This window comes from Papio anubis, chromosome 20 (genome assembly GCF_008728515.1).
Source record: "Papio anubis isolate 15944 chromosome 20, Panubis1.0, whole genome shotgun sequence".
Classification (NCBI taxonomy): Eukaryota; Metazoa; Chordata; class Mammalia; order Primates; family Cercopithecidae; genus Papio; species Papio anubis.
The window spans coordinates 11,176,595-11,309,843 of NC_044995.1; the positions used below are offsets into that span (position 1 = coordinate 11,176,595).

A 133,249-nucleotide genomic window follows, 5' to 3' on the forward strand; every position below is an offset into this window, starting at 1 on the left:
TTCATTCTGTATTGTTCTGGTGAACTGTCAGTGACATATGTTCCAATTAAGCCAACCAGATTCATTCTCTGTATTTTGATTGAAAGACACAGGGACAGGAACAGGGCCAATATTCAGCTTTATGAACCAGTATGGCCAAAATGGATGTTCTGTTTTAGTCAATATCCATTTTGATTGGTGGGACATTTTTGTACCTGCTGTGAAGTTTGTGGGATATGACTCCTAGGCTGGAATTCGTTTGAATTAAGTCATCCTTCGGCAGCAACCTAAGGATTCCTCCACCTGTCACTGAGATCCATTGGGATGATTCCTGCTTTCTCACATCCTGGATTGGAGTTCAGTTCTTTGAATCTGTGAACTACCTGGTATTTTAATATTTCTAATTTTAAGTTAGAGTCAAGTTCTTTGGTTCTCAAACAGAGAGAGCTAGCCAATACAGAAATTTATACTACAGAATGATTACTAGGCTGTAGAGAAGCAGAGTGTTCAAGATGGATGTCGAGTGAGACAGATCAAAGCACAGGTAAATTCCTAATCCTATTTTGTGCTGTGAAAGGATATTCATGACATAGCAAAGTTCTAAGCCCATTGTGCACTAGGGGCTGGATAGCTCCTACCAAAAACAAAGGTATTGAGGAATACTACTCCCAAAAGTATATATGATACCTATTTATAATGAAATTGCGTAATTACAATTTCAAGGCTACTTGAAATTCTGGCCTTAAGGAATTGAATCATTACCTGTATGTCTGTGTTGGCAAGAATCTCATACTCCTTCTAAGCATGGGGCTGCATTTGCTAAAACTCAAAGGCAGCAGTAGATGCAGTTATTTGCTCAATGATGATGCTTACTGAATTCACAACCTTGTCACTTCTGTTAAGCAATGAGGGAAATATTGGAATTTGGATTATTGGGATGAGACTAACAAGGATTCAAGGATCTTAGAAAACATCAACCCTCTCTTGACTCTCCCTCTCAACCCTTAAGCAACCTCCCCACTGATTCTACTTTCCATGCTTCCCTTGTGACTGGAAACTTCTTTGTCTCCCCTCCCTCCCTCCCTTCCCTCTCTCTCCTTTTCTCTCTTTTCTTTTCTTTATTTTTCTTTCTCAGGGTCTTGCTATCCCCCAAGCTGGAGGGCAGTGATGTAATCATGGCTGGCTGCTGCCTTGATCTCCTGGGCTCCAGCGTTCCTCCTACCTCAGCCTCTTGGAGTAGCTGGGACTATAGGCGTGTGCCACCACACCCAGAATTTTTAAATTTTTTGTGGATAGATGGTTGTGCCATGTTCCCCAGGCTGGTCTTGAACTCCTGGGCGCAAGTGATCTGCCTGCCTCGGCCTTCTGAAGTGCTGGGATTACAGGTGTGAGACACCATACCCAGCCTGTGACTGAAAACTTGATTGTCCCTTTTCTCACATGGTCACCATTATTGCTTGGCTGGTAACCAAAATCAGAGCTTAATATGACCTGTAGTTTGAAATACAGGAAGTTAGGAAGGAGATTAATCTCACCCAGAAATATTTAATTTCCTTCATTATTGTTATAACATCAAAAATCTAGGGAACATTGTTGGAAGTGTATTTTGAGGATTAGAAATTACTTTGCATAATATATATGGACTGAAAAAATTCAAAAGTTCATAATGCTGGATTGGATCATTTATGTCCATGCCCTTCACTCATCTGCAAGTTCCCCTGTCAGGGCCCAATAGCCTTTCCATATTCCTTTGACATGAAAGCAGCACTGAAAAATATCCCTCTATCTCCTCCATTAGGTGTGGAGAGTTTTCATGAGTGATTACATTTGAAAAGGGTATCCGATTTCTGTAGAACTGTGGCATTTGTAGAGGCTGGATTACGGGGCAATCATTAACTATGAGAAGAAAGTAAAAAGGTTGTAACAAACCTCAACTCTAAGAGTGTTCTGATTTCTGATATTTCCACTGTAATTAATAATTGATCCCCAGCATTGAAACTGCACTAAGGTTTTATTTTAATTAAAAACACTCCATGGCATGGCATCCAAATCTCACACTGACTTAAATCAGTGGCAGGGGACTGGGTACTCCTGAATGACTGTAAAATTTCTATGAACAATTCCATGGGAATTCGAAAAAGACTTGTATTTATGCAGAGTGAGGGCTTATGGAAGAATTCTTATATAAGCGTAGCTTAGAACAAGGTCTATTGAGACCACAAATGCACACTGTGGCTATTTTCCCAGGTCCTGGGTGTGCATTTGTTAATGATATCTATGATGTGAGATGTGAGCAGATGACACCAAAAGTTTTTGTCTTTTCTATTGTCTGGAATTGATCCTGCGATGTGTCTGCCCAGGCACCTTTGCTTCCAGTTTTGTCTATCAGATGAATTTTCTTCAGTGTGGTGTGAATAGAAGCAATATGCCACTTGGGGCTTGGTTTTTAAGAAAAGGATGTTCTGTCCAGATGAAGAATCATCTTAATCATATGGAATGGCAAAGCTGAAAGACAGAACTCTGTGTCCCTAAATCACTATTTGGAGGAAAGCTCCCCAGTCATCGAGGAACACCAGCAATGGATTATTATATGAGTGAGAAATAAACTTATACTGTGTTAAGGTAATATTTGGATTTCAATTGTAATAGCAGCTACTATAATTCTAATCAATATAATACCTTTGACTAATGATAGAATTCCTATTTTCCCTCACTGAGTCATAGAGTAGGAACTGTGATGGTGTGTTAATTGCCTGTTGTTATAACAAATTATCCCCAAAGCTTAGTGGCTGAAAACAGATAGATGTTCATTACCTCAATTTCTTTGGGTAAGGAATCCAGGCACAGCTTAGTTGGGTGGCTGTGGCTTAAGGTCTCTCAGAAAGCTACAGTCTAGCTGTTGGCCAGTGCTGCAGTCATCTGAAGATTTCGTTAGAGGATAATCAGCTTTCAAGCTCAAGTAAGTGGGCGGCACTCAGTTCCCCACAGGCTTTGGCTGGACATGTTTGTTCCTTTCTATGTGGGCCTCTCTGTAGGGCAGCTTACAATATGGCAAGTGGCTTCCTTGAAAGTGAGTGAGCAGGAGAGGATGCCCAAGATAGAAGATGAAGTCCTTTTGTAACCTAATATTAGAAGTGATATCCCCTCATCTTTGTATTTGGTTAATTAGGAATCACTAGGTTTAGCCTACCTTCAAGGGGAGGGGATTACAAAATAGTTTGAATAAGAGGAGGTGGGGAACTTTGAGAGACATCATAATGGCTGTCCACCACAGTCTTCCCTCTGTCCCCACATCCCAGTGATTTACGTCCCTTCCACGTGCAAAATACACTCACCCCTTCCAAGGCCCCTCTCAGAGACTCACCTCATTACACAATCACCTCAAAGTCAATAATCTTGTCATCTAATATAGGTACAGGTGCTAATAAGGTCCACAAGATATACTTTCTTAAGTATGGGTATTGATCTGCAGACCTTTAAAGAAAATAAAGAACAAGTTATGTGTCTCCCCTCCTCCACCACCCCTAACCGACACAGTGGAGCCACTGCTCCACAGCAATTCTGAAATCTAGCCAGACAAATGTTTGGAAATTCCTTTATTAGGTCACAAGGCCTGGGATAATTATCCACCATCTGAACTCTAGGTTCTGCCCTCTGAATCATCCTTTTTTCCTGAAATGCATTTGCAGCTCAATAGTTTCTTAGCTTGCTTACTACAGTTTTAGGAATCTAGTGGCTCTTCATTTTGTGCTGTCTCTGTCCCTCTCACTCCAGTTGGCAGAGTTTCTGCTGATTCTTCTGAAAATGTTGTGGGCTTCATGAGAACCTCATTGGGGTTCACTGCACAAGCCAAAAGCCACAGCCACAAATCTGAGATAAGCTTCTTAGAGATCTAATTATTTGAATAAGAGTGTCTGTCAGGTCGCCTTAATCTCTTTACAGAGCCTCTGCGTGGTTAAATATACTCTGAGATACCAGCTTCGGTCTTTCTGAGGTTCTGGATTTTACAGACATGCCCTTAGTTGTTTATCTAGACCAGTTTTCCTAGCAGTAACTTGGATTTCATTTTTGCTTGGAAGCCCTTTCTTGCTTTTAGCATTGTTTGCCATCTACAGAGGTTAATAATTTTCAAAATCCTAATGTTCTCTTTGTTAAGTTATTCCCTCAATTTATATCTCTTCTTTTGCATGTTTCTGTAAGCAGCAAGAAAACAACAGCAACAGGACATTCAACACATTGCTTGAAAATCTTAGCTAGGTCACCCAGTTCTTCTTCCTGCATTAGCTGCAAATAACAGCCTGCTAAACTTTCCGCCATTACATAACAAGGACCTTCTTTCCTCCAGTTTTTAATGTAGTATTTCTCACTATTCTTTTAGCCTTCACCAGCCCTTAAGACCCAAAATTTCTGGACAGTCCCTCTTCTATACAAGTATTTGACAAACTCCAAGCATCCCAACAAAGGCTTTAGCATTACCTGCCTCAGTGAGACAAGAGTTGGAGATTGAGTTCAACACAGTGAACTGCCTACTAAAAACAAAATTCAGACAGACTTTTTGTCTGTAGAGATAACAGTCTCTACAGTATGTTACTCATACAATAAGAATTATTAGATATGTGAAAATGTAAGCCACATTCAAGAGAAAAAAGCAATACCAATCCTTAAACATTGGAATTTGCAAACAAGAATAATAAAGCCCCTATTATAATTATTCTGAACGATATAAAGGAAAATGTGCTATTAATGGATAAGCAGATGGGAATTTCAGCAAATAAGTAAATCAATTTGAAAATGGGAATTCTAAAACTGAGAAATACAATGTCTGAAAGTAAAAATCCACTGGATAGGTTTAACAGGAAATTTGAGGTGGCAGAATAGTTAATGAAGTTGAATATAGATAGAAATTATTTAATCTGAAACAAAAAGGATTGAAAGAAATTAAAAGGACTGAATAGTGCTGGTGATAATGTCAAAAGGCGACTTGTGATAATGCTTTGTGTTCTCTGATCCTCCTAGATCTGTGGTTTGGTGTTTGTTTTCTTGCTTTTAGAGACAAGGTCTTGCTTTGTCGCCCAGGATGGAGTGCAGTGGCAGGATAACGGCTCGCTCAAGTGATCCTCCCACCTCAGCTTCTCGAGTAGCTGGGACTACAAGTGCACAGCATCACACCCAGCTAATTGTTGTATTTTTTTTAAAGATGGGGTCTCACTGTGTTGCCCAGGCTGGTCTCAATCTCCCGGGCTCAAGCAATCTTCCCACCTTGGCCCCCCAAAGTGCTGGTATTACAGGCATGAGCCAACACACTGGCCTGGTGTATGTCATTAACTTTAGAAAATTCTCAGTCATTATTCAAATATTTTCTCTCCTTTCTCTCTTCCCCTCCTGGTATTCCAGTTATGCATATATTTCACCTTTTGTAATTGTCCCACGGTTCTTGGATATTCTGTTCTTTTTCTTTTTTCATTCTTTTTTTTTCCTCTTTGTATTTCGGTTTGGGAAATTTCTATTAACATATCTTCAAGCTCACTCATTCATTTCTCAGAGTGTCTAGTCTACTGACGAGCTCATTAAAGGTAATCTTCATGCCTGTTACAACGGTTTTCAATTGCTAGAATTTCCTTTTGATTCCTTCTTACAGTTTGCATCTCTCTGCTTACATTACCCATCTGTTCTTGTATGTTGTCTACTTTTTCCAAGATGCTTCTCCTTCTGTGGGCTTCCCTAAGAACTCCTTCTTAAATAAAGTCCGTGCCTCGCAGCTTTCTCTGTTGTAATCTACTGTTATTGACCAGAGCCCCATTAGTGTGGCAGTGAGGTACAGTGGGGAGGGAAGCATTCTATGATCTTATTATTAAATACTATTTTTCTAGTGGGTGCGAGTCCTTGGACTGTGATCTTCACAACCACTTCTTAGCCTTTTAAAAATCCTGCCTTACTGAGACAGACAGGCTATAGAGGGACTGGAGCTGGCCAACTGCCTCTCCCCAAGGTCCAACAAGACTCTAGTAAGTAGTTTTCCTTGGAGTGCAAGTGTTTATTATGGAGAATGCTGTAGTTACTTTTCTCTTGCCCAAAAATCTGGGATTTCTCCCATTCTTCAGAGGGAATTTGATAGGGTTTCTGGAGGTAAAATTTATGAAAGTGTGGGGGCCCATCTAAGATTAGGCCCCTGGGAGTTTTTAACTCACAAGTTAACTGACACTAACTTGTGGCTATTCATCAAAATTAGAAAATAAAAGTTTCTACCAGTTTATAGCTCCAGTGGCTTCTGCTTCAAGTAAGCTAACCTTGGCTGTAATTTTCTGTATGTTTCTTTCTCAGGATTTTGGGGTGTCAGTTTCCTTTCTAGCTTCAGTTCTCTGATGGATCTAAGAAAAGGTGACTTTCAGTTTGTTGAATGGTTTTGTTGTTGTGAGGATGCGAATGAAGGCTTCCGAGCTCTTTATATGCCAGAACTAAAATGAGAATATTATCATTTTTATCCAATTCAGATAACCACAATAGTTACAAGCTCTAAGATGACATTTGCTGTTTCATAGAGAAACTATCTTCACAGCTAGACTTGGCTTTATTATGGTGTTTATGATGTCTGATGTAAACTGGATCCAGGAGTCCAGTCTAGATGTCACTGTGTGGCCTTGAATGATTAAGTGTGACTGGGTGAGTTAACTTCTGGTGAGCCAGTATCTATAATGCTGTGTCTTGGTCAGCTGCGGCTGCTAAAACAAAGTATCATAGACTAAGTGACTCGACTAAGAGACTTTATTTTTCACAGTTCTGAAGACTGAGAAGTTAAAGTGCTGGGACATTCAGTTCTTGGTGAGGGCCCTGTTGGCTTGCAAATGGGTTACATCCTGCTGTGTCCTCACATGGCCTTTTCTTGGTGGGTGTGTAAACATGGAGACCTCTCCTTCCTCTTTTTTAATAAGTGCACTGACCCCATCATAAGGGCATCACCCTTATGACCTAATCTAAATCCAGTTACCTCCCCAAAGTCCCACCTCCTAACGTCATCACATTAAGGGTTAGGGTTTCATTATATTAATTTTGGAAGGACACATTCAGTCCATAACATGTATCATGGTGCGGCTGGCAATGCTAGATTTCATGATTTCCTAAAAAAATAAAAAACTAAGTACCTACTATGTGCTGTTTTAGTCACCGAGAATATAACCCTGAACAGGATGTAAGCTGTGTGCCTTCTCGGAACCCTCCTTCTAGCAGGGAGAGATAAAATGGGGTCGAGGGAATGAGGGGCGTACCGTATATCAGAGAGTGGTAACTAGCAGACATGAAATAAAACAAGTTCCACACGCGCACCATCAGAAAGTCACAAGCGTGCAAAGCAGACAAATCCAAATCTCTTCACTTTTGTATCCCGTAGGCCCCGCACGCGCCCCAAGCCCCGCTCTATCATGGTTTTCTCTCCTGAGGTGGCCGCTACGCCTTACCCACTGCGTTTCAGTGCTGTCCCACTGCTCCTGCACACCCCACGCCTGCGACCATACCCACCACGGACGGGCGCTCCTGCGAGCTGGAAGTCAGTTCCCTGTGCCCTGAGTCTGGCAGCTGCATCTGAACACTCGGAGCCTGGCGATGGCTTCCAGAAACCCCTGCGCCGTGATTCGCTTCAGTGAAGCGGCCTGTACTTCGGCAACCCAGAGTCCGGGCTGAGAGGGCTCCTAATCCAACCAGGAGGACCAGGAGAGGCCCAAAAGAGGACACAGGGCAGTAGCCGCCAGGCTTTGAGGGCAGCCGCTCCTCGCAAAGCCGGAGCCCGCTTCCGGAACGCTGCCTCGGTTCGGGACTACACTTCCCAGGGGCCATTGCGGCGGAGGACGCGCCTACTTCCGGAGAGGACCCGAAGCCGGGCAACCGCGCGCCCCGTCGGGTGCTGAGGGGAAGGCTGGCCTAGGCGGGGCGGCGGCCGACGCTGGACCGGGGCGCGGCGAGGGCGGTGTCCCGGCTCCTGCGTGGGCGGCGGGCGTGAGAGTGCGCGTGTGGCCTGGTGGCTGTGAGTGCCCATAAGTGGTGAGCGTGTGGTGCGGCGCTGAGCGGGGCGAGCGCGCGCGGGGATGGCGGCCCGGTGGTGTGTGACTGCCCGATGCGTGGCCACGAATCTGCGCCTGCGTGCACGTCCCGGCGGCGTGCGGAAGGTGGTGTGTGATGGAATGAGTGAAGCACGTTAACCGGCCGAGAGCAGGAAACCTGGCTGGAGGAGGCTTACCCCGCCCTCCCCTGTATCGACTGCCTAGAGCCCAGTGTGGGCAAAGCCCTAGACCCTGGGGAAGGTGCCCGGGCGGGGCGGCCTCGGCTGAAGCATTTCCCGTCGGCCCTATCTGGAGGGGGCAGAGCTCAGGACACGACTCCATGTCCACAGGACAGCGAGGAGCGAAGACTATGGGAACAGAGTACACAGGTGAGCGTGACAGATGACGGATGCAGCTGCAGGAGTGGACATTGAGGTTTTGGGTGCTGTCCTTTGGGGTTCAGGTGCTGGAGGAGGATGTCTCCGGTTTCTAAGGCTAGTGGACCCGGAAGTCCAAAGATTTGGAGGGTCACCTTGGGTCAGAGTGGAGCTGGGTTTAATTAGGGAGTGACTTTGACTTGGCCAGAGACACCTAACCAGATACCTGACTCAGGTCCTTGGGATATCACTAAGGGCCCAGGGGAGAGAACACTACCCGTTATATTACCCATTATAGCATTACCTCTGAGTACTCTGCTGCTCTTCAAGGAAGAGCTCAGCATTTAGATTTTTACCCTTCAGAGCGTTGTCCCATCTATCACTGTAGGATGGGACTTGGGAAGAAGGCGAGATTCACAGCTTCACCTAGGAATGCCGAGGCATTCCAGCCTTTCTACGGGTTAAACACGTTCTAGTCAGTAACGGAAGATATCCCCATTCCTTGGGCTTCTCTCCCTCCCCTCTGGCCTCCTACTCCAATAAAGAGAAAGGGGGAAGAAGGGCTAATTTTAGCCATATTGTTCTTTGCTTGTTTAGCTTCCTGCATGCAATAGTAATAGCTAATGTTTAATGAGTGTTTATAATGTGCCAGACACAGTTCTAAGACGTTTTGGGAGCATCAACACCAAACTTCACAACATTATGAAGTAGGAACTACCTTATCTCTTTTTTACAGATGAAGACATTGAATCATAGAGAGGATAAGTAATCACTAGTAAGTGGAAGAACCGGGATTCAGATCCAGAACAGGCTGACTCCAGAGTCACTGGCTGTCATGTAGTCTCCCCAACTACTGTCTCAGGTAGGTTTCTTACCCACTTATGACAATTGAAGAAACTGAATCTGAAAGGGTTAAATAACTAAAGAGTTCATATCCTGGAACCTCTACTGAGCAGGTTTGGGGTTTTTTTCTTAAAAACTTTATGACTGTAGGCCAGGCACGGTGGGAGGCCAAGGCCAGTGGATCACGAGGTCAGGAGATTGAGACCATCCTGGCTAACACGGTGAAACCCTGTCTCTACTAAAAATATAAAAAATTAGCCGGGCGTGGTGGCGGGCTCCTGTAGTCCCAGCTACTCTGGAGGCTGAGGCAGGAGAATGGTGAACCTGGGGAGCTGATATCACGCCACTGCACTCCAGCCTGGGTGACAGAGCGAGACTCTGTCTCAAAAAAAAAAAAAACTTTGTGACTCTAAGTTCTTAGGTAAAATGGAGATGATAATATTCTATACCTTACAGTACTGTCATAAGGATTAAATGACCTCATACATGTAAAGCACTTGGTATAGTCCCTGCCATGTAATGTGTTCATTTTTATCATCGTTATGATACTCCTTTGAGAAGGCAGTGGAATTTAGATGAAAGAAACCAGAATTCAGATACTTTATCCTCTTCCTAATTAAGGAAACGTGGCTCATTGGAGTCAAGGGACTGCTTCAACACTGTAGTTTGTCACAAAACAAAATGAGATCCTGGGCCTCACGAGGATTTTTTTGTTTAGTTGTCTGCAAGTCACATGGACTCTGTTGTAACAAAAGGAATGCCTCCCTATGGGAAACATGGACTTCTCCAAGGAATTTGTCTCATAGAGTCTTCACAAATCCTGGCCAGTTGCACAGAGGACATATTTTCTGTTATTTTCTAGTGTCTGAGCAAATAACTTTTGTGGTAGAGTTAGTCAGACCTAGGTTAGGGACTGTGTTTCTTTATTTACAAACTCGTGTGACTTGTGAAAAAGACTTGACTTCCCAGAGCTTTCATTTGTAAAATGGTGACAGTATACCCTATTCTGATTGAAGATTGTGGAGATTTAAAGACAGTATTAATATATACAGCACAGACATGGTGGCTCATGCTTGTAATCCTAGCACTGTGGGAAGCCAAGGCAGGAGGATTGCTTGAGGCCAGGAAGTTGACCAGATACCCAACTCCAGGAGGTTGACACCTCCTGGCCTCAAGCAATATAGTGAGCAATTGGGCAATATAGTGAGACTCCCATCGCTATAAAAAGTAAGAAAAAAAACTAGCTGGGCATGGTGGCACACGCCTGTAGTCCTAACTACTTAGGAGGCCTAGGCAAGAGGATAACTTGAGCCCAGAGTTTGAAGATACAGTGAGCTATGAACATGTCACTGTACTCCAACCTGCACAACAGAGTGAGACCCTGTCTTAGAAAAAAAAATGTACACACACACAGAGAACACCTAGTATTAATACATCTGTTGTTAATGAATTGGTGGCTGATGGGAAGAGGGGGTCAAGATATATTATGCTTATCCTGAAAACCCAGAGCAGAGGGGAACCCCAGCTATATATTTCAAATCTCCCAAAGAGCATCTGGACTGTGGGGTGGGGGAGTTGGAGGGAGGATTGTGAGTGAGGACAGGAGAAGCTGAAGGGAAGAAAGCATTTTTAGACTGATTATTAGTGCTACTTGGTTTCTCACTACTACTTTCTCATCCTCAGCTCTGCAATGCCAGAGTAAAGCTCTTCTCCAAATGAAGAGCCAGGAAGAGGTAGAGGTGGCAGGAATTAAACTTCGTAAAGCCATGTCCCTGGTGAGTTAGTATTCCCCCTGTCGCCACTAAAATAGTCTTGCTTTTCAGGATTTGGCAATGCTTGTTTTCTTCTGAAAATTTTGTGCTTAAGAGTTCCACCCTGAGGCCTGTTTCCTGTTTCTTCCCTTTCTGAGATGTGATGGGGTTGTGAGTGAGTGAGAGACTCACACAGCCCAGTGCCCTCTCAGAGGTTCCTTTTCTTCTTCCTACTCATTGTTTATTTTTCATTCAAGAAATGACCCAGTCTGAGCCCTTCCCTTGTGCTTAGTCTTTTCATAGGCATCTGACAAAGCAGAAGTGCAATCCTCAGAGGAAATTTCCATGCCTAGTTCCTACATCTCAGTCCTGATTCTCAGAGAGGTTATAATCTGTTGGAGAAATGAAAAGGCAGCAAACACTTATGCAGTGTGATAAGTGCTGCAGGCAGAGAGTAGACTCAGAGTGGAATACTTGGGAAGGGCCATTAATAGCCCATATGATATCTTTGGGTGAATTAGAAAAAAAGATGCCTCTTCCTCTCTACTGGTGAAGCTCTGTAACAGGCCACACAGTATGGCAAGAGGAAGTCTACCATATTTTAGCTCCTTCCTGCCTCCTTGGTGAGGGATCCTTGAGCAGGATATAACCTGCACCATCCTACTCACTGCTGAGAGCAGGAAGGGTTGGGGGAACTTCACAGAGGAAGTGATTCCTGAGTTACGCCTTGAATGAAACGGAGGAAGTGCAGGCACAGGTGGAATTGGTGGCATTCTGATCGGAGTATGCAAAGGTTTGTTCTCCCCATTTGACCATGGAGCCGTAAACATCTTTAAATGCCAGGGAATGTTTTACATCCTTTCTTCTTTCTAGGATGAATACCATAATCTGTTTAGTCAGCCCCTTGATGTTCCATAGGTAAATTGTTGACAGTTATCTGCTATGAATAGAGTGTTGCAGTAATCATTCTTGTAGTTGAATTTTTGCCCTCATCTCTGATTATTTTCTTTAACTAAATTCCTAGTTTTTCATTCCTTGTGGATTAAAGTTTCTCAAACTGACCCTACTCCAGAACATTTTAAATTTTATAATTTTTATGGCCAACAATGGAAGCTTCAGAGCTACAGTTCATGTTCTGATTAAGATAAACTGTTAATCTAGTTTCACCAGCAAATTGCTTATTGTAAGAAAGTATTGAATTTGGTTTACAAACTTAGAAAATTAATATTTTTTTTAATGGAGTAGTTTTTTGTTTTTTTTTTTTTTGAGACGGAGTCTCGCACTGTGTCACCCAGGCTGGAGTGCAGTGGCGCAATCTCGGCTCACTGCAAGCTCCGCCTCCCAGGTTCACGCCATTCTCCTGCCTCAGCCTCCGAGTAGCTGGGACTACAGGCGCCTGCCACCACGCCCGGCTAGTTTTTTGTATTTTTAGTAGAGACGGGGTTTCACCATGTTAGCCAGGATGGTCTCGATCTCCTGACCTCGTGATCCACCCGCCTCGGCCTCCCAAAGTGCTGGGATTACAGGCTTGAGCCACCGCGCCCGGCCTTTTTTTTTTTTTTTTGAGATAGAGTCTCACTTCGTTGCCCAGGCCAGAGTGCAGTGGTGCAATCTTGGCTCACTGCAACCTCTGCCTCCCAGGTTCAAGTGATTCTCCTGCCTCAGCCTCCCAAATAGCTGGGAATTCAGGCCTGTGCCACCACGCCTGACTAATTTTTTTTTTCTTTTTTAATAGAGATGGGGTTTCACCATGTTGGCCAGGCTAGTCTCTTTTTTTTTTGAGACGGAGTCTCGCTCTGTCGCCCAGGCTGGAGTGCAGTGGCGCGATCTCGGCTCACTGCAAGCTCCGCCTCCCGGGTTCACGCCATTCTCCCGCCTCAGCCTCCGAGTAGCTGGGACTACAGGCGCCCGCCACCACGCCCGGCTAGTTTTTTGTATTTTTAGTAGAGACGGGGTTTCACCATGTTAGCCAGGATGGTCTCAATCTCCTGACCTCGTGATCCACCCGCCTCGGCCTCCCAAAGTGCTGGGATTACAGGCTTGAGCCACCGCGCCCGGCCCAGGCTAGTCTCAAACTCCTGACCTCAAGTGATCTGCCAGCTTCGGCCTCCCAAAGTTCTGGTATTACAGGTGTGAGCCACTGTGCCTGGCCAAATTTTCTTTTTATAATAGGCATAACAACTTATGGCCAGAGCATGACATCTTTTCTTAGGTATAATGCCACAAAACATACACTACCAGGGTAACTTGTTTCTTAGAACATTTAGACATTTTAAACAAAAACATTCATGTCAGTTGCCAGAGGAAAATATTTTAAGAGTGGCGGAATTTGTCATAAAGGTTAAGATGAACTATGCACACACCACTCTTTTTCCCACTGAAAGTTGCTATAAAACCAGGACAGCATGCCTGTAACAGCAATCTGAGGTCTCTGTAAAGTTAGTAGCAAGCAGGCTGGGCACAGTGACTCACACCTGTAATCCCAGCACTTTGGGAGGCTGAGGCAGGTGAACTACCTGAGGCCAGGAGTTCAAGACCAGCCTGGCCAACATGGTAAAATCCTGTCTCTACAAAAAAAAAAAAAAAAAATAGCCAGGTGTGGTGGTGCATTTTGGTAATCCCAGCTATTCGAGGGGCTGAGGCATGAGAATACACTTGAACGTGGGAGGCAGAGGTTGCCATGAGCCAAGATTATACCACCGCACTCCAGCCTGGGCAATAGAACAAGGCTCTATCTAAAAAAAAAAAAAAAAAAAAAAAAGTAGTAGCAGTCAGATTGGGGAAAAAGCCCCAGATTTGAAGTACCACCAGACCATAGTGCATTTACCTTCAAGAGACCAAAACCTGCAAGTGAGTAATGGTGCGGACAGAAAGAGCTGCAGGAGAAGCCTTCTAGTCGATAATCAAACTGCTGAAAACTAAAGACAAAAAGTCTAAAAAACCAGCCACTGAAAAATGATGAAGAACTGTCAACCTAGAATACTATGTCCAGGGAAATAGCCCTTAGGAATGCAGATAAAATAGTTATTCATAGGAAAGAAAACTAAGAACATTCACTGCCAGAATTCTACAAGAATCACTAAAGGAAGTTCTTCAGACAGAAATTATGCCTGAAGGGGACTTAGAGCATCAGGGTGAAGGAAGTGCAACAGAAATGGGAAATATTGTTTGTAAATACAATAGACTGTTCTCTTGAGTTTATAAAAATATCTTCAATGGTTAAAAGCAAAGCTAATAGCTCAACTAAACAGAACAGTATTTTAATATAGGTAATCTAGATTCAAAGACCATGTCTAAACTATTGTAGCATACTACAGTTAGGTAAAATAAGATGTAAGAACTATTACTGAAATACTAAATGAAATGTTTCACCTGTTCTTCTTGGCCTCCTCTTCCTTCTCTTTGTTTTTTCCCTTCTGTCTTTCTTCATCCTTATCATAGGCAACAATTCTCAAGCAATTACATCATGCCAGGCACTTTAGACCTGTTTCTTCATTTAATTTTCACAATGCTGCCGTGAAGCAAGTACTATATTTCCATTTTTCAGATGGGAAAACTGAGGCACAGGGAAGTTAAACTTGGCCAACCTCACCCAGCTAGTCAGTACTAGAGACCAAATTCATTGGAGTAATCTGACCTTTTTTCTGATTTATTCAAAACTGGTATTTATTTAAAAGTCTGATGTTGATATAAGTAAAGTCATGAAATAAATTGAATATCTGCCAGTAACAGTCCAGTGGATCACCTGGTGGGTTGGTTAGGAAATGGAGCTCGTGTAACAAAATACAGGTTGCTTGATATGTGCTCACATTACATTATTTCTCCTGATAATTTGCCATTAGATTATCCAAAAACAACTTTTGGGCATGTTGGCTCAGGCCTATAATCCAAACTCTTTGGGAGGCTAAGGTGGGAGGATTGTGACAGGCCAGGAGTTTGAGATCAGCCTGGGCAATATAGTGAGACCCTGTCTCTACAAAATAAAGAAATAAATAAAAAAGGAAAACGAAAAACAACTTTGCAAATGTGTTCTTCTCTCCTAATACAAATATATTTTTATGTCAGAAGAAAAGACTATAGCTAGGTGTGTTTTTTTTCTTTCATTTTTTAGGCATACCTCTTAACATCTCAAGAACACTAAGATTTCTTAGAAAATATTGTGGAGATTGAAATCCTGTTCATCAGGTCAGCATCCTTCCTTGCAAGTTTTTCTCACAGTTCCAGAGCTCTTTAGTTTCTCCATGTAGAGAAGTGATTTAGCTCCTAACATGAATAGCATTGCATTAGCACTTGATTATATCCTGTTTTGAATGTAGTCAGCATTTTTTAATGGTAATGTATTCTCACCACCTAGAATTGCAAATGTTTGAAGAGCAAGGAGTATCTCATTTTTTTCTTTTTCCTAATATGTACAGCATTACAGCATAACTAGGCAGAAAAGTTGTCCAATAACTTACCTGACCTGGATCATTTAGACCCTTAGTGCAGTTACTTATACATAGTGTTTTTAATCCCAAAGTGAGAACAGCATAACCCTTTACCTTAGAGCCACATTGGAATATGAACACTGAGTGAGCAAGATTATATTTGTGTCATTTTAGGGTTCAGTGACTTTCACAGATGTGGCCATAGACTTTTCCCAAGATGAATGGGAGCGGCTGAATCTTGCTCAGAGAAGTTTGTACAAGAAGGTGATGTTAGAAAACTACAGGAACCTAGTTTCAGTGGGTAAGAGTATCTTCCTCCTTTTGCCTCCCCATGACTCAGTAGTCTTTTATGCCATTATCAGAATTTCCCACAGTCTTCCACAGCACAGGCAATTTTTGTATGTTTTTTTACATGCAGGTCTTTGCCTTTCTAAACCGGATGTGATCTCCTTATTGGAGCAAGAGGAAGACCCTTGGGTGATAAAAGGAGAGATGACCAGAAGCCTGTGCCCAGGTAAGTGCAGGATACCTGGAGACAGAGGAACTGTTCTCAACATGTTCTTCTCTCTGAGATTCGCTGGAAAACACCTCTCAAACTCCCTCCCAAACTGAAACTTGTCTTCTAACACTAGTTTTTGAATGGTTATTCTCTTCCCTACTGGTGTAACATACCTCCTTTACCTTTACTGATTTCTTAGGCATACCAGGGTCTATTTCTGAGCTCTTGTTTTACTGATATTTACCTAATTCTACTCAAGCACCATGTTGTTGTCATCATCCCTGACTTCAAACATTTCTGAATCCTTTAGACAAGCTGATGTTTAGTTTTTGGAACTGGTTTAAATATTTTCCTTTCTTTTTTTTTTTTTTTTTTTTTTTTTTTGAGACGGAGTCTCGCTCTGTCGCCCAGGCTGGAGTGCAGTGGCCGGATCTCAGCTCACTGCAAGCTCCGCCTCCCGGGTTCACGCCATTCTCCTGCCTCAGCCTCCCGAGTAGCTGGGACTACAGGCGCCCGCCACCTCGCCCGGCTAGTTTTTTATGTATTTTTAGTAGAGACGGGGTTTCACCGTGTTCGCCAGGATGGTCTCGATCTCCTGACCTTGTGATCCTCCCGTCTCGGCCTCCCAAAGTGCTGGGATTACAGGCTTGAGCCACCGCGCCCGGCCTTTCCTTTCTTTAAAAGGTGAGTTTATTGAGTTAACATGTATTATATCTATTTTCTTCCCTTTGCCTTTTTCTTTTTTGTATTTCTTTTGTTATTTATTCTTGTTTTGTTGTTTATTAGGTCTGTTTTTTCTCACTCTCTTCTTTATACCACCCAACCTTTGAATTAGAAAAGTTTTTAGTTCTGTAAGTTGTTACCTTTATGTCTTTATATATTTTAAGATCATTTAGAATTTTTCTGCTTGATATTCCAGACATTATCTTCTGCTACCCTTACAAAAGATGAAGAAATTAGCTCATGAATATTACTTTCTTTCCCTGTGTACGTCATTTCCCCACTTATATTGTGCTCACTGGGATTTTTGACCCAGGGTATTTTATTCAATTTTTTCAAATTGCCCTTGCTTTGTAGCTGTTTTACTGATTTAGAAAGCTAGATAAGAGACAACAGAAATATATTGCAAGAAAATGAACCTCAGATGAGATGGTTCTGGTTTAATCTGTGGCCTGAAGCATAGACTTTTCCTACTTTCAGTTCTTCATTTTGTTTTATTTTATTTTACTTTTTAAAATTAGAGACAGGACCTTGCTATGTTACCCAAGCTGGAGTTGAACTTTTGGGCTCAAGCAGTACTCCCACCTCAGCTTCTTGAGTAGCTAGGACTACAGGAATGCACTACCATACCTGGCCCTACTTTTCAGCTCTTACAGTTCCAAGAAGAGGATTGTGGGTTACTTGTGGTCCTAACTATGTACGTTAATAAATAAGAAATAATGAAAATCAGTGAACATCCAATTCACAATATTAGAAAAAGAACAAAATGAATTTAAGGAAAACCCAGATAAGTTATATGTAGTGATTTATACTTCTGCAAATAAAAGTAGGGATAAATGAATTAGAAACAGTAGCGCTACTGAAAATTATAAAGTTTTGTATATACTTCATTAGAAAACCAATACAGTATATAAACTGTAAGGACAAATGAGAGGAAACACAAAAACAAAATAATTATAAATAACCACACATGCGTAAGAACTTAAAAGAATCATGAATCTATTTTCCTCAGCTCTCCATAAATAATTTGAAAAAATAGATGATATTCTAGGAGAATATAATAATATAGGTTACCATAACTGATACCAAGAGGAAATACAACATTTAAACAAGTAGGTTACCATCAAAGAAATGTAGAATATTGTATAGGAACTGCCTCCCCCAAGAAAAGAAGCCACGTCCCCAAATAGTTCTTTAAGGAAAAATATCACCAATGTTGTTTCAATTGTTCTGGGATAGAGAATAAAAAGGAGAGCTTAAAACATTTTCATTTATGAATACAGCGTATCCTCTGATACCAAAATCTACCAAAATAGCACCAAAAAGGGAAATTAGAGACAAACCTCAATTATCAATATTGGTTCAAAATCTTAAAAGGTCATATTGAAATAGTATACCATGACCAATGAGAATTTATCATAGCAGTGCAAGGATGGTTGTATCACCTAATCTTATATAAGAACCATAAAAACATGTACCTCTGCTTGTGGATTTCAATAACTATGTGATTCACATTTTCATTTTCGAAGTTTCCATTCTAGCATTTAATAAAGGAGACATTTGCTTTCTTAATATCTTTCAGACTTGGAGTGTGTGTGGGTGACAAAGTCATTATCTTTAAACCAGGATATTTATGAAGAAAAATTACCCCCGGCAATAATAATGGAAAGACTTACAAGCTGTGACCTCGAATGTTCAACATTAGGGAAAAACTGTAAATGTGAAGACTTGTTTGAGAGGGAGCTTGTAAACCAGAAGACACATTTTAGGCAAGAGATCATCACTCATGTAGATACGCTTACTGAAAAAAGAGACCACTGTAACAAGTCTGGGACAGTTTTTCATCTGAATACATTATCTTATATAAAACAGATTTTTCCCATGGAAGAGAGAATGTTTAATTTTCATACAGATAAGAAAAGCTTAAAAACACATTCAGTTGTGAAAAAACACAAGCAAGACTGTGGAGAAAAGAAACTTTTAAAATGTAATGACTGTGAGAAAATATTCAGCAAAATCTCAACCCTTACTCTTCACCAAAGAATTCATACAGGAGAGAAACCCTATGAATGTATTGAATGTGGAAAGGCCTTTAGCCAGAGTGCCCACCTTGCTCAACATCAGAGAATACACACAGGAGAAAAACCTTTTGAATGTACTGAATGTGGAAAAGCCTTCAGCCAGAATGCTCATCTTGTTCAACATCAGAGAGTTCATACTGGTGAGAAACCTTATCAGTGTAAGCAGTGTAATAAAGCATTCAGCCAGCTTGCACACCTTGCTCAACATCAGAGGGTCCATACTGGAGAGAAACCCTATGAATGTATTGAATGTGGGAAGGCTTTTAGTGATTGTTCATCCCTAGCTCATCATCGAAGGATTCACACTGGGAAAAGACCCTATGAATGTATTGACTGTGGAAAAGCTTTCAGGCAAAATGCTTCTCTTATACGTCATCGGCGATATTATCATACTGGAGAGAAACCGTTTGACTGTATTGATTGTGGGAAGGCTTTCACTGATCACATAGGACTTATTCAGCATAAGAGAATTCATACTGGAGAGAGACCTTACAAATGTAATGTGTGTGGGAAGGCTTTTAGCCATGGCTCATCTCTGACAGTACATCAGAGAATTCATACAGGAGAGAAACCTTATGAATGCAATACCTGTGAGAAAGCCTTCAGCCATCGTGGGTCTCTTACTCTTCATCAGAGAGTTCATACTGGAGAGAAACCCTATGAATGTAAAGAATGTGGGAAAGCTTTCCGGCAGAGCACGCATCTTGCTCATCATCAGAGAATTCATACTGGAGAGAAACCTTATGAATGTAAGGAATGCAGCAAAACCTTCAGCCAGAATGCACACCTTGCACAACATCAGAAAATACACACTGGGGAGAAACCTTATGAATGTAAGGAATGTGGTAAGGCCTTCAGTCAGATTGCACATCTTGTTCAGCACCAGAGAGTTCATACTGGTGAGAAGCCTTATGAATGTATTGAATGTGGGAAGGCCTTTAGTGATGGCTCATATCTTGTTCAACATCAGAGACTCCACACTGGCAAAAGACCATATGAATGTCTTGAATGTGGGAAGGCATTCAGACAGAGGGCATCCCTGATTTGTCATCAGAGATGTCATACTGGTGAGAAGCCTTATGAATGTAACGTTTGTGGGAAAGCCTTTAGCCATCGTAAATCCCTTACTCTACATCAGAGAATTCATACAGGAGAGAAACCTTATGAGTGTAAGGAATGTAGCAAAGCCTTCAGCCAGGTTGCCCATCTTACTCTCCATAAGAGAATTCATACTGGAGAAAGGCCCTATGAGTGCAAAGAATGTGGAAAAGCATTCAGGCAGAGTGTACATCTTGCTCATCATCAGCGAATTCATACTGGAGAGTCATCAGTTATTCTCTCCTCTGCCCTCCCATACCACCAAGTCCTGTAGATTCAATCTTGTAAATGCTTCTAGAATCCATCTGCTTTTTTCCAGCACATGTTCCATCATCATAGTCCAAGACGCAACCATCTCATCTGGATTTCTGCAGTAGCATAACTGTTGCCCCTTTTGCTCCTATCAAGTACACGTTTAACACTGTAGGCAGCCTAACCTTTTAAAAATAAAAATATATATTTACTTTCCCATTTAAAACCCTTGATTTGGAAAATATATTAATCCATTTCAAGGGTTTAGCACACACTGGCATATAGTTATTGCTAAATAAATGCTAGCCATTAAGGTAAGGTTTCCTTACAAACTGTCATATTAAGCAGCAAGTAAACCAAACCAGTAAGTCAAGACTAAGATTTTAGAGCAGACAGAAGACTCTAGTCTGATAGAGAGGAAAGATGAACACACTCAGAATTGAAAGATGTATAGTACACAAGGTAACATGGTGGCTTATCACTCCCTCTGTGGCATTGTTGAGCAACTCTCACTTAACCTGACACTGAGAAGAGAGAATCAGTCAATTAGAACAAAAGCTTTTAGCTGGGCACAGTGGCTCATGCCTGTAGTCCCAGCACTTTGGGAGGGCGAGGCAAGCAGGTTGCTTGAGCTCAGGAGTTCAAGACCAACCTGAGCAACATGGTGAAACCCTATCTCTACAAAAAATACAGAAATTAGCCAGGCATGGTGGTGCACACCTGTAGTCATAGCTAGTCAGGAGGCCGAGGGAGGAGGATTGCTTGAGCCCAGGAGGTAGAGGTTGCTGTGAGTCATGATCACACCACTGCAATTCCAGCTGGGGAGCAGAGCCAGACACTGTCTCAAGGAAAAACAAAAGAAGAACAAAAGCATTTGGTAGAATGTAGGACTAACCAGGGTGGTTAGCATTAAACTAAAAGTAACAAGCCAAAAAAACTTGAATAGATTAATAGCCATGAAACAAACTGAAAAGGGTAATTCAATATACTTTCACCTTTATAAAAGTACCACAGACAATTCCTGTGGTAAAATTATTCTAGCATAAAATAAAATGCAATAAGACCTTCCATCTTGTTCCATGAGATTGACAAGACATGCCAAAACATAAAAATAGGTACACTGCAATTAATTACTGAATGTAGATATTACAACTTAAACTTATTTTTAAAATATTTAAAAATAGGAAGGCTAGACATGCCTCTGTATAGAAAGGCTGATAAAAATATTTCTCCCTAAATTAAATTTGTAAGTTCATTAAAATGTTCATATATTTTTTAGTTGAGAAGCTGATTCTGATCATCTGTAGAATTTTGATTTTAACAAGGAATGTAGTTTACACTGGGAATGTAGTACTAATACTAACAACATTTGCTAATGTATCACACACTGTTTTAGGTGCTGGGGGATACAATAAGGTACAAAATGGACAAAAATACGTGCTCTTACAGATCTAGTAGAACAGAAAAAATGCATGCCATGTGATAAATATATGATATGTCCCATAAAGAGAAATGATCTAAAAAAGAAGCTAGGGAGTGCTGGATCAGGCACCTTACTGTCCCCAGAACATGTGGGTATTAGAGGATGAGGGAAGAACTAGAGGTAACTGCGAGACACAAAAGGCATAATGAAAATAGTCATGATAGTCCGAAGGCAGATACTGTTTATGATGCTTTGAGTGTTGGAGGAAGGGAGGACTAATGGTTTCACAGAGATCATGGCAGTTATATTCACTTATATAAATGTTGATTTAGAAGCTGGTGGAAGGGTATTTTTTGAGTGACAGCTTTATTGAGACAAAGCAATTCTGGAGAAGAACACCCATACCCTCTCCTCTCTATCCATCAGCAGAAGTGAAGAGGGAGCCCAAAGCTCCACTTAAAGTGTGCAACTTACAGCTTTTATTTCATTCACAGGGTTGTGCAGCCATCACCGTCAGTTTTAGAACATTTTCGTATCCTCAAAGAGGAATCCCTTGTCCTTTTGTAGTTACGTTCATCCCTGGAAGAGTACTTTTTTTTTTTTTTTTTTTTTAAACTGAGGCACCCAGAGCTCTTGGGTTCCCTCTTAACTGCTTTCTGTGGCAGTATAGAGGGCTATGTGAGGGAAGCTCTTATCCAGAGTACATGACTGCTAGAAAATGGAGCGTGGGGCTCCCTCTTCACTTCTGCTGATAGAAATATAACAGCTAGGGAATGGGTAGCTTCACCAGAGAATGTGGAGTTTCAGACTCCCCTTATATATGATAAAAAGGATTTTTCATTGTAGTGGGGAAAAGGTGGTTGGATTAAACGGCATTGGGAAACTTAGCTCACTGGAAAAACAGATCTGTACCTTTCACACTAATGAAGGCCTGAGAGATTAAAGGTCTAAATGTAAAATTAAAGTACATGAAAAACAATAATATTTCTGTACCCTTGGTTTGAAATAGACTAAGCACTAATGCATAACCCCAAAGCTGATATTAGGCTTTCATATGGTGGAAAACATCATAGTCAATAAGTAAATGAGAGACTGACACAAAGTGTTTGCAACAAATATAACAAAGGACTGTAATTAATGATATTCAAAGTACTATTATAAACCAATAATAATCTGCAACTTAGAGAAATGGACAAAGCTAATGGCCAGTTCACAAAAGATGAAATAAAAGCAGTTAATGAAAATTATCCAATATCACTAGAAATCAAGGAAATGCAAATTAAAGTGATTATTTAACTACTTTTCCCCCAAAAGACTGATTGAGTGATAACATTCGGTATTGGTGAATGTGTGGAAACAAGGGCATTCCATTGTTGATTATATATCTATTGCTTTGTGTATATACCCTTTTAATTAATATTCCTTGGAAACCAAAATATACAAAGGTAGGTAAATGTATTAGTGGCAAAAATATTAATGGTAAACTATTAAAATTACCTAAGTGTCCATCAGGGTAATGAATAAATTAATTATGGTATATATCCATTCAATAGGAATTACGCAGCTGTTGAAAAAAATACCACTTTGTATAGTCATTGAAAGATAGCTGTGCTATACTAAATGAAAAATTGCAGACCTGTATTGTAGTATAGACCCACAATTGTAATATCGAAAATAAAAAATCAAAATACATATTATAGTAGGCATCTGTTTTTCTCTGCCCAGTTCCCCTTGCCTCCTCCTTTTGGCTGCACTATCTCATCTTTTCCTTTTGAGTAACTGGCCATACCCTACCATATGTTTCTGATGGATGTGGCCAATAAAATCGTCTCTGAATTTCAAAAGGCATTTCGATCTGTATCATCCAATGGCAACTCCCTAAAAGCTTGATGCAGTTATTCTTTTGACTGGTCCTGGAACCACGCTGGTTTTTGTACTTTCTAAGTCTGTCATTGCTCGAACTACCCATTATCTTTCTGGCACTCGATTTTTGCCTCCTGTTGGTCAGTTGCTTGCAAGTAAAGAAACAATCATAGAGAATTTGGTATGAAAATTGGGGTATAGGCATTAGAATCTTTGGAAAATCCAGTATTGGAAGTTGATTTTTGGATGAGATGGGGCAAATAAGACTTATTTTCTAGACTGGAAAGCATCTCATGGTGTGCAATGAGCAAACACCTGATTATTATTCATTATAGTCACCTGGGATGAATAGAGGTCTAGGGTTCTGGATAATGACAATTTAAAGAGGATGGAGAACGCTGAATCCAAAAGTTATATGTAATACTGGTATCTCACTGCTTTGAATAACTTAAAGTTTAGCTCTTGAATTTCTAGCATTAAGGCAAAAAAATTAAACTAAGGGATTTTGTATGATATTGTTGAAAGCTGTCTTGCATTGTTTAAAGTCATAGGGTTAAGATGGCTCATAACCAAATTTAGAGACTATTTTTATGCATTGTTAAAGTGAAATGCTGGTTAAATTTTATACTTTATTCGCAAGAGTCACTGTGAATTGAATTGTGAATTCACTTCTGAATTGTGTTCCCATCAGCACCACCAAATGCTGGCCTCTACCACCACCAAATTTACTTGTGAAGTCCTAAACCCCAAAGTGACTGTATTTGGACATAAGGCCTTTAAGAAACTAAGGTTAAGTTAGGCCATAAGAGTGAGGCCCTAATCCCATAGGACTAGTGTCCTTATAAGAGGAAGAGACACCAGAGCTCTGTCTCTCCACATGTGCACAGAGGAAATGCCATGTAAGGACACAACAAGAATGCTGCCATCTGCAAGCCAGGAGGAGAGACCTCACCAGGAACCAGCCCTTTCAGTCCCTTGATCTTGGACTTTTAGTCTCCAGAACTGTGAGAAAATAAATGTTGGTAGTTTAAGCCACCCAGTCTGTGGTATATTGTTATGGGCACCTGAACTGATTAATGCAATTACCATATAATTTATTGTCCAAACTGGGACATTTTTGAGAGTGAAAGGGATAACTAACTGCACAGGGCACTTAGCAACAGGTGTTCATATCCTCAGCAAAGCAGGATATATGGTCATACTTGTGTAGCAGAATATTGATAGAAAAAAATATAGCTCTACTATTGGAAAGGTGATATTGGAGATGATCTGAAGGGTTGGAACATACTGAACTTCTGGATTCGTGTGATATACCACCTATTAACATCTGTTTGCATAGGTACATATGGCTGCCATGAAGAGACCGCTAACAATTCATCTTATTCCCCCATTCCATTGTTGCTCACATGGAATAACAAAGTAAATTTAACATGACCATAAAATTAAATGCAAAATCAGGCTGAGCACAGTGGCTCATGCCTGTAATCCTAGCATTTTGGGAGGCCCAGGCAGGAGGATAATTTGAGACCAGGAGTTTGAGACCAGCCTGGGCAATGTAACATGACCCTATCCCATCTCTTAAAAAAAATTAAAATTTCCAGTCATGGTGGCACCTAGCTACTCGGGAGGCTAAGGTGGGAGGATTGCTTGAGCCCAGGAGTTTGAGCCTGCAGTGAGCCATGATCACAACACTGCAATCCAGCCTGGATGACAAAGCCAGACCCTGTTTGAAAAAATAAATAAAATCATACATACATACAACATTAAAATAGGGCAAAGAGTAACTGTATCTTAGAAGAATTTTCAGCAGTTAGTTTACTAGTGTAGATTAAGAAAAATCTGGGGCATTTGTGAAAGTGAAATTTGAGGAGGCTGAATATATTGACAAAGTGGCTTGAGTAGCCTGCCATGGTTCTAAGAATTTGTTGAACTCATCCATGTACCAAATGCTGGCCTCTAATAAATTATGTTATAAGGCCAGAAATTTCTTAACATAATGTAAAGGATGTTGTTCAGACTTCAAAAGGCAGGAATGCTGGATTTGTTTCTTGTGTTGCAACATCAGGTCTCCTGACAAGGGTCCGGAAGCCCATACATTCATTCTTCCCATGAGAAAAACACCATTTGTCTTATGGATTTTAAAACCATTATACTGCCTCTCTGGCAGGTCAAGAATTCTATGTAGAGAGATTGTAATTGAAGGAGCATCTCTGATCAACAGAATTGAAATGGGAATGACACCAAACTGCCCTGCCAGGTGAGCTTCCTCTGGGACTAATGTGACTTCAGAGAGAGCCTTTAACTCAGCATGGCCCGAGGGTCCTTGGGAAGGTTGTTTGGGGCCTCGGGGAGGCTTTTTGGGGTTCCTGGAGGCAGAAGCTATGAACAATTTAAAAATAAGATTTAAAAAATTCTACCTACAATAGCATCAAAAGGAGTTAAATACTTAGGAATCAACAAAAGTACAAAAGTTAGATTCTGAAAACTATAAAATATTATTGAAAGAAAATCCCATATTTATACATTGGAAGTCTTAATATTATTAAGATGGCAATGCTTCCCAACATTATTTACATGTTCAGTGCAATCTCATTTCCTTTTTGTGGAAATTGACGAGCTGATCCTAAAATTCATATGGAAGCACAAGGGACACAGAATAGCCAAAACACATTTAAAAAGCAAAACAAAGGGACTCACACTTTCCAATTTTAAATCAAAACTGTAGTAACCAAGACTATGCAGTACTGGCGTAAGGATAGTTATAGAGATAAATGGAATAGAAATTAAGGTCCAGAAATAAACCCATACATCTATGGTCAATTGATTTTCAAGAAGGATGTCAAAACAATTTAATGTGGGATAAGAAGAGTCGTTTTGGCCAGGTGCGATGACTCACATCTGGAATCCTAACACTTTGGGAGGCCGAGGCAGGTGGATTGCCTGAGCTCAGGAGTTCAAGACCAGCCTGGGGAACGTGGCAAAACCCAGTCTCTACTAAAAATACAAAAAATTAGCCGGGTGTGGTGGCGTGCACCTGTAATCCCAGCTACTCGGGAAGCTGAGATAGGAGAACTGCTTGAACTCAGGAGGCAAAGGTTGCGGTGAGCCGAGATTACACAATTGCACTCTAGTGTGTGTGACAGAGTGAGACTCTGTCTCAAAAAAAAAAAGTCATTTCAACAAATAATGGTGGGACCACTGGATACCTACCTGCAAAAGAATGAATTTGGGGCCGAGTGCAGTGGCTCATGCCTGTAATCCCAGTACTTTGGGAGACGGATCACGAGGTCAGGAGATCGAAACCATCCTGGCTAACACAGTGAAACCCCATCTCTACTAAAAATACAAAAACTTAGCTGGGTATGGTGGCACACGCCTGTAATACCAGCTACTCGGGAGGCTGAGGCAGGAGAATGGCGTGAACCCGGGAGGTGGAGCATGCAGTGATTCAAGATTGTGCCACTGCACTCCAGCCTGGGCGACAAAGTGAGACTCTGTCTCAAAAAAAAAAAAAAAAAAATTTGTACCTCTACCTCACACTATATATGAAAATGAATGCAAATAGATCAAATATCTAAATGCAATAACCCAAATTGTAAAACTCTTAGAAGAAACATAGTGGTATATATTCATGACCTTGGATTTGGAAGTAGTTTCATAGATAGTACAAGCAACAAAAGCAAAACAAGTTGGACTACATCAAAATTAAAAACATCTATGTTTCAAGGCTGGGCATGGTACCTCATGCCTGTAATCCCAGGACTTTGGGAGGCTAAGGTGAGAGGTCCACTTGAGGAGAGGTTTAAGACTAGCCTGGGCAACATAGTGAGACCTCGTCTCTACAAAAAAAAAAATAATAATAATAATAGATGAGTTGGTGCATGCCTGTAATCCCAGCTATTCGAGAGGCTAAGGTGAGAAGATTGCTTGAGCCTGGGAGACCAAGGCTTCAGTGAGCTGTGATTGCACCACCACACATCAGCCCAGGTGACAGAGCAAGACACTGTCTCAAAAACAAACAAAAAATCTATGCTTCAAAAGACACCACCAAGAAAGTGAAAGAGTAAATTCATGAAATTAGAGAAGAGATTTGCAAATCGTTTATCTGTAAAGGACATGAATCCAGAATTACAACTTAACCATAACAACACAACCCAATTAAAAATAGGCAAAAGGCTTGAATAGACATTTATCCAAAGAAGATATGTGAATGAAAAACAAGTATATGAAAAGATGCTCAATCATTAGCCATTAGGGAAATGTGTATCAAAACCACAATGATCTGCCCCCCGGAAGGGTCAGACGGGAAGGAATGCTGGGGTGGGATTTTGTCATCCTGGTGATGGATAACCTCATCTCTGTAGGTGACAGAGCTTTCTCAATGTTCTCACTCTCCAATGACAGCTGGAAATGTGGTGTTTTGTTTTGTGGAAATGAAGGCAGATGAGTCATGAGAAGAATGGGCTAATAACTGCAACACTATATCCTGAGTAGCCAAATGTGCAATCATCTTTTTAAGAGACTCCTGTAACCGAGCTATAAAATCAATGTATGGTTCTCTTGGTCCCTGTTTTATAGCAGTAAAGGAAAGGTATTGTTCCCCACCTGAAGTGATTTTTTCCCAAGCTCTAATGCATACTCCTCTAAGCTGTTCTATGGCATCATCGTGCATGACCAGTTGTGCATCTAAACCAACCCAGCTGCCAACCCCTAAAAGTTGGTCTGCAGTTATATTAATTTGAGGTTGGGCCTGAATGGAAGCTTCATCTGCCCACCAAGTTTTAAACTGTAAGAACTGAGCAGGAGTTAGACAAGCTCGAGTAAGAGCGTCCCAGTTAGTAGGAATCATCCGACTGGAAACAGCAACATTCTTTAACAGTCCCGTTACAAAAGTAGAACCTGCTCCATCTTGATTTATAGCTTGTTTAAATTCTTTGAGTAATTTAAAAGGAAAAGGTTCAAATGTAACTGCAATATTTCCCTGTTGATCTGGGGGGGTGTATTCTAACATGGAACTGCCAAGCCTCTAAATCACCCTCTCGTCTAGCTTGCTGAATTCCTGTCTGAATAGAACTAAGGGCGGTCGCTCAAGGTGCTGCTCGAACAGTCACTGGGACAACTACTTTTCACCCAATGTCCTCTGGAAAAGAAAGATCTGGAGGGTCTTTTTCTTCAAAATAATAAGGAGGGGGTGCAGAAGGGTAGGGATGAACCTTTCCTTCCTTTGCCGCTTTAGCTTTAGCTGGCAAATAAACATGCTCTGTAACCTCTTCTGTTACTTCGTTACAATCTTGTTCTTCCTCATCATCAGTGTGAAAAAGTTCCAAGGTGGAACAAACCAGACCCCACACCTGTCCCATTGTTACCCTGACACTTCTGAGCTCCCCTTCTTACTCACCATGGGGATTGCTTTAAGAGTACTCGGGTATCCTCCAGCTAGTTTTCCATTCCAACCATCACTCTGGCGACCCTTCGACCTGGATTTGAGCCCCCACAAATGGATGCCAGTTGCCGAAACCAGCTCGGTCGGGGAGACCCTGACCCAGAGCAGCTAGAGGAATTAAAGACACATACACAGAAATATAGAGGTGTGAAGTGGGAAATCAGGGGTCTCACAGCCTTCAGAGCTGAGAGCCCCAAACAGAGATTTACCCACATATTTATTAACAGCAAACCAGTCATTAGTATTGTTTCTATAGATATTATATTAACTAAAAGTATCCCTTATGGGAAACTAAGGGGTGGGCCGACTTAAAGGAATAGGTTGGGCTAGTTAACTGCAGCAGGAGCATGTTCTTAAGGCACAGATCGCTCATGCTATTGTTTGTGGCTTAAGAATGCCTTTAAGTAGTTTTCTGCCCTGGGAGGGGCCAGGTGTTCCTTGCCCTCATTCCCGTAAACTCACAACCTTCTAGCATGGGCGTTAGGGCCATTATGAACATGTTATAGTGCTGCAGAGATTTTGTTTATGGCCAGTTTATGGCCAGAATTTTCGGGGCTTGCTCCCAACAGAAACAGAAATTAGAATGGTGGTTTCTAAGGACTGGGGGAGGTGAGATGTTACTCAATGAGTATAAAGCTTCTATTATGTAAGATAATTAAGTTCTACATATATAGCAACTTGAATATATCTCCAGAGAATTGTGCTGAATGAAAAAAGCCAATCCCACCATTCAGATACTGTATGATTCCATTTGTATAACATTCTTGAAATGACACAATTGTATATATGGAGGACAGACTAATGATCCAGTCTGGAGGAAAGTGAGTGTGGCTATAAAAGGGCAAGATGATGGATCCTTATGGAAATATTGGAAGAGATCCTTGTGATGGAAATATTCTGTCTCTTGAATGGACTGACATCAGTATCCTACTTGTGATATTGCAAGATGTTGCCCTTGGGTGAAATTACCTAAGAGACATAGGTCTCTCTCTATGATTTCTGTATTATGTTTTACAACTTGACGTGAACAAATCCACATTTATCTCTGAATAAAAGATTTCACTTAAATACATCATTAGTCACCATCTAAGATTAGCTGCTGTTGACAGTTTTGTGGCCACTCAGACGTTCAGCAAATGTTTTTTTTTTTTTTTTCCTAGTATGGTGGGCTGGCTGATTCTTTTTTTTTTTTTTTTAATTTATTTATTATTATTATACTTTAAGTTGTAGGGTACATGTGCATAACGTGCAGGTTTGTTACATATGTATACTTGTGCCATGTTGGTGTGCTGCACCCATCAACTCGTCATTTACATCAGGTATAACTCCCAATGCAATCCCTCCCCCCTCCCCCCTCCCCATGATAGGCCCCGGTGTGTGATGTTCCCCTTCCTGAGTCCAAGTGATCTCATTGTTCAGTTCCCACCTATGAGTGAGAACATGCGGTGTTTGGTTTTCAGTTCTTGTGATAGTTTGCTAAGAGTGATGGTTTCCAGCTGCATCCATGTCCCTACAAAGGACACAAACTCATCCTTTTTTATGGCTGCATAGTATTCCATGGTGTATATGTGCCACATTTTCTTAATCCAATCTGTCACTGATGGACATTTGGGTTGATTCCAAGTCTTTGCTATTGTGAATAGTGCTGCAATAAACATACGTGTGCATGTGTCTTTATAGCAGCATAATTTATAATCCTTTGGGTATATACCCAGTAATGGGATGGCTGGGTCATATGGTACATCTAGTTCTAGATCCTTGAGGAATCGCCATACTGTTTTCCATAATGGTTGAACTAGTTTACAATCCCACCAACAGTGTAAAAGTGTTCCTATTTCTCCACATCCTCTCCAGCACCTGTTGTTTCCTGACTTTTTAATGATTGCCATTAGAGCTTCTGCACAGCAAAAGAAACTACCATCAGAGTGAACAGGCAACCTACAGAATGGGAGAAAATTTTTGCAATCTACTCATCTGACAAAGGGCTAATATCCAGAACCTACAAAGAACTCAAACAAATTTACAAGAAAAAAACAAACAACCCCATCAAAAAGTGGGCAAAGGATATGAACAGACATTTCTCAAAAGAAGACATTCATACAGCCAACAGACACATGAAAAAATGCTCATCATCACTGGCCATCAGAGAAATGCAAATCAAAACCACAATGAGATACCATCTCACACCAGTTAGAATGGCAATCAGCAAATTTTTTTAAACTTGGCTTTGTGGTTTACTATAGAAAAGGGCCTCAGCCAGGCACCTGGTTCCTACCTTTCCTCTTGTGTAAGCTCCCCTGTCTGTATTACCCAACTCATCTGGAAAGTAGCTTGGCTGTGAAGATTGTTTATAAATCATAAGGCATGGAGACCAGGGGCCAGAACAAAGGAAACTCGTAACAACAAGGATTGATGCTTTCTTCTTATATCTAAAGATAAAGGCAATTGACATTACGTTTAAAGAGCTAGTTGTCTTTTATTTGCAATTCTAGAATCCAGCCACACCTCCTTCTATAAAATAGAACTAATGTTCTGGTGATCCAAGCAGAGGAATATGACTTCATACACAGAAACGGGCTGAGGAAAGCAGAAACAGAACAAAAGTGGATGGTCATTTTAAAGTTACTTTACCTGTCAAGGTTAAAGCAAAGGGGATTTCTTTTATCATGAGTGCTAAAACTGGCCTGTTTGGGACTTGGCTATTCTCTCTCTCTCTCTCTCTCCTGAGAGGAGGTCAGATAACAACTTGGAGTTGGTGGCCTGAAACTTCAGCATGAGTAGCTCCATTTCGGTTTGATCTGTTGGGCCTAGTGCAGGAACTCAGTCCAACCCAATAGTCTCCTATACATTTTATTCTACACCTATGCTCATTTTCTTCTTTGCACATCTGTATGCTTTGCAAATGTTCTACAAATAAGCATGATTATCAGGTTTAAAGTTGCCTGGGATGGTCCCTCAGTCCAGTCCATTGGGTGGACTGCAGAAATGTCTGCAGCAGATGTGACATGCCTCTTTTATTCCCCTCATTTATCTGCCTCCACTCATCCCCTGTCCTTTTCTATTTTCCCTCCTCCCTCTCCTTACCCATTCTTTCCTCTCTTCCTCTTCAGCCTGTCCTGCCCTCCCTAACTCGACTTTCTCTTTCCTCCTTTTCCTACCCTTTTCTTCTTCCTTATAGTTCTTTCCACCTTCTCATCCCCCTTTCCACCCTTTCTTCTTTCCTCCTCCTTGCCTTCTCCATTCTCTTCCTTTCCTGCCTCCCTGCCCCTCCCTCCTCCCACCTCCCTCCCTCTTCTTTCTGTTGGTTCTTCTCTCTGACCTTTTCCCTTAGTCTCTCCCCAGCCCTTCCTCCTTCCCCTCCACCCTTCTTCCAACCCCTCCTCCTTCTCCATCTCTTCTTCCTCCTTCTCCATCTCTTCTTCCTCCTTCTCCCTCCTCCCCAGCTCTCCTCTGCAAGTCCCTCCCCTCCTCTCTCTTCTCCCCGCTCCTCCTCATCCCTCCTCCCCTTCCATCCTTCTTCCCACCCCTCCTACTTCTTTTCTCCCTCCTCCCCCCTCCTCGCCCCTCCTTTCCCTCCATCCTTCTTCCCACCCTTCCTCCCTCCGTCTGTTCTCTCTCCTCTCCTTTCCCTGCCTCCTCCCCCTCAATTCTCCCTCTTGCCCCCGCCTCCTTGGCCGCGGTGGCCTCTGGGAGCTAGAGGAGCTCAGTTGGCTCTGCTCGGCTTCGCTCGGCTGGGGGCAGGGCTCGGCTGAAAAAGCCCGAGGGGAGGTGGCGCGCCTGGAGCTTCTAGAGCGTAGTCGGCGCCAGTCAGCGCAAGCGCATTAGGCGAAGCGAACTTCGCGAGCATGATCGTATCCTGGCGGCAGCGGTGGAGTAATGGCTGCGGGACTTCCTGTGCGGGGCCATGCAAAAAGCGAAATGGGGCGCAACAGGAGGCGATGCGAACTGAGTACAGGGAGTCACGGGCTGGAGTCAGGTCAGAACATGCGGGCGCAGGGAGGGCGTGCGGGTGAGCGGGGACGGTAAGACGGCTGAGGAAGCCGAGGCTGAGGGCTGAGGGAGCGGCCGAGGGGAGGCTGAGGGGAGGCTGAGGAGAGGCTGAGCGGAGGCTGAGGAGAGGCTGAGCGGAGGCTGAGGGGCTGAGCGGAGGCTGAGGGGCTGAGGAGAGGCTGAGAAGAAACTGAGGAGAGTCTGAGGGGAGGCTGAGGGTCTGAGGGGAGGCTGAGGAGAGGCTGAGGGGCTGAGGAGAGGCTGAGGAGGGGCTGAGGGGAGTCTGAGGGGAGGCTGAGAGGCTGAGGTGAGGCTGAGGGGAGGCTGAGGGTCTGAGGGGAGGCTGAGGGGAGTCTGAGGGGAGGCTGAGGGGCTGAGGAGAGGCCTGGGCCAGGAAGGGAGAGGCGTGACTGGGTTAGAGGTAGGAAAGTTGCATGGACACCAGGGCCATCCTGGGGGGAAGGTGGCCTGTGTGAGAGACAGGCGGTGCATATCATCCTGAGGATGAGGCTGAGCCTTTGTGGATATTGTGAATGTGTCTGTGTGGGTCTGTATGTGTGTGTGAGACAGATTGTGTCGTCCTGAGGGTATGGCTGTGTCTCTGGAGATTGTGAGAGAGAGTGTGTGTGTGTGAGAGAGAGAGAGAGAGAGAAACTGCGTGTCGTCCAGAGGCTGGGTCTGTGAATGAATGTGAATGTGTCCATGTGTGTCCATGTGGGTTATGTGTGGTAATGTGTGTGTGTGTTTGTCCCACTTCTACAGAGTCTTGGTCTCTCTGTGGAGCTGTCTCTCTCCGGGCCTCTGCCTATACATGTGTGGTGATATCTCTGAGTGACTGCCTGTGTCCTTGTCTTTGGTGTTATGGGTGTGTCAGCCTTGATCTCTATCCTTGGGTGTCTCTGTGTGAGGGTGCCCTCTGAGTGTCCACTATGTCTGTCTTTCCATGCATGTCTCTTGGCATGAGTGTAGGGGTGTGTCTCTCCAGGGTCCAGTCCTGTCTGGATCTTTCCCTATCTCTGTGTGTCCACGTGTGTCTGAGTGTTTCTTGATGTTTGTGTGTGACTCTGCAGAGGTGGATGCATCTGGGTGTGCCTCTTCCAAAGACTGTATGCCTGGACAAGGGGGCCTAGCAGAGCCATTACCTTCTCACCTCACACTTCTCCTAGTCTGCCCAGCCACAGTTCCCTGGCTTTTTCCTGCCCATAGAAAGCTTTGGAGACATAGGGGCCTGGGAGTGACAGGGGCAGGGTGGAGGAGGGGAAAAGAAAGGCTGTTTCTTCTGCCTCCCACAGGATCTTCTTAAAAGGGGATCAGACTCCTAAAGGGTCTCTGTGCCCTACTCCGTTCTGACCAAGGAGAGGTTGATTTGTTCACAGAATGTGTTTGCAGCCAGTGCTGGCTATTTATAGGTGTCCCAGTAACTCTGAGGTAGGGACCATCATCATCCTTATCTTACAGACAGGGAAACTGAGTCTCAGACTAAGTGACTCACCCAAGGTTACCTCAGGCATCCAGGTTCCACAGCCCCCACAATTAACCACTAGACAAATGGGAGATCCCTTTTTTCCCTTTCCGCTCAGCTGACACAAGGTTGCAGGGTTTTCCCCAAGGGAATCTCCGCTTGGAAACAGTAGAAATGGAAGAAAGGAAGGAAATGCTAAAAAGCTCAGAGGAAGAAGAATCCAGATCTAAGGCCAAACCAGGTTCAACAGTCACTGGCAAGTACTCTTGGGCAAGTCACTTCCAGGGCTGCTGTATGATTTTTAAGGGTACTTTGCCTTTATGGACCTCTTGCTCCATTGGCTTTTTAAAGCACTAAAAGTTACATTTTGTTATTTCATTAATAGGAAGACAAATGTATTCTAGGCTGGATTAGATCTTTTCTTATGATTTTAAAAGAAATTAAGACCTTCCTATGGGCCCCTAAAGGTTTCATGGGCCCCAGGCTCTGTGCCTACTGGGTAAGTGGGCTCTGGTCACTGCTGTGGTCTGGCAAAATGGGCCAGTGTTCTTTTTTTTTTTTTTTGAGATGGAGTCTAAGCTCTGTCGCTGAGCTGGAGTGCAGTGGCGGATCTCGAGCTCACTGTAAGCTCCGCCTCGGGTTCGCCATTCTCCTGTCTCAGCCTCCAGAGTAGCTGGGACTACAGGCTCCGCCACCTCGCCCGGCTAGTTTTTTGTATTTTTTTAGTAGAGGCGAGGGTTTCACGGGTTAGCCAGGATAGTCTCGATCTCCTGACCTTGTGATCCGCCCGTCTCGGCCTCCCAAAGTGCTGGGATTACAGGCTTGAGCCACCGCGCCCGGCTAGTGTTCTTGACCTCATAGGACACGGGTGAAAGTCAGAGACCACTGATCTGCAAGGAATATATTTTTTTAAATTAAATTCTGTTTCAAAAATGTGTATGGTGATATGAGGTTTCTACACCCAGGGAGACAGTTCAAAGGAAGAGAAAGAAAAAATAATTAATAACCCCTACCCCTTTCTCATTCCCATTCCACGCCCTCCAGATACCAACCCAGCCTCATTCCACAACCTTTCCCAGGCTGGAAAACGCTGTACAGATGTGTCCACATCCACATGGGTTGGTTTGTTTTTTTCACAAAGGGGCTGAAGTTATGCATAAAACTGGGTAACTTGCTTTTCTCACTTAGTGAAACCACAGACATGTCAACAGATGCAGAACTAACTCTGCGAGATGCAGAGCTAACTCTGCTTCGCAGAGGCGACCTGATACTTCATACTATGGAGACGCTACCATTGATTTGATTCCTTTAGTAATTTTATTAATTTTGTTTTCAGGGTGTGGTTTTTTTTTTTTTTTTCCCTCTAGAAACAATGCTGCCATAAATATCTTTTTTTCCTATATGTAACTTTTACATGGAGCTTTATTAGTGTGGGCAGATTCCCAGGAACAGGGTTGCTGGGTTATGGGATTTGTGTATTGCCAGCTCACTTTCCAGAAAAATGTTGAGCGACTCACATTCCCTCACCAGTGTGTGAGAGGGCCTGTTCCTTTGAATCCTGGCCAGCACTAGAAGTTAGCTCATCTGTTCGTTCAGCTTGATGTCTAAGTGCCTCTTATGTGTTAGACATTGTCCTAGATGTCAGAAATACAATCTAAAAGTGATAATCCCTGCTCCCTGGGGGCTTCTGTTCTCATGGAGGGAAGACAGATGACAAACTTGAAAACAACTATTTAAGAAAAGACAGTTGTCAATAGTGGTTTGTACTGCAAGAAAATAGAAGGGGAGAGAGTTGCTGCTTAAGGTCAGGTGATTGGGGGTGGAGGACTTCTCCAAGGAGGTAACATTGGAGCTGACCAAGAAGTGGGGCTAGTCATGGGAAGAGCACTCCCTCCAGAGGGAACAGCAAATGCAAAGGCCAGGGGGCCTGGGGCCAAGCATGGGAGAGGGGAGTAGAGGAGATGGAAGGGGAGAGGCCATCGGGGCACATCGTAAAGGCTGTGTGGGCGGCAGTGAAGACTTTGAGTGATTTCTAATGGTGGGGGAAGCCAAGGAAGAGTTTTGAAGAGTTTTAACCCAGAGGACGTTTTCACTGAGTGGTTACAGTTGGCCAGGTGTGGTGCCTGTATACAGGCGTTAAGTGGTAGGAACCCCGAGCCCAGGCCTTTGTGATCCTTTTGTTCTACAACAGGGCTTCTCAGCCTCCACACTACCGACCTTGGGGCCTAATCATTCTTTGTTGTGGGGCCTGTCCCGTGCATTATACAATGTTTAGCAGCATCCCTGGTTTCTACCCACTAAATGCCCATAGTATTCCCCTGCCAAATTATAACAATTTGGCAAATGTCTCCAGACTTTGACAGATGTTTCCGGGGGGGGGGGCAAAATTGTTCCCGGTTGAGTACCAAAGGCTTCTGCCAACTTGGCCATATATATATACCCACCTACAATTAAAATTACTTTTCACCTGTGGAAGTTGGGACCATTTGGCCTAAGAAAGGCTCTTCTTTGTCTTAGTGGTTCTTACGCTGTCAGAGGTGTCAGAATCTCCTGGGAAACTTGTTTAGAAATACTGATTCAGGGGCCCTACCCAGGTAGTTTGATTCAGAGAATCTGGGAGGGGGGTTAGGAGTATATATTCTGAGTGATATTTTAATAAGCATCCCTAGTGATTCTGGTACTTTGAGCTAAAAGAGTATTGTGTTGGAGAGGACTGAGGTTTTTCTGGGTGATCCTGAAGGGCTGGAGATGTAGAGAGGCATGTTTCTGTTTATAGCAGAAGAAAAACTCATTTCCAGTCAGAGGTGTTGGTGGCATGGGTAGGGAGCCCCCTGTCACAGGAGAAGCCAGGACTGAGCCAACATGTCTCAAACTCCAAGAATTTGTCCTAACCTGTGCCATGCATCCTATTTTTTACTTTGCCATTTACTTGAATTGGCTCACTGATTTTTTTTTTTTTAATTTAAATCGACTTAGTTTAAAAGGGCATTCTGTGTGACTGCTGTAAAAAGAAGCTGAGTTTTGCTGTAAGAAGGGAAACAAACATTAAAACAAATGGAAGTAAAGCCAGCTAGTTCTAATGAAATATTATGGTCACCCTAAGTTTGGGTCCTGAACCCTGCTTTTCTTTTTAATTTTAATTTTTAATTTTTGCAGGTATGTAGTGGGTTTATGTATTTATGGAGTACATGAGATATTTTGATACAGGCATACAATGTGTAATAATCACATCAGGATAAATGGGGTATCTGTCACCTCAAGGATTTATCCTTTGTGTTACAAACAATCTGATTATACTTTTGTTATTTTTAAATGTATCATTAAATTATTATTGATCATAGTCACCCTGTTGTGCTATCAAATACTAGGTCTTATTTATTCTTTGTGTGTGTGTGTGTTTTGTTGTTGTTGTGTTTTTTGTTGTTGTTGTTTGTTTTGAGACGGAGTCTCGCTCTGTTGCCAGGCTGAAATGCAGTGGCGCGATCTTGGCTCACTGCAACCCTTTGTGTTTTTTTAATATCCATTAGCCATCCCCACATTCCCCCCACCACTCCACTGCCCTTCCCAGCCTTTGGTTTCTTCATCATTCTAGTCTCTATCTCCATGAGTTTAATTGTTTTAATTTTTAGCTTACACAAGTAAGTGAGAACATGCAAAGTTTGTCTTTCTATGCCTGGCTTATTTCACTTAACATAATGACCTGTATGTTGTTGCAGATGACAGGATCTTATTCTCCTGTTTTTCTTTTGTTTCAAGGGGTGAGTGAGGGGTTGCAGGAATGTTAAGATACCTCTCCACTTGAGACTTTGTCCTGAGCTTATCAGGGGAACTGAAAGAGAATTGAACCAAGCTGCATTTCTCCAGGCGAATCTGGCTCTGAGAGCCCCTAGGTGGAAGTTCCTTACACTCATATCTGCTAGTTGAACCTCATGGTAACTCCATGAAGTCTGGGGGAAGTGCCCGAAGAGGCCACAGGTGGTTCTGGGGCATCTCAGGGGGGCCTCGGTCCAGCACTCACATTCAAGGAGGGATCCGGGCAGGGCCATTGGGAGAAGGCAGGGTGTACGGTGGCCCTCAGCAGCCTGTGGGAATGTGTGTGAGTGTATGTGTGTTGACTGTATCTGTAGGAGTGTGCATGGGAGTGCATTTGTGAGGCATTGTAGCCTAGTGGCTAAGCATGCGGACCCAGACATACTCTGCCTGACTCCAGTCCCAGCTTTGTAATCTCTAGCAAGTGGTTTAATCTCCTTGGGCCCCAGTCTCCTCATCTGTGAAATGGGTGAGTAGACATAGTACCTACCTTCCAGGATGGTTAGAACATCAAGTGAGATACGTTCAAGTACCCTACATGCAGTAAGCCCTCTAAATACTCACTGTTGGTGTGTGTGTATGTCTGTCTGTCTGTCTCTGCTTGTCTCTCAGTGTGTATGATTTGTCCCGTCTACATATGTGAGGCCAGCCTAGACCTGGTCTCTCAGCATGCCTCCATCTGTCTTCTCCCTACAGCCCTGTTGGCCCCCTAGGCCTGTCTTCCTGTTCACCGTGGGCAGCAGAGGGATGGCTGCTCAGCTGCTGACTGATGAGGCATTGGTGAGTCATGTTGCCCTGTCACTCTCCTTTCCAAAGGCTGGATTCCTGCCTTGGGTGAGCCTCTGCTGCTCGAACCCTCTCCAAGGCCCCCAGTCCCATCGTCTGGGGCTGTGTCTGTCCTGATGAGGAGGGCTGTGCTTACAGATGAAGCTGACCCTGGCTGTGGGGTCAGTTGTGGGGGACAGGGAAGCTTTGGAATGGCCAAACTAGCTCTCTGGACTCTCAGGAGACACAGGTGGGAACCTGTGGGAAGTGGTGGTTTAGATATGTGACACTGAGTGAAAAAACTCATGCTGGATGTGTCACCTTTAAAATGGGCAGACACACTAAATGCTCCTTGTGGATGCCTACATGTGTGATGAAAGTACAAAAGCTTATGGGAATGAGGCCCACAAATTCAGCCATGATTTTACCCCAAAAGATAATCACTCTGGAATGTTTGAGTCTGGCTAAGCAATTTTAATATTAAAGATTGCTTTTTCATCAGAGATCTCCTCAGCATTTCTCCACATCATTAAAAACTCCTTTGTAACATCCATCTTAATGACCACATAAAAGTGTTGTTCAGTGGCCATACCCTGGTTTACTTAATGGTTCCTCTGTTGTTGGACCTTTATTGGTTTCCAAGTATTCTTTTTTTGGTTATAAACAGTGTCGTGAGGGACACTGGGCGTAAATCTTTCCTTGTGTCTTATATGATTTCTTTAGGAGCAGTTCCTTGAAGAGGAAGATTGGGTTGGGTATTTTTGAGGTATTTTGATACTACTTTCCAAATCAGTTATGGCGGTAGGTATTCCCACCAGCGTGTCTGAGCAGGTCTCCGCTGGTTTATATGGTTGTTGTCAGGCATTTATTCTGCATGTTGGATATATTTAGACTGGTGTAATATTGCACCATGATAATCAATGATAAATGGATATGAAAGCTATAAACCATGAGCCTGATAGGGCACAAGTGGTGCCAAGTGATTTCTTTCTGAGTAGCATTGTTTGTATTATTAGTGAAGTTCAAGTCTTAGAAAATGTTTACTGGCCATTTCTGTGGGCAGGGAAATGATCCATCTTGTGCTTTACCAGTCTACAGGAATCTGAGTATGCTTTAAAGACTTTACAGAAGTAAATGTGTGTGTGTAAATATTTGTTGCAAATATTCTTCCCAGATTTGCTTTTTGTTTCTTTATTTTGCCTTATTTTTTCATAAAAATATGAAAAAAGCATTTCATATTTTAAAAATCAAATCTGTTGGTTTCTCCCACTGTGGTGTCTTTCTTCATCTTTAAGCTGTGAAAGGGTTTCTCCATCCACAGGTCACAGAGCAGCTATATTTTCTTCCTTTTTGCCATTTATCATTTGAATGTTAACAATGAACTTTTGAATCTACCTGTAATTTATTTTGCTATATAAATGTGTCAGTTGACTTATTTGGGAGCTTTGGTTTATTCTGTCTTCATTTATTTGATACCTTTGTTGAGGTACACATCATGTACCACAAAGTGTACAATTCATTGATTTTGGGTACATTCATAGAGTTGTGTTAACCATCACCACAGTCAATTTCAGAATATTCAGAATATTTTCGTCGTCCTGAAAAGGAGCTGAGTACCCATTGGCACTCATTTCCATTTCCCCCCATCAGTCCGCAGCCCCTGGCAACCGGTAATCAGCTTTCTGTCTCTGTGAATTTGACTATTCTGGACATTTCAAATAAATGGAATCATACACTGTGTGGTCTTTTGTGACTAGCTTCTTTCACTTAGCATTATATTTACAAGGTTCATCTATGTGGTTCATTCCTTTTTTTGACTGAACAATATCCACTGCGTGGTTATACACATTTTATTTATCCTTTCATCAGTTGATGGACATTTGGGTTGTTTCCACTGTTTGGCTATTATGAATAATGCTGCTATGAACATTCATGTATTAGTCTTTGAACATATGTTCTCAGTTCTCTTGGGTGTGTACCTGGAAGTGGAATGTTGGTTCTCATATCGTTAACTCTGTTGAACCATTAAAGGAACCACCAGACTGTTTTCCTAAGCAATTGCACCATGATGCCTTCATTTTTTTCTCATCTGTGATTCTTGCCTTGAATTCTTCTTTTACTTACATTACTTAGAAAGATTTGTTGTTTGTTTTTATTTCAACAGGGTTGGGAGTTTTGGTTTAAGTTTGGGTTTTTAAAAATTACTGCTAGTGTAATTACATCCTGATTTTTAAAAAAATTGAGCCTGTCTGGTTTCAGCTCTTCTGAGTTTTCCCTGTGGTGAAACGGTTTGTGTCATTAGACAGGAAATAGAAAAAGATAGAGTACTAGAAAAAGTGGCCTTGGACACGTACATGCAGAGAACTCAGAGGCCCTTTGTAGCACTTCTGTCCCAACACAATGGGCTCCCAGACCTGGAAGGCTGTGTTCTGTGTCTCAGCACAACTCTGGTGCCAGTTTGGGCTTGGTGCCTGGAGACTGCTCAGTGAATAGTTACTGAGTGAATTAGGTGGGTATACTTAGGGAAGACTTCCAGAAGGAATTGTTATATTACAGTTTTGTTAAATAAATAAATATAGGGGTGAGAGGGAACTTTTGGAGGTAATGGATCCATTTATGGCCTTGATGGTAGTGATAGTTTCATGGGTGCGTATGCATCTGCTAACTCATCAAGTTATGTACATCATTAAATATGTACAGCTTTTTCTATATCAGTCACACCTCAATGAAGTAGTTTAAATTTTTAGAAAAGGAGGAATTACTAGCTGGAGTGGCTGAAAGATACATTGGGCCAAAAGGTCAAATAATATCATATAAGGATCTATAGTTGTACATAAGATATATATTAAATATCAAAATTAAATAATAATAGTAAGAGTCGACATTTACTGAGAGCTTCCTCCGTCACACTGTGCCTGGACCGTATTTCTACACATTTAACCTCATGACCCTGTGGAGGGGGACGTTGTTATCAAGAAGCCTGCTTCTTATATGAGGCTCAGAAACAGAAAGACAGTTGTCCAAGGAAACATAGCTTGTGAAGGGCAGAGCCAGGATTCTGTCGCAGAGTGTGGTTCCTGAGCCCACACTCTGAACCACCAGCCCAACCACTTTCTATCAAAGGTGACCCCTGAGGTAGAGGAGGCTATCCTGAGCCCAAGCCCCAGAAAGGTACCCTAGGACCATGGAAGGACTAGCCAGCGGGGGTGAGGCCTCCCCTTGGGATTTAGTTGGTGGTGGGGAGACTCCGTATGCTGGAGAGAGCCAGCAAGCTCTGGGTGTCAATAACAATAGCTGGCAGTTATTGAGTGCCTGCTGTATGCTATGCACTACCATTCTGAGTGTCTTACATAAATAAGTGGGCAGGTGGGGCCCATGGCAAATTGGAGCTCTCTTGCCCCATCAAAGGGCCAGCCACCACTCAGCTCCAGCCTACAGTGGCCAGATATTCTGGTTAAAGAGAAACTAAAAATTCATTTTCTTGGTAAATTGTGGATTTTTTTTCATGTAACAAAAACAATTTTGAAACCCCCATGGGGCAAAATAGCAATGTGTGCAGCTAGCTTCAGGCCCAGATACATCTCATATGCGGTGCATGCTCAGAGCTCCCGTTCTTTCCTTGTGCCATGGGGGTTGTACCACTGACTCAGTTCAGAACAGCAGGTCCCTCTGTAGGACACAGTAGGTCTCTCATTATTCACATACCATGCTATGAGGAAGCCCAAGCAGCCGTAAGGAAGCCCAAGCAGCCATAAGGAAAAGCGATGTAGAGAAAAAGATGCCCACCAAGGCCTCAGCTATGCCATCCCTACCAGCTCAAGAGACAGACATGTGTGCAAAGAGGCCAGCAGACTACTCTAGCCCAGCTGCCATCCAGCCGCCTCCACACAAGAGATGCCAGGCACGAACTGCCCAGCTGAACCCATCAACCCCAAAATAGTAATAAATTGTTGTTTTTGAGCCATGAAGTTCTGAGATGGCTGCTACCCAGCAAAATATAACTGGATAGGAAATTTAATCTGTGACCGTGGCTCAAGATCTTCATGTGGTAGAGTCATGCATGGATGATGTGATCAGCCAGCAATAATGTGAGACGTGCAGGCCTTCGTCACATGAGGGAGGAGGTTGACTGTCAAGCACCATCTCTGGAAGTAGCTTCAGGATCGCTTGTGATCTATCTGGAAGAGAAGCGCCAGCTGGGACACTCTGCTATATTTATCCAACTGTCTTCTTTATTGGAAAAAGACATGCCATCCATCTCAGGGTCTGATCCAAACTAAACTGCTCCTTGGCCCTGATGCCGGCTAGATTGGTGTTATATGTGGATGAGGCCATATAGTGTTGGGGCTGAGAGTTGAACTGACTGGGTTTAAAATGCTGCCACTCCTATCTGTGTGACCTCTTGTGCCTCAGTCTCCCCCTTTGTAAAAGAGATGAGCTCATAAAAGTGCCTACATAGTAGGGTTGTTTTAAAAATTAAGTGAGATGATGTGTGCAATGGGCTTAGAACAATACCTGGCATGTAATATGTACTTAATGAACATTAGTTATTTTTATCATTATTTACTAATGAATTAGTATGGAAGAAACCTGGTGCCAATACCATGTCTGTCTTATTCACAGTTGTATGCCCAGTGCCTGGTGCATAACAGGCACTTAATAAATATTGGTCGAATGAATACGTGAGTGGGTGAAGTGTCACTCTGTTTTCAGAAACCATCAATGAACATATTTAGAATATGTCAGAATATGTATTAGATATCATTGATCTAGAATTCCTGTTTAGGGGATTCAACCATACTTTTCTGGTAGCCCAGAAAATTATAAATTAAAACACCAGTTAAATTTCCGATCCAGTTATATTTTGCTGGGTAGTAACCATCTTGGAACTTAATGGCTCAAAAACAACAATTTATTACTATTTCGGGGTTGATGGGCTCAGCTGGGCAGTTCATGCCTGGCATCTCTTGTTGGTGGCAGTTGGATGGCAGCTAGGTGAGAGTAGTCTGCTGGCTTCTTTGCTTACATGTCTGTCTCTTGCTTTGGTATGGATGGCACAGCTGAGGCATTGGTGGGCATCTCTTTTTCTCCACATGACCTTGTGGCTGCTTGGGCTTCCTCACAGCATGGCATGTGAGTAATGAGACACCTATTGTGATGACTGGCTTCTCCCAGCGCAAGTGTTCCAGGAGGCTGAGGCAGAAGCTGGAAGTCTTCTGTGATCTAGTCTGAGAGTCCCAGAACATTACCTCTGCCAGATTCTGTTGGCCAAGCAGGTCCCTCAGGCCAGCCCAGATTCAAGGATAGGGGAACTAGACTCCACTAGTGACGGATTTGAGGCCATTTTCGACCAGTCTACCCACTTACCATTGTCTACCAAAACTGACCTATATTGAAAGAGAGTATGAAAATGGGTAATTTGATCCAGCAAAATATAACTGGATCAGAAATTTAACTGGTGTTTTAATTTTCAATTTTCTGGGCTACCAGAAAAGCACGGTTGAATTTTTACCCCCTAAAGCAGGAATTCTAGATCAATGGTATCTAATACTTATTCTGATGTATTCTAAATATGTTCATTGATGGTTCCTGGAAAGGTACCCACATTTTCCTTGCTTGGGCAGCAGGACTGGGCATTTCTGATTCACAGCCCTGAGAGTATGAAAATTGAGAGTATGAGAGTTATATGCTCATTTTGGGCAAATACTCAGAGCAGGTAGCTTTTTATGTGTCTTCCTATCACATATGATTGCTTTCTCAGGCCTGTTCAAGGTACCATGTAAGAAATTTAAGGATTCCGTCATTTGCTGTACAAACATTTACTGAGTACCTACTAAGTGCCAGGCACTGTTCTAGGGCCTGAGGATTCTTTGGTGGCCCAGGCAGACACAACTTCACAACCCCCCATGAGGCAGATGCTGTTATCCTCTTTTAACAGAGGAGGAAACTGAAGCCTGGCGAGGTTAGGTAGTTGAAGATGTTCACTTTCACACGTTCACATAGCTAGAAAATGGCCAAGCCAGGGTTTGAAAACAGGTCTTTGTACTTCCCAGACATGCCCTTTAGACACTGCACTGTCTTTCAAAACAGAAAACAAACAAACAAAAACACTCACCTCCCTGTATTAGTTGTCGCTGTGTAACAAGTTATCCCCAAACTCAGCTGCTTAAAGCAACAATGATTTACTATCTTACCCAGTTTCTGAGGGTCAGGAATGGGGCAGTGACATGGCTGAGGCTCAAGATCTTCAGTCTTCTCAGGGCTTCCCAGGGCTGGAGAATCCTTTCTGAGAGGCTTGCAGAGTGCTTGGTGGTGGGACACCTTAGCTCCTTACTGACATTGGTGGGAGGCTTCAGCTGCTGGTCAGATGGTCCTCTCCAAAGGACTCTACAGGGCAGCTGGCTTCCTCCAAAGACTAATCCAAGGGAAAAAGAGAGGGAGCGTGCCACAGGACCAAAACTGTGATCTTTATAACCTTTTTGTCTTTTTTTCCCCTAAATGTCTTATTGTGCTAAAATACACATAACATAAAATTTGCCATCTTAATCATTTTTAAGTGTACAGTTGAGTGGCATTAAATACTTTGCTAATGTGCAGCACCATCACCATCCATCTCCAGAACTCTTTGATCTTGTAAAACTGAAACTCTGCAGCCATTATACAAACACTTTCCATTCCCCCTCGCCTCCGCCCCCGGCAGCCACCATTCCACTTTCTTTCTCTATGAATTTGACTTGATACTTCATTTAAATCATGGAATCGTGCAGTACTTTTACTTCCGTGTCTGTCTTCTTTCGCTGAGCATAGTGTCCCCAAGGTTCACCCTTGTAGCGTGTGTCAGATGTTTTTTTAAAACAGGCTGAATAATATTCCATTGTATGCATAAGACCGCATTTTGCTTATCCACTCATCTGCTTACATACACTTGGGTTGCTTCCACCTTTTGGCGAGTGTGAATGGTGAGCGTGCGTATAACCTTCCCTTGGAAGTGACACCATACTAACGTCTGCTGTATGTTGTTGATCACACAGAACCACACTGGCACAGTGAAGGGGCTACATAAGGCTGTGGATACCAGGAGTTGGGGATCATTCGGGGCTGCCTTGGAGGCTGCTAACACACACACATACACAGACATAAAACATGATAATATTCACAGTGTCACTCTGATACAGTTGCTGTTCACATTTTGACACATTTCCTTCCATCTTTTTCCTGTGTGTCGTTTTTCGTGCGGTTGAGATAAAATGGTATTTATAGTTTTGGAAACCCAGAGGCAACTCTACATGGAAAAGCTCTGCATAATCTTGTAGTGAAAATAGCTATATAATTGGCCATAGGGGTGGGCTATTATTTAATGAATCCCATGCCATGGATGTTATGGTTGTCCAAAGGCTTGCCCATAGAAATAAAATGGAGTGGACATCTTCGTGCATGAAGCTTTGCCCAATTTTTGGATTGTCTTGTTGGGACAGATTTCCAGAAATAAAATGTCTGAACATTTTAAAGGCATAAAATGTATAATATTAACCTTTTAATTGAAAAAACAATAGGTAAAATGCACCTATTTGAAAATTAGTAAACTGGGAAAATGAATTCTCCCACTTCCCCTCCCCATCTTGAAACCAATAGCATCACCTGCTCTTACCAGATACTATTTTGGTTAAGAGCTTTATTGAGGTGTAATTCACATATCATAAAATCCACCCATATAAAGTAGACACGTTAACATCGAGTGCTTTTTAGTTTATTTACAGTTATGCAACCATCACCACAATATTTTTAAAAAATTTTACCACTCCAAAAAGAAACGCCATACCCACTGGCACTTACTCCGCATTTCTCTCCAACCCACCCTCACCCCTAGGCAACCATATATCTACCTTCATTCTATTTTGCCTATTCTGGACATTGTATATAAACGAGGCAGTGAGGCATACAATATGGATTTTGCCTATTCTGGACATTGTATATAAATGAGGCATACAATATGGTCTTTTGTGTCCAGCATCTTTCACTTGGTGTAATGTTTTCCGGGTTCCTTCATGTTGCAGCGTATCTCAGAGCTGTCGTATGGACGAACCACATGATTTGTCCATTCGTCAGGAGATGGACATTTGAGTTGTTTCCACTTTGGGACTATTGCAAATAACATTGCTATGAGCGTCAGTGTATAGTTTTTGTGTGGCATTCTGTTTTCGTTTTTCCTAGGTGCCTACCAAGAATGGAAGTGCTAGGTCATAAGGTAACTCGGTGTTTAGTCACTTGAGGAAATGCCAGACTGTTTTACAAAGCAGCTGAACCATTTTACATCCTCACCAGCTGTGTATTCTTACCAGTTTCTTGCATTCACTTCCATAAAAAGTCTGCACCAGCCGGGCACAGTGGCTCACGCCTGTAATCCCAGCACTTTGGGAGTCTGAGGCAGGCGGATCACGAGGTCAGGAGATCAAGACCACGGTGAAACCCCGTCTCTACTAAAAATACAAAAAATCAGCTGGGCGCGGTGGCAGGCACCTGTAGTCCCAGCTACCCAGGAGGCTGAGGCAGGAGAATGGCGTGAACCCGGGAGGCAGAGCTTGCAGTGAGCCGAGATCACGCCACTGCACTAAAGCCTGGGTGACAGAGCAAGACTCCATCAAAAAAAAAAAAAAATCTGCACCTATATAGGCACATATGTATAAATGTCCCTTATTATTTCCTCTTATGGAAATGTTAACAAACTAGACACACTGTTCTGGGCATTGATTTGTTTTTTCATGTAACAGTATATTCAGGAGATCATTCTGCATCTGCAGCTAAGGAGCTGCCCCCTTTTTTTTGTTACGGTTGTGTGTATTCCACTGTGGTGGATTCGCTGACCTAATTTAACCAAACCTCTGCTGATGGCTATTTGGGATGTGTTCACTCTTTTTACTTCTTCATCTGATGCTGTAATAAATATCCTTAAACATATATGTTTTTGCATGTGTGTTAATATATCTGAATTAGTCTAAAGTGTTCAAAAGAATTTAAATATTCGTTTTGATACATTTTGCTAAATGCTACTCCATAGACATTATTCCAGTCTGTTCCCCTATCAGGAGTGTCAGAGAGGAATATTTCAGTATTTGAGTTGGACAGAGTGTTTCCTTTCAAGAGGAATGTTGCAGTATTTGTCCTTTTGTGACTGGCGTATTTCACTGAGCAGAATGTCCTCAAGGTTCACCCATGGTGTTGCGTGTGTCAGAACTTCCTTCCCTATCAAGTCTGATTCATTGTATATACAGACCACATTTTGTTCATGTTTTCGTCTGTTAGTGTACACTTGGGTTGCTTCCACCTTTTGTGTATTGTGAATGGTGCTGTTAGGAACATGGGCATGCAAATACAGAGTGCACTTCTAACATTCTAAATTAGATTCTGTCCCTTTCTTGCTCAAACCTTCCAAAGAATGAGTAAGAAGGAGCCAGCTTAGGCCAGACCTGAAGGAAGAACATTTTGGGCAGAGGGAACAGCTAGTGCTAGTGCCCTGAGGTATATTCAAAGAGAGAAGGAAGGCTGGCAGGGCTGGAGCAGAGCCCAAGGGGCGGAGCAGGTGTGGGGACAGGGTGGGGGTCAGAGGTCAGAGTCAGGAATACACATTTGGGCACCACAGGTTTTCATTACCTGCCACTCTGGGTAGTTCATGAGAGGCAGCAGCCTGCAAGGATGAGGACTCGGGCTCTGGAGACAGCCCATGGGGTTCAAAGCGTGGCTGTCCCATGCATTAGCTGTGTGCTTTGGTCCAGGAACCTACCCTCTCTGTGCCTCTGTGCCTTGGTTTCTTTTTCTTTTTCTTTTTATTTCTTTATCTCCACCTTCCAGCTTCCCTCCAGTGCCCCCTATTGACAGAGCTTAACGGAGAGTAGCTACTAAGGTAGAAACAGCACCGGATCGCTGAGTCAAAGCCCGCAGACCTCTGTGCAGAGTGTGGAAGGCGGGCTTTGGGGATGAAAGACAATCATTTAATCACTTTTAAACAGGCATACTATATTATAATGTTAGTGCCTGCCTCGTAGGTCTGTTTTAAGTTAATAATGGATGAATCAATATGTGCCAAGCACAGTATCTGTTTCTCAAGGCTGCTGTAAATAAGTACCACAGACTGTGCAGCTTAAACAAAGGACATTTATTCTGTCACAGTTCTGGAGGCTGGAAGTCCGTGATCGAAGTATCTGCAGTACCACACTCCCTCTGATGGCTCAAGGGAAGGCTCTGTTCCAGGCGTCTCTCCCATCTGCTGGCAAGTTCCCTGGCTTGTGGCAGCATAACTCCATCCTTCACACAGCCTTGTCCTTGTGTGCATGTCTGTCTCTGTCCACATTTTTCTTTTCTGAAATGCAAATTAAAACCACAGTGAGACACCACCTTACCCAGCCAGGATGACCATTATTAAAAAGTCAAGAACCAATAGATTGGCATGGATATGGTGAAAAGGGAATGCTTATACACTGCCGCCGGGAAGGTAAATTAGTACAACTTCTTTGGAAAACAGTATGGAGGTTTCTCAAAGAACTAAAAGTAGATCTACCATTTGATCCAGCAATCTCACTACTTGGTGTCAACCCAAAGGAAGATAAGTAATTATATCAAAAAGACACCTGCACGTGTATGTTTATTGCAGCACAATTCACAATTGCAAAGATCTGCAGTCAACCTGAGTGCCCATCAACCAATAAAGAAAATGTGATACACACACACACATATATATATCACATTTATACACATACACATATACATACACACACATACCATGGAATACTACTCGGCCATAAAAAAGAATGAAATAATGTCTTTTCCAGCAACTTAGATGGAACTAGAGGCCATTATCCTAAGTTAAGTAACTCAGGAATGGAAAACCAAATGCTGTGTGTTCTCACTTATGAGTGGGAGCTAAGCTATGGATATACAGAGTCATACTGAGTGGTATAATAGACTTTGGAAACTCAGAAGGGGGCAAGGTGGCAGGGGGGTGAGGGATGAAAAACTACATATTGGGTATAATGTACACTATTCAGGTGATGGGTGCACTAAAATCCCAGACTTTACCACTGTACATTTCATCCCTGTAACCAAAAATTACCTGTACCCCTAAAACTATTGAGATTTTAAAAATTAAAAAACAAATTTCCCCTTTCGATAAGGACACCAGTCCTGTTGGATTAGGGCACCCACCCCCACTCCAGGATGACCTCATTTTAACTAATTACATCTGCAGCAGCCCTGTTTCCAAATAAGGTCATGTTCTTGAGGCCTTGAAGGTTGGGACATCAACATATGAATTGGGGGGGCTCAACTCAGCCCATACCAACCACTTAGAGTAGTACCTGGCACATAGCAGTTGCTGCATAATGTCTGGTGTTGCCTACCTCATCATCACCATCCACCCTGCTCCGCCAGGTTCTTTCAGTCCACAGGCTTGTGACATCTACCACAAAGCGCTGCTCCTTCCGCGTGGCCTTCTCTCCACTCCCCAGCAGTCTCATCTGCCTTTTTACCTTCGGGTCTTGATCCAAACTCTCTTCCCTACCCAGAATCTCCCCCTAAAGACCCAACCACCAGTTCTCTTCACAGACTACTCAGAGTCTTCCTGGGCACCCCCTATAGCTGACATTACTCAGGCACCTGGAGACCTCTGTTCATACCTTCATGATTGATTGCATTTACCAAGTTACGTGTCTTTGCCTGTCTGTGCCATGAGGAGTTAGTTCGTGAACCTTTTGTGTCTGTATCCCAGACCTGGGCTTGCTGCCTGGCGCTTAGTAGGGGCTCAGAAAAGTTAGCTGTGCCCCTGGATTCCATCTGGGGCTCTGCCTCTGCTGTGCTTCTGATGCACTTGTTGATTCACTGGGTTAGACTCACTTTGCCTTCAATTCCTTTGCATCTGGTTCTCAGATCTGTCACCTTCTGTTCCAGAATGTCTCATATGGGATTTATTTCTCTGTCAGAGTGCCAACCCAATATAACTAGACACAGAGAAAACTGTGAGTGATCCCTTTAGAACCCTGCATCTTACTGAAATCACTTCAGCTACATCCCATCTGCCTCCCCTAAATCCTCTTGGCTTTTCTGGCCATTCCGCCAGGCCTCTGTAAGGAGGGCCCTGCGATGAGCGGATGTGGGTTTCCTCTTACAGGAGTCAGTGACGTTCAGGGATGTGACTGTGGACTTCACCCAGGAGGAGTGGCAGCAGCTGGAGCCTGCCCAGAAGGACCTGTACAGGGATGTCATGCTGGAGAACTACAGGAACCTGGTCTCACTGGGTAAGGGGCAGCTTCGTTGAGTTACTCATCATTGGCCCATAACTTCAGGACCACAAATAAATTTAAAAAAAAAAAAAGATCAACAGATCTGACTACATGGAAAGTTTTAAAATTTGCTCTACTTGAAGCTAAAAATAAAGTTGATAGATGATGGTATGGGAAATAATATTTCTCCCGTGTTTACATTCAAAGGGTCATAATTATGTTAGCAGCTCCTGGGAATAAGAAAAAGACTAAGAAATGATAGAATGGACCAAACTTATGAGTTGGTGATTCATAGATACAGAAATACACAAAGTTACACTTTATAAAAGTTTTTTAAACCTTACTACTGGAGACACACAAATTGAGATACCAGCAGTTTTTGCCCATGAGGTACACAAAGATCAAAAAAGAATAATAGCCTATATTATGAGGCTATAGAGAAAAGGACTCCCATTGTAGGGGTATAAAGTTGCAACAGCTCTTTGGGAGGATAGCTTGGCCTTATCAATCAAATATTGAAGGATTCCGTTTTTAGAGATCTGTCCTTTAGAAATTCTCACGTAAGTATGCAAAGTTTTCCCTGGGAAGAAAAATCAAGGGAAACGACCTAAATGCCCAGCTGCCTAAGACTGACTGAACGTATCAAGGCCTATCAATATGATGGAAACCAGGCATCTCTTCAAAGCTGAGGACTGTTTGTAGGCACTGCCATGAAAAGATGTCCCACAACGTACTGTGAGGTGAAAACACTCACTTTTGGAATCAGAGTGTGGTCCTATTTCTTTAACAACTTTTCTGGAGGTATTATTGACCTGTAATTAACCGCACATATATAAAGTGAAGAGTTTGATGCATTTTGACGTAGTGCATACCCACGAAACCATCACCGTGATCAAGATAAAGGACACATATCCTTCATCCCCAAGAGTTTCCTCATCCTCCTTTATTACCCCTCTCTCCCCATCCTCAACCGCCATCTCAGGAATCCGCTGGTCTGCTTTATGTCGCTGTGGTTGAGTTTGCATGCTCTCCAGTTTTATATACATAGAATCATACGGGTACTTTTTTTTTTTGGTCTGGCTTTTTTTTTTATTTGACTTGGCATTATTTTGAGATTCACCCATGTCACTGCATGTTTCATAGTTCATTTATTTTTATCTCTGTGTATTATTCCATTGTATGGGTATGCCACAATTTGTTTAGCCATTCGCCTGGTTATCAACATTTGGGTCATTTCCAGTTCTGGGCTATTAGAAATAAAGCTGCTGTGAACATTTGTGAACAGTTCTTTGTGTAGACATTTGCTTTTCCTTCTGTTGAGTGGAAAGTCTGGATCATGTGCTACATGTATATTTAACTTGTTTAAGAAACTGCCAACCTGTTTTCCAAAGTGACTGTTTCCACCAGCAGTGCACAAGCTTCATTCCAATTGCTTTATATTTTAAATTTAGCCTCCCTTGTAGGTGTGTGGTCTCATCACTGTGCTTTTCATCTGATACTGACACTTGTAGGTGTGTGGTCTCATCACTGTGCTTTTCATTTGATACTGACACTTGTAGGTGTGTGGTCTCATCACTGCGCTTTTCATTTGATACTGACACTTGTAGGTGTGTGGTCCCATCACTGTGCTTTTCATTTGATACGGATAATCTTTTCATGAGCTTATTTGATGTTTGTATATTCTCTTTGGTAAAGTATCCGTTCAAGTCTTTTGCCTATTTTTCCCCCCCATTGGGTTCTTTATTATTGAATTTTGAAAGTTCATTATTTATTCTTGATACAAGTTTTATCAGATATATGCTGTGCAAATATTTCCTCCCATTCTGTGGATTGTGTTTTCACTTTCTTGATGGCATTATTTCTGACTCTAAAGTTTTTAATTTTGATGTAGTCTGATGTATCTATTTTTTGTTGTTCTTGTTGCCTGTATTTTTGGCGTTATATCTAAACAGTCTAACCCAAAGTCATGAAGATTTATTCCTGTGTTTTATTCTAAGGTTTTAGTGGTTTACCTCTTCACTGAGGTCTCTGATCCATTTTGAATTAATTTTTGTGAATGATGTAAGAAAGGGGCTCAGCATCATTCCTTTGCATGTGAATATCCAGGTGCTCCAGCGCTATTTGTTGAGCAGAAGTTTTTAATACAATGAAGTCCAGTTTATCAATTTTTTGGTTTTGGTGTCTTTGTAAGAAATCTTGGCCTATCCCAAGGCCTCAGAGGTTTTCTTCTGTAAGTTATATAGTTTTAGGTTTTACATTTTGTTCTTTTGATCTATTTAAATTTCTTAATATGATATAAAGTATTAATCCAAGTTTATTGGGGTATGTGGGGAGGGGGGACAAATGTATGTCCAGTTGTCCAACACCATTTGTTAAAAAGACCACTTTCTCCAATGAATCGCCTTTGCACTTTTGTCAAAAATCACTTGTCCCTACAAGTGTGGGTCCAATTCTGAATCCTGCTCTGTCCATCTGTTTGTCTGCCTTTGCATCAATACCAAGCAGTGTCATCCTTTCAGATCTTGCTTTTATGACTCGTGCCCAGTCTAGAATGACATTCTCCTAAAGACCATTCTGGGTGTTCTGCCCAAAACCCCACGAATGACAAGGTTTTACAGTCTGACTGGTAGGAAAAGGCACTCTTCTCAGCCCTGTGTCAGCTCTGGGCACTGTTTTCAAATCCTTTCAGATGGTTTTTTTCCTGCGTTGGGTGGTTTCCTGACTTGCATGTTTTGACCAACAGTCTGCTGAATACTGGAGGGAGTTCCTTGCAGGTCTTCAGAGCACTCTGTGTGCAGCTCATTCCTCTCTAGTCTGTCCTGGGAACTCTATCTGCCTTGGTCTCTCAGCTCCATCTCCTCAACTTGGGGAGTTGGCCAGACTGTACCTCAATTTACCTTTCCTTTGTCAGAGCCTGGAAACTTCCCAGGCAGTAAGCTGGGGCAGTCGTAGGACCCACCTTGTTTGATTTTCTTCTCTCAGGAATTGTTACCCTTCCTTGCCTGATATTTAGTGTCTTCACATCCATTGTTTTATATATTTTGTTTTAGGCTCAAGGGAATCTCATCCTTTATACTCCATCTTGGATGAAAACCCCATTTGGGGGAAAAATGTGTGTGTGCACGTACAGGTGTGTTGTGTGTATTTTTTTAAAGGTATGTGTTGGAGGGGAGTCTAAAATATAAACCAAACTGTTAACTCTGGTGAGTAAGATTACAGGAGACTTCTGTTTTCTTTTCTTTTTTTTTTGAGACAGAGTCTTGCTGTGTCGCCCAAGCTGGAGTGCAGTGGCATGATCAGAGCTCACTGCAACCTCTGCCTCCCAGGTTCAAGCAATTCTCCTGCGTCAGCCTTCTAAGTAGCTGGGATTACAGGCGCCTCAGCCTCTCAAGTAGCTGGGATTACAGGTGCCCACCACCACACCCAGCTAATTCTTGTATTTTTAGTAGAGATAGGGTTTCACCATGTTGGCCAGGCTGGTCTCCAACTCCTGACCAAGTGATCTGCCTGATTCAGTCTCCCAATGTGCTGAGATTACAGAGACTTCCATTTTCTCCGTTCCATTTTGGCGTTTGATGTTTTAAAAACAAGTGTAAATTACTTTGTAATCAGAAACAAGCATAGAAAGACAGAAAACTGAAAAACTATGAAGGACAAGAGATTTAGCAATGTGAAAAAACAATGCACCTACACTTGTATCAAAAGGAATGAATGGCATTTTGCACATTAACGGCTTTTGGCGACAGTGCCCCGTGCAGAAGCTTGGGATGTCTCCCATGACAGTGGCCTTGCCATCAGACTTTCTGTTCTTTTGCTGACCTGATTAGAGAAAAGGTGTGATCGGGTAGTTTTAATCTGGGTGGGGTGGACTTGTGTTTTCACAGCTGTCATGGTTAGCGCTGAGTGTTTGCTGTTTGCAGATGATCTCGACTGCAGGGTTTTAACTTGTGAAAGGGAAGTGGCTTCCTTCCCCCTGTCCCTCTGCTGGTATTCTTCCCCCAGCTCTCCTGATTTCTCGAGGTCATGTTCACTCCAGGAGACTTCCAGCTGTATTCACAACCAAGACTCCTGGTCCTCTCCAATCGCTGCCAGCTCATATTCCAGAGCATCTCAGACTCCACAGGCCCCAGACCAAATTCACCATCACCCCTGGAGACAGTCTTCTTTCCGCCGAGTCTACATCCCACACTACCATCTGTGCCAACATCTGGGCATTGTGCCACGCCCTGACTAGGGTCTCTAAACCACAATCGTTCACCTGCATTAAGTATTTCTCAGCTCTTTTCGTCTGAGATGGGAAAAGTGATGCATGGTAATATAGCCACTCCTCAGGAGCCACAGCTCAGGGGCCACACTGCTAGGGCTTGAATCCTGCTGTGCCTCAGGTGTATTGTGTGACCTTGAGTACATCTCTGACTCCATTCTTGGAATCTCCGTTTCCCCGTCAGCAAAATGGGGATGGTCATAACTGTCTACTACTGTACGTAACTTAAGTATGATTGTGAGGGTCTCCAGAGGTCCATGCAAATTGCTTAGCACTGTGCCAGGCGTGTTGCCAGTGCTCCATACTCACTTATCTGGTGCCTACCATGTGCAGGCTGTGTGAGGAGCTGGGGGGTGAGCAAGGCCCTTGCCTCTAGTGGAGCTGACTCCTGCTGGGGGCTGATAATAAACAGATCAAGGGATAGGCAGAGAAGAATTGCCACAGGTCACTGAGTGTTCATAAAGAAGTGGGCAGGAGGACCTTCCTTCCTTCCATAGGGTAGATTGGGAAGGCTCCCGTGGGATTGTGGGGAAACAGGCCTGAAGGATAAGGACGTCCACGGCAGGTCCACAGGACAGTGGGTACAGAGGCCCGGAGGCAGGAAGAACACACGGACAAGAGGGAGAGCATGGTGATGAGAATTTGGGAGGGAAGGTGGCCAGGGGACGACTCAAGCAGGCCAGCTGGGTGCTGAGAGCCCTGAGGCTGCTGAAGGTGCTGGCATCATTCTCAGTACAGTAGGGAGGCCACGGGAGGGCTTGATCTGACTCCTCAGAAGACCACACTCCCGGAGGAGTGGAGGACGCATTGCAGGGGTGAGAATGGGGTGGGGAGGACAGAGAGGAGCTGCTGTTGCATTTCTGGCAAGGGCCCACAGTGGCCAGCCAGCTCTTTTGTCAGCGGGGACCGGGAGATTTGGTCTGATTCAGGCTGTTTGTGCACAGCGACGCTTGCCAACGGTCAGGACGGTGGGAGGGAAAGGGCAAGTCAGGGTGTCTGCTAAGTCTCTCTAAAACAATTTTTTAAATTTTATATTTAAAACTGTGAAAAATATATATAGAACATAAAATCTACCATTTTAACCACTTTTAGGAGTACAGTTCAGTGGCCTTAAGGACATTGATGATGTTGTGCAGCCATCACCGCCATCCATTCCCAGAACTCTTTTCATCTCCCGCAAATGAAACCCTATCCCCTAAACACCAACTCCCACCCACTCCTCAGCCCCCGGCATCCTCTGTTCTGCCGTCTGTCTCTGGGAATCCGACCTCCAGGTACCTCAGATGAGTGGAATCACATAGCATTCATCCTTCCATGTCTCTTTGATGGGCTTTGCTTTTTTAAAGAAATGTTTTTCGTGGGGAAAGTCTGAAATCCCAAGTTTTGTATCGGATGTATTAGACTTGGGCTATCCAGTTGAGATGCTGGGCTTTTTTGAACAGTTTGGACATAGCCCAGAAAGCAGGTCTGGGCTGGAGGTGCATGTTTGAGCAGCATCAGCCTGTGGATAACATTTAGATCCAGACTCACTTCGTGTGGCTTTGCAGGTCTGGTGTGATTCAGGAGAGGGGTCTCAAACTCAGGTGGCCTCAGGAACTACCAGGTGGATCATTTATATAGGGTAGGGGGACAGCTGCTGCCCCACGCAACGTCTTGTCGCCCATAAGAATGAGGCTCCATGTGGCTGTGTGTTCACGTGTGTGTTCATGTAGCTGGCAGCTACAAGGACAGCAACTTTTAAATGTTGGAAATGAGTCCCCTGATGCAGAGTCTAGACTCCCAAGAGCCACCTAGGCTAGAAATCGAGGTTTAGAAATGAACAGGATACACATGGAAGGTGATTGAAGCTGTGGGTATGGGGGTAGTTAGCCAGGGCAGGGTGGATGAGCAGAGAAGAGGGTCTGAACCCAAGCTCCACGGAATGCCTGCCACCCAAGAACCAGGCAGCAGAGAGGGGTGTGACGGAGCAACAGAAGCAATTGTGAGACCCCAGGTCATGTGGTTATTACGGGCTCAAGTGAGCAGTCCTGTGTGTACGAACACTCTTAGTGCTGAGGCTGACAAGAGGGCCGGGGTGCGGGAGGTCTGGGGCCAGCCAGGGCAGGTGCATGATGAGCTAGCAGGAGCCAGAGCCCCAGCCAGGGGAGGGGGTCTCGCAGCCAGCAACCCGGGGGCAGTTACACCAGAGAAGTGGCCAAGGGGCAGGAGAAATGCCCGATTTTTCTCTCATTTCACTTCCAGTTTCCTGCCTTCGGCCAAACACACAGGAAACCAGTGGGTAAAGTCAGCATCCTGAGTACAGGGCAGGTCAGAGAAGGGTGGAGAATAGAAAGTGGGTCGAAGGAGTAGAGAATAACCAACACATGCCATATAAATGCTAGTTATTTATTATTTCTTTATTTTTATTTTTTCAAAATTTATTTATTTATTTTTTAAGAGAGTCTCATCCTGTCACCCATGCTAGAGTGCAGTGACGTGATCATAGCTCACTGCAACCTCGAATTCCTGGGCTCAAGTGATCCTCCCACCTCAGCCTCACAAGTAGCTGGGACAACAGGCATGTGCCACCGTGCCCGACTAATTAAAAAAAAAAATTTAGTAGAGGCGGGGGGGGCCGTGGGGGAGGGAGTCTCACTTTGTTGTCCAGGCTGGTCTCAAGCAATCCTTGCCTCGGCCTCCCAAAGTGTTGGGGTGACAGGCATGAGCCACTGTGCCTGGCCATCTTATTATTTCTGATAAACACTGTTGCTTGAGGAGCATGACTGGTTGTGCGTCCGTGGGATGAGGTGAGGAGGCCCTGCAAGTCAGTAGCTGGCTGCAATCATTCCTACTCAGGTTTGCAGAGCCCGCCCTTGGCTCCCTGCTAGCCCAGCTCACTGCTACAGTTGCTCTCCAGCCGTGCCCTTTCCGAGCTCCTGGTGCCGCTGTCATCCCTCTTCTGAAGGGACATTTGCTCTCCCTGCTCACCTCCTGTGTTGACTCTGCCTCATAAACCACATTGGCCTCAGTTCCATGCCTCCCACTTCCCTCCCTCTCTGATCCAACGTTCTTCGTTGCTAACTCGCTCTGTGCCTTGGGCCTCACTGGGGTCGATTTCATTTGCTCCTTCCCGCTGTGGAGACTCCTCACTCCCAGCATCTTTAACTACATATATTTGCATCTTCTGTTTTTGTTTTTGTTTTGTTTTGTTTTCAGACTGGGAGACTAGACCTGAAATGAAAGAGTTGGATCCAAAGAAGGACATTTCGGAAGACAAACCCTCTGTTGTTGGGGTGGCCACAGGGGGACCGACGAGGAACAGTGCCAGGGGTCCTGGCTCAGAAGGAGTGTGGGAACCAGGCAGCTGGCCAGAGAGGCGGCGGGGAGATGCGGGTGCCCAGTGCGAGCCACTGGGAATTCCCCAGGGGAACAAACTCTTGGGGGGCTCAGTACCCGGATGTCATGAACTGAAGGCATTTACCAACCAAAGCTGTGTCCTGGTTCCACCACGGCTGGATGACCCCACAGAAAAGGGGGCCTGTCCACCCGTAAGGCGTGACAAGAACTTCTCCAGTATTTCGGACCTCAGTAAGCCCCCCACGCCCTGCGTGGAGAAGAAAACCTACGACTGCAGCGAGTGTGGCAAGGCCTTTAGCCGAAGCTCGTCCCTGATAAAGCACCAAAGGATCCACACGGGAGAAAAGCCGTTTGAGTGCGACACCTGTGGGAAGCACTTCATCGAGCGCTCGTCCCTCACCATCCACCAGCGGGTGCACACCGGCGAGAAGCCCTATGCCTGCGGGGACTGCGGCAAGGCCTTCAGCCAGCGCATGAACCTCACTGTGCACCAGCGCACGCACACGGGCGAGAAGCCGTATGTGTGCGACGTGTGCGGGAAGGCCTTCCGGAAGACCTCCTCTCTCACCCAGCACGAGCGGATCCACACGGGGGAGAAGCCCTACGCGTGCGGGGACTGCGGCAAGGCCTTCAGCCAGAACATGCACCTCATCGTGCACCAGCGCACGCACACCGGGGAGAAGCCGTACGTGTGCCCCGAGTGCGGGCGAGCCTTCAGCCAGAACATGCACCTGACCGAGCACCAGCGCACGCACACCGGGGAGAAGCCGTACGCCTGCAAGGAGTGCGGCAAGGCCTTCAACAAGAGCTCCTCGCTCACCCTGCACCAGAGGAACCACACCGGCGAGAAGCCCTACGTGTGCGGCGAGTGCGGCAAGGCCTTCAGCCAGAGCTCCTACCTCATCCAGCACCAGCGCTTCCACATCGGGGTGAAGCCGTTTGAGTGCAGCGAGTGCGGCAAGGCCTTCAGCAAGAACTCCTCGCTCACGCAGCACCAGCGCATCCACACCGGGGAGAAGCCCTACGAGTGCTACATCTGCAAGAAGCACTTCACGGGGCGCTCGTCCCTCATTGAGCACCAGATCGGATCCACACCGGCGAGAAGCCGTACCGGTGCGGCCAGTGCGGGAAGTCCTTCATCAAGAACTCCTCCCTCACTGTGCACCAGCGGATCCACACGGGCGAGAAGCCCTACCGATGCGGCGAGTGCGGAAAAACCTTCAGCCGGAACACGAACCTGACGCGCCACCTGCGGATTCACACCTGAGCGCCGCCGTGCAGGGCTCTCCCTGGCGGTGCCCAGGACGGACGTCAGAGGGATGCGCGCTTTGCCAGCAGTGCTGTGAGAAGTTCTCCCCTGGGGTGGGGACTCGGGGTCAGGGGACCTCAGGAATGTGGGGTTGTGGAGGGGCTGATCACACATGCCCCCTCCTTACTGAGCCTCAGAAAGCAAGCCCCTCGGTGTCGGACGTATCTGGGGACATTTCAGGGTTCACTGTAACTGAGCCATGGCCGCTGGTAACAGACATCAGGGTTCCAGACTAGCTCTCTGAGTAACTGTCCTACGAGCTTGGACAGGTCACGCCTGCCTCCACATCTCTGTTTCTTCAATGGGAAAGTGGAGCTGGTGGAGGGGAGGGAGGAGGCATCTCCCCCTTTGTCAGATACACCCTGGCGTCCAGATGCAGCTTGTCACCATCTGCATTGTCTGGGTGGGTTAGGAGCATGAGGGCTTTCCTATCCCTCCACCCACCATTTCCCTGCAGTGCGCGCTGGAAGCCACCAAGCTAGGAAGTAGGCAGGAGTTTGCCGATTGTTTGTGAGGGGAAAAAAAAAATTTTTTTTTCAGAGTTAGCAAATAACAGTAACTACTGCTTTGAATGCCAAAGTTTCTTAGAGTGTTCTGTTACATTTTTTAAAAATAAAACTTCCAATTAAGGGAGACTGTGTCATTTTAAACAGTCTTCTGTTTTGGCCAGTTGTCTGGTCAAAATCGGCTTCAGTGATTGTGGGAGGGGCAAGAGGGAAAAGAAACAGCAGCAGGTTTGATATTCAGGATTAAATATGCATGGATTCAATAAGTATATATATCTAAGCAGAGACTATTTTTATAGTGATTTTTGCAGCTAAATGTGAAGGCAACTGTCTTAAGTCCCTTCCTGCTACTGTAACAAAAGACCTTAGACTGGGTAATTTAGAAACAATAGAAATTTGTCACTCGTGGTTCTGGATGCTGGGAAGTCCAAGATCAAGGCTCTGGCAGATTTGGTGTCTGATGGGATATGTTCTTCATAGGTAGTACTTTGATGTGTGTCTTCACTTGGTTGAAAACAGCAGACTTCCTCAGGCCCCTTATAAGGGTGCTAATCCCAGTCACAAGGGCCCTGACCTCATGACCTCCCAAAGGTCCTCCCTCTTCATACTGTTACACTGGGGATCATGTTTCCGACATGTGAATATGGGGAGGCACCAACAGACCATATCAGTAGCTTCAAGTGAGTTTCCTAAGGCCGATTGAAGCTCTGTTTACACATGAGTGTTCCCCAAAGTGTACTTTCTCTGGGGCCTTTTAGGCCATCCTTTTTATTTTACAATTTGATACTACTGGTTGCTAATGTCCTGGCATTTCCAGTTGTTCCACACTCCTTGACACTGGTGTACACGAAGAAATAATACAGAAAAAAGTTATATCAGCAAGCACATTCTGCAAGTAAGAAAAACCGCCACTTTGGCATGTATAAACAAGGTGGATCATTTTTCTTTCTTTCTTTTTTTTTTTTTTGAAATGGAGTCTCGCTCTGTTGCCCAGGCTGGAGTGCAGTGGTGTGATCACAGCTCCCTGCAAGCTCTGCCTCCTGGGTTCATGCCATTCTCCTGCCTCAACCTCCCGAGTATCTGGGACTACAGGTGCCTGCCACCACACCTGGCTAATTTTGTGTATTTTTAGTAGAGACGGGGTTTCACCGAGTTAGCCAGGATGGTCTTGATCTCCTGACCTCGTGATCCACCTGCCTCAGCCTCCCAAAGTGCTGGGATTACAGGCATGAGCCACTGTGCCCGGCCAAGGTGGACCATTTTTCAAATTCTGGCCGTCAAGTGGGCCTCAGGGTGGGTTTGATCCAGGCTGTCCTCATTGGAGCCATAGCTCTGGTTCTCTGTGATTCTCTGGCTCTCCCTTCATGAGTTAGCATCATCCTCAGGCTGGCTTCCTGCGTGGGATTGTGGTGGTTTCCAGCAGCAAGTCTTGATCAGACATTGTTTTAGTTGCATCTGTTGTGGGAATAAATGAGAATATGTATGCACTGCAGAGAATGGGATGTCACAATGGTCAACAATTATTAGCTAATATGTACACAAGATCTCACTACCCTTTAGTGGCAAAATGGAAGGAGAAGACCTTCTAAGGCCCTTTGGAGAGATGAAATGGCTCATTTAACTCTCACAAGATCCTTGAGGTAGGGATTCATGTACATATCGTACAGATAAGGAATCTGAGGTTCAGTGAGGCAAGGCGAGCTTCCTGAGGGCACACAGCATGGAAGTGGAGGGGCCAGGGTGTGAGCTGGGGTCCACCTGGACTCTGAGGTCCGTGCTCCTTGCCTACACTGGACTACTTCTAGAGATGGACATACTGAATTTCCCAGGACTTGACTCCTGGCCTTGGTTTCCTGGACTCCCCAGTGTGTGAAGCAGAGATGGGATCGAGGCCGCACCACCACCATCCCCCCTCTCCGATCCAGAGAACTGCCCGGGCCTCCTCGGAGGTCCCTCCTATTTTCCCTGCAACCCACGCTGATGTGGAGGGCATTGAGGCTCCTCTCGGGGGGATGTTGTGGTACCAGGTGGGTTTCACATCCCTGGTCTCCTGCCTCCCGGGCAAGTTCCCCACTCAGGGTGCCACGTTTCCCCAAGAGGAACCCCGAGGGGGCTGGAATAGCGGCCACATTGATGGAGTCACTTGTCCACCTCTGAGGGGGTGCTCTCATCACCCCCACTCTACGGATGAGGAAACAGACTCGCAGAGGTTCAGCCAGATGCCCAAGGTCACACAGCTCCTGGATTAAAACCCAGTCTGACTCCAGAAGCTGGACTGCAGTCCACGGCACCATTCCACCCCCCAGTTCCTCAGTTGGGTACTTATGGAAGCCAAATTATATTTACCCTCCTGAAAATGTGGATTCGGCGGGAATCAAGCAGGTCAGGAACCTACTTTTTAACAAGTCTCCTATCCCATACATCTGTCCAAGGCACTATTTGGGGTTATGTGCTGGCCTTTGGGTTCACCCTCACGGGGCCCTGTGTCTCTGTGTCCCCAGGCCTGACCCAAGCCTGGCCTTGAGGTTGTGGGTGCTGGGTGGGGTCTGAATGACCCCTTTACTCACTCAGAGTAAATGCCAGACTCCTCACAAACCCCTGTGTGATGCAGCCTCTCCCACCTCCCGTCCTGCTCCCCTCCTCACTCTGCTCCAGCCACCCTGTGCTTTTGTCCAGTCCCACCGCTGACCCAGCCAACTCCCACCAAAGGGGCCTCTCCCGTCCTGGCCCAGCACCCACACTGAGCTTCCTCAGGTCCGTGATGCTCAGTTTCACGTGTTGGCCTGGCTGGGCTCCAGTGCCCAGCAGTCCCATCACACAGTGAGTCCTGGTGGTGCTGAGAAGACACTATAGACGTGGATGCCGCCCACGTCAGCTGACTTTAAGTAAACAATTATTATCTGTAATGTGGGTGGGCCTCATCTAATCAGTTGAAGGTCTTAAGAGCAAAACCAGTTTCTTGGAGAGGAAGAAACTCTGCCTCAGGGTTACAGTGCCAACTCTGGCCTGAGTTTCTAGCCTACCAGCCTGCCTTATGGATTTAGGACTTGCCAGCTCCCACAGTAGCATGAGCCAGTTATTTAAATTAAATCTATTTATATATAAAAGTATACATATGCCATATGTATAATAAGAAATATGAGGTATATAAAAGGATATGTATAAGATATACAGGTAGGGCATGGTGGCCCACACCTGTAATCCCAGCACTTTGGGAGGCCAGAGTGGGATGATTATTTGAGACCAGGAGTTTGAGGCCAGCCTGGGCAACATAGCAAGACCTCATCTCTACAAAAACATTAGAAAAATTAACCAGGTGTGGTGGCGTGTGCCTATAGTCCCAGCTACTCAGGAGATGGAGGTGGGAGGATTGCCTGAGTCCAGGAATTAGAGGTCGCAGTGAGGTGTGATCGTGCCATTGGACTCCAGCCTGTGTGACAAGGGAAGACTCACTCTCTCTCAAAAAAAGTCAAACAGGAGTGGCTCACCTGTAATCCAAAGCACTAGGGCTGGGGGACGGGGCCTGGGGTGGGGACTGAGGGCCGGCCTGTGGCCCAGGTGGGCTCGTCTCTACTAAAAGTACAGAGTGGCGGTGGTGGCATGTGTGCTTGGTCGCCAGCTGCACCCAGGAGGAAGCTGAGGCAGAGAATCACTTGAACCAGGCAGTGAGCCAAGATCATGCCACTACATAAACTCAACAGGCAGGTGAGACTCTATCACAAAACTGCCGGGCGTGGTGGCTCCGCGCCTGTAATCAGCGCTGGGAGGCGAAGTGAGGATCCTAAGGTCAGGAGATCCCGAGACCAGGGTGGTACCAAATTACTCTACTAAAATAATGTCTAAAAATTAACCCAGGGTGGGGATTTAAACCTGTAGTCCCACCTGGGAGGCTGGGGCAGGAGAATAAGGGCGGGAGAGGGCTTGCAGTGAGTGAGATCGACCACTGCACTCCAGCCTGGGTGACAGGAACTCGTCCTCAAAAAAAGCTATACTCGGATGCTCTGTAGTCATAATAAATATATATGTAATAGCATATATATGATATATCTATATGGGATATATATGATCTAAATAAGGCAATCTATATGATAGGACATATGTAAATATATTAAGTTGTATCACTAATGCCTCTCTGCAGGACCCTAACTGATAGGAGGCCCTCCCTGATGACCCTTCTTCCCCTGCTTCATATTCCCCGTCGCACGCACTGCAGCCTGTATCGATACCTGTTTTCTTTCTTTGCCATCCGTCTCCACACGGCATTCAGGTAGAGATCTGGATGTTACTGGTCCTGCCCACTGTTGTTTCCCCCAAACTTGGCACAGCACAGACACATAGTGGGTGCTCAGTAAATGTGTGTCGAATGAAAGAGTTAATGGTAGGTGCTCAATAAATGCTTCCTGGCTGAATCATGAATAAGCAAGTGAGTTTTCTGAGGCAGCAGCCCATTCCACTCTGGGCCTAATGTAGTCCCTGGAGACCTGGATCTGACTTGGATTCCTCAGCCTTTTGTCCACAGCCCCTGTCTGATTTAAAATGTGGGTTTTATTCTTATTCCAGGGAGGTGAGGCCCATAGGTCAGGAGATACCAGGGAGTGAAAAGAGAGTTGCTACAGTTCCTGGGAGGAGAGGGCGGTGCCAGGCCCCACAGGGAAGCCCAGGGCAGATCAGGAGGCAGAGGGGCTGGGGGAAGACGGGGGCAGGAGCTTCTCTGTGGCTTCCCTAGCAAGGAGCGGGATTGGCTTTTCTGAGTAATTTAGCGGTTGTGGGGCACAGGGGCTGCCCTGGCTGTCTGGTTCTCAGCCCTGGGTGTTGAGGACAGGTGCACAGAGCCCCTGAGTGTGGGAGCCCAGTGGGGGAGTTGCTGGGTGTGGGCTCTGGATTGGGTGATTTGCTTGTGAAAGGTACGCTGTCAGCGGGGTTGTTTGCTGTCTCTAGGAATCACCCAGATCTGGGAGGGACAGTCCCTCCAAGGTCGGCAAACCTCCAAAATATCAAAGCATCTGAAAATAAAAGGCAGGGTTCATACACCTTTGCCCCAGCCAGAGATAATCCTCTACATTCGGCCTTAGCCTGGGCAGCTGGAGAAGGCTCCTGACCCAGGCCTTGACTGAGGGGCAGCCTCAGATGACCCAGGCTGCAGAGGGAAGGCTCTTCTGCTCCTCCCCGCCTGGAATCCCAATCCGAACCGGGGAACCCAGTGCGCCTGCCTCAGAGCATGACGAAGGGGCCTCCTGGTGGGCACCCCTGGCAGCTGCAGATTCCTGGCCTGAGAATGGTCCAACTGAGAGGCTGGGCCTCAGCTCACAGCCTCAGATATGGGGGAGAGAAGGAAGCTCTTCCTTCAGAATCCTAGTGCGGTGGCAGTTTCCGAATTACATGAGATGAACTAGGGATCCTCTCCGAGATCACAGACTATTCTATGACCCCTGACAGGCCAGGTGTAGGGCCATGAACATGAGTTATTTGAGTCAAGCAGGTGCACTATCCAACACACACCTTACGGCCCTAATAATATTTCATTATAAATACTATTATTTATTAATAGAAAGTTTATATTGTAATAGAGTCTTAAATATGTATATATAAGAGCTACATACATTAACAGGGTTTACATTATTAATATAGGGTAATACTATTCTCTCTTTTGATTGAGGAAACAGGCTCAGAACAGTAATAATTTATTCGAGATCATGGAGCTGAAAAGCCAGACTTTTATGTGCAATGTTTCTGATTTCTAAATGGCAACAAATTTACATATTTATTAAGAAACTCTGTTTTGGGGTCAGGCGTGGTGATGTGTGCCTGTCCTCCCACCCACTCTGGAGGCCAAGGTGGGAGGATTACTTGAGACCAGAAGTTGGAGGCTGCAGTGTGCCATGATTGTACCACTGCACTCCAGTCAGGGTAGGAGAGTGAGAGGCTGTCTCAAAACAAACAAACAAAAAAGATACGCGATTTGGGCCTGGACTGGACAGGCCACACAAAATACCCCTGGGGAAGAAGGAGATTTGACTCCTGGCTTGCAGCCTGTGTAGGGCCACCAGGTGGTCAGGTGGGGTCTGGGGTCAGGGAATCCGGGGACCAGCTGCTAGTTCCACCACTTATGAGCTGGTGCTCGCTGAGCTCACTTGGTACCTGGGGATGGTCCTAGCATCTTATGCACAGGGGTGAAGCTCTGGGTGAGGTGGCAGACCTCGTGCTGGTTGGCATGGATTGGATGCATCAACAAGCCCCAGAGACCAGGAGACATCCCATGCTGGAAAGTATTCCTCATGCATCAGTCTGATTCTGCTGCTGTCCCTCAGCAGGAGGATCTACTCCATGGGGTGACTCAGGGATCCAAGCTCCCTCCACCATCTTGAGCCCATAATTTCTCAAGTAGACATCTGGGCAGCAGACCGGGGAGGGCCAAGCCATTTCTGGACACATAGCTCTCCTCTCCTTCCACTGGTGAGCAGTGTTCCTTGCACTCTCCTGCACGTGAAGGGTCATGGGAAGTGCAGTCTCTGGTAGGTGGTCAGCCGATTCCCAGGACCAACTCCACACCCTGGAAGAAAGGTGCGGTGGTCTGAATTTGTGTGTCTCCCCAAAATTTACATGTTGAAACCCTAACCCCCAAGGTGATGGTGTTAGGAGATAGGGCCTTTGGGAGGTGATGAGGTCATGAGGGTGGGGCCTCATGAATAGGATTGGTGCCCTTATGAAAGGGACCCCAGAGAGCTCCCTCACTCCTTCCTCCATGTGTGGGCACAGCAAGAGGGCTCCATCTATGAACTGGGAATGGGCCTTCACCACACACTGAATCTGCTGGCACCTTAACCTCGGCCTTCCCAGGCTCCAGGACCATAAGCAATGAATGTCTGTTGTGTATAAGCCACTCAGTCTGTGGTATTGTTACAGCAGCCCAAAAGGAAAACACAGAATTTGAGGAGAGGCTGACCCTCCCTGCTACCCAAAGCCCAGGGTGGTACCAGCACATGTAGACATCAGGTACAGGAATAAAAGGTTAAATTCCCAGCTGTTTGGGGTGGCAAATCTGAGCCATGACAGTAACAGAATAAATTGCCACCCCTGCCTGGTCCTGGCGATGCTCACCCCTTGCTGGGATGATTGCAGAGGTCTCCCCGCCTCACCCTTGCTCCATCCTCCATGCCCCGAGCCTGTTTGCCACGCAGAAGCCCTTCACGTCCCTCCTCTGACCATAACCCTCCATGGCTAAGTTATATTCAAAGGCATACAGACTGTGTTGGAATAAATTATATCAGAAGACCTACAGACTGTGCCTGTTTGAACCAGATAAAGTTCTAAGGGCTGGAGAAACAGCTGTGAAGAAGACTTACAAAACCCCTGCCTTTGTGGGGTTGATGTTCTTCTGGGAAGTGACAATTTTTTTAAAGCTGTGGAGAAAATATCTCAGAAAGAGGAGGGTACTATGCGGAGGGTCGGGGCAGGTTCCAGATTTAAGAAGGTGGAGGGGGAAGGCACCCTGAGGAGGAGACAGGAAAGCAGAAACTCAGAGGCAGGACAAGGTGGATAGGGATATGGGGGAAAGTGTTTCAGGAAGAAGGAAGAGCCAGGGCAGAGGCCTGGGGTTTCGCCCACACCTCAGGCAGAGTGACAAAAGGACAGAGAGCAGACAGGGGCTGGATCACGTGGGGCGCTGGCCAGCAGGGTGAAGACTGCAGCTTGACTGGGTGAGGTGGGAGCCATGGAGGGTTATGGGCAGAGGAGGGACATGAAGGGCTTCTGTGTGGGGAACAGGCTGGGGGCAGGGAGAATGGAGCAAGGGCGAAGTGGGGAGACCCCTGCAATTGTCCCAGCGAGGGGTGAGCGTGGCTGGGACCGGGCAGAGATGGTGAGAAGGTAATGGATTCTGGGTAGGTTTTGAAGGTAAATCCGTGATACACTGAACTTTGGGGACTTGGGGGGAAGCATGGGAGGGGGAGGCGAGGGATAAAAGACAACATATATGGTGCAGTGTGATGGGTGCACCAGAATCTCACAAATCACCACTAAAGAACTTACTCATGTAACCAAATACCACCTGTACCCCAGTAACTTATGGAAAAATAAAATAAAATAATAATAATAAAAAGAAAGTAAAGCCAATGGGATTTATGATCCAACACAGCATCCAACTCCACTGTATCAATCTTAGGTCTCCAGTAGGAGAGCACAGCTCTGAAGGGGTCTGGGCTGGTGAGCGTTGCAGGCTGAACTGTGCTCCCCACCAAATTGATAGGCTGATGTCCTAACCCCAGTACTTCCCAATACGGTGACTGTATTGGGAGATGGGACCTTTACCCAGGTGATCAAGGTCAAATGAGGTCACTAGGGCCGGCCCTAATCCAATCTGCTGGTGTAATTACAAGGAGATTAGGATTCAGACACGCACAGAAGGTCGACCATCTACAAGCCAAGGAGGGAGGCCTCCGGGAAACCAACCCTGCCAACAGATGATGGTGTGTCCATTCAGAGGCTAAACCCCAAGATGCCTCTGTGCTCTCTTCCTCTCAGGTCCCCGCTCAGCCATGTGCACTGGCTTGAGCTAGCTTGCTGGAGGATGACAGGCCCATGGGGGAAGTCATCCTGGTCAAAGTTATTCTAGGCCAGCCAGCACAACCCCCAACTCACAGTGCAAGCTGTGGACAGATATGGGAGCAAGTCCAGCCAAGATCAGCCAAAGACAGATGAGCAGAACTGTCTAGCTGGTTCATAACTTCATGAACTATAGTAAATAATAGTTGTTTCTGTTTTGAGCTTTTAAATGTTGCCATGGTTGGTTGTATAGCAATAGCTAACTGACGCACCTTCCCAGAGCAATGTCTTTGTTGGTACTCCCGTTGGTACTCCCACCACCAATGTATAAGAACACTTATCTCAGTTACTCCCTGACCCATCCTGAGGAATAACTGCAAACTTCTGATTTTTCAGATCTTCAAGGGTCTAGGGTGGGTGTGTAGAGACTGTTCATTTTTCCCCGATATCTGGTCCCTCCTCCTTCCATAGTGCTAGAACCTTTACATTTTAGCTGCATTTCCCAGTCTCCCTTGCAGCTAGGTGTGGCCATGTGACTAGCTTCCAACCAATAAAGTCGAAGTAGCAACATCATGTTGCCATTTCCAGGAGATGGACTACTGCATTCAGATGCTGGTTTTGCCACTTCTCTGTTGAGGAACTTTGGAAAAGTGACTTAGTTTCTCTGGTGCATCAGTTTCCTCATCTGTAGACTGGGGATAGCGATAGTATCCGCCTTATAGTGTTGTCAAGAAGAAGTGAAGTAACACAATGATGCATTTAGAGCACTGCTTACAGCTGGATGTGGTGGCTAATGGCCAGATGTGGTGGCTAACGCCTGCAATCCCAGCACTTTGGGAGGCCAAGGTGGGCAGATCACTTGACGTCAGGAGTTCGAGACCAGCCTGGGCAACATGGTGAAACCCCGTCTCTACTAAAAATACAAGAATTAGCTCGGTGTGGTGGTGCACACCTGTAGTCCCAGCTACTCGGGAGGCTGAGATGTGAGAATCACTTGAACCCAGGAGATGAAGGTTACAGTAAGCTGAGATCGTGCCACTGCACTCCAGCCTGAGCAATACAGTGCGACTCTGTCTCAAAACAAAAACAAACAAAAAAAACAGAACAGTACTTACACATGGGAAGTTTTGTTATGTGTTGTTATCATTATCAGTATAATAATACTTTCATTTTATTTTTTGAGACTGGATCCTGCTCTGTCCTGAGGCTGGAGTGCAATGGCACGATCATGGTTCGCTACAGCCTCAACCTCAACCTCCTGGGCTCAAGTGATCCTCCCACCTCAGCCTCCTCAGTAGGTGGGACTACAGATGTGTGCCACCACATTTGGCTATTTTTCAAAAATTTTTTTTTGTAGAGATGGGATCTCTCTATGTTTCCCAGGCTGGTCTCAAACTGCTGGGCTCGAGCAATGATCCAACCTCAGCCTCCCAAAGCATTGGGGTAACAGGTGCTAGCCACCACACCCAGCCAATAATACTTTTATTATCACCTCCTAAGGTTGATGTAAGGTTTAAGTATGACCAAGCTCCATGTCTGTTATCAGAACAAGTTTCCCTGATGCTTATTTGTCTACCAAGACCAGGGAGAAATATTAGGAATTATATCCATCCATCTACTCCCTCCTCCCCAGCACCACCCCATGAGGCTCAATAGGTTTTCCATTTCCTTTGTGACATGTACTCATTTGCCCAGTAAATCTTTTTCAAGGCATGAAAATTCATAAGGGGATCTTTTTGGGCGCAAGTTTCTTTTAAGAGATGCCTACAGGGATGTAAATGTTTATTTATAGCTGATCACCTGTTTTACAGAGAGATTGAGAGGTGGAAAGAAATGGAGGGAAGGAAGAGGTAGGTGTGAAGTTGGCATTTTTCATTGTTGATCCAATGTAGCATAGAGAGGTTGGTGTGAGCAGATGCATGTGGAAAGGAGGAGGAGAAATTTGGGTCAGGAAGGAGCCTGAGCTATTTTTTTCTCTCCTCCTTAGTGGTGGGTGAGTAGCTGTTTTAAGGAAAAAGAAAGTGAGAAAAGGAAGAGAGTGAATACCTAATATATAAATACTCAGAACTTCTGTGCCCTCTGATAAGTAGGAATCCCAAGAAATAAGAAACTTTGGGGGTGAGCAGGGAGTCGTTCATTCAACAAACATCTGAGCACCTACTCTGTGCCAGGCACTGTTCCAGGGCCTGGGAACCCAGCAATGAACAAACCAAAGTCTTTTGCCATATGGAACCACCACTCCTAATTTCTGGGTATGATCAGAGAATGGGATGAAATGGAGAGTGAAGGCGGAGGCCACCTCAACTTCAGTGGTCAGAGAGGGCCCCTCTAAGAAGGTAACATTTGAGCAGAGACCCACTTGGCAAAGAGACAGTTACATGGGTATCTAAGGAAGACATTCTCCTTTCATCCAAGTGTTCACTGATGCTTTGCTTAGAAGAATTGGCAACACCCAAGAGTCCATCTTTAGAAGACTGGCCAAATATATCAGGATTCAACTGGGTGAGAAATGAGTTGAATATTTGAATATGGTAGGAGTTCTGAATTACAGAATTAACTCAAAACTAACAAAGAACAATATGTGTCTTATTTGTGTTTTCTTTAAGTGAGGGGGCTTCAGGGGCTTTCAGTGAGCAGCTATTTACCGACTTTCACAGAAACATTTCAATAAATTAACAACCTATATAGAAGTAGTAGTGCTCTCTGCTAATTATCAGTTGTGTATATAAAGTGTAACAGTAGTAGTGCTCTCTGCTGATTATCAGTTGTGTATATAAAATGTATCAGTCAGTTTTTGCTGTGTAACAAACCACTCCAAAACTTAGTGACTTAAAATAACAAGCGTTATTAGCTTATGAATGTGGCCATTTGGGCTAAGTTAAATTGGATAGTTCTGGCCTGAGCAGGCCTCATGTGTTCAAATGTGGTCAGCTGTGGGCTGCCTGGTCCAGAATAACTTTGTCCAAGATAACTCCCCTCTCCTCCCTGGGCATCTCATCCTCCAGCAAGCCAGCTGAAGCCAGTGCACATGACTGAGCAGGGATTTGAGAGGACGAGAGAGCATAGAATTATCTTGAGGTGTGTGTGTGTATGCATTGATCCTCAGCTTCACTTTTCTTATACATAGAATGAACCTGGTTACTATTACCCATTCCATAATAACAATGCCAAATGCCTATCATCTGCATACTATGAGATATGCACTATTGTTATTGGATATGTTGTGATAAGTAAATTATTATTTTTTTTTGAGATGGAGTTTTGCTCTTGATGCCCAGGCTGGAGTGCAATGGTGCAGTCTTGGCTCACTGCAACCTCTGTCTCCCAGGTTCAAGCGATTCTCCTGCCTCAGCCTCCCAAGTAGCTGGGATTACAGTAGCCCACCACCATGCTGGCTTTGTTTTTTGTATTTTTAGTAGAGACAGGGTTTTGCCATGTTGGCCAGGCTGCTCTTGAACTTCTTACCTTGGCTGATCCACCCACCTCGGCCTGCCAAAGTGTTGGGATTACAGGTGTGAGCCACCACGCCCGGCCAGTAAATCATATTTTATTGATGCTGAGTTGTTAGTTATTTACATTTTAATATCTCTCACATTGAAATGTGTCTTACAATTGTTCATATCTTTGGCTTTTCTTCTTCTTTCTTTACAAAGTTCTTAACTTCTTTGTTTTATAAGCAATACATTTGAAAGGAAAATCATCACATTCGTGACATATGACAGTCAGGAAGAAAAATTAGGTTGCATCCTGAGGTTGACCAAACATACCAGATTCACCCTGTTTAGTCCTGGTCCCCAAATAATAAAACATTGAGCACTTCCTGTAAGCCGGACTCCTTAGCAATATATATATATATTTTTATATATATAAATATATATATAGAGATACATATATATATGTGTGTGTAATGTGTGTGTATATATATATGTATCTCTAAGTTTTGCCATGCTGAGATTTAAAGAGACTTCACAAACTTTCTGGATGTGGTAATCATTTAATCATTTAATATTATTACCCCCTTTTTTTTTTTATCATGAAAGAACAAATGTAATTTTGGTAAACTTGGTAATCTTGTGATTTTTTTTCTTTTAAATACCTTTTGTGTTTTTAACCTGTGAAGACTTTTTACACATATCTATGTGCCCACAGAAAATATCGACATTGTTTTTTGTGTTGTTGGGTTTTCACGTAATTCATGTCAGACTACATCTGTAGTTTTGCAACTTGCTCCCCGCATCTTCCCATGAAATGATGTGTCTTGGAGACCTTTTCATATCCATCCACAACGATCTATTTTGTTCTGTAAAATGAGTGTAATAACAACACCCAACCAACAGGATCTTGGTGAGGACACATTAAGCTCTCAATAAATGTTACTTGATGTGTAGCGATTCTGTCTTTGGAATCATTTTTCTAGCGAGACTGCAGAAAAGCCCTGTGGGCTGGAAGTGGCTAGGAGAACCTGTTTCTCTAAGCAGACTTGGCAGCTCACTGCCCTTGTATGATTTACCCTATATACCCCCAAGTAATTGTATCCTTCTAGGTTTTAAATAACAAGGTGAGTTTTCCTATTTCAATCATACTTCTTCCCCCTGCATCCCCATCTTAAATAAATGGAAAATTTTTTAGTAGTAGTGAAACAAGAAGGTCTTTGGGGACATATTGCTCTGGGTTTAATCCTGGATATGCCATTTCCAAGCTGACCTGCCCGAGGGGATCCGAGGCTCCCAAATGATCACCATTTGGAGACAGTCACATAAACGAGATACATCCACATAGTGTGATTAATTCCCTGCAGTTGTCAGAAAGCATGAAATAGATTCCTCTCCTTGTGGGATGGTCCCTACTGATAGGAATCCCTGCTTGGTGCCACAGAACCCTGCCTTATGGGCCACAGCAGATGTACTAGAGGATAGAACAACAGGTCACCGGCCCCTGAAGTGGTCTTATGGCAGAGTCTTGCTCAGCAGGGGTCTACGATCTTGGATGTCTCAACCAGGCAGATCATAGACTGCATCCTGCCAACGGATGAGGACAGTTTGGGTCACTCATTTTCCTTTTAATGAGTTATCAGCATTAAAATATTGAGATAGTTTACATTTACAAACACCGTCTTTCATTTATTCAGCTGTTTCAAAACATTCATAGGCCATCTGGTATGTGCCAAGACATGTTCCGGGTTCTGGAGGCTCAGAGGTAAATTAGAAACACTCAGCCCCTACCATCATGGGTCTGTACCATTTTAGAAGCAAGGCAGACAGTAAGCAAAAAGAAATATTCATGACGTAATGCACTCCAGCTTATTTTGAGAAATTGAAATATCAAAACTCACTGGAGCAGCAACTTCATTAGAGGATATAATAGAAAGATAGTGAAGAGCCATATCACAGTGGTTCTAGGTAAACAAAGAGCTCAAAGTCAGAGCCTCAAAGTTCTCTGGCCCTTGAAGAGTTGTGAATATCATCCTGTTAGGCATAGAGGATATGCTTCAGGCATACTGGGTGTCACCTGCAATGTCCAGCACATAGTGAGTGCTTTATAAATGTCTGTCTCTTGAGTGAGTGTGGAAGCTGTGCCTTTTCTAGTGACCAGACCATTGGGAAGAATACTTATTCATCCATTCAACAGTTCAAGAGAGGTTTGATTTTGTGAAGGACTCATTCTTGCAGAGGGTGTACAATTAAAAACCCACATAATTCAAGACTAACCCTGACAAAAAGATGATGGGTGTGTCTATTCACCAGCTAAAGCGACACTAAAATAACAGTCACAGTTTACAATGTATGTGATTGGTTGTATTTGGAAGCATGAGAAACTGTAGCCATGCTGCATTTCTGTAAATCTACAATAACATCCCTCTTGTGACCCCAGCTTGCAATATAAAAAATAGGGCTTTGCCAATAACTCACATATACTTATATAGTCCTCTCCTCCCCACTCCACTGCTTCTCCCAACACAGAATAACCAACAGCCTGAATCCTGGGCATCTCTTTCTTTGAATTTCCTTTCTGTACTTTCCCCCTCTTCAGAGCTGTTTGGGAAACTTCATGTTAATAATTTCAATCAGGTTGTAGTCAGGCCATGCTGTCCTAAGAACCAAAGCTGTCACTTAAAAATGACTTTGCAGTTCTTGCCCTCATCTGCTTTCATCCCATGCTCTCCACAGCCCAGAGATCTTTGTTTCCAGGCAACAGCAGGGCTTTCCCCAGGCGGATGGGTTCTTTAAAGGAGGGAAAAAAAATTTCTTCTGCTAGTCTGTGTACAGCGTCAGCACCACCGAACGCTAACGCTTGAATGGTTTAGAACTGCGGACAGCTCATACCAGACAGATTCAGCACCACGGACAGCCCCCAAGGCAACTCGTGATGTGAATGGTTCAGCACCGCAGACAGCCCAAGCCTGGCAGGACAGCCCTGCTGAAAATGGTTCAGCACCACGGACAGCCCTGCTAATATCCATCAGAGCCCCGGATAGCTCAGGCCAGAATGGTTCAGCACCACGGGCAGCCTCCCAGCCTCGCAGGGTAGCGTGTGCCTGGACTATTCCAGCATCAGGGAGAGCCCTGCTGGACTGGTTCTGCAACATGGATAGGAACAAGTGTCATTTCGCCACCGCCTGTGCTAGATGTAGGCGCTCTTCTGAGTTGATTCCTGAGCCCACACTGCAACCCTCACCCCTGAAGGCTCTGATGGGGCTATTCGGGTAATCCAGGCTCTTCTGGAACTGACCTCAGAAACGCAGGCATCCAGCAGTTAACATGCCCAGTTAACATGCCCAAAAGGGAACTCTGGATTTTCCCCACAAAATAAACTTGATCCCAATTAGTGCACTTCAGGGCACTCAGTTGCTCAGGCCCAAAGCCCGGAAGTCTCCCTTGATTCCTCTTGTTCTCTCACACCTCACACTCCAGCCATTAGTGAGTTCGCTCAGCTCCGCCTGTAGAGCAAATCCTGAATCTACCCACTGCTCTCCATCCCCACTGCCACTGCCTTACTCCAGGCCACCGTTGCTTCTCACCTGGTTTACTGCAAGAGCCTCCTAATTGATCATCCTACTTTATTGCCCCTTCTAGTGCATTCCCCACACAGCAGTTTCAGTGACCCCTGGAAAATGTAAAACACAGTCTATCACACCATTCCTCAGTACTTTCCACTACTTTCCAATACACCTACAATAAAATTCAAAGCTCTTCCTGTGGCTTTCACGACTCTGGATGCCTCTTTTTTTTTTTTTTTTTTTTTTTTAGACGGAGTCTCACTCTGTCGCCCGGGCTGGAGTACAATGGCGTGATATCAGCTCAGTGCAACCTCCACCTGCCGGGTTCAAGCGATTCTCCTTCCTCAGGCTCCTGAGTAGCTGGGACTACAGGTGTGCGCCACCACGCCCAGCTAATTTTTGTATTTTTAGTGGAGATGGGGTTTCACCATGTTGGCCAGGATGGTCTCGATCTCTTGACCTCGTGATCTGCCCGCCTCAGCCTCCCAAAGTGCTGGGATTACAGGCGTGAGCCACCGCGCCCGGGCGCCTCTCTATCTTACATCCCATTACACTCTCGCTTTCCTGGTCGCACTGGCCACACCACCTCCTTGTTGGTTCCTCAGGGCCTTTGCCGCTGGTGTGCTCTGTCCGTGGTGCTGAGTGCATTCTAGTGTGAATTCAACTATAATTGTCTCCTTTCCACCATATGGTTCTTAGCTCAAAATGTTACCTTTTCTAAAAGACCTTCCCTGACCATTCCCGTCTAAACTGGCTTCAAAGTTACTATCACAGTGATTTATTTCACAGAATTTAGTACTTCACAGAATTTAGCACAAACTATATTTCATTTTGCACTTATTGGTTTACTTGACATTGTCTGTTTTCATCATTAGAATGTAAGCCCCATGAGGCCACAGACATCAGTTGCCTTAGCTACCCGGAGCAGCATCTTCACATGGCAGTTGTTTAACAAATATTAGTTGAATGAGTGAATGAATGAATGAGTGGATGAATTCTCAGCCCTGCATTAATTTTTCTTTTCCTGGCTAGTCATGGAGCCCCAGAAAGGTGTCAGCAGCACTCACCTCCTGATAAAATTGTGGTCCAGGGTTTGAGGCCTGTGTTGGGTTCCCCAAGATCACCCTCAGGTTTGATGCTTTCCTGGGAGGAGGACTGAAGAGAGACTCAGCACACAGTCATATGCACGGCTACGGTTTACTACAGTGAAAGTACACAAAGCACAATCAACAGAGGGAAAATGCCCATGGGCATAACACATCTGTACTCCACCCCTTGATTTGCCATGAGGCTATGGCAAGACAGAGAATGTGTTATGTTACATGAGGATAATGAAGAATTGGATCCAATAATTCAACCTACCACACCTAGTGGTGGCATGTAGCTATAATTTATTAATTGTGATTTTATTTCCCTTTTAGGTTATGGCACTTGAAACTGGTTTTCCATTCATAGGAGTGCTGTAAAGTTTCCATTTACAGGTACTTCTTAAATGGTTTTAGAAAACAAATTCATTTTAAATACAAATATTAAGTAAATAGGAATGCGGGGATGTTATGTGGAAATGAAAGCAATCATGAAGATATTATTCGTTGCTGCAGAAACAGGGAAAACATTGAAAAGGGATATTTGAGCAGTTGAAGTTTGAGAAACATTAAAGTAAGACATAAAATAGGATTACAGGACTCTCCCTTCATTGTTTTCTTCTGTTTCAGGAAGAAATCACCTCTAAGGGGTCACTCAGTAACATTCCTTTGGGTCAGGCACGATGGCTCATGCCTGTCATCCCAACACTTTGGGTGGCCGAGGCAGGTGGATCACCTGAGGTCAGGAGTTCAAGACCAGCCTGACCAACACGGAGAAAACCTGTCTCTACTAAAAATGCAAAAATTACCCAGGCATGGTGGCACACGGCTGTAATCCCAGCTACTCAGGAGGCTGAGGCAGGAGAATCGCTTGAACCCGGGAGACAGAGGTTGCAGTGAGCCGAGATCATACCACTGCACTCCAGCCTGGGAAACAAGAGTGAAACTCCATCTCAAAAAAAAAAAAAAAAAAAAAAAAAAAAAAAAAAAAAAAATCCTTCCCTCAGAATTCTGGGGTAAGGATTTAACCTCTTTTTCCAAATAGATTTTGGAAAAACTTGAGTCCATTTTGAAATAACCATAATTCATCTGGACTATGAGGGTCATAACTGGAGATTTTTCCCCATATTGAGGACCTGCTATTCAATAATTATAATGACAAACCAGTGACATTTACTGAGCACTCAAAACTAGGAGGCATATGTATTAACTTATATGATATTCACAATAACCCTATGAAGTAGAAAATATTATTGTCCCCATTTTGCAGGTAAGGAAACGGAGACCGAGTTAATTCACTTCCAAAGGTTATACAGCTAGTACATGGTTAGATCTGCATCTGGGTGCCTGGTTCCCAACCCTCTCAAGACTCTGTGACCTGGGGCAGCTCCCCTGGTCTCTTGTACTAAATATCTTGTTATCAAAGGAAGTGATGAGGATTGGATGAAATGTCTAATTCTTGACAGTTCATCTCTCTTCTCTGCACACTCTGAACTATCTTTGGAATGGCAGGAAACTCATCTCCTAAACATAGAAATGAAGGAAGTTTCCCCTCCCAATTACATAACCTATCTGAAAACTCGTAGGCAAACCCAGTCTCAGCTCTTCCATAATCTTGCTGTGTGTCCTTCACACAACTCATTTAACTCCTTCGTGCCTCAGTTCCCTTCTCTGTAAAATGGGGATAATAATACTTCCACTTTGGGCTGTTGGAATTAAATGAGATAATATTAACAAGAGGCCTTTCCTTATAGTATTTTTTGGATAAACGAGAGTTATTTTTGTTTTTCTGAATGATCAGGGTAATTCAATTTTCTATCCATTTGGAAAAGGAGGTTAAATCCTTACCTCATACCATTCAAAAAAATTCCAGAAGGTTCAAACAAAATAAATATATAAAATAAGACTGTAAAATATAAGATTATCCAGGAAAATCTGTTTATGAGAGTAGGGTGAGGCCAGGTGAAGTGACTCATGCCTGTAATCCAGCGCTTTGGAAGGCTGAGCCGGGAAGATCAGTTGAGGCCAGGAGTTTGAGACCAGCCTGGGCAACATAGTGAGACCCCCTTTCTACAAAAAAATTAAAAATTAGCCAGGTGTGGTAGCACATGCTTGCAGTCCCAGCTACTCAGGAGGCTGAGGCAAGAGCATCACTTGAGCCCAGGAGTTCAAGGCTGCTGTGAGCTATGATCACACTACTGCACTCCAGCCTGGGTGACAGAGTGAGACCCTGTCTCAAAGAGATGGGGTGGGGGGGAGGGGGAGAGAGAGAGAGAGAGAGAGAGAGAGAGAGAGAGAAGGGATAGAAGGCTGAGGAAGGGCATCTTAAGACGTTAAAAGCAAAATATATAAAATAAAATTAAAAGGATATCTTGGATTTTTATTAAAATTCAAAACTTCAGGCACTGTGTAAACACAACAAAAATGTAAGGGAGAGGCCAGGAGAAAATATTTGCCACAGATAGAGTAACAGGCAAACGATTAATGTGCAGAATATAGAAAGAATACCTATTAATCAGTAAATAAAAGCTATATAAACAAATAGAGCAATGCGGAGAGGAGACAGACAGGTAATTCGCAGAAGAGAGAATAAGCCTGTTCAAAAACACGTGAGTTTACTTCTCACTAGTAATCAGGGGAATATAGCTAAGATTACACAGGCACACCGTTTTCCCCCTACTTATGGCTTTGTCGAAAATTTTAAAAATTTAATGTAGCCTCCATGAGAGCAACTTGGCTGTAGTCACTGCAATTGCATATTTGAACAACAACGGTCATTGATAATAACAGCAGCTATTAGGAACTGTTGTAAGAACTGCACGTGTATTACTTTATTGTTATTATTGTTTTACTTTCACAGAAATCCTGGGACTTGGTAACCATAATTATTCCCACTTTACAGCGTGGGCAACCGAGGCACAGAAATGGTAAGTAACACACCCGAGGACTCACTAGTAACTAATGGCAAAGCCAGCCGCTGCCCCAGGCGGTCGGGTCTCAGGGTCCCCGGGCTGCCACCCCCTGCCCCAGCTCCTTCTCCCTTCCGCCCACCCGGACTCCCGGTTTGCAGACTGGAGAACCACGGGGGGCGTGCGCAAAGCCGCTGGCCTTGGGGCATCTGTCGCAGGGGACCTCGAACATAACGTACGTGCCCATCAGCTGGGGATGGACCAGCTCGGTACCACACCCCCCTGCAACCACGCCGCGGGTACACGGCCTCTGCGGCCCCTCCACTGCCTTCCCCACGCCCCTCCAGGTGCAGGCTTCCCGGGGGTGGAGGAGGGGAGGAGGCCGCCCACGCTCCCCAATTCCCCCACCTCCCCCCCCCCCCCCCCCCCCCCCCCACATCCCGCAGCCTCCGCGTCTGCGCAGCCGCAGTCAGTGCGGCGCCAGCTCTGCAGAGCCCAGACAGGGTCTGGTTGGGGAGGGTGAGTCCTTCGAGGGACCCCCGCGGGCGGGAAGGAGGCGGAGAAAAGGGGCTGGGGGCTCGGGCGGCGATCCGGGGAGGCGCGCGAATGTGGATGCGCAGAGTGTGTGTGTGCATGGGTGGGGGTGAAGGGCAGAGCCGCTCCCGGGATGGGGTCCGGGGAGGGGGGCGTCTCCAAGCCGGTCCGGTGGGAGAGGGCCGGGGTCTGTCGGGGTCGCGTCTGTTTCTCCACAGCGGCGGTCTGGGTCCTGGTTTGGGGTTGCAGGTGAATTCCAGCCTCCGCGTCAGGAGGGGAGCCCGGACCTGCACTGAGAGTGCATTGATGGTCTGTGTACCCTCGTGGGGCGGCGCGGGCACGTGCGCTCGTCTCGCGGGGACCCCATGTCGATGTTCGCTCCCCGCCTGGGTGTCAGTGCACCTGCCCGCGTGTGCACCTGTGCGTGTTCGCGTCGTGTGTCCGCCTGGGTCCCCGTGGACCACCCTGCAACGGTGGGAGCGCAGGCTCTCAGCAAACAGGTGCTGCAGCCCCGCCCCCACTCTTCTGGGCTGTGTGGCTTTGATCAAGGGACATCCCTGTCTGTCAAATGGAAACATAATAGTGTCTGTAGCGAGAAGCATGGCGAGCTTTATGTGAGAAAAGGGATTCGCAGTGTTCAGCAGGACTGGGCACAAGGAGAGTCCCGGGCTCCAGGAAACACTGCCGAGATAGTTATTGCTTTTATTGTGGTTGCTGGTTGTCCTTGTTGTGACTGCGTCTCCATCCTCTCAGGGGATGACTTGTTTGCTATTTCACCAAGAACACTGAGGCTGTGGAGTGTGAATCCCCTCCCCGCCCACCATACCTCTGTCTCATCCCCTTTCCTTCTTCCTCCTCCATTCACTGCAGATCCAGCTTCTCCTGACCTTGACCTGATGGCTCTTGTCTCTCCCATCTGTCACCCCGCTAGCCTGCATTTTCTCCTTTTCCACGCCGTCCCCTCCCCTCCACCTAGATCCATGATTAATGTTGTCTCTTCTGACATTGCAACAAAGCAAGGCCGGGCGCCGTGGCTCAAGCCTCTGTAATCCCAGCACTTTGGGAGGCCGGTGACTGGCGATCACGCAGGTCGGGGAGATCGAGACCATCCTTGGCTAACACAGTGGAAACCTCCCCGTCTCTACTAAAAAATACAAAAATTAGCCGGGGCGCGGTGGCGGCGCCTGTAGTCCCAGCTACTCGGGAGGCTTAGAGGTGCCTAACCCTGCAGTGAGCCAGATCACCATCACTCCAGCCTGGCGACAGAGCGAGACTACCAAAAAAAACAAAGCAAAACAATAAACCCCGTGGTGCCACAAACCAGCGAGACCCCCTATGGGTGCCTCCCAACACCTCCCCTGCATGAAATTTTCTTCCCCTGAAAAAATATCTAGGCAGCCTCCTCTCCTCACTCCCAACAGACTCCCCAACCCACACCGAGGTTGCAAATGGGCAACCCCAGGGTCTAATTCAGCCCCACAACTTACGCTGTTTGACTACAGGTGTCTTCCTGTTAAACACTGGAAATAATTATGGACATCATGAAATGTAGAAAATGCCATCTGAAAATACAGATTTCCAGCCTTCTTTTGAGAAATCACAGGATGGGCGACATCAGTCCCAAGCGTTTGCTCTGCAAACATTAGCTGAGTTGCACGGTGCTGCTTCTTCAGACAGGAGACCTGATTTCTCTTTTGCTGCACTCCCCACGGCCCCCCGTCGTCTCTTCCCATGCCATGCATCCGCTGCCGTTTGTTCATGGGCACCTTACAATAGGGAAATATTTCTCTGGACCTATATTTAATTTTTATATGTAGAAAACTCACAGTAAAAGAGTACTCTTGATTGATTCATTGATTGGTTCTTTGAGACAGAGTCTTGCTCTGTCACCCAGGCTGGAGTGCAGTGGCACGATCCTAGCTCATTGAAGCCTTGAACTCCCAAGCTCGAAGGATCCTCCCAGTAACTGAGACTACAGGCTCGTGACACCACACCTGGCTGATTTTTAAAAACTGTTGTAAAGACTGGGTCTCAGGCTGGCCTCACACTCCTGGACTCCAGCAACCCTTCCACCTTGGTCTCCCAAAGTGCTGGAATTACAGGTGTGAGCCACCTCGCCTGCTGATTCATTTATTAATTCGTGTCGTTTCCTGTCCCATTTGTGTTACCTGCCGAGCCTTGGCGGCATGTGAGTTCTAATCATTGCTGCTGGGGTTTCTGTCTGCTGGAATGCTGGGTCTGTGCTCAGTTTGGTCCTGCCTGCTTGCTTACCTTTCTCCTCCAGGAGAATGTGAGCTGTTAAGGATGTCAAATTCATCTTCACATACCCAATACTCAGCACAGGTTTGGCCCGAAGTTCTGGCTGAGAAATGGTTGGGAAAAGTTGTATTCATTCAAGCACTCATGGGTGGCAGATACTCACAGGGTCCCATGAGAGATGAAGGGGAAGCTCTGGCCTGACAGATAGGGGACTTTCTAGAAGCCTGTGCAAGGAGGTCAAGCTGAGGCCGGGATAGAGGAACACCTTTTTGTTCCTCCATTCACCAGGTACTTACACTATGTATTAAATCGTGTCTCTAGGTGGAGACAGCAGCTCTATGAGGTAGCTGTCACTGTTATCACCTCCCCATTTTACAGATGAGCAAACTGAATTTTGGAGAGGTTAAAGTGAGCTGCCCCAGGCCACATGGGAAATATGTGGCAAAACCGAAATTCATACCTGTGTGGTCATCTCCATGCCTGGCTCGTAACTACTCAGCCATGCAGGCAGCAGTTAGCATTTTATTAACTGCTGTCATTCTTTCCCCACTGTCCTGAGTATTTTATCCGTTTAGCAACACCTGTACTAGCAAACACTTACCTACTATTTTTTAAATTACCTCTTTTTTCTTCTAACATTATTATTATTATTATTATTATTGAGACAGAGTTTCACTCTTGTTGACCAGGCTGCAGTGAAATGGTGCAATCTTTGCTCACTGCAACCTTCGCCTCCCGGGATCAAGTGATTCTCCTGCCTCAGCCTCCCAAGTAGCTGGGATTACAGGTGTGTGCCACCATTCCCAGTTAATTTTTGAATTTTTAGTAGAGATGGGGTTTCACCATGTTGGCCAGGCTAGTTCGAACTCCTGACCTCAGCTGATCCACTTGCCTTGGCCTCCCAAAGTGCTGGGATTGCAAGAGTGAGCCACTGTGCCTGGCCCAATTTTATGTTAATACCCGTGACAGGCAGAATGCTAGCTCCCTACCGATGTCCAAGTGCTAATCCCCAGAATCTGAATGTGTGGGATTACCTGACGAGGAAGAATTAAGGCTGCAGATGAGATTAAGGTCAGCTCGCTTGGAGATGGAGAGAAGATCCTGGATTGTCTGAGTGGGCCCAAGGTAATCACAAGACTCCTTAAAAATGGAAGAGGCGCTGGGCATGGTGGTGGGCGACTGTAGTTCCAGCTACTCTGGAGGCTGAAGCAGAAGGATTGCATGAGCTCAGGAGGCTGAGGCTTCAGTGAGCTATGTTCATGTCACTGCACTCCAGCCTGGGCAACAGAGCAAGACCTTATCTCTAAAAACAATCAAAGAAACAAAACAAAACAAAACAAAAAAACAAGGACGAAAGATGCAGGAGAGTCAGGGTCAGAGGATTGCAATGGGAGAGTCAAATGGCCACTGCTGGCCTTGAAGGTGGAGGACGGGCCACAGGCTGAGGGAAGCAGGTGGTCTCTGCATCTGGACGAGACACAAAACGATTTCCCCCAGAGCCTCCAGAAGGAACCGCCCAGCCCACACCTTTGTTTTATCCCAGTGAGACTCACTTCAGACCTCTGACCTATAGAACCCTAAGAACCATGTGAGCTGCTGCAAGCCAGCGAGTCAGTGGTCCTTTGTCAGAGCAGCCGTAGGAAACTCACGCAATACCCACAGGGCTCTTTAGGTCACGGCTTCACAAAAGACCTGCAGTGGTGCTGATGGTGCCGCTGAGCTGGGTCTAAACAACACAACAAAGTTCGTGCAGGATGCAGCTCCCAAAGCCAACCTGCATAAACACTGAGATACTGAAACACACATATAACCACAAATCACGTGACATACAGTTTCAGCAATTTTTATTTTCTTTCAGTTTTTAAGTGAGATCTAAAAAAAGGCAGAGTGATGTGCACGAAGTGTACAGTGGAGCGAAGGTACAGCTCAATAAATTGGTGCACAAGTAAATCCCCCTGGTGACCACCACTCAGCAAGACAGAGGGCATTTCCAGCAACCCCAGAAAGCTCCTCAGCCTTTCTCACGTCTGCCAGCCCGGCACCACCACCGCTCTGACTCCACTGAGACCAATCCATTTTGACCTGTTCCAGACGTTTTGTATCTCAGTAAAATCACATGTATGTGCTCTCTGTATCTGGCTTTTTTCACTCAGTCATATACATACATATACGCATGATGTACTTACATGTTTATAATATAAATATATTTATACTTTTATACTTATAACATACATGTATTTATGGTATGAATATATTTATAACTCTATATTTATATTATGAAATTGTTTCTATAACTTTATATTTATATTATATTTATAATATTCATGTTATATTTATAACATATTTACAGCATCTCTCATCTTCTTATGTTGAAATTCCTCAAAATATATTTATATTCATAATACAGTCCTCTTTATTTTTTATATTTATAATATAGATTTTTTATATTTATAATATAAATATATTTTTATATTTATAATATAAATATATATTTTATATTTATAATATAAATATATTTATTTTTTATATTTATAAATATAAAACTATATTTATTTTTAATTTATAATAAAATATATTTATTTTTATATTTATAAACCATAAAATATGTTTATTTTTATATTTATAATATAAAAATATATTTTTATGTTAAAGAACCTAAATCTATTTATTTTTTATATTTATAAGTATATATTTATATAAAATAATTATATACTAAAATATATTTGCTTATTTAAATATATATATATTCTATTCACCCATGTTGCCACCTGTATCCTTTTGTTGGCCCCTCTCATTACTGAGCTGTACTCCCCTGAATGCATAAACTGCAATTTATGTCTGCATTATCCTGTTGATAAACACCTGGTTTTTTAGCATTTTCATTATGCCTATGAGTGCTTCTGGCTATGCATATAAACCACTGCGTTCTTATGAATGGTTATGAATACAGCAGACATCAACATTCACGCACACACGTGTGTGTGGACACAGGTTCTCATTGCTCCTGGCTAAGTGTCAGGGGGTTTAATCACCAGGTCCCGGGGTGCTCAGCTTTCCTAGATGTTGCCAAATAGTTTTCCAAAGTGATTGAGCCGACAGACACGTCCACCAGCAGGCATGAGTCAACCTGCTTTAAAACTCTACCTCAGTGGGTTTCAAAGGCAAACTTTGGATCACTGTTGCAAAGGGAAAGCCAGTATCACTTTTAATGTTTATTTCTTACTGAGGGGAAGCTCTGTGCTGGCTGCTTTGCCTGCCTGGCCTGAAGCTGCTCTCCCTTTGTTAGAAAGGAAGCTCAGCGAGAGAGATGCTAAAAGCACAGGGGCACCCAACAGAGACTTTCTCTTTGAGGTGATGCGGAGGATCACAGGGGCTGACGCAGGAGATGCTTTTTCTCCCTGGAATTCAGTGTCAGAGATCCCTGGCTGTGCCTGAAATCTCCACCTGGACTGTCTAGGAGGTGAGAGCATGCAGGGACAGTGGTGCCCACTCCTGGGCATTGAGAATCTCATAACTAGAGGGGTCTTGAGGAAGTTGAAGCTGGTGGCAGGGGAGTGGGGAGCAGGATCCATGGGCGAAGGGCTGAGTGGACCCCCAGGAGGCAGGGCGATGAACACAGTGGAGGTCACTCTATCCAGGGGAACAAAAACGCAGACTGGGATGGACCCTGGGCATCAGGCAGGAGGGCAGAGTATTTTCTGAGGCAAGAGGAAGTGGACTTGGCCAAGGATTGGATGTGGCAGGGGAGGCGGAGGCAAGTCGAAGATGAGTGCTGTAGAGATTGTTGGGGAGGACGGTGGAGTCCTGGCCGAGAGCGGGGGACCCAGGAGGAGGGAGTGCTGTGAGTGGGGCAGTGGGCAGAGGGGTCTGGGGAAATGATGAGCTTGAATTTGGGTTCTAGGGAAATGTGAGACACCCCGCTGCAGGAAGGAGACAGAACTGCTGATTGGTAATGCAGAAAAAGACAGACACATTCTGCATATATGTACACATATAAACATATATATTTTCTATTATGAAAACATTTCAAACATACTGTTCAGTGTGAGGATAGTACTGTGAACCACCGTCTACCAACTTCCCAGATTCAGCATTTCTCATTTTCTTGTGTGCTCTTTCTTTGTGGGAGTTTGTTTTTTTGTTTGTTTTTGTTTTTTTCTGTAAGTTCTGGGATACATGTGCAGAATGTGCAGGTTTGTTCCATAGGTATACATGGGCCATGGTGGTTTGCTGCACCTGTCAACCTGTCATCTAGGTTTAAGCCCTGCATGCATTAGCTATTTGTCCTAATGCTCTCCCTCCCCTTCCCCCACCCCCCGACAGGCCCCCGGTGTGTGATGTTCCCCTCCCTGTGTCCATGTGTTCTCACTGTTCAACTCCCACTTACGAGTGAGAACATGCAGTGTTTGGTTTTCTGTTCCTGTGTTAGTTCGCTGAGAATGATGGCTTTCAGGTTCATCCATGTCCCTGCAAAGGACATGAACTCATTCTTTTGATGGCTGCATATGGGAGTATTTTAAAGCAAATCTCAGCCGTCAGGTCAATTCACCCCTACGTACCACAAAAGCACCTCTAAAAGCTAAGGTGGACCTCTCCCTATCTATCCGTAAAGCCACTCCCATACTCAACAAAAGTCAGTGATAATACCTTGGGGTAGTCAAATACCCAGTCCGTAATCACATTAATTTGGTTTTCTTTTAAAAAAGTTTTCTTTTCACAGAAGATTTAGTTTTTTAATCTGAGACCAAACATCATAGTCTCTACGTGGTTTTGGTTGCTGAGTCACAAACTTCTTCTTGATCTACAGTGTCTGCCCCATGATTTTAAAATTTGACAGAACAATTTCTATTTACATAAGCCTAAGCAAAGAGAAAAAGGCTCACAAAGCTTTCCATTCACTCCAAGATAATTTACTTTTTTTAAAAGTTATTATTCACAAGGATAGTCTTTGGGTTACACATACAAAATTGATGATACAATTTCCTAAAACAAAAGCATAAACCAGCTTTAGAGTTTTAAGGCAAAGGGTTACGTAATTATAAGTCCTTAGAGTTTAGATAGCTTCTTGCAAACAACCACCTGAATTTCAGGTTGATCAACTATATAGAATACGGATATTAAATAATAGCTCATTTAAAATTAGACTTTTGAGGCTGGGCACAGTGGCTCATATCGGCAAATCCCAGCACACTGGGAGGCCCAGGTGGGGAGATCACTTGAGGTCAGGAGTTTGAGACCAGCTTGGCTAGCGTGGTGAAGCCTCACCTGTACTGAAAATGCAAAAATTAGCTGTGCATGGTGGTGCATGCCTGTAATCCCAGCTACTCAGGAGCCTGAGGCAGGAGAATCCATGGAACCTGGGGGGCAGAGGTTGCAGTGAGCCGAGATCCTGTCACAGCACTGCAGTCTGGGAAACAGCGAAACCCTGTCTCAAAAAATAAATTAAATTAAATTAAATTAAATTAAATTAAAAAATAAAATAAGACTTTTAACCCCCATATGGTGAATGCATCATTTTTTATGACAACCAAGGAGAAATTTGGGGCCATGGGGGGCTGGTGCGAAGACTAGGGCTCTTCTGTCTATAGCCAGAGGGATTCCAGGGGCAACTCTCTCTAAAAACGCCCTCTATATGCTTTGAGATGTGGACTGTGTGAATGTATGTGAGTGTGTGTGAGTAGAAGTGTGTGTGTATGTGTGAATGTGTATGTGTGTGTATGTGTTAGTGTGTGTGAGTGTATGAGTGTGTATGTGTGTGAGTTTAAGCATGTGTATATGTGACTGTGTATGTGTATGCGTGTATGTGTATGTGAGGGCATATGTGTGTGTGATTGTGAATGCATGAGTGTGTGTGTGTCTGTGAATGTGTGTATATGTGTATGTGTGTGTGTGTTAGTGTGAGTGTGTGAGTTTGAGTGTGTGTATATGTGACTGTGTGTATGTGTATGCTTGTATATGTATGTGAGGCATATGTGTGTGTGATTGTGAATGCATATGCGTGTGTGTGTCTGTGAATGTGTGTAAGAGTATGAGTGTGTGTGAGAGTTTGAGCGTGTGTATATGTGACTATGTATGTATCCTCTCTCTCTCTCATCTCCATCTCATCTCCATCTCTCATGCATCTCATCTCATAATATATCCCATATATATATATAATATATATAAATATATAAAAATGTATATGTAAAAATGTAATGTAAAATGTAATATATAAAATATTTAATATTAAAATGTAAAGTAATATGAATATATAATAATATTCATATAAAGTAATAATATATGTAATATAATAATATATATGTAAGATGTGTTTATGTTTGTATGTATGTATATGTGAGTATGTGAGTGTGTGTGTCTGCGTGTACCTGCCCATGACAAACATTCCCTTTCCAGCTTTGTCTCCAGAGCGCTCTCCACCGTTTGACCTGCTGCGTGCTTTATTTGTTCCCTGCCTGTCTCTTTCTCTCCCTACTAGAATGTAAGCCCCAGGAGGTCAGGAATCCCCACTTGATTACTGCTGTATTTCTAATGCTTAGAATCGTGCCTAGCCCCTGCTGGCCCTCCGTAATGATTCACTGAATGATGAAATGTTCGTCAGTCCTCAGGTTCTGAACCCTGTGCCTGGGGAACCAGAGAGGACCCTGGAGCAGGAGGAGAAAGAGAAGCTTGTCTCAGAAGCTTCACCTCCTCCTGGGGCGATGCAGAGTCTCAGTCCTGAGCAGACACGGGGGCTGCTGGAGCCCGAGAGGACCAAGACGCTGCTGCCTCGGGAGAGCCGGGCCTGGGAGAAGCCTCCCCATCCCACCTGCGCCAAGGACTGGGAGGCTGTGGAGGTTGGGGCCTCCAGCCATGACTGTGATGAGAAAGGTGAGAGGCACGGGTCCTTTGGGAGGTGAGTGGGTGGAAGGGAAGGAATCAGCAGAGCCTAGGGAAAGACTAAACATTCACTCCTTCACTCATGCATTTGACAGCTATTCGCGGAGCACTGTGTCAGCTTTTGCCGTGTAACAAGTCATCCCCAAGCTTAGGGGCTTAACGCAACAATCACATATCGGCTCGTGATTCTGTGGGTCAGAAGTTTGACCTGCCTTCAGGGGATGCTTTTCCTGCCTGTGCTTGTCTGTGTAGCCTCAGAGAGCTGGTGAGGCCACTGGCCGATCTCAGATGGCTTTACTCCCATGTCTGCTGGTGCTGGCTGTTGGCTGGCTTGGTGGTGCTGAGGACAGGTCATGTGTCTCCAGCAGGATTTTTCAGGGTTATCCTCATGGGGGTGCTTGCAGGGTTCTCAGGGAGGGCAAGAAAGGGAATACCCCAATTTTTAAGCACTGGAAGATTTGAAGGGGAAAATCACATGATCTCATTTGCATTTCAAAAATATTCCTGTAACTCAGTGGATTTCAGCTGGGCGTGGTCTTCTACCCCACCTCTCCTCCCCAGGCGATTTTTGGCAGTGTCTGGAAACGTTTAGGGTTATCCTAACTGTGGAGATGCTGCTGTTATCTGGTGGGGAGAAGCCAGTAGTGATGCTGATAAACGTCCTACCATGCACAGGACGGGCCCTCCCCCCACACAAAGCATGGTGCAGCTCCAAATGCCGATAGTGCCAAGTTTGAGAAACCCTGAGTCTCACTGCACGTGACAATGGATTGTAGGGCTAGGAAGTCAAGAATGGAAGGTGGGAGGCCAGTTAGGAGACTCCTGCAACTGTCCAAGAGAGAGCTGGGGTAAGTGGAGAGATTTGGGACACCTTTGGGAGGAGGAATCAGTTCTTGCTAATGGATGTGGGGAAGGGGAGGAAAAGAGAGGTATCACGATGACTTTTAGGGTTTGGGCCCAAACAGATGGATAAAGGGTAGTGCCATTTGCTGATATCTCAGTGGCACCCCATAGCAGAAAGGGGCTGAGCCTTATATCGCCTGCGAGGCACTGTCTTTTTCCTCAGGGGGATAAGCAGGCCTGGGACAGAAGGCGTGGATAACAGAGGCCAGCTCTGCTAGTGACGCTTGGAGCTCCTGGCTGGGGCTCAGGTGCAGGAAGAGTGGAAAATGCCAGGATTTGCCCAGTCTATTCAGCTTAGGGATGAGAAGGACGCTAAGGTTCTGACTGTGGGGACATGTCTCCACTAGTGTCTGTTCTTTGGAAGCTGAGGAAGCCTCCATCATCCTGGTTTACTTCTGTGGCTTTTTGTTCTGCTCCTTCACTCAGTTTCTGCCTATAGAGAAGGAACTCTTACTTACTGGACAGGTAAGGGAGTGAAGACTCAAGTGGCAGGGCACATCAGGTGACCCAGTTGAAGTTTTCTAGGTAGTTATAGAACAGAATTCAGGCCTCTCATTCTCTCAGCCCCACCTGAACCACATAGGCATGTGTGTGTGTGTGGGGGGGGGGTTGTGTGTTTGTGTGTGTGTGTGAAAGAGGGAGGGTGAGACAGAGAGAGAAGGCTATTAGTAAAGGGACAAGCTATTAGTAAAGGCACAAGATGCCAGTGGGAAGAGCCCACTCCCGCTGTCTAGCCACTCACTCATGGCTCCTTTTTCCTCCACTCCCACCCTCACCCAGACCTGTCTTCTCAAGAGACTGGGCTTTCCCAGGAGTGGAGTTCGGTGGAGGAAGATGACGAATCAGAGGGCTCCCAGGTACACTGGGGGGTTTGTTCTTTTTCCACAAATGTCCCACTCTGTAGATCTCAGCAGTTTATCACATTTGCATTCTCAGCTTGGAATTTACCTGCCCCATAAAAATCTCAAGAGATCTCTTGTGTCTCATGTCTATGGTGATCAGACACAGACTGTCTCCATGTGGTGTGCGTAACTTAGTTCACACATATCCTCCAACATTTCCTTCATAAATCCATCTACCCATGCATCCACCTCTGTAATTCTTCTTCTATCCACTTATTCATCAACTCTCCCTTCCACCCACCCTCTTACCTTTCCAATCACTCATCCATTCATTCATCCACCACTCAAACATCTATCAGCCATTCACTCATCTGTCCAGTCATTCATCCACCCAAACTTTTATTCACCTAGTCATTTGTATACCCATTCCACCCACCCACCCATCCATCCATCCATCCATCCATCCATCCATCCCTACACTTCATCTGTTTATACACTTATCCACCATCCATCCATCCGTCTGTCCATCCATCCATCCATCCATCCCTATACTTCATCTGTTTATCCACTTATCCATCCATCCATCCATCCATCCATCCATCCATCCCTCCCTATACCTCAGCTGTCTATCCACTTATCCATCCACCCATAAACCCTCCCTTCCACCCACCCTCTCACCTTTCCATTCACCCATCCATTCATTCAGCTACCCATTGAACATCCACCAACCATTCATCTGTCTACTCATTCATTTACCCAACCTTTCATCCCTTATGCATCCATATACCCATTCCATCCATCCTTCCATCCACCCATTCATCCATCCATATATCCAGTTATCCATACACATACTCATTCACCCTTTTATTCAGATGCCATCAAGCCATCTATTCAATCCACTCACCTACATACCCATCCCATATCCACTCATCTGTCCACCCACCTATTCATCCCTCTACTACCTGTTGGCTGTGGTAGGATGTGGCTAGTATGCATCCACGCATATGCCCATTCATGCATTCATCCATCTGTATCTATTCACACATCCAGTCATAAGGCCACCTACCAATCCATTCACCCATCCACCCACTATTCCATTTATCCATCCACTACCCATCTACTGAGTTTAATCCACATACTACAAGTAAAACCAAAGAGAATCATCAAACACATTCCTTTCACTAAAAAAACCCTAATGTTTTCTTTTTTGAGGAATAAGACATCAATATAAGAAAACCAATGGTTCTTTCATTTATACATTCATCTTGTACATGAGAAAAATCACATAATCACTCTCAGTGAGCACATGAGAGTCCCATCCATCTCCCAATCATGTCAGGAATGTAACTCTGGCTGCCTCAAGCCAGAAAATGGATTTATTGACTCGTAGTGCAGAGTTGAGGGTGAGGGAAACAAACTGGCCAACAAACCATGATAGTGCAGAAATAAGTGCTGGGCACAGTGGGGAGGCCCAAAGGAAGAAGTTAACCGCATGCCAGGAGATTTATTCTTGGATATCTTAGAGAGGAGGACACACCAGACCTGGGGTTTTCGGGATAGTAAGAATTCCATGGGCATAGCAGGGAAGGGAAGAGCATGTGCACAGGCAAAGTGGTATAGCACGGTACGTTTCAGGGACACTGAAGTTAAGGGCAGAGCAGTGGGAGATTTGGGTGAAAATATGGCTGGGATGACATTCATTCATTGCACGTCTATTTCTTGAGCACCTACTCAGTGCCAAGCAGCGTTCAATGCACAGAGCGTACAATAGTGAGACAGAAATGGTCCCTGCCTTCATGGAGCTCACGGTCACCAAGGTAGACAGATGACAACTGAAATAAGCAGCTAAAATATGAATTGCGCTGAGTGGTGATAACTGCTGTGGAGAAAAATAAAGCAGGAAGGGGGTTTGGGAGTAGGAGTTGGGGCTGGGGGTTGCCATTTTAAGAAGGGTGTCTAGGAAAGTCCCCACTGAGAGGGAGCTATTGAGTGAGGACCTGAAGGAGGTGGGGAGTGAGACTGGCAGATGTCTAGGGGGAACGGGCTCTATGCAGAGGACACAGCAAGTGCAAAGGCCCTGAGGTACAGATGTGCCTGGTATATCTAGGGAACACCAAGAGGGGTGGTGGTCAGCGTGGCTGGAGGGTGGGAGGGAGGACTAGGAGGTGAGGTCATGGAGGCGATGGGATGGATGACGTAGTGTCTCGTGGACCATGGTGAAATGTGGGTTTTACTCTGAGTGGGGTGGGAGCCATAGGCGAGTTCTAGAGAGGAGGGACATGTTCTGATTTGGCCTTTAAGAGGACTCCTCTCTCTGCCAAGTCCCACACCGATGAGGTTGGATGTGTTTTGCAGGCAGTGGGAGCCATAGAATGGATCTGGGGACTTAGAGAATCTGGGAGCCCATGTAGAAGGAAGGTGGGTTGGATGTGGCTGGGGTTAGAGTGTGGGGGGCAAAGGAGCAAGTCAGAAATGTGTAGTTAGGGAAAAAAGCAGAGACGAGTTGCCACTTTCCTTGTGCATGTTACAAGCTTGCTGTTATTCTTTTTTTTGAGTCGGAATCTTGCTCTGTCGCCAGGCTGGAGTGCAGTGGCGTGATCTTGGCTCACTGCTCACTGCAACCTCCGCCTCCTCTGTTCAAGCAATTCTCCTGCCTCAGCCTCCTGAGTAGCTGGGACTACGGGTGCACACCACCACGCCCAGCTAATTCTTGTATTTTTGGTAGAAACTGGGTTTTACCATGTTGGCCAAGAAGGTCTTGATCTCTTGACTTCATGATCCACCCACCTCGGCCTCCGAAAGTGCTGGGATTACAGGCATGAGGCACGATGCCCAGCCAGCTTGCTGCTATTCTAAGGGCATCTTATTATAACTCATCTAGTAACTGAACACTAATTAACTCCCATGATTAACTCATGAGCCCTGTGAGATCGTTAGCATGGTTTCCTCCTCTACAGATGAGGAAACTGAGGCAGAGAGAAACCAAATGGCTTGCTTCGGGTCCCACAGTGAGTGGGTCGCAGAGCTAGCACAGAGTTTGGGCTTGGAGGCAAGGACAGGAGCCAATGGGACCCAGGACGTGTCAAGTCGGGGACCTGATGGCATTTCTAGATCTGTGGGACATAAAAGCTGCAGCAACAGGGGCAAACCCAGGGGCAACACCTGAATTCTGATGTGGGGATAGGGCAGACAGAGGTTCTAGCCTCCAGCATAGGGATCAAGGAGGAAGTTTGGAAGAAATGACAAGGTCAATTTTAGACATGCTGCTTGGGAGAGGCCTCTGTGACATCATTCATTCACTCACTCATTCGCCCAGTTGTAATTCATTGAACCAGCATTGATGGAGCACACACCAGGGGGCTGATAGGGGACGGCCTCTCATTGGCAGGCTCTGGGTCCGTTTTCTGCATGGACAGACCCTCCTTCCTGCAGACAACTACCCACTTCCAAAAAAGAAAGAGGGGCGGGCTGTCTGGAACCAGAGACCTTTGATGGCAGTCACAGCCTCATCATGGGCCAGGAGCTGGACTTTGCGCTCTACTTACCTTAATTTACTTGGTCCTCTTATCAGTCCTTGAGGTGGGACCTGTTATCCCATTTTACAGATGGGAAAACTAAGGCACAGAGAGGTTATGACTTTCCCTTGTCATGCAACATGTAAATGGCAGAGCTAGGATTTGAACCCAGCATGTCTCTTAACCACTAGGTGTCCTGCCTGTTTGGGGCTTGATCCTGCCTCAAGAGAGGACTGGGGACAGAGATGAAGGCCTCTCCCTGTTTTCCTAGTCACTGTACCTCCTGTGGAGAGGATTGAGTGAAGAAGTAGAAGAAAGAGAAAGAGTTACTTTCCAGGAGGGCAGAAGTTCCCCCAGTCTGTGGGCCCAGAGGAAAGCAAGCAGGGGAAAACGCTCCCATCATTCCCATTCCATAAAATGCAAGCATATGTAACACCTGCAAATCTTATCTAAGTGCATGAGATTTTAAAAAGATCAATGCCCAGAAATAACCCGTGGTAAAAGTTGCTGTAACAGGCCGAATTCATCCATAGTGTGAGAGGTTGGGGTAGTGGTTACCGGATTTGCGGGGTTGATAATGATCTGCTTCCTGTTTGGGGTGCTAGTTACGTGGTGTGTTCACCTTCTGAAGTTGCCTCAGGCTGCACACCTAGGATGTGTGCAACCTCCTCTTTCTACATTCCACTTCAACAGAATGTTTTAAGCTGGCCAGGCACAGTGACTCCTGTCTGTAATCGCAGCACTTTGGGAGGCAGAGGCAGGCGGATCGCTTAAGGTTATGAGTTCGAGACCAGCCTGCATAACATGGCAAAACCCCATTTCTACTAAAAATACAAAAATTAGCTGGGCATGATGACGCTTGCCTGTAATCCCAGCTACTCAGGAGGCTGCGGCAGGAGAATCGCTTGAACCTGGGAGGCAGAGGTTGCAATGAGCTGAGATTGTACCACTGCACTCCAGCCTGGGTGACAGAGTGAGACTCTGCCTCAAAAAAAAAAAAAAAAAAAGAAAAAGAAAAAGAAAAATAAGTTGCTGTATATGTCCTGCCAAACGTGTTTCCCTATATACTGAGACTGAATTGAGATTTGTATGCCAGTGCTTGATTGAGGGTTGTGCTCTCAGGTGAAGCCCAGCAGGGAGTGAGGGAAGCTGGGGAGGGGAGGAGAGGGAACCAGGCAAGTATGTTGGTAGAACTGAAGTCCAGCCTCCGTCTTATCTCAGGGGAGCCCTGGAATGTGACTAGAGAGTTGTCCTCCTCTGGGCCGGGCGCAGTGGCTCAAGCCTGTAATCCCAGCACTTTGGGAGGCTGAGGCGGGTGGATCACGAGGTCAGGAGTTCAAGACCAGCCTGGCCAAGATGATGAAACCCCATCTCTACTAAAAATATGAAAATTAGCTGGGTGTGGTGGTGGACGCCTGTAATCCCAGCTACTCGGGAGGCTGAGGCAGAGAATTGCTTGAACCTGGGAGGCAGAGATTGCAGTTAGCTGAGATTGCCACTGCACTCCAGCCTGGGCAACACAGCGAGACTCTCCTTCTCAAAAAAAAAAAAGAGAGAGAGAATTGTCCTCCTCTGAGTCAATGGAGTGGCCTTTTGTATCCCATATGAGTTATTGTTGGCTGTGGACTGCCCTGGAGGGCGAGTTAACCTCCTGGGTAATCCTCTAGGAAGGAGGATCTCATTAGCAAAGGGCATTTGTCAGAAGAGAAGGAGCAACTACAAACTGCAAACCATACAACTTGCAGCCAATACCGCTAGCATCCAGGGGAGAGCTGCATCAGCCTGAAAAAGAGAAGTAAAGAGGAACTAGGTGAGGCATCTATGGGTCTATTATGTGTGATGTGGGTAAAATTATTGGATTTCAGATTACCTGTATTTATTACATTTTCTTAACTTTATATTCTGCTTTTCAAAATTGAAGTATAATTATTTCCAATAAAATGCACTAACCAGAGAGTGTTTACACACGTACATCCACGTAACCAACACCCCAATCAAGATAGTCAGTGCTGTCATCATTCTAGAACATTCTCTTATTTTCCCTTCTGGTCCCTCTCACTCCCCAGCCCTGGAGGCAACTATAGTTCTTGATTTCCACTTACATGGATTAGTTTTGCTTGTTGTTGAATTTTATCTAAATACTGTCATGTAGTAAACTACACATATATTTTTTAATTCCACAAAAGGAAATTATGGCAAAATTGTTATTGCTCCAATTGGCATTGTCACTTAATACATGCTGGACAGTTTTCCATTTAATACATATTGATTATCTTCATTGTATTTCAAAGTTACTTTTTACTGCTGCCAAATATTCTCTAGCTCGGTTGTGTCAGACCCATTTCCTTGGCTGATGAATTGTTAGGCTGCCATTGTTGTGATTGTTACAGAAGGCAATGCTACAATGAGCATTTGTTCAGTTGGCCCAATTTTATGCATAGTTTATGAGGAACTTTATACAAATTCACATTCTCTGGTTCTCCTCAGATATACTGAACCAGAAAATCCAAAGGGGATCCCAAGATATTTGAAAAACTCTCCCAACAACTTTTGGGGCTCTACCAGGTTTGGGAACTGCTTAAGTGGGTCATTGTCCCTAGGTATCTGGTTGTAAAGGAAGATTTGAAATGAGGTATCATCCAGAGGGAATCAGCAGGCTAGAGGGAGGAATTTGTTTTCAAAGATTAGAAATGTGAATTCCATCAATGATTTATAATATACTTTAATAATTCATAGTATGTGTCCTTCCATTTTTCTTCTTTCACAGGATTTTTTTCAGTGTTCACCATTGTCTAACTTTCCAGATAATCCATTATGTCTTGCACATTCACCATTCACTTCCTTGATATTTTAATAGCAATTGCACTAAATTCATCATTAATTTGGAAAATTGCCATCATTATGTCTTCTCATCTCTTATCATGGTACGTTTTTTCATTTATTAAATCATTCAACAAATATTTACAGAGTTCATACCCTGTTCCAGGCACTGGGACTACAGTAGCAAACAAAGCAAGGGTTTGCCCTCTTGGTGCTTACAGTGTCATTGGAGGAAGAGACGATAAACATACATAGCATGTCAGGTGGTGATAAGAGCATGGATAAAAAGACAAGGGGCATGCACAGTGCGGGTCTTTGTTGGGAAGGGGTTGTGGAGGGCATCCTGGTTTACATAGGTAATGAGGGAAAGGTTTTCTAAGGACTGACAGGCAAGCTTTAAGGGTATCTGGAGGAAGGGCATTCCAGGAAGAAGAGCTCGTAACTACAAAGGCTTGGAAGTGACTGTGGCTGGAACAGAGTGAGAAAGGCAAGGAATGACGTCAACTTTAGAGGGAGCACTCTGACCCATGGACAAGAAATTGGGTGGGATTATCAAGATAAGAAACGAAATTCTGTATCAAGAGTACAAGATAGATGACAGTGGCTTTGACCAGGGTGGTGGTAGTGAAGGGGAGGGAAATGGTTGGATTCTGAATGCTTTGAAGATAAAGCCAATAGTATTAGCTGATGTCCTGAATGTGGGTGGTGACAGAAAGAGAGGAGTCAAGGATACCACAGTTGGAGGTCTGGAGGGGCCTGAAGGGATGGGAAGAAAACTGCATGAGGAGCTTTTGTGTGTGGCGGGGGACATTAGAATATTTGTTTGGGGACATGTGAAGTTTAAGATGTCCATCAGATATTTAACTGGAGATGGCAAATAGCCAGTGAGATATAGAGTTGGGTCAAAAAACACACATACATATGCATGCACACACATATCTCTTGAGGGGTGAGGTCATTAAAGCATAGACGGTATGTTAAAACTGAGATTTAATATTCCAATGAGATTTTGAAATTGTCATCCCATTATTTGAACATTTCCTCTGAGAGAGCATAGTTATGTTACATTCGTTTGTTTATCTTATATCTAGTAACTCAGCTGTACCGTTTTAAATTCAAACAGCTTTTCTCTTGATATGACATTTCATTTCTAATCATATAAGTCTATTTTCCTGCAAGTAACAATGGTGGCCCCTTCCTTTCCAATATTTATCCTTTTCCTTTTTTCTGTTTCAGGGCTTTGTGGAGTGGTCAAAAGCTCCACAACAAACAACCATAGTCTTGGTAGTGTGCGTGCTTTTTTTGTTCCTGGTTTTAACGGGGATGCCTATGATGTTTCACATTTAACTATAATGGTGGCTGTTGTTTTAAAAGTTTAATTTAATGAAATAGATGCCCTGCGTTATGTTAAGGAAGTGTGCTAGTTAAAAATCAGGAATAGGTGTTGAATATTTTCAAATGCCTTTCAAACATCCTTTGAGATGATTTTAAAAAATTTTTTGGTGTGAGTTTTCACATACTTTATTTCCATGAAATGAAGACATCATTGATTGTAAAACATTATTTTGTATACTACGGAGAAAGAAAAATGCTAATTAATCATAAGATGCCACCAACTGGAAGATATCTCCTGACTTTGAGAAGATGAAAAAATGTGCAACTGAGGATCGATGAAATCTGGTAGATTTCCTAACATCAAACCAACTTTGCATTCTTAAGGTTGTGGTGCACCAGTCTTTTCATACACTAAATTCTATTTATTGATATTTTATGTAGGATTCTTGCCTCTATCTTCATATGTGAGATTGGTGCTATCTTTGTGAAGTTTTGGTATCATGGTTAAGCTTGCATAACAGAAAGACTTGGGTAACTTTTACCTTTTCTATGCTTTTAAGCAGTTTCTGTAGCTTAAGAATTATCAGTCCCTTGAAATTTTAAATGAATTCATTGTTATAACCAAGTCATAGAGTCATAGAGAGAATATTTCAGCTAATTCTTGGGCAGCTTTCTTAGTTCTTTACAATGTTATCAGTTTATTAATACTTTTTACCTCTTGCATTTATTTTGGCGAATTACAGAGTTTTTTTTTTTTGTTTGTTTGTTTGTTTGTTTTGAGACTGAGTCTTACTCTGTCACCCAGTCTGGAGTGCAGTGGCGTGATATCAGCTCACTGCAGGCTCTGCCTCCCAGGTTCACACCATTCTCCTGCCTCAGCCTCCCGAGTAGCTGGGACTACAGGTGCCTGCCACCATGCCCGGCTAAGTTTTTGTATTTTTTAGTAGAGACGGGGTGTCACCGTGTTAGCCAGGATGGTCTCAATCTCCTGACCTCGTGATCCATCCGCCTTGGTCTCCCTAAGTGCTGGGATTACAGGCCACCACGCCCAGCCCAGAGTTCTTTTATCCTCTAGAAAATTCTTCATTCCATAGGGCTTTTTCATATGATTAGCTTAATTATGCCTACTGTTTTATAATTAAAATTTTTCCTTTATTTTGTTCTATCCCCTGTATCCTGTCAACTGCTGTTTGTGGTTTACTCATTATTAAATTTGTCAAAGGTTTATCTAGTTTACTATTGTTTTTCCAAAGAACCAGCATTAGGATTCATTTATATCCGTTATTTCTTTTATTTGTAATTTGTTTTACTTTGATATGTATTGCATTTATTTTTTATTGTTTTTCTTCTTTGTCTCAGTTTTTATATTGAATATTTGATTTATATTTTCTTTATATTTTCTATAGTAGTATACTTATTAATACAAATGTACTTCTGGATATAGCCTTGGCCACATCTTAACATTTGATTATTCATTTTTATGTTGTCTAAATATTACATTGTAGTGTTTCTAAAGAGTGCTTTGAAACTCAGTGATTTGGTTTATTTTTTGTTTAAAGAGTTTTGTTTTCTTGTTTTACTGCACTGTGAACACAGAATGTGGCCTACAACACATCTGCTTCCAAAACTTTTTAAAAAGCTTTTAGTGTGGCCTAGAACATGTCCATTTTTTTGTAATTGTTTCTCAAACATTTAAGATGAAGATAGCTTCTCTGTCTGTAGAATTGAAAACTTTACATGCCTGTTAATTAACTCAGTATCATCAATTATATTGTTCAGATTCATGTGTTATCTAATTTTGGCCTACTGTATTCATTAAAAACCAATAAGGTTATGTGAAAATCTGTTAGTATAATTGTTTTTGCTAATGAATTTTTATAATCTTTGCTTTATGTACTCAACAGCTGTGTAATTCGATGCATATAAGTGCAGCATTGTTATGTCCTTGCCAATTAAATAATATATGTAAAACACCATATGACAGTGGCTGGCAGATAGTAGGCACTCAATAAATGTTAATTAAAACCTGATTCTGAATCCTTTGTTAAATATAAAAATGATTGTTTTCAGTCAGTTTAATCCTTTGCCTTAAATTTTACCTTGTCTAATACTGGTTCATATTACCATCCTGCACTTTAAAAAAAATTCTTCTGTCTACGTATATGAGGTTCTCTAGAGAAATTAACAGGGAAAAGTACAGGATTATCTCTCCATTCCTCTCTCAGGCTGATTGCCTGCAACAAGCAACCAGCCCTTAAAAGAAAGGAAAACCGGCCGGGCGCGGTGGCTCAAGCCTGTAATCCCAGCACTTTGGGAGGCCGAGACGGGCGGATCACGAAGTCAGGAGATCGAGACCATCCTGGCTAACCCGGTGAAACCCCGTCTCTACTAAAAATATACAAAAAAAAACTAGCCGGGCGAGGTGGCGGGCGCATGTAGTCCCAACTACTCGGGAGGCTGAGGCAGGAGAATGGTGTAAACCCGGGAGGCAGAGCTTGCAGTGAGCTGAGATCGGCCACTGCACTCCAGCCTGGGCGACAGAGCGAGACTCCGTCTCAAAAAAAAAAAAAAAGAAAGGAAAACTGGCCTTAACTATTATATTTTTTTTTTGAGATTCTACTGGAAATAAGAGAAGCTCAATTCAAATGAGCTTAAGCAAAATAATGATAATAATAATTATTATTATTGGTTCATGTTACACCAAAGTTTGGGATAAAATTGGCTTTAATTACAGCTGGTTCTGGGGGACCCAAAAATCTCACTGGGGTTTTTCCTCTCCTCACCTCCCTCTCTTTCTTCTGCGTGGCTGGGGATGGCTATCATGGACCCTGTGATCATCTCTTCCACACAGCAAGGTTGGAGACCTGGCAGATTCTCATGACACACACTCACAACTCGTATCCTTGTTCTGCCTTGGGGACAAGAGTGAAATAAGGGGAGAGAGAGCAGCAACTGCAAAGGCCCTGAGGCATAAACCAACTGCCCAAGTAAAGGGTGGAGAATGGACTGTAGCAGGGCAAAGCAGAAGCAGGGAGATGAGTGTGGAGACTGTCTTAGGTGTCCAATCAACAGGGGCTGGGCTGGGCATGGTGGTTCACGCCTATAATCCCAGCACTTTGGGAGGCCACGGCAGGAGGATCACTTGAGGTTAGGAGTTTGAGACCAGCCTGGGCAACACAGACCCTGTCTCTACAAATAATAATAATAAAAAAAATTGTCAGGCATGGTGGCATGCACCTGTAGTCCCAGCTACTCAGCAAGCTGAGGCAAGAGGACTGCTTAAGCCCAGGAGGCTGAGACTGCAGAGAGCCATGATTAGGCCACTGCACTCCAGCCTGGGTGAGTGAGACCCTGTATCAAAAAACAAACACACACACACACCCAAAAAACAAAAAGTAGGGATGATGTTTGGGGGCTGAGTGGGCTCTGATTAGCTCAGACAGTGCCACAGGTCTTGATTGATTTTGTGGGATATTGAAAATAATCATGGCCAGGCACGGTGGCTCACACCTATAATTCCAACACCTTGGGAGGCCAAGGTGGGCAGCTCACTTGAGGTCAGGAGTGCAAGACCAGCCTGGCCAACATAGTGAAACCCTGTCTCTACTAAAATATAAAGAAATTAGCTAGGCCTGGTGGGTGCCTGTAATGCCAGCTACTCAGGAGGCTGACGCAGGAGAATCGCTTGAACCTGGGAGGTCAGGAGGTGGAGGCTGCAGTGAGCAGCCTGGGCAACAGAGCAAAACTCTGTCTCAAAAAAAAAAAGAAAAAAGAAAAAAAAAAGGAAAGGAAAGAAAAGAGAAGAGAAGAATCATGATACTATCAGTAATATAAATCATGTTAGCAATGGTCTGCTAATTAGCTCTACAGTATGCCAGGGACCTAATTTCATTGATGACGGAAGTATCCACTCAAGCCACTGATGTTGCATTCTCTACCCAACAGCTGGACAGATCCCATGAAAACCTAATTAACCAGATTGGGCAACATAGTGAGACGCTGTTTCTACAAAAACAAAAATAAAAAAATTAGCCAGGCATGGTGGCGTGCACCTGTAGTCCCAGCTACTGTGGAGGCTGAGGCAAAAGGGTCGCTTGGGCCCAGAAGTTCGAGGTTACAGTGACCTACAACTGTGTCACTGCATTCCAGTCTATGCAACAGAGAGAGACCTTGTTTCTAAAACAAAAACAACAACAATAATAATAACAATAACATTAGGACCATTCATAATCCTCCCATTTCAGGTAAAGCCAAAGTTTTCACAATGCCATCCAGCCCTATTCCAGGTGGCGTCTGTTCTATCCTCCTTATCTTGCTCCCTCCCACGCAGCCACACTGGCCTCCTTGCTGTTTCTCAAACTCGCCCGTCATGCTTACTTCAGGACTTGGGCACTGTTCCCGCTCCCCGGAATGCTCTTCCCCCAGAAGCTCACATGGCTCCCTCATCTCTTTGAGGTCTCAAATGTCACCTCCTTAGAGAAGCCTTCCCCGACCACCATCAAGTAGCATCTCTCTCCGCAGGTCCCGCTCTACTTGTCTCCACAGATTGTATCATGACCTGACAAGTAATGGGTCAATGCAGTTCCAGTCTAGCGTCCTCAATGGCCATTCCTGCTCCCTGGGTGGTTCTCCCTGGAGGAAGCGCGGTCCGCGAAGATGGAATTGGGGGAGCAGAGGGCTGTGGAGTTCATGCTGTGCCTCCCAGGAACTCCTCACACATCCATACCAGTTTGTGGCACCTCCGCACGACCCCACCCCCATGCTCTTGAAGCTGCTCTGTCTCTCTCTTTTTTTTTTTTGTGAGACGGAGTCTCACTGTGTCGCCCAGGCTGGAGTGCATTGGCTCAATCTCGGCTCACTGCAAGCTCCGCCTCCCGGGTTCACGCCATTCTCCTGCCTCAGTCTCCCGAGTAGCTGGGATTATAGGCACCCTCCACCACACCCGGCTAATTTTTGTATTTTTTAGTAGAGACGGGGTTTCATCGTGTTAGCCAGGATGGTCTCGATCTCCTGAACTCGTGATCTGCCCTCCTCGGCCTCCCAAAGTGCTGGGATTACAGGTGTGAGCCACTGCGCCCGCCCGCTCTGTCTCTTCCTTCAACATGGCACGTTGGACCAGGGTGGTATCTGAATATAGTATCTAGGGAACACTGTGTAGGGGAAAATAGGTACTAGAAGTTGGTAAATACGGCAAATCTAAAATCACAGGGATTAGGCCAGGCACAGTGGCTCATGTCTGTAATCTCAGCACTTTGGGAGGCCGAGGCAGGTGGATTGCCTGAGGTCAGGTGTTCGAGACCAGCCTGGCCAACATGGGGAAACCCTGTCTCTACTAAAAATACAAAATTAGCCGGGCGTGGTGGCGTGTGCCTGTAATGCTAGCTACTTGGGAGGCTGAGGCAGGAGAATCACTTGAACCCGGGAGTCAGGGGTTGCAGTGAGCTGAGATTGTGTCACTGCACTCCAGCCTGGGCAAAAAGAGTGAAACGCCATCTCAAATAAATAAATGAAATAAAGTAAAACCACAGAGATTAAGTGGCCCACCCCTTGGGCCAGTCATGTGGCCTGTGGTTAGTAATTGTAAAGGTGAAACTGCCTACTGGGCAGTTCCGATTGCCGGAGAGATGGTTTGGGAGGGATTAATGAGAAGGCTGCACGCTGCCACCAGAGGGCAGCTTCGGCATCCAGTGCTGTGAGAGTTCACAGAATCCTAGGTCCAGTTCCTCCTTACCTTATCTGTCAATCCTTACATTTCAGAAGCTCAGAAATACTTTGACTAATTCCTCCTCCACGGACTCAGCCGACTCTAACCTCCCGGGAGCTTTCCTCTTTCTACAGCGGGAGGGGTTCATGGCAAATTCTCATCACCCCTCCCTATTGCTGCTTCGCCACTGAACAGGAGCTCATGGCCGACCAACCTGCCCACACCACACACATCTTCCAGCAGCGCCGTCCCGGGCGTCCCAGCTCCGCGGGAAACTCTCCCTAGCGGCTGGAGCCCGACGCCTGCGCACTGGAGAGCCGCCAGACGCCTGCGCACTGGAGAGGAGCCAGCCCCCTGCGCCTGCGCACTCCGACTAAGAGGGGGTCTCCTCGAAAAGAGCTGGCGGAAGTGTTCAGAGGACCGACGCCGACCACGCCCACGCCCACGCCCACGACCACGCCCCCAGCCCTGCCAGTTCTCGGCAGAGCGGGTCTGACCCCGTTCTTTCTGCTCTTTTTCTGACATGTCCGTAAACTAGGGTAAGCATTTCACGCATTCATCCTTTCACCCGGTACTGCCTGAGCACCACCTGTGTGTCGAGGCCTGGACTGGGCGAAGTTCGGGTCTCTGAGGTCCCTGATTCTGAATGACTCTAGGGCTGGTGCTGGGATGTTCAGCTACTCATTAGCTCGCTCAGCTTTTCTTGAGGACCTACTGTGTGCTGGGACCGGGGCTGAGCAAAGTTTGGGTCACAGGAAGAAGCCAGAATGCATGGTCCCTGAACCTGTGGGCTCCAAGGCTGGTGCTGAGGATGTTCACGTGTTCATCCATTTACTTGGCCTCTCCTGAGGACCTACTGTGTGCTTGGCCTGGGCTGGGGGATGTTGGCGGGGTTGGGGGATAAGGAAAAACTAAATGTGTCCCTGAATGACTATGGGACTGGTGTTGGGGATGTATAACTATTCATACAGTCACTGACAATTCTTGAGGACCTACTGTGTGCTGAGGCCTGGGTGGTCAGTCAGGAGCCAAGGGAAGAACCAACTGCTTGGTCCCTAGTCCTAAAGAGCACAGGGCCAATTCAGGTTTTTTTTTTCACCTATTCAATCAGCCTGACATTTCCTGAGGACCTACTGTGTGCCCAGGCCTGTGCAGGCAATGCCAGGACAGGTCAAAAGGTATAATGACTCCCTTCTTTCTTCTGCCAGGTCCCCTCACTGCTTCCTTGGTGGGGCTGAGAGTTAAGGGAGCTGGCAGGTAGGGAGCCAGATGTGTCTATACCTGTGTGTGTCCTGTGTGTCTCTGCACTAGGGTCTCTGAGTGCCCCAGTGCCCCCCCCCCCGAACAAGTTACACGTATTAAAGACTATCTGGGTTTGTTATTTTCAAGGCTTGAAACATAATTTTCAGATAAATTACATCACTTTTTCAAATTTTGTTTATGGGGGCAAGGAAATTTGGATGTGGATTAGACACTGGATGATACAAAAATTGTTAATTTTGTTATGTGTGATAATGGTATTGTGGTTGTATAGCAAGATACTTTTTCTTGGAGATGTAAGCTAAAGTATTTAGTAATGAAGGGAGATCACATCTGTAATTTACTTTTAAATAGACCAGGAAAATATATTTTCATGACCTATTTTAAAAGTAAATATATACTATAAAATCTGGTAAATGTTTTATTAAAATGTTTTAGGTATTGTATTTTTATTAAATTTTTTTTAAGGATTGAATCTGGGTGGGTATATATGTATGGGTATTACTTGTACGTTATACTTTTCTGTATAATTGAAAAATCTCATAAGAAACCTTAGGATGTTCTTTTTTATGCAGAGGGGGGCCTATGTTGTCCAGTGACCCAGGAAGATTTGTTGTAAGAAAAGCATTCTTATAGCTGAAAAATATTTTTGTCAGGGATTTTTTTTTTTTTCCTGGAGCCAAACAAGTCACAGTGGGAAGACTGAAACAATCGTAAGTGATTCTATTTCATAAGAAATCTTATGCCCAAACTTCATTAAAGGAATAGCATCTACCCATTTGTTTACTAATGCAAAGTATATTGGTAAACATCGTTAAAAAGAGCTAGGTAGAAAATTCTGCATATCATATGCTACCATTTGTGAAGAAAGGTGTACTATATATCTTTCCAGAATATTCTATGCATATAAATATTCACATATATGCTTACATATAGTAAATGGTTGCTTCTAGTGAGTGGGGACTTGGTAGCTGGGAGACACAAGAATAAGAACGGTTATTTTTTTTAACTTTATAAATTGTGGACTACACGAATTACCCCATAAAATAATCTTCCAATGATTATAGTCATGTGAAGTTATGAGATTATAACTTTCATTTCACCACTGTAGTAGGTGGATTATGTTCCTAACTCCTACTTTTCACCTTTCCCTGTGACCACACACTTGGGAAGGCTCTTCCTGTGCTGCTTCTAGGCTTGGCTAGGAGGCTTGCTTTGGCCTGTGGGACTAGATGCAAATGTGACAATATCAGAGGCTTGAAAGCATGCCTGTGTGTCCACTCCCTCTCAGACTCCTGCCACCTCCCTGAGAACACACCCAGGTGAGATGTGAGTCAGGAGAAGATCAAATAGGCCCAGCTGAGCCCTCCTGGTCCAGGTCCAGATCAAGCCTGGTCCAGACCAACAGAACCAGCAGCTGACCTGTAGATGCATGAGAAATAGTCAATGGAGAAATGAGGGCTGGATGATTTGTTACACAGCAAGTACTGACTGATACAAGCATTAAAGTCAGGTCTTTGAGGTAGGGGGAAAATGCTGGAGATGGGTAGGTGTTTCCTCATACTGAAAAAAAGACTAGGCCCACTCTAAAAATCTTTTGTAGAGGAGAGGCACTCCCTTCTTCTAGAATAACTTCCAGCTCTAGATTTCTCCTGCTCATTTTCTCTAAGCACTGTTTCTAAGTGAATCCAGATTTCTTCTTTAGACTCTGCTCCTTTAGTAAATATGCCAAGTTGGCCACAGGAACCAAACCTTTTATTCGCTTTAACTGAATTAAATTTACTGAGCAAGTGCTTACTCAATAATAAAATCCACAATGAAAAGGCCAGCTGGCCAGGCACGGTGGCTCAGGCCTGCACTTTGGGAGGCCAAGGTGGGCGGATCGCCTGAGATTAGGAGTTCGAGACCAGCCTGGCCAACACGGTGAAACCCTGCCTCTACTAAAAATACAAAAATTAGGTCGGGTGTATTGGCTCACACCTGTAATCCCAGCACTTTGGGAGACCGAGGCGGGTGGATAACGAGGTCAGGAGATCGAGACCATCCTAGCCAACATGGTGAAACCCCGCCTCTACTAAAATATAAAAAAAATTAGTCCGGGTGTGGTGGCACGTGCCTGTAGTCCCAGCTACTTGGGAGGCTGAGGCAGGGGAATCGCTTGAACCCGGGAGGCGGAGGTTGCAGTGAGCCGAGATTGCGTCACTGCACCCCAGCCTGGGTGACAAAGCGAGACTCCGCCTCAAAACAAACAAACAAACAAAATTCGCCAGGCGCCTGTAATTTCAACTCCTCGGGAGACTGAGGCAGGAGAATCGCTTGAACCCGGGAGGCGGAGGTGGCAGTGAGCCGAGATCACACCACTGCACTCTAGCCTGAGTGACAGAGCGAGACGGTCTCGGGAAAAAAAAAAAAAGAAAGAAAGAAGGAAGGGAAGGGAGGGAGGGAGGGAAGGAAGGAAAGAAAAAAGAAAGGGCCAGCCATAGGTGTTTCTGCAGGTCTACTTGCTTGTGCCCCATTTATAATTTTGCACCAGGGAGACCCCAGGGGAGTCTGGCAGATACAGACTGAGGTATCTGGGACTGAGGTACAGTCCCAGCCCCGTGTCTTCCCCACTGTGTGCCCTCAGGCAAGTGAACAAGCTTCTCTGAGCCTCAGTTTCCTCACAGGAAGCATTGGGAATAACACAGTATCTCCCCCACAGCATTGTGAGGTAGGAAAGGAGGCATGCAGTAGTGCAGCGCCTGGTGTACACGGCCCCAGTTAACCTCAGCTCTTAATCCGCTGCTGGTCCACGCGGATTTCTGCTAGGGCACCCCTGTTAACAGGCTTCTCCCTGTGAGAGCCCAGGTGTTGAGTCAGGCGTAGGAGCTGGGCAAAGGCGTCCCGCACTGTCTGCATGCGTCCTCTGGTGTCGGATGAGAGCGGAGGAGAAGCTGAAGGCCTTCCCGCAGCCGCTGCACTCGTAGGGCTTCTCCCCGGTGTGCACGATGTGGTGCTGGATCAGGTAGGAGCGGTTGCTGAAGGCCTTGCCGCACTCGGGGCAGGCGTAGGGCCGCTCGCCCGTGTGTGTGCGCTGGTGCAGGGTGAGCGAGGAGCCCTGGCTGAAGGCCTTGCCGCACTCGCCGCACTTGTAGGGCCGCTCCCCGGTGTGGATCTTCTGGTGCTCGATGAGCGAGGACACGTGGCTGAAGGCGGCCCCGCACTGCAGGCACCTGTAGGGCCGCTCACCGGTGTGCACGAGGCGGTGCTGGAGGAGGTGGGAGCGGTTGCTGAAGCTCTTGCCGCAGTCGTGGCAGGGGTAGGGCCGCTCTCCGGTGTGCGTGCGCTGGTGCTGCGTCAGGTGCGACACCTGGGTGAAGGCCTTGGCGCACTGGCCGCACGCGTAGGGCTTCTCGCCCGTGTGGATGCGCCGGTGCTCGGCCAGAGAGGCGCTCTGGCTGAAGAGCGCGCCGCAGTCCTGGCACGTGTAGGGCTTCTCGCCCGTGTGCACGCGCCGGTGCTGGGTCAGGTGCGCGATCTGCGTGAAGGCCTTGGTGCACTGGCCGCAGCGGTAGGGCTTCTCTTCCGTGTGGATGCGCTGGTGGCGGATGAGCGCCGAGGAGAAGCGGAAGGCCTTGGTGCACGCGGCGCACTCGTAGGGCTTCTCGCCGGTGTGGATGCGCTGGTGCTCGATCAGGGAGGAGCGGTTGCGGAACGCCTTGGCGCACTGGGCGCACGCGTAGGGCCGCTCGCCCGTGTGCACGCGCCGGTGCTGGGTCAGGTGCGTGACGCGCGTGAAGGCCTTGCCGCAGTCGGCGCAGCGGTGCGGCTTCTCGCCCGTGTGCGTGCGCCAGTGGGACGCCAGGTACGAGCCCTGGCTGAAGGCCTTGCCGCACTCGTGGCACGCGTAGGGCTTCTCGCCCGTGTGCGTGCGCTGATGCAGGGTCAGGTGCACGCTCTGGCTGAAGGCCTTGCCGCACTCGGGGCACGCGAACGGCTTCTCCCCGGTGTGGATTCGCTGGTGCAGGATGAACGCGGAACAGTAGCTGAAGGCCTTCCCGCAGTCCCCGCATTTCCACGGCTTCTTGGGGCCGCCACCTCTCTCCCGCTGGCGGCTGTCAGGATGCCTCTGCTTCGGGCTCTTCCCGGGCGCACTGCACCTCTGGGGCCTGCTGTCATCGGGGACACTGGCTTGGGTAGCAGCAGGGTTCGATATGGTTCTTGGGATTCGGCTGAATTCATCGCGTTCCTGGATGTCGTCCCTGGCAGGGTCTCCCTTGCAGGCCACGGCCTCTGGCTCTGGACAGCTTTCCCGGTTTTCCTGCAGGTCCTCAAGCCGGCCCTCGCGTTTCCAGTTTCCTTCCAACTCTGCGCCCTGGAGGGCGACGCCCAAGAGTCCCTCCATCCTCGATCGCTGGGCTGCTGTCTTGATCTCACATCTCTTCTCTGGGTCTGAAAGGCAAAAGATAGAAAAAAAAAAAAAAAATTAAACATTGTCACTTGTCCTGAGCTGGAAAAATGGCTAACAGCTGAACTGGGAAGGACTTAGCATGGGGTCCCTGGACCTCTGTGCCAATGACATTTTGGGTCCAATAATTCGGTGTGGTAGGACCCATCCTGTGGGTTGTGAGATGTTGAGCAGCGTCCCTGGTCTCTCCACACTGGATGCCAGGGACACTACCCCTCAATCCCCGAGCTGTAACAACGGACGTGGTGGCTCATGCCTGTAATCCCAGCACTTTGGGAGGCCAAGGCAGGTGGTTGCTTGAACCCAGGAGTTTGAGACCAGCAAACTGTCTCAAACTGTCTGCTGCCTGGGCAACACAGCAAGATCTCATGTCTACAAATGAAAAAAAAAAATTAGCCAGGCATGGTGCTGTGCACCTGTGGTCCCAGCTACTCAGGAGGCTGAGGTAAGAGGATCACCTGAGTTTAGGGGGTGGGGCCTGCAGTGAATGGTGATCACACTGCTGCCCTCTAGCCTGGGTGACAGTGTGAGATCCTGTCTGAATTTTTTTTTAAAGTCTCCAGACACTGCCAGGTGTCCCCTCCCCTGGGGACAAAATTGCCCCCAGTTGGGAATCACTGATTTAATGGAACTAAAAACAAATTTAAAACATCCCTGAAATTAAAAGAAAAAAAAGCATGAATCTGTCAGCTGTTAAAATACGGCCTTGTAATCTGGTGCTGCATACTGAATTGTACCCCCTCAAAATTTATACATGGAAGCCCTAACTCCCAAGGTGATGCTTTTTGGAGATGGTGCCTTTGGGAGGTGATTAGGTTTAGAAGGGGTCATGAGGGTGGGGCCCCCACAATGGGACTAATTTTTTTTTTTTTTTTTTTGACATGGAGTCTTGCTCTGTTGCCCAGACTGGAGTGCAGTGGCGCAGTCTTGGCTCACTGCAACCTCTGCCTCCGGGGTTCAAGCAATTCTTCTGCCTCAGCCTCCGGAGTAGCTGAGACTACAGGCGCATGCCACCATGCCTGACTAATTTTTGAATTTTTAGTAGAGACGGAGTTTCACCATATTGGCCAGGCTGGTCTCAAACTCCTGACCTCGTGTTCCACCTGCCTTGGCCTCCCAAAGTGCTGGGATTACAGGTGTGAGCCACTGCGCTTGGCAGGGACTAATGCTTTGTTAAGAAGAGGAAGCGACACCAGAGCTCGCTGTCAGGTGAACACATGGCAAGAAGGCAGCCAGCCGTCTGCAAGCCAGGAAGTGAGCCCTCAGCGTGGCCCGACCATGCTGGCACCCTGATCTTGGACTCCCATCCTCTAGCACTGTGAAGAAATAAGTGTTTGTTGCTTCAGCCACCTAATCTGTGATGTGTTTGTTTGTTTGTAAGCTGGAGCTAAGATACCTGGAAAGACAGTTTTCTTTTCTGGGGAAAAAATCAGTTGAAACTTTAATTCCCAGTGTGACAGTGTTTGATGTGGGGCCTTTGGAGGATGATTAGGTCATGAGGGCACCCTTCTTAATAGGATTAGTGTCCTTAAAAGAGGAGACTCCAGGGGGCTCACTTACTGTCTGCTCTCTCTGCCCTCTCTGCGTGTGAGGAAACAGGGAGAAGGCGGCCGTCTGTAAACCGGGAAGAGAGCCCTTACCACACAGAATCAGCCAACAGCAATCCCGGATTTCACATTATGGGGGACACTATTCAACTCACTATGCCCCCCTTCTACAGGGCTCTGGCAGTGAAGGAGCTGCCCAGGGTCTCCCAGGCTCAGAGGTTCAAGCTGGCCACTGGGCCCAGGGTCCTCATTAGAGATGGTGACCTCAAGCTGTGGTAGGTTACCCTGTCTGTGCTTTCCACATTCTCAGAGGAAAACAGGGATCTGTTTTTATATAAGCCCAGGAAATGCTTTTTAGAAAGCCATAACAGAAGCCATACATTTAATTACTTCTAGTGGGGTGTGATGCTGAACGATTTATACCAATTGCCTGGTGTACACTGGACCTGCACGCTGGACAGAAACTCACCACTGACTTCTGATACTTTAGTTCTAACAGAATGGGAAGACAGACGGACAAATGACCTCCTGTTACTGAGAGAGGGAAGGAGGCAGCTGCCTGTGGATCCGCTGTGCTGGGGCTAGCCCCAGAGGAGGGGGCTCACACTGCTGCGGGGGGGGGGGGGGCATTTCCAGGCTGTGTGGCTGCAGGTAAGTGACCACCTGCTCTGAGGTTCTGCCTGGTTTTCTCTCTCTAAACAGGGCTCCAGCCTCCCCTTCTCCTGAGGGCCATGGCGAGACTCTCAGGAAGCTTGGTCTCATGTTAAGTGTGGGCTCAGCCCCTCACAGAGGCATTCCCTGAACCAACTAGTAGGCTGTGTGCATACAGCAGACAGTGCTGGGCCTTGAGCTCTGCCCTCTGGGATGGGGGGCTGAGTGGAGGCCTCTCTGGCTCATCCTAGGGGTGAAGATTTACTCCCGCAAACACCGGAAAGACCCTGTTGGTTTGGATCCAGAGGGTCCAATGCCCCCCAACCCCTGCATTATATCGCTCTGTCTACAGACCCCCATCAACGCCTCCATGCTGCTCCCCGCTGTGCCCAAAGTTGCATTCACGGCCTCTGAGCTCTCCTCGCATCCCCATCCCAGCAGAGACAGGACGACAGGGTGTGTGTGGAACACAGAAACACCAGGGACAGGAAACCTGGGAAGGTGCATGGAGGGTGGGTCATACGTCCAGGCTCTCAATCTCAGAGGGATCTAGGCAACGTGACGTCCCTCTCCTCTCAATGGGGCAGCTGCATGACCTGCAGCGGTGGGAGGTATAGGAATACCCTGTGATTTCCCTTCTCTCACCACTCAGGACAGGACTCTTCACCACTGGTCACCCACACGTGTGGGAATTTCTCTCCAGCAACAACCACTCCAGCAGATGCCAGCTGGACATCCCACAACTAACCTCCATTCCAACACTGTCTACCCAATATTGGTACAGACCCCACAAGCTGAGGCTCGGTCCCACAAGCCTGCCCCATCTCAGATGGCCGTCACGAGCAGTAGGTTGTCACCTGCACTTCTGACCTATAAATCAGGGTTCCCACGGCTGCTTCCTTGGGCTCAGTTAATTGGCTGGGGTGACTCACGGAACTCAGAGAAGCACTTACATTTACTGGTTTAATACAAAGGATCATGTAAAGGATACAGATGAGGAGCTACATAGGGCAAGGAATGGGGGGAAGGGCTGGTGCTTCCATGGCCTCCCCTTGGGGCCCTCCCAGGTCCCACTGTTCAGCTGTCTGGAAGCTCCCCCAAATCCCTGTCCCTCTTTGGGGTTTTATGGCAGCTTCCTTATGTAGGCAGGATTGATGGACTCATTGGCCATAGGTGATCAGCTCTAACCTCAGGGCTCCCTCCTCCACGGAGGTAGGTGCTGGGGTACCAGTCCCAACTCCCTGCATCAAGTGGTTGGTTCCCCTGGCAACCACCCCCATCCTGAGGCCAACCCAGAGCCCACCCCAGAGTCACCTCTTTAGAAAAAAAGGTCAGGCCGGGTGTACAGAGCTCAAGCTCAATCCCAGCACTTTGGGAGGCCGAGACGGGTGGATCACAGGTCTAGGGATCTGCATCTATCTCTGAAGACATGGTGAAACCCCCTGCCTCACTAAAAAGCATTAAAACAAATGGCTACGTGGCGGGCGCTTGTAGTCCCAGTTATTGGGAAGGGGCTGAGGCAGGAGAATGAAGGGAACCCAGCGAGCTTGCAGTGAGCTGAGACCGGCTGACACCCAGCCTGGGCTTACAGAGCCGGTGACCTCCCCAAAAAAAAAAAAAAAAAAAAAAAAAAAAAAGGTCAAAAAGACCCCTCCTAGGATATTCCAAGGGATTTGGAAGCTCTGTGTCAGAAACTGGGATCAAAGACCAAATATTGGAATGAAAGCTCCTCCCAGTCTTACAACAAGAGTTCAGAGATCGCGCATGTTGGGGACCTGGGGCGGAGACCAAAGATAGATTCCTTGTTATATCACAGCCTGCAGGCGGAAACTGCAGCCTTGACACTTTGTCCCCGATTTCCACTCTGAATTCAGCACGGCTCCACCCTGGCCTGAAACCTCAGCGTTGCCTGGGGGCCTGTGACACACACAGAGCTCAGGCCCTCCCCGGCCTGATTCAAATCTGCTTGGGAACAAGAGCCCGGCGATTCGCCAGCACGGGAATGTCTGCAAGGCACGGACGCAGGGGTAACCGCCAGCGTGCGGGCGCAGGGCTCTGCAGCACCACCAGTTTCTCCCAGGGAGAGGTTCCGGACGCGGCCACCCCAGGGCCCACACCCAGGCCGCCTGGCCTCACCGTCCTTCCTCTCATTTGTCCTCCTGCTGAAAAGCCCGAATGGCTCCCTCAAAAGCCAGCCTTCTCCCTGAGCCCTTGTCCTCATCCTCAACGACGCCTTCCCTGTACTGCGCTCATGCTGCTGCAGCCACAGCCACGGCCTCCTCCGGGCACACTCCTGCTGCTGCTGGGCAGGCTATGTTTGAAGCTTGTCCTCCCCACTTCCTGTGTGAGATCCTAACCCTTTGTGGTGGTGCTGGCAGGTGGGGCCTCTGGGAGGTGATGATGACACGAGGCTGGAGGCCTCAGGCATTGGATTCCTGCCCTTACAAAAGAAGACCTGGAAGGCTCCCTTGCCCCTTCCTCCAAATAAAGACACAACAAGAGGGCCCGGTCTGTGAACCAGGAAGCAGCCCTCACCAGACACCAAACCTGCCGGCACCTTGACCTTGGACTTCCAGCCACAGAACTGTGCAGAAATAAACGCTGTTTCTTTCTTTTTCTTTTTTTTTTTTTTTTTGAGACGGAGTTTTGCTCTTGGTGCCCAGGCTGGAGTGCAATGGCACGATGTTGGCTCACTGCAACCTTCGCCTTCCGGGTTCAAGTGATTCTCCTGCCTCAGCCTCCTGCGTAGCTGGGATTACAGGCGTGCGCCACCATGTCCGGCTAATTTTTTTGTATTTAGTAGAGATGGGGTTTCACCATATGAGTCAGGCTGGTCTCGAACTCCTGTCCTCAGATGATCCACCCGCCTTGGCCTCCCAAAAGTGCTGGGATTACAGGCATGTGCCACTGTGCCCGGCCAATAAGTGCTGTTTCTAAGCCACCAGAGTATGGCATTCTGCCACCCTTAAAATAGGGCTTTTTGTTCTTTTTTGAGACAGGGTCTTTCGTGGGTTGTGTGTTGCCCAGGCTGGAGTGCAGTGTTGTGATTGTAGCTCGCTGTAGCCTGGGAATCCTGGGCTCAAGTGATCCTCTCACCTCAGCCTGCCAAAGGGCCTGGATCACAGGCAGGCACCACCAACCACACCTGGTTAAGACAGGGCTTTTGCTTGGGCTATTCTTTCTGCCTGACATGTTCTTCCCGCAGCGTGTGCCTCAGCAAGAGGACAAGAGGAGGCCCTGAGGCAGGGAGTGATGATGTCTGTGTTCAGGGTGGAGAACACAGCAAGTGCAAAGGTCCCGGGGCAGGATGGTGACAAGGGTGGTAGAGGAAAGGTAAAGGTGGTGTGGGGTTGGACACAGCAACTGAGGTGCAGGCAGGGAAGACAAGGTAGAGTGGGGTGGGGGTCAGCTCACACAGGAAGTCACGTGTGCTGGTAAGAACTCAGCAGGTGGGGACCAGGCTGGGTCGGCTCAGGCACCACGTCCACCGGCATCCTCAGAGTGTGCAGGGGTACCCACCTCGTGTGTGGGGGGAGGACAAGTGGGTTCACAGCGGGGTTGGGTAAACCTGGGGCATTGTGCACATACACACGGGAGCCCAAGGGGAGACACAGGCTTGCTCCGGGGCAGTAGAAGAAAGCTGTCTACTCCCAGCACTTCTGACACGTGGGCTTTCTCCACACCAACAACCAAGTCCCCAGTCTGCTCTGGCTGGGAGGCACAGGCAGCCACCAGCCATAAAGCTACCTCACCCCCTCCTTGGGTTTGGTGATTTGCTCGCACAGCTCATCGAACTCAGGGACATGCTTTATTTACTCTTACTGGTTTCCAATAAAGGACACAACTCAGGAATAGCCAGATGGAAGACACACAGGGTAGGGTATGGGGAGGAGCTCAGAGCACTGTGCCCTCTCTGGGTGCTCGACAACCCCAGAGCTCGGCAAACCCTAAGTTTAGGGCAGTTATGCGGGTTCCATGATACAGGCGTGACTGACATAAGTGTGATGACACTGGCCATCGGTGATGAACTCAACTTCCAGCCCTCTCCCCTCCCAGGAGGTAGGGGCTGGCTGAAGGCTGGAATGCTCATCAGGGCTACTTCCCCTGGCAACCAGTCCACCCTAGGGGCCTACCAGGAGTCCTCTATTAGCATAAATGTACTTAGGGGTCTACCAGGAGTCCTCCATTAGCATAAATGTACTTAAGGGTCTACCAGGAGTCCTCCATTAGCATAAACACAGGTGTGGTTGAAAGGGGCTTATTAAGAGCTGCAAAAGACACTCCTTTTACCCCTGTCACTCAGGAAATTCCAAGGGTTTTAGGGGCTCTGGTACCAGGAGCTGGGGATAAAGAGTAAACATATATTTCTTATTATATTACAAGATCACAGGTAGACACATGCATGATGTCACACTCTGACACACACAGGGTCATACACAATCATACCCGCCCAGACACACACAGACATGCAGAGACACCCACACCCATATCCAGGGACACACAGTCACCCTCCCAACCCCCATGCAAGGAGGCAGGTGGGAAGCCCTCACCTGCAGCCACACTCACACATGCACACAGGGTCCTGGGCACACGTAGCTACACACACACCCAGCCCCACACATAGCATCCCTGTGTGAAGAGGTGCACAGAGAGGGCCAAGGTCACACACACCACCTGCTCCACACAGGCAGGCCATCACCGGGACACACCCACAGGGGATGGCTGGACACGTGTGCAGTCACACTGGACAGAGCTCCAGCATGGCCAAAGCCCACGTGTGCAGCGTCTCCATCGTGTGTGTGTGGATGCACACACTTCAGACAGCATGGCACTCTACAGGCTCGCACGCCCAGGTCACCCATCGTTGTGCTGGCAGGCTGAGCCAGTCTACACAGTGGCACACCCAGACATGCACACGTGGGGTCACACACCTCACATCCAGGAGAACTTTCAGACTTGCCCAAAGTCAGTCACACGTGTATGTGAAATGCTGCGAATCGCAGACACCGCTTCACATGAACGAGCACATGACACACTGATAAAGTGTCACATGCCTTTACATGCAGTCACACACCTGCACAGCCTGGCACCGCCGAGTGAGCAGGTGCAGACACAGTGACACTCAGGGACGGGCTCACAGGTAGTCACACACCTGCACAGGCTAGCACTGCCGAGTAAGCCTATGCAGACACAGTGACGGGCTGGTACCGAGTGAGCAGGTGCAGACACAATGACACACAGGGACGGGCTCACACGCGGTCACACACCTGCACGAACACGCGCGCACGCGCACACTACACACCGTTACTTTCGCCTCCCGGGATCGCCTCCGAACGCGCTGGCCGGCCCCCTCCCAGCCTGGTGGAGTCGGCTCCGCTTCTACTCAGTCTCGGGTCCTCCTGGGCCAACACAGACCCTGGGGCCTCCTTCCTGAGAGGAGCGAAGGTCAAGACTTCTGCCGCTGCGGAGTGGCCAGCGCTCCAGGCCCCGGTGGACTGCGCCTGCGCATCAGGCCTGCCCGGCTCTTAGGAACTACAACTCCCAGGAGGCACTGCGCATTCGCCGGTACCGCGACTAAGGCTTGCAGAGCCTCGGTCGTCGAAACTACAACTCCCAGAAGGCTAAGCGCCGGCACGAGCCCCTGGGGTCCCAAGGAGGGCCCGGCGGCTGCCCCGAGCCCCGCCCAGCACTGACTCAGGGGTGGGACTTTTTTCTTACTCAGGTGATGAGGCCCAGCCCACAGGCTTAGAAAGAAGGCACCTGAGTCCGGGCGCCTGTCATCCCAGCACTTTGGGAGGCCGAGGCGGGTGGATCACCTGAGGTCAGGAGTTCGAGACCAGCCTGGCCAGCATGGCGAAACCCCCGTCTCTACTAAAAATACAAAACTTAGCCGGGCATGGTGGCACGCCCCTGTAGTCCCAGCTACTGGGAAGGCTGAGGCAGGAGAATCGCTTGAACCCGGGAGGCGGGGGTTGCAGTGACCTGAGATCGCACCACTGCGCTCCAGCCTGGGTAACAGAGCGAGACTTCGTCTCAAAAAAAAAAAAAGAAGAAAGTAAGAAGCTGAGATTCAGACAGGCTAAGTCCCTACTGCAGGCTGCACAATCTAAAAAGTTTGCAACCCACACTTTTGTTTTGGTCTGAGGTAGCTGATGTCATTCCAGTCTATGGCAAAGAAGGTGGCAAATCCATTGACATAGATAAATAATTTCATTTTACTTTTTAGTTTTATTTTTTAGAAACAGTTTTGCTTTGTTGCACAGGCTGGAGTGCAGTGGTACAATCACAGCTCACTGCAACCTCAACCTCCCCAGTTCTAGTGATCCTCCCATCTCAGCCTCCCGAGTAGCTGTAGCTGAGATCTTAGGCGTGTGCCACCACACTGGCTAATTGTTTTAACTTTTATTTTTTGCAGAGATGAGGCGTCGCTATGTTGCCCAGGCTAGTCTCGAACTCCAATCCTTCCACCTCGGCATTCGATAATTTTAATATTAACAGTTGACGTGCACATGGCATTTACTATTGTCCAGCATTATTTTAAGGTGACTTCCCTGAAGGAATTCTGTTAGCCTTCCTAAATTATTCCTTGGCCATTAAAAAAATAGGCATGAGATCATTTTTAGATAATTGGAAAAGCAGAGGAATCTGTGAAGAGAGAATAGAAAAAAAAATGCATTTCACCAAACCAACATGCCATTGATTGTGAGATACCACATTACTTTATATAGCCCCAAAGCTGCCCATAAACCATGACACATGCTGTCTTTACAGTTCATATTTTATTTATTTGTAGACCTCAAGAGGCATTGTGTGCTTCCCTCTTCCTTCTGGAAGCTTCATGAGAAGGGACATTTTCCTCAAAGGATGGACAACAGAAACAACTCAAATATTCATTTCCTTTAAATATGGTTTTTAAGACAATTCTCTTTAGAAAGCCATATTTACCTGTTGGGGGTCGATTTATGCTCCGCCCCTCCCAAATATATGTTGGAATCCTAACTCCCGATTCCTCAGAATGTGACTTTATTTGGAGAATAGTTCTTTACAGGGTAATAAAGTTAAAATGAGAAGTAGGCTGGGCCGTAACCCAACATGGCAGCTGTCCTTATAAGAAGGGTGAATTTGCATGTAGCGACACGCATAGAGAGAACGTGATGTGAAGAGGCACAGGGAGAAGGCCGCCCTCTGCAAGCCAAGGAGAGAGGCCTGGAGCAAATTCTTCTTCATGGCTCTCAGAAGGAACCAGCCCTGCCTACACCCTGATTTCAGATTTCCGGCCTCCAGAAGCGTGAGGCAATAAATGTCTGTTGCTGCAGCCACAGGTGGGGGTGCTTTGCTACAGTAGCCTTAGCACCTGACAGATGGTGTCTTTACATGCCAAGCACATTGCAGCACACATTTGACTCACGGGGAGATGGAAGCTCCTGGAGGATAAGTAATTAATCTGTGATTTTGACGGTTGCAAGTGGAGGAACTGGGATTCGAAACCCTGTCTGTGTCATGCCTGTGCCTCCTCTGGATTAACATTTATTTTTACTTATTTTTAGTTTTAGTTTTTGTAGAGATGGGGGTCTCACCAAATTGCCCAGGCTGATCTTGAACTCCTGGGCCCAAACGATCCTCCTGCCTTGGTCTCCTGGTGTTGGGGTTACAAGCATGAGCCACTGCACCAGGCCTGCACGTCCTCTTTACAGCACTTCGCCTCTTTCATTTCCTAGCCTGGAGAAGATGTACTTCTGTGGTCACTAAGAAAACACCTTCACAATCAGGCAAAAATGTCCCTAGAAAATGCTGGCGCGGACTGCTGAGGAAGTGCACCGTCAAATCGGGCCATGCACTGTCATTTCAGAGACCCTGAGGCAAGGACTCCATGTCCCAGTCATTTTTGTCACACACCAGTAGGCAGCCCCTGCCCAGGCTGGAAGATTCTAGACCCAGCTATAGGCTCTGGTAACCAGGGCAGACAGCTCCTTCCAGGAACCCCAGGTTTCTGTGGTTTTCTTGGGTCACTTCCATTAAGCCTTAAACACCTCCTGGAAGAAAGCGAAGATGTGACGTTGAGGAACGTGAGGTGAGATGGCGGGTGAGTAATTTTCTAGAACCACCATAACAAAGCACCACACACCAGGGTCTTAAACGACGGAAACTTATTTCTTCACCGTTCTCAAGGATGGACGTTCACGGTCAAGGTATGGCCAAGGTTGGTTTCCCCTGAGGCCTCTCTCCTTGGCTCGCAGATGACCATCTTCCCCCTGTCTTCGTATGGTCTTCCCTCTCGGTGTCTGTGTCATAATCTCTCTCACACTCTTTTTTTGGCACTTGAGTCTCGCCTGTCACCCAGGCTGGAGTGCAGTGGCCGGATCTCAGCTCACTGCAAGCTCCTCCCGGGTTCACTTATTTCCTCCTGCCTCAGCCTCCCGAGTAGCTGGGACTCACAGGCGCCTGGGCGACCTCGCCCGCTGTTTTGTATTTTAGGTGCAGAGACGGGTCACCACGTTACTGTGCATGGTCTCATCTCTCCTGACTCCGTGGATCTCGGCCTCGGCTGCCTCCCAAAGTGCTGGGATTACATTTGAGCCACCGCCACCGCCTCTTTTTTCTTTTTTGAAAGAATATCAGCCATGGGCCCCATGCGGGTGGCCTACACCTGTAATCCCAGGTATCTGGGAAAGCCCAGGCTGCGGATCACCTGAGGTCAGGGAGTTCCAGACCAGCCCGGGCCACCACGCCATGGTCACCATCTCTACTAAACAAATATAAAAATTAGCCAGGTTGGGCATGGTACCACCTGTAGTCCCAGCTACTCTGTGAGGCTGAGGGGCGCTGAATAGCTTGAACCCAGGAGGTGGATGTTGCAGTGAGTCAAGATCGTGCCACTGCACTCCAGCCTAGGCAACAGAGTGAGACTCCATCTCAAAACAAACAAACAAACAACAACAAAAAGAATGTCAGTCGTATTGGACTTGGGACCCACCCTAATGACCTCATTTTATCTTAATTCCCTTTCTCCATCTCCAAGTACAGTCACATTCCAAGGGATGGGGGTTTAAGATGTCAACACACAAATTTGGTGTTTGGTAACGTATACATTTGGTGGGGGCACGATTTGGGTCATCACAACAGGTAAATTGCATTTATGAGGCATTAAGCTCACATCCTGTGGGTTGAAATACTCTGAATTTTATGCTGCGTTATCATTATAACTGGCTTATCTCCGGCTTAGCATCACAATCGTGATCTTGCTTCTGAATGTTTGGTGTCCACCTGGCCTCCACTGAAAGATCCTGTTATTTCCACCAAGCTCATGGAATCCAATTTCCTCGTGGCGTTTTCTCCGTCCTACAATGGACAGCAGCCTCAGGGCTCTTCGCCGATCCAGGAGCCTCTTCACCTTACAGTGTTGGTGAGGCAAGTCTCCCACGGGCCCTCCAGGGGTGTGTTTAAGGGTAGCTGGGCAGTTTGCCTGCATAGACCAGTGTCTACATTCACATTGCCTTAAGCTTCCAGACTCCCCCCTCTACGGTGTGCTAGGTAATGGCTGGGATTTTGACCTCAAGGGGGTTGCCAGTCCATTCCGGCTGCTATTACAAAACAGCATAAATGGAGCAGCTTATAACAAGCAGAACAGGTGCTTTATTTATTTATTTAAGCAGAGATGAGGTCTCCCTATGTTACCCATTCCTGTCGCAAACTCCTCGGCTCAAGCAGTCCTCCTTTCTTGGCATCCCAAAGCGCTGGGATTACAGGCATGAGCCACTGTAAAAGAATCATCCTGGCCTTGAAAAGAATCATTCTGAAGGCTAGAAAGCCTAAGATGAAAGTGCCAGGAGATTCGGTGTCTGATGAGAGCCCGATTCCTTGTTCATAGATGGCACCTTCTTGCTGGCTGTGTCCTCACAGGGTGGAAGGGAGAAAAGAGCTTTCTTGGGCCTCTTAGAATGACGCTAATCCCATTCGTGAGGGCTCCACCGAATCACCTCCTCAAAATCTCACCTCCCAACACCGTCACCTTGGTGATTAAGTTTCTACATAAAAGTTTTTTGGGGGGTGACACAAATATTCAGACCTGGCAGAGGTGGAGTGGCCTGCAGACCACTGTTGATTCAGACTTCACAGTGCCAACATTGGAGATTCTTTTTTTTTTTTTTTTGAGACAGAGTCTCGCTGTGTCTGCCAGTCTGGAGTGCAATGGCACAATCTCAGCTCACTGCAACCTCCACCTCCTGGGCTCAAGCAATTCTTCTGCCTCAGCCTCCCGAGTAGCTGGGGTTACAGGCACCTGCCACCACCTCCGGCTAATTTTTGCATTTTTATTAGAGACGGGGTTTCACCATGATGGCCAGGTTGCTCTCGAACTCCTGACCTCAGGGGATCCACCCTGCTCAGCCTCCCAAAGTACTGGGAGGACAGGCCTGAACCACCGCGCCCAGTCCTGGCCCCTTGATCTAGGATTTCAGCCTCCAGAACTGGGAGAGAATAAGTTTCTGTTGTTTGAGTGACACAGTCTGTGGTACTTTGTTATGGCAGCCAAGCTCACTGATAAAGAGGCTAAACAACCGCCATGCTTCATTTACTTAATCAGCTGTGGGTCGGCACTGTGGGTTGGGTTTAGCCAAGTAGTTCTTCTGTCTTGGCTGGACCCACTCATGCATCTGTGCCGAGCTGGGTTGAGTGGCGGCTGGCCCATCTGTAGCCTCTCATCCTCCATCAGGACAGCCTAGGGTCATCTCCATGGCAGCCGGGCAGGGTTCCAAGAGAGCTAGTAGGAACCGTCAAACCCCTTGAGCACAAGGCTTTGTACTGACAGCTTTGCACTTCCACTGCAAGCTATTGGCCAAAGCAAACCACAAGTGCAGCTTCCACTGCAAGCTATTGGCCAAAGCAAACCACAAGTGCAGCTTCCACTGCAAGCTATTGGCCAAAGCAAAACTTTCATTGGCGTATTTCCACTGCGTTGGCCAAAGCAAACCACAAGTGCAGCTTCCACTGCAAGCTATTGGCCAAAGCAAACCACAAGTGCAGCTTCCACTGCAAGCTATTGGCCAAAAGCAAACCACAAGTGCAGCTTCCACTGCAAGCTATTGGCCAAAGCAAACCACAAGTGCAGCTCTCCACTGCAAGCCATTGGGCCAGTAAACCATTGCGTAGCTTCCACTGCGAAGCCATTGGCCAAAGAACCACAGTGCAGCTTCCACTGCAAGCTATTGGCCAAAGCAAACCACAAGTGCAGCCCAGATTTGAGGGGTGGGAAAATGGCCACAGGGCAAAGGGCATAGGTTCAAGGAGGGGTGGAATACTGCAATCTGTTTTGCAGTCTGTCACGTGCACATACACACATGTGGTGAATTGGATACAACCTGGTGTGTGTAATTACAAACACCCTCTAATAAAAATGTGCAAAGATCTTTCAATTACCCAAATGATGTTATTTCCAAACCTTTCCTATCAGAGTCAACCCCCTTTAGACAGAATTATTCTCATGCGGTCGGGCACCGTGGCTCACGCCTGTAATCCCAGCACTTTGGGAGGCTGAGGTGGGCGGATCACCTGAAGTTGGGAGTCTGAGACCAGCCTGGACTAACATGGGAGAAACCCCTGCCTGTAAATTAAAAATACAAAATTAACCGGGTGTGGTGGCGGGTGCCTGTAGTCTCAGCTATTTGGGAGGCTGAGGCAGAAGAATGGCGTGAACCTGGAGGCGGAGCTTGCAGTGAGCAGAGATTGCGCCACTGCACTCCAGCCTGGGCGACAGAGTGAGACTCTGTCTCAAAAAAAAAAAAAAAGAAAAGAAAAGAAAAGGAAAAAAGAAAAAATCAGAGTTGGCATTTGCAAAACTTGCTCTGTGCATTTATATAACTGACCTACAATTGAAGAACATGTATGTGATTTTCAGATTCCTACTGTCATAAATGATGTTTCCGTGAACACGGTTTTTACCAGTTTTTAAAAATGGGTGATAAAATAAATAGAATGTGAAGCTGTATTAGTCAGGGTTCAGAAACAGAATCAATAGGAGATAGCTATGTACCTATCCACCTATATATTAGAAATGTACATGTAAATAGATATAAATAGATCATGTGAGCCAATTCCTTAAAATCTTTCTCTTCTCTCCCTCTGTGTTGTCTATGTGTATACATACATAATACAGATTCTGGTGGAAGGCTCTGGGATCAAGGGGGAAGAAAGGGGGACCATGAAAAGGTCACTCTAAGCCAGGTTGGGGTCCTCAGCTCTGCAGACCCAGGAAATTCAGATATATATGTGTGTGTATATATCTCTATCTATCTCTCTATCTATCTATCTATCATCTAATGTATGCAGAGATGGAGATTTATTTTAAGGATTGTCTCACACAGTTGTGTGAGTTGGTGTGTAGGGCCAGCCAGCAGGTGGGAAACTCAGGCACACATTGATGCTGAAATCTTGAGGCAGGATTTCCTCTTCTCTGGGAAACCCTGAGTTTTACTCTGAAGGCCTTCAACTGATTGGATGAAGCCCACCCACATCACCCAGGGCAACCTTTTCTTAAAAAAAAACTGGTTGTAGATGATAACCACATCTGCAAAATACCTTCACAGCGACACCTGGATTCGCATGTGATTGGATTACCAGGCTCTGGACCCCAACCAGGTTGGCCGACAGAAGTCACCATAGCAGGGCTGGGCACGGTGGCCTACACCTGTAATCCCAGCACTTTGGGAGGCCAAGGCAGGTGGATCTCCTGAGGTCAGACCAGCCTGGCCAACATGGTGAAACCCCATCTCTCCTAAAAATACAAAAATTAGCTGGGCATGGTGGCACGTGCCTGTAATTCCAGCTACTTCGGAGGTTGAAGCAGGGGAATCACTTGAACCAGGAGGTGGAGGTTGCAGTAAGCTGAGATCGCGCCACTGCACTCCAGCCTGGGTGACAGAGAGAGACTCTGTCTCAACAACAACAACAACAACGACAACACCAACAACACCAACACCAACAACACCAACAACACTTTTCCGTAGCAGGAGTCTTATGGGAAGTGGGCAGGAAGGGGTGTGGAGAGAGAACTGACTGAGGAAGACTGTTGAGATAAATGTTGGTTCTAAGTACAATTAGAACAAATTGCCAAGTCCTACTTTACCCAAAAAATCAAAAGAAAAAAGGAAGCAGGCAAAATGTAAACTGTGTTACTTTGTCCTTCAGTCACTTGCAAAGATACATTTCAAGCTTCACTGAATCACTTGAGGGCACTATTGCATCACAGAAGGAAGGACCAATCCTGCTCAAAACTAACCTATCCCTTTAAAAATAGGAGGAAAAAAGACAAGATTCCAGTGGAAGGCTCTGGGATCAAGGGGGAAGGGAGGGGGGGCCACGAAGAAGTCACTCTAAGCCAGGCTGGGGTCCTCAGCTCTGCAGACCCAGGAAATCCAGTTTTACTCCCACCCTCCCCGCAGGAATAGTCCTTGCCAAATGGGCTCCTTGAAGTACCAGGAACACGCACTTGAAGTGCAAGCTTCTTGGTGCCCCCTGAAAACTCCTTCAAGTGCTTTAACCTCCCTGTGCCTTGTCTGTGAAATGTTTTTTTTTTTTGGTTATTTAATTTATTTATGTATGTATTTATTTATTTTTGAGACAGTCTTGCTCTTTTCACCCAGGCTGGAGTGCAATGGCAGGATCTCAGCTCACTGCAAACTCCGCCTCATGGGTTCAAGCGATTCTCCTGCCTCAGGCTCCAGAGTAGCTGGGACTACAGGCACCTACCACCATGCCCGGTTAATTTTTGCATTTTGGGTAGAAATGGGTTTTCACCGTGTTGGTCAGGCTGGTCTCGAACTCCTGACCTCAGGTGATCCTCCCGCCTCGGCCTCCCAAAGTGCTGGGATTACAGGCGTGAGCCACCGCGCCCGGCCCATCATCACCATTTATTTTTATTTTATTTCATTAAGATATGCAGTGAGCCGAGATTGCACCGTTGCACTCCCACCTGGGCTACAGGATAAGACTCCGTCTCAAAAAACAAACAAACCATATATAAACATACCCATTGTAAGATATCTTTTGTCTTCTCTTTTTATTCTAATTTGAGGCAATGTGTATGATATCAGTGCCTTTGCCATCAATAGGTGGCATTCTAGCATGATGCAAAAGTAAGTAGACATTTCTTTAAACTTTTCTTTTCCTTTTTCTTTTTTTTCAGACAGAGTTTCACTATTGTTGCCCAGGCTGGAGTGCAGTGGTGCCATCTCGAGTCACTGAAACCTCCACCTCCCGGGTTCAAGCGATTCTCTTGCCTCAACCTCCCCAGTAGCTGGGATTACAGGCGTGCACCACCATTCCTGGCTGAGTTTTGTATTTTTAGTAGAGACAGGGTTTCACCATGTTGACCAGGCTGGTCTTGAACTCCTGACCTCAGGCAATCCACCCGCCTTGGCCTCCCAAAATGCTGGGATTATAGGCGTGAGCCCCCATGACCAGCAATTTTTAAGTGTGGCAAAATACACATACCTTAAAATTTACCATTTTGAGCAATTGTCTTACTAACATTGAACATAAAAACATGGCAAAACATAAGATTACCATTCGAACCATTTTTTTCAGTGCCCAGTTCAGCGGTATTTAGCCCATTCTCACTGTTTGCGTGGTTTCCACCATCACGCTCCAGGATCCTTTCAGTCCTGTAACACCGAAATGGGACCTGCTATGTTTGAATGTCCTCCCAGATTCATGAGTTGAAACCTAATCCCCGTTGTGTTGTTGCCTTTTGGGAAGTGATTACATTAAGAGGGTCCTGCTCTCATGTATGGATTAGCACCTTCAAACTCTCACTCTGTCACCCAGGCTGGAGTGCAGTGGCATGATCTTAGCTCCCTGCAACCTCCCCCTCCCGGATCCAAGGGATTCTCCTGCCTCAGCCTCCCTAGTAGGTGGGACTACAGGCGTGTGCCACCACGCCCAGCTAATTTTTGTATTTTCACTAGAGACGGGGTTTCACCATGTTGGTCAGGCTGGTCTTGAACTCCTGACCTCAGGTGATCCACCCACTTCAGCCTCCCAAAGTGCTGGGATGACAGGCATGAGGCGCTGCACCCAGGCTTGGTTTAACACCTGCTAAGAGGGCATTAATTGCCTTGCTGTCCCTTCTACCATTTGAGGAGCCCTAGATGAAGCAATCTATTTGAAATGGGACTGCCGCAGACACCAAATCTGCTGCCGCCGTAATCCTGGATTTCCCAGTCTCTACAATTGGGAGAAATAAATGTTTATTGTTTACAAATCACTCAGACCACAGAATTCTGAGCTATCAACACAAAGGGATTGAAATGGTACCCATTAAACAGCACTCCCTATGTCCACCTTCCCAGGCCCTTGGAACCATCATTCTGCTTTCTGTCTGTATTAATGTGGGCACTCTATGTGTATTAGAGAAGTTGGATTACATGATATTTGTCATTTTCTGACTGATTGTTTCACTTGGTATAGTGTTTCTTTAGTTCATACTGTAGCATGAGTCAGAATTCTCTTGAGTAGGCTGAGTAGGCTGGGCGAGGTGGCTCATGCCTGTAATCCCAGCACTTTGGGAGGCTGAGGTGGGTGGATCACCTGAGGTCAGGAGTCCGAAACCAGCCTGGACAACATGGTGAAACCCTGTCTCTACTAAAAAGACAAAAATTAGCTGGGCATGGTGATGGGAGTCTGTAATTCCAGCTACTTGGGAGGCCGAGGCAGGAGAATCACTTGAATCCGGGAGGCGGAGGTTGCAGCGAGCTGAGATTGAGCCATTGCGGTCCAGCCTGGGTGACAGAGTGAGACTCAAAAAAAAAAAAAAAAAAAAAAGCTGAGTAAAATTCCATTGTATATAAACACGATATTTTGTTTACCCATTTAGTTTTAACGGAGACTTGGGCTGCTTCCACCTTTGACTGTTATGAATAATGCTGCCATGAACATGTTTGTGCAAATATCTCTTCATTCTCACTTTCAAATCTTTCCGGTATATACCCAGAAGTGGCATTGCTGGGTCCAATGGTTATTTTATTATTAATTTATCGGGAACCATCTTCCTGTTTTCCACAGCCCCTGCATCATGTCGTATTTCCAGCACCAGTGCAGAAAGGCTCCAATTTCTCCAAACCCTGCCAACACCTTGCTACATTCTGCTTAATGGATAGTAGCCATGTTAATGGGTGTTGGTGGTTCCTTTTTTATTTTTGAAAGGAAAAATACAATTCCTTTCCTTCTGCCATGATGACAGTTACTTAATAATAGGATGTGTGTGTCTTTTGGGCACTCCATGATTTCTACAACTTTGGACTCGGACTAGGCCATGTCGCCCCCATTTCCTCATCCTTGCTACTTTTCATGTGACAATTGCTTTTCTTCACAGCAAGCACTGACGCCCCAGCATCACCCACATGCGATGTCAGCAAAGGAAAGGTGGACACAGCGAATGTTCACACTGTGAACACCTGTAGCTTGGAGAATTTCATGTGGTGTCAGATGTCAACGATGCTGTGTTTCCCTCAAATTTAACATTACCTGAGTGCAGAGTTGCAGCTGCGAGGATAGAACAGCAGAAACAAAGTAGGAATTAGTGGGGGTAGGGGAGAGAATGGAGGAGCTGGTCTGATTGCCTAGCAACATGCAGTGTCCTTGGAGATGAGTTACCATGGAAACAGAATGGGAACAGGTAGCCGGGGGAAAGGCTATTCTGCCCCAGCCAAATGCAGCTGCAGAGAACAGGAAAGTGATGCGAATGTCCCACAGTTCATTTGTTTTTCTTTTGAATAACCTCCTGATTTTATATTCAGATGGCTTCCATTTATACTTTCACGTATTATTTGTATATCTCTCAGGTTAGCTCTTTCTAAAATGTAGTTCAAGGGTTCCTGGGGGCATCAAGATTCTTTAAGGTGGTTCACAATTCCAAAGTATTTTCCTAACATTAGCACTCTGGCCGGGCATGGTGGCTCACGCCTGTAATCCCACCACTTTGGGAGGCTGAGGCAGGCAGATCACTTGAGGCCAGCCTGGCCAACACGGAGAAAACCCATCCCTACTAAAAATACAAAAATTAGCCGAGTGTGGTGGTGGGCGCCTGTAATCCCAGCTACTCAGGAGGCTGAGGCAGGAGAATCCCTTGAACCCAGGAGGTGGAGGTGAGCTGAGATCACACCACTGCGCTCCAGCCTGAGCAACAGAACAGGACTGCATCTAAAAAAAAAAAAAATTATTTGCCTTTTCTTTCTCTTTGTCTCTGGATGATGTAATGTTGTAAGTGTTTGAATTAAGTAGTCAATTAGAGAATCTAGCCATCTTGTAGTAACGGGGACATGAACAACATACGCAAAAATGTAAGCCGATGCCACGTCGATTGGAGGGAGAAAGAATGGAGGAGCTGGCCTTGTTTCCAGGCTGTGCTCAGCATCCCTGGAGAGGATCCACCGCGAAGTTGGAGTGGAAACAGGCTGTGGAGGAGGGGCTGTTCCTCCCCAGCCCCCTGCAGCTGCAGGAGTGAGGGATGGAGCAGGCAGAGTCAGGCCCAGCAGGGACGAGGCTTTCCAAGAGAATCGCATAAAAGAGAACATGAAACAGAGATTTGAGTTTGTGTAGAAGGAATTAATTGGAATGACTGACCACAGAAGGTGACCTGGGAGTGGGAGTGAAGGTCAGTGGAAAATAGTTTAATCAATGGAGTGCTGATCTTCAAGGGCCGAATGGATGGTAGCATCAAATAGTTTTTTGTTTTGTTTTGTTTTTGTTTTTGAGACAGAGTCTCGCTCTGTCGCCCAGGCTGGAGTGCTGTGGTGCAATCTCCACTCACTGCAACCTCCACCTCCCGGGTTCAAGTGATTCTCCTGCCTCAGCCTCCCGAGTAGCTGGAACTACAGCATAACTATATTTTTAAGTGTAAAGTTCAGCAATTAAGTACATTTACTTGTTGTATCCTAATCTGTCCCATACGTCTTCAGAACTCCTTTAGTCTGGGAAAACCATGACTCTGTACCCATTAAGGAATAACTCTCCACTTCCCTTTTCCAGCCCCTGGCAGCTACCATTTTATTTTCTATTTCTATGAATTGGACTCTTCTACGTACCTCATATACCTAGAATCATATATTATCTGTCCTTTTGGTATGGATTTATTTCAATTGACACCATTCTTCAGGGTTCATCCAAGTTATAGCACCTGTCAGGATGTCCTTTACTTTTTATCAATTTTTCTTTTGGAATCATGGGATACATGTGCAGGTTTGTTGCAAAGGCCTATTGCCTGATGCTGAGGTTTAGGATATGACAGAAGCCATCACGCAGGTAGTGGGCATGGTACCTGATAGGTAGTTTTTCAACCCGTGTCTTTCTTCCTCTCTCCCTTCTTTGGTTGCCCACAGTGCCTGTCGTTTTCATTTTTATGTCTGTGTACACTCAATGTTTAGCTCCTGCTTATAAGTGAGAACACGTGGTATTTGGCTTTCTGTTACTGAGGTAATTTGCTTAAGGAAATGGCCTCCAGCTGCATCCATGTCACTGCAAAGGACATGGTTTCATTCCTTTTTTTTTTTTTGAGATGGACTTTCACTCTTTGTTGCCCAGGCTGTAGTGCAATGGCATGATCTCGGCTCACTGCAACCTGCACCTCCCGGGTTCAAACGATTCTCCTGCCTCAGCCTCCCAAGTAGCTGGGATTACAGGCATGTGCCACCCACGCCTGGCTAATTTTGTATTTTTAGTAGAGACGGGGCTTCTCCATGTTGGTCAGGCTGGTCTCGAACTCCTGACCCCCCCATGTGATCTGCCCGCCTTGGCCTCCCAAAGTGCTGGAATTACAGGCATGAGCCAACGTGCCTGGCTGGTTTTATTTTTTTTTATGGCTGCATAGTATTCCATAGTGTAGGTGTGCAACACTTTCTTTATCCAATCCACTGTTGATGGGTACCTAGGTTGATTCCAAGTCTTTGCTGTTGTGAATAGAATGGTAACGAGCATACAGGTGCATGTGTCTGTTTAGCAGAATGATTCATTTTCCTCTGGGCATAAACTCGGTAATGGGATTTCTGGGGTGAATGGCAGTTCAACTCTTAGTTCTTTGAGAAATCTCTAAACTGCTTTCCACAGTGGCTGCACTAATTTTCATTTCCACCAAGAGTATGTAAGCGTCCCCCTTTCTCTACAGCCTTGCTGATATGTTATTTTTTTGACTTTTTAACCAAAACTTGGTTAACGAGCAACTTGGTTTGCTTCTACCTTTTTTTTTTTTTTTGAGACGGAGTCTCGCTCTGTCGCCCAGGCTAGAGTGCAGTGCTGCGATCTCAGCTCACTGCAAGCTCCGCCTCTTGGGTTCAAGCGATTCTCCTGCCTCAGCCTCCCGAGCAACTGGGACCGCAGGCGCCCGCCACCACGCCCGGCTAATTTTTTGTATTTTTGGTAGAGACGGGGTTTCACCGTGTTAGCCAGGCTGGTCTCGATCTCCTGACCTCGTGATCCGCCCGCCTCGGCCTCCCAAAGTGCTGGGATGCTTCCACTTTTGACTCTCATGAATAATGCTGCTATGCCCATGGGTGTACATATATCTTTTTAATTTTCCGCTTCCAATACTTCTGGGTAATATCCAGAGATAGAAAGAGAATTTTATTTTTATTCTTTTCAGAACTATTGTCATTTTTTTTTTTTCACAGAATCTGCATCACATCACAATTGCACCAGGAGTGCAGATGTGCCAACTTCTCCAAGCCCTGTGGGTGGTTGTTATCTTCTGTTTTGTGGATAGTGTCCATGGAAATGGGAATGAAGTGGTTCATTATCTCTTTGCCAAAGAAAAAAATATTTCTTTCACTTTTCAATAATAATTACTTAATAATGGGATGTGTTTGTCTGTTGGTTCCTGCACAACTTCTCAAATGTAGGAATCAGACTAGACTGTGTCACCCCTGATGTCCTCATCCTCATTGATTTTCTTGGAGTTATTGTTTTTATCACAGATACCACCGATAACCCAGCATCACAAAGATATGATGACTGCAAAAAAGATAAAGAAAATGAGAGAACCAATGTAGAAACTGTGAATCCCTGTAGCTTCTACTTAATGTGGTGTCAGAAGATAGGAAATACTGCCATACTTCCTTTAAAACTAAACTGTAGGGTTACCTCTTCAGACAGATGTGGCTAAAAGGATATAATAGCAGGAATACATACGTGTTTGTCGGATCAGGGAGAGAATGGAGAAGGTGACCTGGTTGCCGAGCAACCTTCAGTATCCTTGGAGATGAGTCACCATGGAAACAGCAATAACTCTTCATTTCCCTTTTTCCAGCCCCTGAAAACCAACGTTTTATTTTCCATTTCTATGAATTTGACTCTTCTAAGTACCTCATATACGTAGAATCGGGTACCTAAGTACCTCACATACCTGGACAGTGGTGGGGGATGTCGGGGAAGAAGTTCCTCCTCAGCCAGGGGAGTTGTGGAGACTAAGGAAAGTGATTGGATGTTCCACAGTTTCTTTCATGGACAACCTCTTGTTTATTCAAATGACCTCCATTTATAATCT

General features: G+C 45.8%; 4 protein-coding genes across 10 annotated transcripts; 3 read left to right on the top strand and 1 right to left on the bottom strand.

Moving 5' to 3' along the window:
- The first annotated feature begins 7,825 nt into the window (after positions 1 to 7,825).
- ZNF470 (zinc finger protein 470) lies at positions 7,826 to 23,179 on the top strand. 4 transcript variants are annotated; one of them, XM_031659311.1, is made up of 6 exons: positions 7,826 to 8,398; positions 9,123 to 9,248; positions 10,913 to 11,004; positions 15,582 to 15,708; positions 15,826 to 15,921; positions 18,209 to 23,179. In XM_031659311.1, the coding sequence occupies exons 3-6, from the start codon at positions 10,945 to 10,947 to the stop codon at positions 20,077 to 20,079; spliced, it is 2,154 nt and encodes a 717-aa protein (XP_031515171.1). In that variant the 5' UTR covers positions 7,826 to 8,398; positions 9,123 to 9,248; positions 10,913 to 10,944; the 3' UTR covers positions 20,080 to 23,179. The 4 variants fall into 4 exon arrangements, with proteins under 4 accessions (XP_031515171.1, XP_017808213.1, XP_009193695.1 ...); XM_017952724.3 differs by lacking the exon at positions 10,913 to 11,004 and adding an exon at positions 15,092 to 15,165 and having other exon boundaries at positions 7,984 to 8,398; XM_009195431.3 differs by lacking the exon at positions 10,913 to 11,004 and having other exon boundaries at positions 7,984 to 8,398.
- A 14,728-nt stretch (positions 23,180 to 37,907) lies between these two features.
- ZNF71 (zinc finger protein 71) lies at positions 37,908 to 60,624 on the top strand. Its single transcript, XM_017952725.2, is given in 4 exon segments — positions 37,908 to 38,828; positions 50,971 to 51,097; positions 58,542 to 59,762; positions 59,765 to 60,624. Coding segments are annotated over 4 exon segments (1,644 nt in total). The 5' UTR covers positions 37,908 to 38,717; the 3' UTR covers positions 59,950 to 60,624.
- On the top strand, positions 38,744 to 101,143 carry SMIM17 (small integral membrane protein 17). 4 transcript variants are annotated; one of them, XM_009195434.4, is made up of 6 exons: positions 38,744 to 38,828; positions 77,457 to 77,516; positions 79,981 to 80,047; positions 89,421 to 89,689; positions 91,382 to 91,458; positions 99,015 to 99,931. In XM_009195434.4, exons 4-6 carry the CDS (start codon positions 89,521 to 89,523, stop codon positions 99,123 to 99,125), a joined length of 357 nt encoding a protein of 118 aa, XP_009193698.1. In that variant the 5' UTR covers positions 38,744 to 38,828; positions 77,457 to 77,516; positions 79,981 to 80,047; positions 89,421 to 89,520; the 3' UTR covers positions 99,126 to 99,931. The 4 variants fall into 4 exon arrangements, with proteins under 4 accessions (XP_009193698.1, XP_021787172.1, XP_003916230.1 ...); XM_021931480.2 differs by lacking the exon at positions 38,744 to 38,828 and adding an exon at positions 61,663 to 62,137; XM_003916181.5 differs by lacking the exons at positions 38,744 to 38,828; positions 77,457 to 77,516; positions 79,981 to 80,047 and adding an exon at positions 80,489 to 80,548 and having other exon boundaries at positions 99,015 to 101,143.
- A 7,420-nt stretch (positions 101,144 to 108,563) lies between these two features.
- On the bottom strand, positions 108,564 to 118,539 carry ZNF835 (zinc finger protein 835). The gene is made up of 2 exons (XM_003916187.5): positions 118,025 to 118,539; positions 108,564 to 110,508 (listed from the first exon to the last, which is right to left on the bottom strand). Exon 2 carries the CDS (start codon positions 110,459 to 110,461, stop codon positions 108,896 to 108,898), a length of 1,566 nt encoding a protein of 521 aa, XP_003916236.2. The 5' UTR covers positions 110,462 to 110,508; positions 118,025 to 118,539; the 3' UTR covers positions 108,564 to 108,895.
- Positions 118,540 to 133,249: the final 14,710 nt, after the last annotated feature.

Coding starts and splice junctions, on each gene's coding strand:
- ZNF470 (XM_031659311.1), top strand. CDS start 10,945: ATGAAGAGCCAGGAAGAGGTAGAGGTGGCAGGAATTAAACTTCGTAAA. Junction 11,005..15,581: donor TTCGTAAAGCCATGTCCCTG/GTGAGTTAGTAT, acceptor GTGTCATTTTAG/GGTTCAGTGACTTTCACAGA. Junction 15,709..15,825: donor CAGGAACCTAGTTTCAGTGG/GTAAGAGTATCT, acceptor TTTTACATGCAG/GTCTTTGCCTTTCTAAACCG.
- ZNF835 (XM_003916187.5), bottom strand. CDS start 110,461: ATGGAGGGACTCTTGGGCGTCGCCCTCCAGGGCGCAGAGTTGGAAGGA.
- SMIM17 (XM_009195434.4), top strand. CDS start 89,521: ATGCAGAGTCTCAGTCCTGAGCAGACACGGGGGCTGCTGGAGCCCGAG. Junction 89,690..91,381: donor CCATGACTGTGATGAGAAAG/GTGAGAGGCACG, acceptor ACCCTCACCCAG/ACCTGTCTTCTCAAGAGACT. Junction 91,459..99,014: donor ACGAATCAGAGGGCTCCCAG/GTACACTGGGGG, acceptor TTTCTGTTTCAG/GGCTTTGTGGAGTGGTCAAA.